Source organism: Loxodonta africana, chromosome 6, assembly GCF_030014295.1.
Source record: "Loxodonta africana isolate mLoxAfr1 chromosome 6, mLoxAfr1.hap2, whole genome shotgun sequence".
NCBI lineage: Eukaryota > Metazoa > Chordata > Mammalia > Proboscidea > Elephantidae > Loxodonta > Loxodonta africana.
Genome location: NC_087347.1, coordinates 60,785,410 through 60,929,588, shown reverse-complemented (window position 1 = coordinate 60,929,588; position 144,179 = coordinate 60,785,410). Strand labels below are relative to the sequence as shown.

The 144,179-nt window shown below is 36.4% G+C and overlaps 1 protein-coding gene across 1 annotated transcript; it reads left to right on the top strand.

Annotated features, from left to right (window-relative positions):
- Nucleotides 1-34,224: 34,224 nt before the first annotated feature.
- FSIP2 (fibrous sheath interacting protein 2) lies at nt 34,225-115,282 on the top strand. The gene is made up of 23 exons (XM_064286916.1): nt 34,225-34,323; nt 34,857-34,982; nt 38,864-39,025; nt 39,695-39,784; nt 40,888-41,027; nt 42,386-42,527; nt 42,955-43,065; nt 48,416-48,542; nt 50,874-50,942; nt 54,706-54,815; nt 55,636-55,681; nt 56,968-57,074; nt 62,375-62,438; nt 69,166-69,223; nt 77,233-77,269; nt 79,496-88,499; nt 91,275-100,705; nt 102,300-102,803; nt 104,741-104,841; nt 106,577-106,623; nt 108,672-108,715; nt 112,209-112,278; nt 115,146-115,282. The coding sequence occupies exons 1-23, from the start codon at nt 34,225-34,227 to the stop codon at nt 115,280-115,282; spliced, it is 20,826 nt and encodes a 6,941-aa protein (XP_064142986.1).
- Nucleotides 115,283-144,179: the final 28,897 nt, after the last annotated feature.

Here is a 144,179-nt window from a genome sequence, read left to right as displayed (position 1 = left end):
CTTGCAGTCTTGGTTTAGTTTTTGCAAATTCTCTAAACTTGTGTTTATCTGTAAATATCTTAATTTCTCCTTCATATTTCAGAGAGAGTTTTGCTGGATATATGATCCTTGGTTGGCAGTTTTTCTCGTTTAGTGCTCTGTATATGTCGTCCCATTCCCTTCTTGCCTGCATGGTTTCTGCTGAGTAGTCTGAACTTATTCTTATTGATTCTCCCTTGAAGGAAACCTTTCTTTTCTCCCTGGCTGCTTTTAAAATTTTCTGTTTGTCTTTGGTTTTGGCAAGTTTGATGATGATATGTCTTGGTGTTTTTCTTTTTGGATCAATCTTAAATGGGGTTCGATGAGCATCTTGGATAGATATCCTTTCTTCTTTCATGATGTCAGGGAAGTTTTGTGTCAGGAGTTCTTCAACTATTTTCTCTGTGTTTTCTGTCCCCCCTCCCTGTTCTGGGACTCCAATCACTCGCAAGTTATCCTTCTTGATAGAGTCCCACATGATTCTTAGGGTTTCTTCATTTTTTTTAATTCTTTTATCTGATTTTTTTCCAGCTATGTTGGTGTTGTTTCCCTGGTCCTCCAGAAGTCCCAGTCTACATTCTAATTGCTCGAGTCTGCTCCTCTGACTTTCTATTGCGTTGTCAAATTCTGTAATTTTATTGTTAATCTTTTGGATTTCTACATGCTGTCTCTCTATGGATTCTTGCAACTTGTTAATTTTTCCACTATGTTCTTGAATAATCTTTTTGAGTTCTTCAACAGTTTTATCAGTGTGTTCCTTGGCTTTTTCTGCAGTTATCCTAATTTCATTCGTGATATCTTTAAGCATTTTGTAAATTAGTTTTTTATATTCTGTATCTGATAATTCCAGGATTGTATCTTCATTTGGGAAAGATTTTGATTCTTTTGTTTGGGGGGTTGGAGAAGCTGTCATGGTCTGTTTCTTTATGTGGTTTGATATGGACTGCTGTCTCCGAGCCATCACTGGGAAACTAGATTTTCCCAGTAGTCAGCTAAAAAAAAATGCAGTCAGATCCCTATCTGAATTCTCTCTCTGGCTCCGGGTATTCGGATGTTAATGGGGTCGCCTGGGGAGGGTGGGGGAGGGATCTGAGAGCTAGGAGTGTAGCACCACAGAATATAGAGCTGAACACCACGTTCACGCTCCGCCCCCGTTTGCCAAAATCCGGGCTGGACGGGTCCCTGGCTAGGACACTGCTTTCCTTGCTCGAAAACCAGTCCCTTCCTCCTGGGGACTTCCTCCGGTGCGCGGCACCGCTCGTGGGCACTGGGTGGGCGTTTCCCGCACGAACGGGTGGGCCCGCCCCCAGGGTCTATTCAGGCGATTATAATTAGATCCCGCGGTCACGCCCCGCTTGTGCGCGCGCCCAAATCCCAGCGGGATGACTTCCGGGTTGAGACGCTGCTTTCCCTGTTCGGGAACCAGTCACTTCCTCCCCGGGACTTCTCCTTCCGGAGCGCCACACCTCTCGCGCGAACTGGGTTGCGTCACCTGCACGGCCAGGTGGGCCCGCCCCCTGGGTCAATTCAGGGCAATAAAAATGGACTCCGTGCTCACGCCCCGCTCGTGCGCGCGCCCAAGCCCCAGCAGGACGGAACCCCGTCTGGGACGCTAGTTTCTGCGCTTCGGGACCAATCAGTTCCTCCGCACGGCCAGGTGGGCCCGCCCCCTGGGTCAATTCAGGGCAATAAAAATGGACTCCGCGCTCACGGCCCGCTCGTGCGCGCGCCCAAGCCCCAGCAGGGCGGCACTTTGGGATGCTACTTTCTGCGCTTTGGGACCAATCAGTTCCTCCCGGGGACTTCTCCTTCCAGTGTGCCGCACCTCTCGCGCAAACTGGGAGGGCGTCACTCGCACGACCAGGTGTTCCCGCCCTCTGGGTCAATTCAGGGTAATAAAAATGGACCCCGCGCTCATGCCCCGCCCGCGCGCGCGCGCGCGTGCCCAGATCGCAGCGGAATGGCTCCCCGTCTGGGATGCTGCTTTCCCTGTTTTGAGACCAGACACCTCCGGGGATTTCTCCCTCTGGTGTGCCGTGCCACACGCGCGGACTGGGTGCGCGTCCTCCCGCACGAACGCGTGGGCCCCGCCCTGGGGTCACTCCAGGGAAACACAGCTGACCCCCCCCCCCGCGCGCGCCCCGTCGGCTTCTCGCCTAACTCCCGGCGGACAGCAGGGCACCCCAGCTGGGACGCTGTTCTCCCCCCTCTCAGATCAGTCACTGCCTCCCGGGTGTTTCTCCCTCCGGCTGCGCCCCTACGCCGCCCGCGCCAACCTGCTAGGCTTCCTCCCGGGATGGGTTCGGGGGGGAAGGGGTGGGCCCCCTTTCTGTGCCGTCTGCCCCCCTGGGCTCTGCCCCAGATCGAGCTCCGAAGGTCACCTGCCTGGTGCGCTGGCTCCTAGTTCTGAAAACAGTCGCTGTCTGCCCGTATTTGTTCGTCCTCCGTCTCTAAGTCTGTGCTTGTTGTTCAGAGTTCATAGATTGTTATGTATGTGATCGATTCCCTTGTTTTTCCGAGTCTTTGTTGCAAGAGGGATCCGCGGGAGCGTCCACCTAGTCCGCCATCTTGGCCCCCTCCTCCTATTTTCTATTATTTTAATCAAAAAATTAATAAAATATTTCATTAAAAAATGAAATATATCAGAGAAGATGACATTTTCATGAAGAGAGCATCATTCTAGATTTCTATTTATTCATGTAAACCTACACAAGGATAGAAAGATAGGCAGATAAGTAAATAGATGATAGGTAGACAGGCAGACAGGTAGAGATAGATGATAGAGAGATAGACAGACAGATAGATATAGATAGACAAAAAGAGATTAAAACATAAATGTTGAATCACGTTATAGATGGTCTGTATATGAAATGAATTTTATTTAATTTATTCAAATGTAAGAGAATTGAGAAAAACCTGAAAGAAAAATAAATGAATTGGTGAGGTTTAGATAATGATCTATTTACAAAAGGTATATCCTTAAAAATCCTCTAGTATTATTTTTATGTTTGGAATATAATTAGCTTTTAAACAGTAAGCTTCTTTTTAATTACAGTTCTCCGTTTTAGAAAGTAAAGTTGATTTCTCCCTATTATAAATTAAGTAGCTCATTTAAATATTTCTGACTTCATACCACATACTTTATGTCAATAGTATGTTTACTTAGTCAAGTTTTATAACATTTGCATTCTATTCCATAGCCATAATTCTCAAATATATTTAATTAAAATCCACAAGTTAATGTAGGTCACTAACATTACACTGGAGCCCTGGTGGCGCAGTAGTTAAGCACTAGACTGCTAACTAAAAGATTGGTAGCTTGAATCTACCAGATGGTCCTTGGAAACCCTATGGAGCAGTTCTACCCTGTCCTATAGGGTCGCTATGAGTCAGAATTGACTTGACCAGAACGGGTTTGGTTTGGTTTAACAGTACATTGGAGCCCTGGTTGTGCAATGGTGAAAGAGTTCAGCTGCTAACCAAAAGATCAGCAGTTTGAATCCACCAGCCTCTCCTTGCAAACCCTATGGGTCGGTTCTACTCTATTTTATACAGTCACTATGAGTCGGAATCGACTTGGCCACAATGGGTCAACATTACATTTACCAAGTGTTAGTCTCTTAGTTTTTATGTTGAAACATTTCTAATTTGGATAGATTTCTTAAGTTTTTTTTTTCAAGAAGGGATCATACAAACTGCCTCACTTCTTGTATATTTATAAATGGCTACCTTTTGTCTTTATCACCAATACTCTGAATATAATTATGTTTGTTCACATTTCTTTGCCTCAATTTGTAGGCATTACCTCACTATCTTCTAGCATTAAATGAGATTATGGACATACGGAGATATCTTCTAGCACCACAAACTTCCCTTATTAAGTAGATAGTCCAGCATGAAGAATCATATAACCCCAAAGATGTGTATCAATTATGGCTGTTCTATACCAATTTTTCTTAGAATGCATTGTCTCTTGGCCTGAAGGATAATTTATTCACTAATTTCACGGAAATTCTGTTCTATTACATCTTTGAATATTCTTTTCTTGATCCATTCCTTGGACTTTCCCCTTTGGTGATACCAATGATCTTTAAAAAAAAAAAAAAAAAACAGGTAGTATAATATGGCTTCTATTCTCTACTGAAACTTTTCTAACTACTTTATCTCTTTACAGTCACTGTGTTTGATCCCTGCGGTAATCATTATTTTCCATGTTGTTTTTAACATATGTATTAAATTCTTTAATGATGTTATTTTTTGTTGTGCTTAATTTCTTGCTTATCTCTATGACTTTTCATGATATTCTCTTATTTTACACTTGTACTTTGATTCCTTAATTTAATTTATATGTGATTCAAATTTTCCAATGTAGAAGAAAAATTGAGTGAGGTTTTATCTTTCTGAATATATGATGCTGCAGAAAAATGGGTCGAAAAATTTTCTAGAGAGATACAAGCTGACCCTTCTGATGGGATAACAATAGCTCAAGGTCTTGATGATGATGACTTAAAAGACCTACCTGAATATATGGGAATCTACATATTTGACAAGATCCTAAGTCAGCTCTATTAAGTCAGTGCTACTTAAACTCTAGTGTGTCTAAGCTGATTCTTAGACACACTAGAGCTTAAGTAGCACTGACCAGGCAATATGGTCCAATAAAAATGAAAGAACTCTATTCCAATAAGACAACTCAAAATGACTTCAAAGGACAGTTAGTTTATTCCAGTTCATTCAGCACCAGCTTTCAGTTATTTTATATTAAATCTGAAGTAAGATTTTGCATAGAGTACCTTCTGCGTACATATAAGCACGAAAACATTTTGTGTGTAAATACCTAGTACAGAAATTATTTCAATAAACCTGTATTATTTCACAACTTTTACATTTTTGTTTTAATGACCCATATAGTTGAGTCAGTGTCATGTCTAAAAATATACAGCAGTTTCTAAGAATTTGTTGTTGTTGTTGTTAGGTGCCGTCGAGTCAGTTCCGACTCATAGCGACCCTATGCACAACAGAATGAAACACTGCCTGGTCCTGAGCCATTCTTACAATCGTTGTTATGCTTGAGCTCATTGTTGCCGCTACTGTGACAATCCACCTTATTGAGGGTCTTCCTCTTTTCCTCTGACCCTGTACTCTGCCAAGCATGATGTCCTTCTCCAGGGACTGATCCCTCCTGACAACATGTCCAAAGTATGTAAGACGCAGTCTCACCATCCTCGCCTCTAAGGAGCACCTTGGCTGCACTTCTTCTAAGACAGATTTGTTTGTTCTTTTGGCAGTCCATGGTATATTCAATATTCTTCGCCAACACCACAATTCAAAGGCATCAATTCTTCTTCAGTCTTCCTTATTCATTGTCTAGCTTTCACATGCATATGATGCGATAGAAAATACCATGGCTTGGGTCAGGCGCACCTTAGTTTCAAGGTGCATCTTTGTTTTTTAAAACTTTAAGAGGTCCTTTGCAGCAGATTTACCCAATGCAAGGCGTCTTTTGATTTCTTGACTGCTGCTTCCACGGCCGTTGACTGTGGATCCAAGTAAAATGAAATCCTTGACAACTTCCATCTTTTCTCCGTTTATCATGATGTTGCTCATTGGTCCAGTTGTGATGATTTTTGTTTTCTTTAGGTTGAGGTGCAAACCATACTGAAGGCTGTGGTCTTTGATCTTCATTAGTAAGTGCTTCAAGTCCTCTTCACTTTCAGCAAGCAAGGTTGTGTCATCTGCATAACGCAGGTTGTTAATGAGCCTTCCTCCAATCCTGATGCCCCATTCTTCTTCATATAGTCCAGCTTCTCGTATTATGTGCTCAGCATACAGACTGAATAGGTATGGTGAGAGAATACAACCCTGACGCACACCTTTCCTGACTTTAAACCAATTAGTACCCCCTTGTTCTGTCCGAACAACTGCCTCTTAATCTATGTAAAGATTCCTCATGAGCACAATTAAGTGTTCTGGAATTCCCATTCTTCTCAGTGTTATCCATAGTTTGTTATGATCCACACAGTTGAATGCCTTTGCATAGTCAATAAAATACAGGTAAACATCCTTCTGGTATTCTCTGCTTTCAGCCAGGATCCACCTGACATCAGCAATGATACTCCTGGTTCCACGTCCTCTTCTGAATCTGGCCTGTATTTCTGGCAGCTCCCTGTCGACATACTGCTGCAGCCACATTTGAATGATCTTCAGCAAAATTTTGCTTGCCTGGGATATTAATGATATTGTTCTATAATTTCCACATTTGGTTGGATCACCTTTCTTGGGAATAGGGATAAATATGGATCTCTTCCAGTCAGTTGGCCAGGAAGCTGTCTTTCATATTTCTTGGCATAGACGAGTGAGCACCTCCAGTGTTACATCTGTTTGTTGAAACATCTCAATTGATATTGCATCAATTCCTGGAGCCTTGTTTTTTGTCAATGCCTTCGGAGCAGCTTAGACTTCTTCCTTCAGTACCATCGGTTCCTGATCATATGCCTCCTCTTTAAATGGTTGAACATCGACTAATTCTTTTTGGTATAATGATTCTGTGTATTCCTTCCATCTTCTTTTGATGCTTCCTGCATCGTTTAATATTTTCCCCATGGAATCCTTCACTATTGCAACTTGGGGCTTGAATTTTTTCTTCAATTCTTTCAGCTTGAGAAATGTCAAGCGTGTTCTTCTCTTTTGGTTTTCCATCTCCAGCTCTTTGCACATGTCATTATAATACTTTACTTTGTCTTCTTGAGCCACCCTCTGAAATCTTCTGTTCAATTCTTTTCCTTCATCAATTCTTCCTTTTGCTTTAGCTGCTCGTCGTTCGAGAGCAAGTTTCAGAATCTCCTCTGACATCCATCTTGGTCTTTTCTTTCTTTCCTGTCTTTTCAATGACCCCTTGCTTTCTTCATGTATGATGTCCGTGATGTCATTCCACAACTCATCTGTTCACTAGTGTTCAATGCATCAAATCTGTTCCGCAGATGGTCTTTAAATTCCGGCAGGATATACTCAAGGTCATATTTTGGCTCTCCATGGACTTGCTCTGATTTTCTTCAGTTTCAGCTTGAATTTGCATATGTGCAAAGGTAGACTTTTTGTTGTTATTTCTATAGACAATGGTCATGGCAACAATTGTGAGGATGGTGCAGGACCAGGCAGTGTTTTGTTTTGTTGTGCATAGGGTCGCTATGAGTCGGAACCAACTAGTTGGCACCTAACAATAACAACAAATAGACAATGGGCATACTGGTTTGAATATTTTCATTGATTCTTTCCTTTTCTGTAGTGAGTAGTCAATGAGCCAAGGACATCACTGTTTAGGAGAAGAACTTGATTATCAATTGCTTAAATGACAAATCAATTAATAAATGGTTATACAGATTCCTAATCTGAGACGTTTTATGGTTTGTTAATTTATAGTAAGTACTTATTAAGAGGACTTGAAGCGCTTACTGACGAAGATCAAAGGCTATATAGTATGGATTACATCCCAACATACAGAAAAGAAAAATCCTCACAACTGGACCAATAAGCGATATCATAATAAACAGAGAAAAGATTGAAGTTGTCAAGGATTTCATTTTACTCAAATCTACAATCAACAGCCATGGAAGCAGCAGTCAAGAAATCAAAAGATGCATTGCTTTAGGCAAATCTGCTGCAAAAGACCTCTCTAAAGGGTTGACAAACAAAGATGTCATCTTGAAGACTAAGGTGCGCCTGACCCAAGCCATAGTCTTTTCAATCACCTCATACGCATATGAAAGCTGGACAATGAATAAGGAATACCAAAGGAGAACTGACACTTTGGAGTTGTGGCGTTGGTGAAAAATACTGAATGTACCATGGACTGCCAAAAGAACAAACAAATCTGTCTTGGAAGAAGTACAGGCTGAATGCTCCTTAGAAGCGAGGATGATGAGACTACGTGTCACATACTTTGGACATGTTAACAGGAGGGACCAGTCCCTGGAGAAGGACATCATGCTTGGTAAAGCTGAGGGTCAGAGGAAGACCCTCAATGAGATGGATTGATGCACTGGCTGCAACAATGGGCTCACGCATAACAACAATCATGGGAATGGCATAGGAATGGGCAGTGTTTCCTTCTGTTGTTCGTAGGGTTGCTATGATTGAGAACTGACTAGATGGCACCTCACAGCAAAAACAGTAACTTATTAAATGCCTTCTATACACAAGTAAATGAATAATACAGACATTCCCTGTTCCTCATTGAATTTACCTTCTAATATGGAATTATTGGAATTGTTTGAAATCGGTATTAGAGGCTAAACATTCACTCTTTTATATTCATATTAGGCAGGAAGTGAATATTGAAAACTGAATTATCTTGGAGTACATAACTTTATCTATCTTCTGAAAGGGATTAGCATTTTGGTCATAAATGCTTAGAGCACATCTGGCACATAGGATAAGTAAAATGATAAGTCATTAAGCAAACTGCAAAGGAACACAATGGAGTATGTGCCCATGCATGAATATGAGGACTGCATCCTGGGGGAGTGCTGAGGCATGTTTGGCCTGCTGCTTTAATTTGTCTGTGCATGATTTGTTAAGCAAACAAAAGAATATGATAAGCTTGTTTGTCTGAGTGTGCCAAGGCAGCAACCAGGCACTTCACCCATTATTTCCAGCCTGCCACTCCTATGAGAGTTGCAGATGCAGAAGAGTTGGCTGTTCCACGAAGGTAAATATGGTACACTAGCCAGAAAGAATTCTGAGTTACAAAAAGTGTTAACTGCAGATGCTGCACTGGAAGAATTGCACAGAGATGGGAAAACAAAAACAAAACAAAAGAGGCATAAAATATTAATAGAAGGAAAAAATTGAAATGCACTCTCTCGGATATCTAGATAAGCAAAGCTTATTTAAAATTACTAAAGGTTATTGATGCAAACATTCTGTGAATTATATGTGATAATAATAATATAGAAACCCAAGAATAATAGAAACTGAATTTATATAGGAGAAAAACTGTCACCTGTAAGGGAAAATGATTTGCCAAGTCAGACAATAAGTTTTAAGGCAGGACTGAGATTATAACCGAGCCTTTCTGATTCCTAGTCTCATCTTTTCACTGACACATGCTGCCTATCTCCTATTGCCAGAACACAGTCTCTGAATCACCAGTATCACTCACATTAGTGTCGTATTGCTGTTCAACACATTATTTATTTTCAAATATTACTGCTTAATAAATTCAAATTATTGCATGATTTTTAATAACATGAAATGAACACATACTTTTGTTATATTTTCTCATCTTATTAATAGTATTATGATTTAAAATATTTTAAGTAATAATGCGTATTATTTTCCCCCTGTGGCAATATTCCTTCTATTATTTAACCCTTCTGTTGTTTTTGTTATTGTTAATTTCCTTAAATAAAATTAATACACTGTATTCTTAATTCTTTTAAAGGCTACTACCCAGACCCAGTGCCATCGAGTACATTCCAACTCATAGTGACTCTACAGGACAGAGTAGAACTGCCCCATAGAGTTCCCTAGGAGTGCCTGGCGGATTCGAACTGCCTACTAAGGACATTTAAAAAAAAAAAAAAACTCCCATTACCTCTGCATTATCACTGTATGTTTTGGAATCTGTGGTTCAGTTTTTATACACTAATCTTTCTCCTTCTGCTGTTGATTTTCTTCAGATATCTATTAATCCTTGGTTAGTATTTTTACAAATGAAGGACTATATTGATTAGTACTGGTATTGGCATTTTGATTTTTGCAGTGCTGGAAGATTGTCAATGACTTAGTTTTCTTCCCATTTATGAGAGATAAACCAGGCTCTGTAAAAAGGGTGTGCAGTTTTTTTATTATAGGCCACCTTCTACTTAGCATATATGGGTAGGGAGATGATCAAGACCCTCAAAATCGCTATAATTATTTGGATGCAACTCTGGGGTTGGCATACTCAATACTTATTTAAAAAATTGAGAATCACTGAATTTTCCACCCTTTATTGTCTAATTTGGGAATTAAAAGTTACCTTAGCCTTTGTTCTACTTTCCACTTGCCACACAAGGTCCCTCCCCTGGAATGCTTATTTAGAAAGCACTTCTTGGGATTTGGAGCCCTGGTGGCACAGGGGTTAAAAATCAGCTACTAACCAAAAGGTCAGCAGTTTGAATCCACCAGCTGCTCCTTGGAAACCCTATGGGGCAGTTCTACTCTGTCCTATAGGGTCATTATGAGTCGGAATTTACTCAATGGTAATGGCTTTGTTTTTTTTGTTGTTGTTTTGTTTTTTCTTGGGGTTTAGCTAAGGGCAAATGCTATAATCAGTTGCTCCTAGTACAAAACATAAAAATTTTCAAAGATAATTCTTTAATTAATTATCATGATTTCTTCTCCAACAGCTCATCACTGCATGCAGTTTCCCTACCACACCCCCTTCTGTGCAAAATTAGAGTTACGAATTCTTATTCTCAGATATCTTAGTCAATAAATCATGTTTTCTCTGCTCCAGAAATATGTCAAAATTGCTCTCCTGCTGAAAGCACTATTTTTTTATTTTAATGTGAGCTTACTCTTTTGTTAATATTGTGTATATCAACTCTCATTTCAAGCGGATTTTGTGAAGAAAGGCTAAATTTATGTGCATTTGTTTCTCCAAGACTACACAGTATTTTGTTATTAATTTTATTTCTTCCAAGGTTTTATTTTCCCCCCCTTCCATATGGCAATGAGAAATACAATGGACAAAAGAAATAAACAATAATTAGGGGTAGATCAACATGTGATCTACCTGAGTCCACTTGGAGTAAGAATTAGAGTGGAATTGAAGATATTATGTAATGCACAAAGGATAAGATCAAGAGGGTGTCATCTTGGGTTTTAAGTAGACTATAAAAAAAAAAAAAAAAACCCATTGCCGTGGAGTCGATTACTATATGGGAAACCCTGGTGGCGTAGTGGTTAAGTGCTTTGGCTGCTAACGAAGCGTTCGGCAGTTCGAATCTGCCAGGCGCCCCTTGGACACTCTATCAGGCAGTTCTACTCGGTCCTATAGGGTCGCTATGAGTCGGAACTGACTCCATGGCAGTGGGTTTTTTTTTTTTTTGTATGTAGGGACTCTGGTGACACAGTAGTTAAGTGTTTGGCTGCTAACCAAAAGGCCATAAGTTCAAATCCACCAGCTGCTCCTTGGAAACCCTGTGGGGCAGTTCTACCGGGTCGCTATGTGTTGGAATCAACTTGACGGCAATGAGTTTGGTTAGGTTTGGATACTATAATAAAAGGACCCCTGGTGGCACAATGGTTAAGGGCTCTGCTGCTAATCAAAAGGTTGGTGGTCTGAACCCACCAGCTTCTACACAGGAGAAAAGACCTGTCCATTTGCTCCCATAAAGATTATAGCCTAGGAAACTCTATGGGGTAGCTCTACTCATAAATAAAAACATACAAAGACAAAAAATAAAAGAACATAAAAACAGAATAAATGAAACAAGATGTTAGAAGTTCAAATATAGCACTTGCATATATAATTTAGTGAAAATCACTTATGAAAGACGAAGACTGCTTAGGATAAAAAAACTAATTACAACTATGTAATTTTTATGTGTCACATATAAACCAAATTAAACCTTTTAAATTTTACTTAAAAAAAAGACCACCATAGGGTCTCTATGAGTCAGAATCAACAGCACACGACAACATACTATAATGAGAATAATGAACATCACAGCTTTATTATTCTTGCAACTGACAATGTTATAATCAGTGTAAATACACTAAATATTCATAGATGCATATTTTTCTGCTCTATCTTGGAACAATGCTTCCCGGAAGGAAATTTCAGAGCTAGGATATGATGGCACTTATTGCCTGGCTTCATTTATGAGTTGGCTTGTGCTGTTAGCATATTGATATCTTGCTGACTTGCATGACCTTCCTATTCCTTGCTTTTTGCCAGAGTAGATCAAACAGCTCCAAAGGGAGAATCAATTTTATGAATATAAAGAATTTTTACCTTACATTCTGATTTTGGAATTTTGGACTCTGCTGAGTTTCAGTAAAAATATGATGAATATTCTATTTGTAATTATATATATTTATGACTTGGTTTTTTTCTTTGACCAATATTGTGACACCTATTTTTTTCAATTTTCCATTTAGTATTTTGTAAAGGGAACTATTTCTTTTTGTTTTTTTCAGTTTTTTTTATAATTTTTATCATGCTTTAAGTGAAAAGTTTACAAATCAAGTCAGTCTCTCACACAAAAACCCATATACACCTTGCTACACACTCCCAATTACTCTCCCCCTAATTTTTTTTTTTTTAGTGAGACATTAGACAGCCCGCTCTCTCCCTCCACTCTCTCTTTTCGTGTGACACCTATTTTATTTTTCTTTCATATAAAGCTTTTTTTAAAAGTAAAATTTTAAAGGTTAAATTTAGTTTACATGTGACAATAAAAATTGCATGCAGTTGCAATTAGTTTTTTTATCCTAAGCATTCTTTGCTTTTCACACGTGATTTTCACTAAATTGTTTATAAGCACTATATTTGAACTCATTTCTGACATCCTGTCTCATTCTTTCTGTTTTTATGTTTCTTTTATTTTTTGCCTTTATATGTTTTTACTTATGAATCATGTTTCATTTATGCAAAATACAGATCATCTTTTAAACCTTACCAAATTAAAAAAAAAAAAACTTCTATTATTTAAACCTACTTGAAACTAAATTCTGCTAATCAGCAATATCATGAATGAAACAGAATATATTGGCTAATCTCACAAATAATCTCCAATCACTTCCTAGAATCAGATGGATACATTCTGAAAAGTTTGTTGCTGATGAATGACAGTAAAATGTCTTACAGTACGCGTTTTCTTTATCACAAATAATGGTTACTTTTACTTGTCATTTACAATCAACAATTACATAGATATCTTGATCTTTGTTTTCTCTTTAACCGTTATCAAAATACATCACCATTCATATATTTGTTCATTCTCTCTTTTCTCATCTACTTGTAATGTATACATGATCCAAAATGTTCTTCCTCTGTAGTTATCATTCATGACCCTACCTTTTAATCAGTTGCGCAAGGAAGAAAAATGGAAATTATTCTTCACCCTTTCTTTCTTCTTACTCTTAACATCTAACTAATTGATGAGTCCTCAGTCTCATTCAAATACCTTTTCCCTTTACTTTGCTATTGTTTAACTTCACGTCACTATCTTTTCTTGTTTTTCAAGCCTCTGAGAGGTTTTTTGCATTACTCCTCCTTTTTTTTTTTTCCTCCTTAGTTAATTTCACACACTGAAGCCAGAGATTTTTTTTTCTTTCTAAAGCAATGGATTGTGTTAACACATAATATATAAGCCATAAATGAAACTATTTTCCAAAGTAAATAGCCATATAGCCTTAATCATTAAAGTGGGTTTAATCATGTTTGTATTCACACATTTTGTTGTATTTCTTCTCTCTCTTTTCTTCTGCACATTTGTAATTCGTAGATATGCATACATTTATTTTAGCAATTATTTTTATGAAAGTTCAGAAATCTTGTGCAATAGAATATGGAAAATGTGATTATATATACATTTACTAAACATACTTCAAAACTGCCGAATAGAATTCATTTAATTCTTTAAAAATAAGTGAATATTTATTTTCTTAATACATTATGATAAATTAAAATCATTATTAAAATTTCCGTACGCTTCAGAATCAGCTCCATGGTGATATTACATTCAGGAATAATTTAGACATTAAAAGAAATGTGAAATATTTTCTACAGAATAATGCATTATAACCTTGTTCTCAATGTATAATAGAATAACATTCTATTAGCTGAACTATCAAGAACAATGATAAATGAGCAGGTAAGACTAGAAGAAAAAGTATTAATTATGCTTATCTAGCTTTAATAGATTATTGGTTATGAATTTTTATGTTCTGTTGGCATCTTTTATTTAAATTTTTAAAAGTAAAAAATGAACTAATGTAGCCCTCTTCCTATCAGTGATGAATTGTATTAATTGCCAATTATATCTTTGTTAATTTATCCAGTTATAACATTGAAAATTAACATTGTTGTTGTCATTTTTATAGTATTTGAACATTACAGTAAGACTATTAATCTTAAATTTATTTAAATTGTGCTTTAAGTGAAAGTTCACAATTCAATTTCTCATACAAAAACTTATACACACATTGTAGTTATGTGACCCTAGTTGCTTCCCTACAATGTGACAGCACACTCCTTCTCTCCACGCTATATTTCCCATGTCCATTCAACCAGCTCCTGTCCCTCTAGCCTTCTCATCTAGCCTCCAGACAGGGGTTGCCCACATAGTCTCACGCATCTACTTGAGTTAAGAAGCACACTCCTTACCAGTATCATTATATGTCTTACAGTCCAGTCTAATCTTTGTCTGAAGAGTTGGCTTCAGGAATGGTTTTAGTTTTGGGCTAACAGAGAGTCCGAGGGCCATGACCTCTGGGGTCCCTCCAGTCTCAGTCAGACCATTAAGTCTGGTCTTTTTACTAGAACTTGAGGTCCGTGTCCCACTTTTTCCTGCTCCATCAGGGACTGTCTGTTGTGTTCCCTGTCAGGGCAATCATGGTTGTAGCCAGGCACCATCTAGTTCTTCTGGTCTTAGGCTGATGGAGTCTCTGGTTTATGTGGTCCTTTCTGTCTCTTGGGCTCGTATATTCTTTGTGTCTTTGGTGTTCTTCATTCCCCTTTGCTCCAGGTGGGTTGAGATCAATTGATGTACCTTAAGTGGCTGTCTGCTAGCTTTTAAGACCCTAGAGGCCACTCCCCAAAGTGGGATGCAGACGTCTTCTTAATAAACTTTGTTATGCCAATTGACCTAGATGTCCCCTGAAACCATGGTCCCCAAACCTCCGCCCCTGCTACTCTGTCCCTCAAAGTGTTTGGTTGTAGTCAGGAAACATCTTAGCTTTGGTTTAGTCCAGTTGTACTGACTTCCCCTGCATTGTGTGTTGTCCTTCCCTTAACCTAAAGTAATTCTTGTCTACTATCTAATTAGTGAATACCCCTCTCCCTCCCTCCCCACACACGTAACCATCAAAGAATGTTTTCCTCTGTGTTTAAACCTTTTCTTGGGTTCTCACACAATATTTGTCCTTTTGCGACTAATTTCACCCACCATAATGCCTTCCAGATTCCTCCATGTTATATTTCACGGATTCATTGTTGCTCTTTATCATTGCTTAGTATTCCATTGTGTGAATATATCATAATTTGTTTATCCATTCATCCCTTGATGGGTACCTTGGTTGTTTCCATCTTTTTGCTATTGTAAACACTGCTGCAATGAACATGGGTGTGCATATATCTATTTGTGTAAAGGTTCTTATTTCTCTAGGATATATTCCCAGTAGTAAGATTGCTGGATCGTATGGTACTTCTATTTCCAGCTTTTTAAGGAAGCAACAAATCGTTTTCCAAAGTGGTTGTACCATTTTACATTCCCACCAACAGTGTATAAGCATGCCAGTCTCCACAACCGCTGCAATATTTATTATTTTGTGTTTTTTGGATTAATGCTAGCCTTGTTGGGGTGAGATGGTATCTCACTGTCATTTTGATTTGCTTTTCTCTAATGGCTAATGATTGTGAGCATTTCCTCATGTATCTGTTAGCCCCCTGAATGTCTATTTTGGTGAAGTGCCTGTTCATATCCTTTGCCCATTTCTTAATTGAGTTATTTGCCTTTTCGTTGTTGAGGTTTTACAGTATCGTGTAGTTTTTAGAGATTAGATGCTGATCGGAATTGTCATAACCAAAAGTTTTTTCCTAGTCTGTAGATTGTCTTTTTATTCTTTTGGTGAAGTCTTCAGATGAGCGTAAGTGTTTGATTTTTAGGAGCTCCCAGCTATCTAGTTTTGCTTCTAGAGTTTGTATATTGTTAGTAATGTTTTGTATACTGTTTACGCCATGTAATAGGGCTCCTAGCATTGTCCCTAGTTTTTTGTCCCATGACCTTTATCATTTTGGATTTTAAATTTAGGTCTTTGATCCATTTTGAGTTAGTTTTTGTGTACGGTGTGAGGTATGGGTCTTGTTTCATTTTTTTGCAGATGCATATCCAGTTATGCCAGTGCCATTTGTTAAAGAAACTGTCTTTTCCCCATTTAACAGACTTTGGGCTTTTGTCAAATAACAGCTGCTCATAGGTGGATGAATTTATGTCTGGATTCTCAATTCTGTTCCATTGGTCTATGTATCTGTTGTTGTACCAGTACCAGGCTGTTTTGACTACTGTGGTGGTATAATAGTTTCTAAAATCAGGTAGTGTGAGGCCTCCTATATTGTTCTTCTTTTTCAGTAATGCTTTACTTATCTGGGGCCTCTTCCCTTTCCATATGAACTTGGTGATTTGTTTCTCCATCTCATTAGAAAATGCCATTGATATTTGAATCAGGATCGCATCGTACCTATAGATTGCTTTGGGTAGAATAGAGATTTTCACAATGTTGAGTCTTCCTAGCCATGAGCAAGGTATGTTTTCCCACTTATGTAGATCCCTTTCAGTTTCTTGCAGTAGTGTTTTGTAGTTTTCTTTGTATACGTCTTTTACGTCTCTGGTTTGATTTATTCCTAAGCTTTTTTATCTTTTGTGGGGGGGCTATTGTAAATGGTATTGATTTGGTTATTTCCTCTTTGATGTTCTCTTTGTTGGTGTAGAGGAATCCAACTGATTTTTGCATGTTTATCTTGTATCCTGATACTTCCTGAACTTTTCTGTTAGTTCCAGTAGTTTTCTCATGATTCTTTAGGGTTTTCTGTGTATAAGATCATATCATCTGCAAATACAGATACCTTTACTTCTTCCTTATCAATTTGAATACCTTTATTTCTTTTTCTAGCCTAACTGGTCTGGGTAGGCCCTACAGCATAATGTTGAATAAGAGTGGTGTTAAAGGGCATCCTTGTCTGGTTCCCTTTTTCAAAGGGAATGCTTTCAGATTCTCTCAATTTACGATGATGTTGGCTGTTGGCTTTGTATAAATGCCTTTTATTATGTTAAGGAATTTCCCTTCTATTCCTTTTTTGCTGAGAGTTTTTATCATGAATGGGTGTTGGACTTTGTCAAATGCCTTTTCTGCAACAATTGATAAAATCATGTTGTTCTTGTCTTTTGTTTTATTTATGTGATGGATTACTTTGACTGTTTTGTAATGTTAAACTATGCTTGCATACCTAGCATGAATCCCACTTTGGTCATGGTGAATTATTTCTTTGATATGTTCTTAAATTCTATTGGCTAAAATATTGTTGAGGATTTTTGCATCTAAGTTCATGAGGGATATAGGTCTGTAATTTTCTTTTTTTGTGGTGTCTTTACTTGGTTTTGATATCAGGGTTACGCTGGCTTCATAGAATGAGTTCGGCAGTATTCCATCCTTTTCTATGCTCTGAAATACCTTTAGTAGTAGTGCTGTTAACTCTTCTCTGAAAGTTTGGTAGAATTCTCCGATAAAACCGTCAAGGCCAGGGCTTTTTTTGGTTGGGAGTTTTGTAATTACCTGTTCAATCTCCTCTTTTATTATAAGTTTATGTAGTTGATCTACCTCTTTTGTGTTAGTTTAGGTAGGTACTGTGTTTCTAGAAATATCTCTATTTCCTCTAGGTTTTCAAATTTCTTAGAATACAATTTTTCATAGTATTCTGTTATGATTGTTTAAATTTCAATTGGGTCTGTTGTGATATCACCCATCCCATTTCTTATTCAGGTTTTTTGCTTCCTCTCCTCCCCACCCCCCCCGCCCCCAGTTTGGCCAATGTTTTATTGATTTTGTTGATCTTTTCAAAAAACCAGCTTTTGGTCTTGTTAACTCTTTCAATTGTTTTTCTATTGTCTATTTCATTTAATTCTGCCCTAATTTTTATTATTTGCTTTCTTTTGGTGCCTGAAGGTTTCTTTTGTTGCTCTCTATTTGTTCAAGTTGTAGGGATAATTCTTTGATCTTGGCCCTTTCTTCTTTTTAGATGTGTGGATGTATTGCTATAAATTGACCTCTGAGCATTGCTTTTGCTGTGTCCCAATGGTTCTGCTAAGAAGTGTTTTCATTCTCATTGGATTCTATGAATTTCTTTATTCCATCCTCAATTTCTTCTATAACCAGTAGTTTTTGAGTAAGGTATTGTTCAGTTTCTATGTGTTTGGTTTTTTTTTCTTGCTTTTTCTGTTATTGGTTTCTACTTTTACAGCTTTATGGTCAGAAAAGATGCTTCGTAATATTGCAACATGTTGGGTTCTGCCAAGGCTTGCTTTAGGATCTAATTTGTGGTCTATTCTGAAGAATGTTCCATATGCATTGGAAAAGAAAGTATACTTGTCTGCTGTCATGTGGAGTGTTCTGTATATGACTATAAAGTCAAGTTGGTTGATTGTGGCATTTAGATCTTCCATGTCTTTACTAAGCTTCTTTCTGGATGTTCTGTCCTTCACCAAAACTGGTGTGTTGAAGTCTCGTACTATTATTGTGGAGCTGTCTATCTCTTTTTTCAGTGCTGTTAGAATTTATGTATTTTGAGCCCTGCTGTTGGGTGCATAAATATTTATTAGGGTTATATCCTCCTGGTTTATTGACCCTGTAATCATTATATAGTGTCCTTCCTTACCCTTTGTGGTGAATTTTACTTTAAAGTCTATTATGTCAGAAATTAATATTGCCACTCCTACCCTTTTTTGATTGTTATTTGATTGATATTTTTTTTTCCATATTTTGAGTCTCATTTTGTTTGTGTCTTTAAGTCTAAGGTATGTCTCTTGTAGGCAGCCTATAGACGGGTCTTTTTTTTTTTTAATCCATTCTGCCACTCTGTCTCTTTGTTGGTGCATTTAGGCCATTTACATTCAGCGTAATTATTGATAACTATGAGTTTAATGCTGTAATTTTGATGTCTTTTTTTGTGTGTTGTTGACAGTTTCTTTGTTCTACTTAATTTTCTGTGCTGAGTAGTTTTTCTTTATACGTTGTCTTTTCCTCGTTGTTTCTTTTGTATTTGCTAAGTCATTATGTTTTTCTTGTTTTTTATTTTGATGTGTAGGCCTGTTAGTTCCCTTTGTTGTTACCTTAATATTTATCCCTATTTTTCTATGTTTAAAACAAACTTTTATCTCTTCATATCACCTTGACTGCCTCTCCATGTGAAAGATCTGTAACTACATTTTTTAGTCCCTCTTTTTTGTTCTAATGTTGTCATCTTTTATGTAATGATGTCTTTACTTCCCTGTTTTGAGCATTTTAGCTTTGATTTATTTTTGTGATTTCCCTATCTGGGATGATATCTGGTTGCTCTGTCCTGTGTTCTGGTCTTGGTTTGTTATCTGATGTTATTGATTTGCTAACCGGAGGACTCCCTTTAATACTTCTTGCAATTCTGGCTTGGTTTTCGCAAATTCCCTAAACTTCTGTTTATCTGGAAATGTCCTAATTTAACTTAATATTTGAGAGACGGTTGCTGAATATATAATTCTTGGCTGGCAATTTTTTTCCTTCAAGGCTTTGTATACGTCATTCCATTGCCTTCTTGCCTGCATGGTTTCTGCCGAATAGTCCAAGCTTAGTCTTATCGACTGTCCATTGTAGGTGACTTTTCGTTTATCTCTCGCTGCTCTTAAAATTCTCTCTTTATCTTTGGTTTTGGCAAGTTTGATTATAATACATCTTGGGGACTTTCTTTTGGGATCTACCTTGTATGGGGTTTGATGAGCATCTTTGATAGATATCTTCTCATCTTTCACAACATCAGGGATTCTGCCAATAAATCTTCAACAACTCTGTGTTTTGTGTTATCCCTCCTATTCAGGTATTCCAGTCACTCATAGGTTATTTCTCTTGACAGAGTTCCATATAATTCTTAGGGTTTCTTCATTTTTTTATTTTTTTCTGACTTTTCCACAAATATGTTGGTATCAAGTGCTTTATCATCATCATCACTAATTCTGCTTTCCATTTCCTCAGTTCTGCTCCTAGGACTTTCTACTGAGTTGTCTAATTCTGAAATTTTATAGTTAATCTTATGAATTTGTTTGCTGTCTCTCTATGGATTCTTGCAGCCTATTAAATTTGTCTCAAGTTTCTTCTATTGCTTTGCCTGTGTGCTACCTGACTTGTTCTGCATTTTGCCTGATCTCCCTGATTCCTGAAGAGTTCTACACATTAATCTTTTGTATTCTATCTCTGGTAGTTCCAGGAAGTTCTCTTTATCTGGAAGATTTCTTGAATCTTTGTTTTGGGAGCTTGCTGAGGCCATTATGGTCTGCCTCTTTATGTGATTTAAGTGTTGTCTCTGAGCCATCAATAAGTTATTGTATTTACTTATTTAATGTTTGCTTACTATGTCCTAGCTTCTTGTTTCGCTTTGATATGCCGAAATAGGCTGCTTGAGTGAGCTAGTTTGTTATTGGTACCTTTGAAGCTCTAACGTCCCATCACCAGGTGGTTAGTGCTGTTATTAGGTATATGAGCCCAGGAGTCTGTTTACTTTCCCTGTATGGATTCAGCTCAGGTGTCCAGGTAGTCGGTCACCAAGTGTGTGGTACAGGCTATCACCTACAGTCTTAGATGAGCATGGGTGATTGGTGTAGGCACAGGTTTCTGGCTGCAGTAGGGGGTCACACACTGAGTAAGGCAGGGAACCGACAACCGCCCCTGAGTGTCTGTGAGGAATGCATGTCCCTGTTCCCTAGGGTGCCTAGGTGTGTGGGTTTTGCATCTGGACTACAGGCACCCAATGCTATTGGCTGTAAGGACTGGGAGGTACCACTTACCCTTGTATCCCTGTTGAGGGCGGCTAGGTGGCGTGGGAGAGGCCACCAGTCCTCAGGTCCCTGATGTGGATAGGTGAGGACCCTGCTTAACAAACAGGCAGAGTGCTGTCAAAGTTCATGAACCTGCTTCTCCACTATATAGCTGAAAATACTTGAAGTTAAACTTCAGGTATATACCATGTTGTACTGTGTTATGAGAGCCTACACTGCTGAAATGGGCCCAGGCAGGTCTATGCAGGGTGAAAGGCATTCAAAGTCCACGGACTGCTTATGCCTGTGCCTAGACAAAGGAGCTGTTTCTGCCCTGAGTTCCCAGTTTAGGGGAGCCAGCAGATTATTTTTCCCCCAGTTTGTTAATTTGTTCCTTCTCCAAGGCCGGGATGATGGCTCAGAGCATGCGACAGTTCTACTTCCAGCCCAGGGGTAGCAGATATCACTGATGCTGGCTCAGGACCCAGCGCAGATCAGGGAGGGGTCAATTAAATGGGAGAGGTTTTTTCCAAAGGGGAGTTTTTGGGTCCATGCAGTAGATTAGACACAAGTACTTACCTTTTGCCAAGAGTGCTGCTTTTCACTGATTCTGGATGCATTTGTGAATTCTCTGCTGCTTGGTCTCACCCAATGTGGAAAACGTGTCCCAACACTACTGCTTGCCTCATCATGCTCGTGCCAGTGGATCCAGCCTGAAGAGTGCCACTTCCCACTGGGTCAGGTCTGACAACTCCTCGCTGCTTCTGAGCCATCTCTCCCTCCCACTGCCACCCAGTCCAACTCCTCAACTTTGCCTTTGACGTTCAGGGCTCCCAGATTGTCATATATAACTGATTCACTTGATTTTTCAGGTCTTTGTTGTAATGGGGATCACCGGAAGTGCCTGACTACTGCGCCTTCTTGGCTTTGCCTCAATATTAAAATATTTTAATAAATTCAACTTGCAAATAAATTTTTAAGATGTTTTAATGTTTGTTGTTTTTGTTATTGTTAGTTGGTGTCAAGTCAATTCCAACTCATGGAGACCCCAAGTATGCAGAGTAGTACTGCTTCATAGGATTTTCAAGGCTGTGATCTTTCAGAAGCAGATAGTCAGGCCTGTCTTCTAAGGTGCTCTGGGTATGTTTGAACTGCCAAAATTTCAGCTCATAGAGGGGTATATAACAGTTTGCACCACCCAGGGGCTCCATAACCACAATTTGTTGTTGTTGTTGTCAGCTGCTATTGAGTAAGTTTCGACTCATAGCAACCCTATAGGACAGAGTAGAACTGCCCCATGGGATCTGAAAGGAGCAGCTGGTGGGTTTGAACTGCCAATCTTTTGGATAGAGGCTATAGCTCTTAACCACTGCGCCACCCAATTTGAGGTAATTTTCTTATTTAAATATTCTTTTTTTAAAATTTTGACAAGAACATTTCCATGGTGATTATGATTACTTTAGCAAATGTATTTATTAAAAAAAAAAAAAAAAACTTAAGTCAATGCCAGTTTCAGTCTGAGTAGAACAGATTCAAATTTACATGCTTAGAGAGTATAAAACATACTACTAAACTTTATGATTTGATAAAATATTGACAGAAGACTTGGGTTTGACTTTAAATCTCCCACTAATCTAAGTTGTAATTTTGGAAGATGATCTCATTTTACTAAGCCCCTGTATTCTAATTTGTAAAATAAAAGTATTCAATCAAAAGTCCAGTAACATTTTCTTCTCTAATATTTTAAATTGAATGATTTTCACTTTTTAAAATTTTATTTCTATCATCTTGTGTCACTTTCAAGTTTCAAGCTTTTTAAACTCATATACACACATAACATATATATTTACATAAACAAAATTTATATACTAAATATCTATAATTTTAAAATATTCATAAAGTAATACTTTCTTTTAAGTGTGAGAGACACTTTTCTATTGTTTCATCTTTAAATAAAGATACTGCTCCTGACTCACCAAATTAATTCACAATTTACTGATGTGATTCTTCATTGAAAAACAAAAAATCCCCACTAATCACACCTTTATACAGATCAATAATCTATGTACTTTGTTTAACCTGAGAATAACTATAGATTTTATGAGCATCAGTGTTTGAAAGCTGAACAAGCACAATTAAAATCTTCTGCTATAGTCAAACAAACATGCATCAGTATTATCACCATACATTTAATGATGTCCATATCCACTCAATAAATAAACAAATATGAAAAAGAGAAGAATGGCATGCTATAACACACGGTTTTACTATTCTATATTTTATGCTCTTAACACTATGTAGAAAATAATCACTTACGGGCTAAAAAAAATGGGATACTATCTAAAAAAGGGTACTGTCAATTTGGAGGGTCATTGATCGGAGATGCATTTTTTTAAAAAGGTGAGTCTCAGAGATAAACATTGGGAACATCCATTTAAGCAGTGACCAAGAATAAAGATAACTGATTGAAGTACTTATGTACTTGCTGAAGTGGTATTTATCGAATATCTACTATTGAATACTTTCTATTTAATAATAATTACTAGATAGTGTTCAAAGTATTGAAGAAAGCATTGAACAAGACAGATGAAATTCTTCTTTAAAGAGATTTCATTTAATTATGATGACATAGATAAGAAAACCTAAATAAATAAACAAAATAAGTCCAGATAGTAATACATATTGTTGTTATTGTTAGGTGCCATTGAGCCAGTTCCAACTCATAGCAACCCTATGTACAACGGAATGAAATGCTGCCTAATCCCACGCCATCTCACAATCATTTGCTATGTTTGAGTCCATTTTTGCAGCCACTGTGTCAGTCCACCTCGTGAAGGGCCTTCCTTTTTTTTCGCTGACCCTCTATTTTACCAAGCATGATGTCCTTCTCCAGGGACTGATAACATGTCTAAAGTACATTAGATGAAGTCTTGCCATTCTTGCTCTACTTCTTCCAAAACAGATTTATTAGTTCTTCTGGCAGTCCATGGTATATTCAGCACTCTTCCCGAACACCATAATTCTAAGGCATCAATTCTTCACTCTTCCTTATTCATTGGCCAGCTTTCTTATGCGTATGAGGTGACTGAAATACTATGGCTTGGGTCAGGCTATCTTAGTCCTCAAAGTGACATTTTGCTTTTTAACATTTTAAAGAGGTCTTTTACAGCACATTTGCCCAATGCAATATGTCATTCAATTTTTTAACTGCCACTTCCATGGGCATTGATAGTAATACACGGTATGATAAAAATAAATAGAAAGAATAATGTTATAAAGAGGAACTCTATGGCTAGAGTTGCCTTTGAATTTAAGTAGTGCCCCAAAGTATGAAAAAGAAGCCAGCCATCCTTTATTAGAAAGAATAAGCTCATCTATGCAGCAGTAACAAATAAACTCTAAATTTAAAATAACTTAATAGAAAAAGGTTTATACCTTGCTCATAAGAAGTCCAATGTAGTCCTGGCATCATTCCTCCATGTCTTTGAATCTTAGAATGAACATACACTTCCTTAGATCCACAGGTAAAAAAGGGAAAAAAAAAAAAAAACCTATTAATAAATAATACCAAAACCAAACCCACTGCCATTGAGTCAATTCTGACTGATAGTGACCCTATAGGACAGAGTAGAACTGCCCCATAGAGTTTCCAAGGAGAACCTGGTCGATTCAAACTGCCAGCCTTTTGGTTAGCAGATGTGGGTCTTAACTACTATGCCACCAGGATACATGAAGCAAATCCATCTATTATAAATACACCAAGCAATCTGGATTAAAAGTTAACCTGTTTATTGCACTGCCCATAAAGGAGAATATTAGCCATTTGCCAGCATGTTTCTTGGCCAGGTGGGGAGTATCAAAGGCTGTATTGGACCATGAGGAATGTTACCCCAGTAACAGTTAGATCAATCTCTGGGAATAATTGGAGATATAAATGAAGAAAGCTAAAAGCAAGCAGCAATCTGCACAGTAAACAAAACTGAAGTGAGAGGTCAAAAAGGATTGGGAAAAGGAGAGATCAGATGAATTGTGATCATGGGTAAAGAACTAATACTCAAATGGTGTATAAGTGAATGTCATAGAATGATGTTTAGAATGTTATCAAACAAAACAGTCTAATTCAATGCTCCTTTATCCTCATCCTGGATGAAATTAATTTACTTTTTATACAGACACTATAAAAAGAAAAAGATATTTAGTGAATGGGTGATATAAATAAAATAAGGAATGATATTGATTGCTCAAGCCTCTAATTTTCCACTCATGTCCCACAATTGAGCAATATTCACTTGAATTGAAAGTGGTTTACATATAGGGAGGGTTCTTTCACCCAGATGACAAAATGTGGGGTCACCTTTTATTCAATATTTTGTTAATATTTATTTGTGCTATGACCTAAATATTTATATACATATAAATATATTAATATTTTATATACATATTCATATAGATGTGAATGAAGTTTCCAACCAATATTTAACTTACAGCCTTTCTTTCTAGATGGGCTGAACCACTTGACAAATCAGAAATCTGTATTCAGTTTCAGCCTTTAACTATAATCTAGTCAGCATTACACCTTAATTACTATAGATTTATGAATCACTTATTTCATTTATTTTTCATTTGTTTAGACTTCATATTGCAATTATTACTGTATATTTCTGGAAAGGAGCCTTAAAATCTTTCAGACTTTACACTTTTTAGAATGATTGTCAGACCCAGCTTGTTTATTTTAATCTATTTCAAGTAATTCTATTATAATCTACTCAGTTCTTTTTCTAACAATCTTGAAGCAAAAAGGGAAGTCTATGAATACTTTCCTTATAAATTTTAAATGAATTACTATTATTGAAATGTAATATTGTGAAAGATTTTCTGATGAAGTTATTAATATGAACGATTGTAAATTGTCAGATTAAATGATCAAACTTGGACAATACAAATATAAGAAGATAAGGGAAAGTAATTTTAAACAGTTTATTTTTTATTTTTAATAAGAAATGTTCTTTAGGAAAAGAGGTAAAGTAATTGTGAGAATGCTAATCTATCAAATATTAATAAAAAGGGGACAGTATAAAGAAAGAATAAGTCTACCTTAATATCTCCTATTATCACAGAATACATACCAAAGACTTGAAGCACAAACAATTGAATTAATTCTCAAACTTTCAAGATATTAAACAAGTAAATACGAGTAAATAAACATTAAAGATTAATAGTTAGGAAAACGTATGCTGTTGTCGTTAGATGCCATCGAGTCACTTCTGACTCATAGCGACCCTATGCACAACAGAATGAAACACTGCCTGCTCCTGGGCCATCCTTACAATCATTGTTATCCTTGAGCTCACTGTTGCAGCACTATGTCAGTCCACCTCACTGAGGGTCTTCCTCTTTTCCGCTGACCCTGTACTTTGCCAAGCATGACGCCCTTTTCCAGGGATTGATCCCTCCTGACAACATGTCCAAAGTACGTAAGATGCACTCTCGCCATCCTTGCTTCTAAGGTGCATTCTGGTTGTACTTCTTCTAAGACAGATTTGCTCGTTCTGTTGGCAGTCCATGGTATATTCACTATTCTTCACCAACACCACAATTCAAAGGCGTCAATTCTTCTTTGGTCTTCCTTATTCACTGTCCAGCTTTCATGTGCATATGATGCGGATGAAAATACCATGGTTTGGGTCAGGTGCACCTTAGTCTTCAAGGTGACATCTTTGCTCTTCAACACTTTAAAGAAGTCCTTTGCAGCAGATGTACCCAATGCAATGCATCTTTTGAATTCTTGACCGCTGCTTCCATGGCTGTTGATTGTGGATCCAAGTAAAATGAAATCCTTGACAACTTCAATCTTTTCTCCGTTTATCATGATGTTGCTCATTGGTCCAGTTCTGAGGATTTTTGTTTTATGTTGAGGCACAATCCATACCGAAGGCTGTTGTCTTTGATCTTCATTAGTAAGTGCTTCAAGTCCTATTCACTTTTAGCAAGTAAGGTTGTGTCATCTGCATAGCGCAGGCTGTTAATGAGTCTTCCTCCCATCCTGATGCCCTGTTCTTCTTCATATAGTCCAGCTTCTCGGATTATTTGCTCAGCATATAGATTGAATAGGTATGGTGAAAAAATACAACCCTGACGCACATCCTTCCTGTCTTTAAACCAATCAGTATCCCCTTGTTCTGTCTGAACAACTAACTACCTCTTGATCTTTGTAAAATTTCCTCATGAGCACAACTAAGTGTTCTGGAATTTCCATTCTTCGCAATGTTATCCATAATTTGTTATGACCCACACAGTTGAATGCCTTTGCATAGTCAATGAAACACAGGTAAACATACTTCTGGTATTCTCTGCTTTCAGCCAGGATCCATCTGACATCAGCAATGATATCCCTGGTTCCACGTCCTCTACTGAAACCAGCCTGAATTTCTGGCAGTTCCCTGTTGATATACTGCTGCAGCTGTTTTGTAATGACCTTCGGGAAAATTTTGCTTGCGTGTGATATTAATATTGTTCTATAATTTCCACATTTGGTTGGATCACCTTTCTTGAGAATACGCATAAATATGGATCCCTTCCAGTCAGTTGGCCAGGAAGCTGTCTTCCATATTTCTTGGCATAGGCAAGTGAGCATCTCCAGTGCTGCATCTATCTGTTGAAACATCTCAATTGATATTCCATCAATTCCTGGAGCCTTGTCTTTCTCCAATGCCTTCAGAGCAGCTTGGACTTCTTCCTTCAGTACCATGGGTTCCTGATCATCTGCTTCCTCTTGAAGTGGTTGAATATCGACTAATTCTTTTTGGCATAATGACTCTGTGTATTCCTTCCATCTTCTTTTGATGCTTCTTGCGTCGTTTAATATTTTCTCCATAGAATACTTCACTATTGCAACCCAAGGCTTGAATTTTTTCTTCAGTTCTTTCAGCTTGAGAAACGCTAAGCGTGTTCTTCCCTTTTGGTTTTCCATCTCCAGCTCTTTCACATGTCACTATAATACTTTACTTTGTCTTCTTGAGAGGCCCTTTGAAATCTTTTGTTCAGTTCTTTTACTTCATCAATTCTTCCTTTTGCTTTAGCTGCTTGATGTTCAAGAGCAAGTTTCAGAATCTCCTCTGACATCCATCTTGGTCTTTTCTTTCTTTCCTGTCTTTTCTTTCTTTCCTGTCTTTTCAATGACTTCTTGCTTTCTTCATGGATGATGTCTTTGATGTCATTCCACAACTCATCTGTTCTTCGGTCACTAGTGTTCAATGCATTAAATCTATTCTTTAGGTGGTCTCTAAATTCTAGTGGGAGATACTCAACGTCATATTTTGGCTCTCGTGGACTTGTTCTGATTTTCTTCAGTTTCAGCTTGAACTTACATATGAGCAATTGATGGTCTGTTCCACAGTCAGCCTCTGGCCTTGTTCTGACCGATGATATTGAGCTTTTCCATCGTCTCTTTCCACAGATGTAGTCAATTGATTTCTGTGTGATACACCTGGTGAGGTTCGTGAGTATAGTCGTCGTTTATGTTGGTGAAAGAAGGTATTTGCAATGAAGAAGTCATTGGTCTTGCAAAATTCTATCATTCGATCTCTGGCATTGTTTCTATCACTAAGGCCATATTTTCCAACTACCGATCCTTCTTCGTTTCCATCTTTCTCATTCCAATCACCAGTAATTATGAGTGCATCTTGATTGCATGTTCGATCAATTTCAGACTGCAGCACCTGATAAAAATCTTCTATATCTTCATCTTTGGCCCTAGTGGTTGGTGCATAAATTTGAATAATAATTGTATTAACTGGTCTTTTGTGTAGGTGTATGGATATTATCCTATCACTGACAGTATTGTACTTCAGGATAGATCTTGATATGTTCTTTTTGACAATGAATGCAACACCATTCCTCTTCAAGTTGTCATTCCCAGCATAATAGACTATATGATTGTCTGATTCAAAATGGCCAATACCATTCCATTTCAGCTCACTAATGCCTAGGATATTGATGTTTATGTGCCCCATGTCATTTTTGAAAACGTATAGCTAGACTGAATCTATAAAAGACAGCATTAATTGATACAGTGTTTTAAAGAGAATAACTTAAAATTGGACTAAAATGATTAATTTCTATTTTTTAGGCTCAGAGATTAACTCAACTTAATAAAACAGACAAACAACTGGAATCATAAAGATTTTGTTTTTTTCTCAATCTGACATAAGGATCTAGTAAAGCCCAAGCCTTTGACTCTTCTCCTCATAGTAATAAATGCTTGGGTTTACTACCTCTTTCTGGCTGATTAAGAAATAAAACAAAATCTTTAGGATTTCCATTCTTTGTCTATAATATTAACCTGAGTTAATTTCTGAATCTAAAAATACATGAAGAAATGACAAATTCAAAGGACTTAGCAGTATAGTGATTGTTGTACAAGCTAGGGTATGGAGTTGCAAAAAATAGAAAAAAAAAGTCTTGCTAATTTAGATAAGAAATAATGTATAGACAAGATCTAAGGCATCTCAGAGAATATTTAAGAAGGTTTGATATTCAAATTGAGGAAAATGGGACAGGAGCCAAGGGATATTAGGGAAGCTAGAAGAGGAAATGCAGTATCGAGCTACAGATACAGTTGGATCAAAATATTGTTCCCAACACTATGAGTAGAAATTAGCTACTGGAGGGTCACAGCCAGAACTCACTCTTCTCCTCTTACAGTCTATCACATTTTCTGATCACCCTATCTTGCTTCAACTTTTCTGAAACATCCAGTAACGAAATCCAGCAATCTTCCATCAGTCCTTCCTTGTCCTCTAGCTGCTTAACAACACTCACCACCCTTAGCCTTGACTACACTACCGGAAGTCCTCTACTGTCTTGGCGTCCAGGTCATTGCACAACTCTAATCATATTCTTATGTCTCTACTGACTCCTCTGCTTCCTTCTCTCTCCTTATACAAGTATTCTCCCATGTACTATTATCAGTTGATTTCACCTCTGCTTCTTTCTTTCATAAACTCTCTCTCTAATTTTCTCTGCCTCTCTTGTCTCCACATTGTCTTCCTCTTCATCCTCATCTACTCCTGCAATCCTGTAACTTTAACTAACAACATCGTGTACACAATTATGCAATGTACTAGAAGTTTGGCGCAGCCTGACTTTATCAGAAACCCAGTTTTGTCACCTTAAAAAAGAGAATAAATACAGTATCCATTTTCTAGGACTATTGTAAGGACTAAATGAGCTACTGAATGCAATATAATTAGAACACTTTGAGGCACAAAATAATTGAATATTTATAAATATATATAACATGTTTGTTTTTGATGGCTGAGTTGTTAGAGCTCGTGGAAAGGAAGGAGTTGAAGATTAAGTACAGAGGCAACTTGTTAAAATCAGGTACTACATTCCCCAGAATTTACTGTTTTATGATGCTAGCTTAGAGGTGGCTAAAGAAATTGTTTAAGACTTTTGAAGGCAGAAATGAAGCAGGGTCAATTAATCACATTGTAGTTCTTCATAGTCAGATATAATAAAACACGGACAGAAAAGTGCCTGGTGGGTTACCGCTAGTTCTCACTCTCCTTCTTTTATAGTCTATCAGACTGATGACCCTGCTGATTAACAGTGGCTTAGGCCTATTACAAGATATTGGATATGGACCTACAGAGGTGGTGGCAGCAGAAATGCAACAGCATTTTTGGATTTCTCTAAGAGATCCCTTCATGGTCCTACTTCAGTGGCTAGACATGCTTGGCTTTGAGGTGACCCTGTTGTTTTTGTTGATATGTGCTGTGAGTTGGTTCTGATTCACAGTGACCCTACAAACAACAGAACAAAACACTGCCTAGTCCTGAACCAGAACAAAAGTCCAGTGATTTTCTGTATGTTACAGCTGAAAACATGGTGAGGGAACTATACAAAAAAGCTGGAAAATATATAAGAAACACTATGTAGTAATGGTGCAATGGTTAAATGCTTGGCTGCTAACCAAAAGTTCAAAGGTATAAACTTGCCAGCCACTCCATGGGAGAAAGACATGGCAGTCTGCTTCCATAAAGATTACAGCCTTGGAAACCCTAGAGGCAGTTCTACTCTATCCTACAGGGTCACTATGAGTCGAAATCGACTCAATGGCAATGGATAGGATATAGTAGTGAAACAATTGGCAAAACTGTCACCTGTGAAAACTTCAGGAAAAAATACATGTGTGTGTGCGTTGTTGTTAGCCATCGAGTTGGTTCTGACTCATAGCAACCTTATGTACAACAGAACAAAACACTATCTGGTCCTACACCACCCTCAAAATTGTTGCTATGCTTGAGCCCATTGTTACAGCCACTGTATCAGTCCATCTCATTGAGGGTCTTCCTCTTTTTCATAGACCCTCTAATTTACTAAGCCTGATGTCCTTCCCCAGGGACTGATCCCTCCCGATAACATACCCACAGTATGTGAGACATAGTCTCACCATCCTTGCTACTAAGGAGCATTCAGGTTGTAATTCTAAGACAAATTTGTTTGTTCTTTTGGTAGTCCATGGTATATTCAATATTCTTCTCCAACACCATAATTTAAAGGCATCAATTCTTAGTTACCTAATAATGCTGCGGTAACACAAACACCACAAGTTGGGTTTAGAGAACAGAAATTAATTTTCTCACAGTTTGGAGGCTAAAAGTTCAAATCAGTCTCAGCCGTGTCAGTTCCTCCTGTGAGCCTCTCTCCTAGTTTCTGGTGTCTCCCAGTGATCTTTGGTGTTCCTTTTCTTGTAGGTGATCCTCACACATAGTCTGTTTTCCCCTGTGTGTGTGACTCTGTGACTATTCTGGTCTTTTTATAACTCAGAAGTGATTAGGTTTAGTATCTACCCTACACTGCAATGACCTCAACTGATTAACTGAATATATTACATTAGATTGCATTATGGGGAGTGATTACATTATATGACATTGCAGAAGGTAATCTGCTCTACCCAAGGCCAATTGATTTAATTACATGTAACTAACTATTCATGAGAGCAGCTAGACTAGTGGTTTGGCTAAACTGGGTAAAGCTATCCTATATGGTCCAGCATTAGACAAGCCAGTGCAGATTCAAAGAACTGTCCAGCTAACCCATAGAATTGTGAGAAATAATCAATCATTGTTTAAAACCATTAAATTTTGGGGATAGTTGGTTGGGTAGCAAAGGCAAAAAAATACAGTCTTTGAAAAGACCCCAAAATTCATTAAACCTCAGGCACACACGTCTCTAACATCTCTAAGAATGCAACAAATGCTTTACACATAAATATCCTAGTCTTCCTGCTTCTCCCTTTCCAACTGCTTTCCTTATAAATCAAGTTTTGAGTTCACCTGTTTGATGTGGTTTAATTTTGGGGGGGGAGGGGGTGGCAGGAAGTTTTTCAGGAATTCACTTGCTTTTCTGGCTTAACTATTCCCTCCAGAATCCAGGCTGGTCATTCATCCATCCTTGTCAGCTTTCTACAGCAAAGATTACCTACAACTCTGTTCTTTTAAAAATAGATGAGATGAGTGAGGACCTGAAATTTCTTAACACTTCCTCTTAAATGTCTCGCAAATCCATTCTTCCCTCCCATCCCCATCTCTATTACCATTGTCTCATTATTGCAGAACTTAACAGTTTCTTGTGTACACGATTACAGGTGTCTCAGGCTGGGTTCTCTAGTGAATCAAAACCAGGGAAATATACACACACACACACACACATACATACACTATGGAGAGAGAAAGAGATATTTATCTCAAAGAAATGCCTTATGCAGCTGTAGAGGCTGTCAAGTCCCAAGTCCATGGGTCAGGCATCAGTTTGGAGGCTTCTCCTGACCCACACAGCAGCAGGGGCTGACAAACCCAAGATCCACAAGACAGATGGAAGGCTGTCGGCCCAGGTCCCAAGAACTAGAGGTCAGATGCTGATGAGTCAAATGCTGATCCAGAGCAAAACAAAAGCCAGCGAGCTTTACCAGAAAGTTCACAGATATTGGATGCAGGCCACACCTCCAAGGAAACTCCCTTTCAACTGATCGACTACTCATAGCAGATGTCATCATGGAAGTATTACATTATATCAGATCTCATCCTGGAAGTGACTGCATCATTTTATGACTGCCAAACTACATCGTAACTGCCAAACCACTGAGAATCATGGCCCAGACAAGTCGACACGCAACCTTCATGATCACATGTCATGAAGTCTCCCAGACTTGTATTAATTTCCTTCAGCCTGCTAACATCTTGATTTCAGCCTAGTGAGACTCATTTTGGACTTCTGACTTCTAAAACTGTCGGGTAATAAATTCGTGTTGTTTTAAGCTACTAAGTTTGTGGCAATTTGTTACAGGGCAACAGGAAACTAATACAGGGATCAAGTCACAGAAGCTGTTACATGCTTTATGTGAATAATTCCTGAGGGCAACTTGAGGTTTAAAATAGGGAAGAGAAATGGTCAGTTTGCCATCAAAAATCAATCTGATAGCAAACTAAAAGATAGATTATTGAGTAAGTGGTGGCACGGAGATGTTATAAGGCTGTGGCAATGGTACGAAGAAGAAAAGATGAGTGGCATAACTGGGAGAGTGGTGTAGAGTTGAATAGGGGGGATAGATAAATTTCATCATGATTTAGGGGTTAACTGATTGAAGGGGTGAGGGGAAAATGATGTATCTAGAAGCATTCCCCAGTTTCTGGCTTAGGTAGTTCATGGTATTGTCACTGAGATGGGAAATGCAGGAAGAAGAATGAGGCCTTTGTTTGTGCCCTATTTTGGTGAAGGGAAGTGTGTGTTGAGATTTAAGTACACTGAATTTGAAATGACTGTGGGACATCCATGTGGAAAACTATCAGTAGACTATATCACAAGGCTACCATTTTGAATTTGGGAGTCTGGTGGCGCAATGGTTAAGCACTCAGCTGCTAATCGAAAGGTTGTGGTTGGAACCCACCAGCCACTCTAAGGGAGAAAAGACCTAGCGATCTGCTCTCCTAAATATTTCAATATAGCCCTAGAATGACCAACACAACCACTCGTGGGTATTTGTCGAATAGAACTATAGTTCCTCAGGGGCCCAGAGGGATTAGGCTGCTACCCACCAACAAAGCTTTAAACATTCTGGTTTAATGAGGGATGATGGTTTCAGACAGAAATAAAGTTGGAACGGTGACCCTCTTAGACTAGGCCTCCAGGATGGATTTCCCAAACTCAGAGGTGCTCAAGCTCTATTTAATCGAGGGCACCGCGTAGGCGGGGAGCTCGAGCGGCCACCCTTTCTGAGACCCCTACCGTTCGGAATCTGGAACGCGAGAAGGTGGGGCCTTGGGGACGCCGGCACTGGTCAGCCCCGGTCTGGACAGGACTGAGGGACGGGAAGGGGTGCGAGGGGAAGGCGAGAGCAGCAGGCGGCGGGAGGTCAGGGGGAGCCGGGCCAGCCATGGAGCTGTACCTCAGCGCCTGCTCCAAGGCTGCCGACGCCGCTGCCACCAAGACGGCCACCAGCAGCCTGGCTACGGACAGCCAGCAGTGCGGAGATGTGAGTGGCCGGCCACTCGGCCTCGTCGTCCTCCGCAAGGCCACAGGGCCTGGTCTGCGAGGCGGGCGGTGAGGGGACTGCTGTAGACGAAGGAACGGCTCTTAACCGTCCGGCTCCGGCGCCCTCGTGTGGCGTCGCGAGTGGCTCGGGCTGCGTCGGCCGCAACTGGTTCTGGCCGGGTGAGGAGGAGAGCTGGTGGTGACCCGCGGAGCCGGAGCTCTTCCGGGGTGTCCGGCAGGGAGGGCGCCTTCAACACTGAGTATATGATTCTTAGGTTTACTTGGAGGTCTCGACCCATTGAAATGGGAGTAGATCGATCAAAACCAAATGAGTAATTCCTAATACCCAGTGCCGCTGAGTCGATTCGGGCTCCTAGCGACCCTATAGGACAGGGTAGAACTACCCAATAGAGATTCCAAGGAGCGCCTAGCGCATCAAACTGCCGACCCTTTGGTTAGCAGCCGTAGCACTTAACCACCACGCCACCAGGGTTTCCAAATAGAAAAGAAAAACTCTCCAATTATATCTCACAGGGTGCACACAGAACCCACTTTCCAGGGGTCGGAGCAGCTCAACTACTGGATCTACCTCTTGGGGTCAAGCTGCCTATGATCCCAGGAAGCAACACTATATTCTATACCACGAGTTTAAGTGAAAAGGTAAACAAAGTTTTAATTGTTTTACACTGATTTTCGTTGCGTACTCTAAATTCAGAGGCTACGTCAGGATAAGTCCATTAATGGAATTTGCATTTAACATTTATAGGAAAAGAAGTAATTAAACTTACACTTAACCTAAGGTTAAGGTGTTTTTTAGGATGCGCATCATGCAATTCTATCTAGTATGGTATGGGCAGAATTATGGACCAGAAAGTATAAATTTTTAGTTCTGTATTTTAATTTATAACTTAAGGAAACAATTTTAAGGTTTCTTTAGAATATAACTTCACATATACCCATTTAGTGAACTTTGACTTACTTAGGAACACCTTTGATTGATAGATGACAAGTTATCAGTGGTGGCTGGCATTTAATTATGATTTCAACCAATAATAACTCTCATTATAGAACACTTGTATATGGATTGGTTTTGAGCCAAATTCTATTTCACACATGAAGTTAAAAAAACAAATTGGAGTTAAAATAAGTTAATTTGGTTATTACCTTAACTTCACTTTCTGCCCCTTCGAGAGGCCTGTAAAATTTGCTCCAGCCTCCTCATCCAGTCTTTTCTCCAACGCAGAGCCTCAGTTTTTCAGGTTGGCGTCTTTTATACTTAACCAGATACACTATATTAAATCTTCGGTGCCTTTGTCTCCTGGTTCCCAAAACCTGGCATAGCCTTTGTTTTTCTCTCCAATCTATGAATTTGAACTGTCCTTTAAGATCCTTTCTGAATTATCACGGACCCAAATTAATTAATCTTTCCTGAGAATTCCCATTGCCCTTAGTTTGTAAGATCTCATTCAACACTTAATCATACTGGGTTGTCGTGTGTACTTTCCTCAAGTCCTTTCATGATTTTAGTCTTCACCCTACTGGTACCCAGCCTACCCAGCCTTTGGCTAAGTAGTCAATGCTGAAGGCAGTTTAGTACATTGAACCACTAGCACAGTAGTTCAAGTGCTAGGCTGCTAACCCAAACGTTGGCAGTGCAAACACACCAGGCACTCCATAGGAAAAAAGATGTGGAAATCTGCTTCTATAAAGATTAACAGCGTTGGAAGCTCTTTGAGGCAGTTTTGCTCTGTCCTGTAGGGTTACTATAAGTCAGGGTCAACTTGACGGCAACGGGTTTGGTTTTTTGGTGGGGTTGATTAGTTGCTTTGATCACTATCACAAAAAATTCTACAAGAAAGAATTGAGTGACCCCTTTACCCTTCCACTGTCTATGACGTCATTAGAAATAAGCAGTGTCATCAGATTGGTAGTTAATACTTGTCTCATAAACGTGATATTTTAAAGTGAGTTTTGTGCTGGTACAATATTTCTTTTTGAAAACCAGTCTATTTTATTGTATTAGAATAGAACAAGCTAACTAAAAATATACCAACCTCACACAAATTGAGTCACACCCACACAAACTAGCTTACCTAAAACAAGCTAGAAAGCTATTCCATTACTACTGATATCACTCATCTTTTGTGTATAAACTTGGTCCTGTATTTTCTCTTTCTCAAATATATTATTTGCTGTAATGCCATTTTTTCTTCTCTGTTGAATATTAGTTCATTTATAAACTACTATTGTCAGAGTGCTCTCTACTCTTTATTACATTAATTTCCTCCAAACAAATATATTCATTTAATTATAATAAGGCACCATACTAGTTTCCTGAACACTGACTTTGTGAGATCCTTGTTTCTCTTTCAGAGTGATCTCCTTGATGGTGCAATGCTTTATATCTACCTTCTCAGTTTCTTTTTTTTTTTTTTTAAGGGAAACCAATTATTTTAATTAACAATAGGGCTATACTGGCCGTGATGGATGAATTTGTTAAAAGGTATTCTCTACTTATAAGTCAATAGCTCAGATCTGATCTTGAGAAACATATGCCTGTCACAGTATAAAGTCAACATCTAAAATAAGTTAACAGCTAAAAGTCAACATCTAAAAGAGACAATCTACTCCTTGACTCATGATTATTGATTGTTTTCCTTTCAGGAAAGATAAGAGTTTTCTATCTGGTCCGGTGATAATTTGTATCACTGAATTAAGTCATTGCTCTATGGGATACCTTTCTACCTTCTCTGGAAAGCATTGATAATCAGAGAATCCAGCTTCCTGATTTTGACCCTTAGGGAGGTGTCATGGATTGAATTATGTCCTCCCAAAATATGTGTCAACTGAGTAGGCCATGATTCTCAGTGATTTGGCAGTTATGTAATGATGTAGTCATTCCTCCATTTTGTGATCTGATGTAATTATCTGTTGTAAATCCTGGCCTCTATGTGTTAATGAGGCAGGATTAGGTTATGTTAATGAGGATTAGGTTAATGAGGCAGGATTAGAGTGGCATGCTACACCCTTACTCAGGTCACAGCCCTGATCTAATGTAACGGAAGTTTCTGTGGGGTGTGGCCTGCATCACCTTTTATCTTACAAGAGATGAAAAGAGAGAAGGGAGCAGAGAGAGACAGGGATGTCAATACCACCAAGAAAGAAGAGCCAACAAAGGGAGAAAGCCTTCCTCTAGAGCTGGTACCCTGAATTTGAACTCTTAGCCTCCTAAACTGTGAGAGAATAAACTTCCGTTAGAGCCATCCACTTGTGGTATTTTTATTTTATCAGCACAGATAACTAAGACAGGAGGTATTGCCATATGGTGTTAAACAAGAGGTCAGAAACTTGCCAATGAAACTTCCAAAACTTTTAAATGGAAAAGGAAAGTCAGCATCCTATCTTGCTCACCCATCTGCCCCTTTGCCCACATAAAAAAAACATTTTTCCATCTACCATGCCAAAAAAACCTCAATAACAACCCATTGCCGTCGAGTCGATGCTGACTTAGCAACCCAGAGTAGAACTGCCCCATAGGGTTTCCAAAGAGTGGCTGGTAAATTCAAACTGTGAACCCTTTGATTAGCAGCCGAGCTCCTAACCACTGCGTCTAGCATCTCCATCCAGGAATTGGACTGTAGTCAGGGCTATAGCCAGGCCGAACACAGAGGTCATCCTGTTATTGAAAAATGGACTAGGAACTTACATCACAAAAACTCACTTTGGTAAAGTTTTAATTCACAAATGAGACGAAATAACTCAGCTATTTTCTCTCAAACAAAGAAAATGTAGAAACATGACTATTAGCTGTCTTTTCTTCCTTTTATATGTAAATGGCTATTGCATAAGGTTGTATTTGATCTGTACACATATAAAGAAACCTCAGTACTTACAAATATTTTTTATAGTTTGTTCTTCAATATGTTGAACTGTAAAATATAGATTTTCAGTTTTCTCCTTAGTGTAGTACTCATAGATTGTTGGGCTGCTAAGACTTCAGGATACAGTAAGTGTTTAGTCCACAATCATTAACATTTAAATTTTACTTCTGCTATTTGTTGTTAAAGTTGTTTACATCAATCGTAGTGTTAGATTTCCTATTGTTTCTTCAATTTCAGATGATTGATATAAAATATTCATAATTACTACTATCCCTTTATTCTTTGATGCAGTGCCTTGACCTGGGAGAAAGGAGAAGAAAGGGAGAATCCTAGTATTGATTTTATGCCTTAAAACAAATTATATCCTATTCCCTTCCTTTTTCTCTTTGCCGTTTTTCTCTGGCTCCCAGCAGGGACTGATGAGGATGAGTTGAAGAACGAATTGAATAAGGATATGTCTTTAGAATAGGGGAAGAAAGGAAGGGAAAGACAGTTAAGTTTGTTCAACCCAAATCTTTATGTTGTTAGCTTTTCCCCACTTCAAACTCTTCTTGCGTGTTTTATTTTCAATGAACATTCTGGTCATTTCAATAAATTCATAGTTAAAAGTCCGTGTTCATTAATTGTGTATTTGTAATATTTTTTAACCTGTTTTTGCAGCTTTTTCGACCTTCTTATGGTTTTAACCTGACTGATCCTTATTGTCGACTTTTGGAAAACCAATATAAAAATCTCCATGATCCACATTTAAGAGCATACTTTAAACGTAAAGATATCCTGAGGAGATTAAAGAAAGGTGGCTACATCACCAGCAACAATAAAGTAGGCTGAATATTACTACTTGTTAATCAGTGAAAACCTTCAAGACTTAATATTACCTTTCTTCTATACTTGACAAGAGGGACCATATCACCTTTTAGTTGGTTATGAGAGGATACTTAAATGGCAATTCCATCACATACTCCAGTATTTGGGTCAAGGAAATTAGGCAACTTTTATTTCTAAATGAAACTACCTCTTCATCTTTTTTCTGTGATAATATCAAAAGATGATTACCGGATAATTTGAGGATTTAAAGATATATAAATAATTTTCCCAGCTAAATCATAGTCCTCTTTCTCTGTCTCTAATGTACACATCAAGATTATGCCCCATACACTTTTTAAAAACTTGAGACAAAATGGAAACCTAGCAAAATAGTCACCTTGATAGAATACATTCTTATTGGGGTTAAGCATCATTATTACATTGGTATTTTATTTTAATACCGAATTGTTCATACTAAATCTCTTATTATGGTATAAGCCATGTTAATAAAGGACTAATATTGGGATAGAAATTTCCTCATGATTGGCAATTGCTTGAAGATTATTAACAAAATGTGTTATTACTTTTGATACCAAATATATTATCAACATGAATGTTTTTCTGTTTTTTCTATGCTTATTAAATATTTGTATTCATATACATTTTTTTTTTATTTTGTTTTAGATTGTATGTTCCTTGAGGGAATGGAATAAGTACAGGCAATATCTTACCAGTTTAAAATTAGACTTTGAAAGAAACTATGTAAGAGAACAAGTAAGTTAAATACTTAAATTTGTTTTCTTTATCTAGGGTTTGGAAGAAAGGTTTGTATGTAGGACATTTTCTTATAGCATTCAAGCTTTTAATTATTGAGATAACAAATCAAATAAGATTTTCAAATGAAAATTTAAAGCAAGAATAAATAATATTTAGAGGTTACTATATTGGGCCAATAAGAGAAAAAGGACCAGGCCATCTATTAACATACCAGTGGTAACTGAGAAAATTCAGTAATTAAATTGCTACTCTGATGTGTTCCTACTGTACCTGAGCTGACACCAATAAGAAGAGTCTATTGTGACAGCCAGATTTTAAGCTGGAAGCCAAACAAGCTTGAGTAATAGCAGAGAAAAACTATGAATAGCTATAGTGTCCTACAGGTGTCTCTGAGAACATGTAAACTGTGTGTTTGTGCATTCACACACATGCACCTGTATTCATTCAATTAAAAAAAGTTGGTCTTAAAGGTGAAGTAGAATAATTAGGTACAGAATGGGTAGGTATAGGTAGTGGCTTCCTTTTGATTTGTGACTCAGAGGTGTGGTGGGCGGTGTGTGTGTGTGTGTGTGTGTATTGTACATGTGAATTCATGTTTTAGGGTCAAGAGATTTGGATAAACATGAGAAAGGTGTGCAGATGTCTGTGTGTATGAATTTATTTTCTCAGGTCAAGAGTGTTGGGTATAAATAAGAATACTTCCCTATACTTTTAAATATTCTATACTTTCCTCCCCCATTTCCCCTTTCGGTACCTATAGATTTTTCTCTTCCATTTATCGCACATTTCATTTCAGATTGGGCAGAAAGATAAAATGAAATAGTTAACTTTTATTTTCAGAGAGAGAAATCTTTATTTTGGTCCATTTATCTGAAATGGATTAAAAAATAGGCTTAAAAGCAGTTAAACAGAATTAACTGTTTATAAAGTATATGAATTTTACTGAACCCTTAATATAAAAACAGCATAACAAAAGACAGTTTTACTCCTGGGAAATGTAAAAAAAAAAAAAAATGTTGTTATATAAACCTATCTGTACACACACACGCATATATATGTATGTATCTGTGTGTATATATCTATATCTTTTTTTTTTTTAGAAAATGCTTGCAAAGAGAGTAAATAAACTGCAGGAAAACAGCCACATCCCTGAATGTTTTGATGTTACACAGTTCCAGAATTGGTTGTTACAGGAAGGCACCCAATCTATTAAGGACCAAGAACGGTTAATAAGGCACAGGTAAGACTGAAATTAATGTATATTTTATGTACATGTTGTGGGCCAAATAAGTTGGAAGAATTGAAGGCAAGATTTAAAAAAATACTAGACACTATATGATTTCTGTTATATCCCTATATCCCTCAGTGTGGAGAGGAAGCAGGGGAGACCAATAGGTATAGGAATTGGAACCTTGGTGCCAAATCTAGGAAGGGCAATTTTTACCAGAGATGTCAGATTTCTGGGAGCTCAAGAGCTAAGTCAAACTGAAGGAAAAATCAGATCCAAAAATTTTTTCACAGTAGGAGAATGGGAGGTAGGGAAAATGTCTTTAGCACATGCCTCAAACAATAGCAGTTTTTTGGGGATTCATATTTAAAGGCTGACAGTATTAAGTATGAGGAAGTTAGTTTAAGGTATTTGGTATAACTTTATCTAATGCCAATATAAACTGTGTTGTCTCCCAGAAACTGAGCTCATTCAGCTATTCCACATACATATTCAAAAGTTACCATTCTGTGGTCAAGCCCATTCCCTAGGAAGGAAAGGGATGAGTTACAGTACATGTCCCCCCCTTCATCAGAGGGCGCGTGGTAGGTGGTGAAGGATAGGGGTGCTCTATTACCTAACTTTTATATCTCATGGTGTCATTTTATTATAATGGCATAATACATATTTACCTACTAGAGATTCAGACTGTAGATGGGAGATCTGGTCAAGGACTTGTAAATTACAGGGAAACATAGTATCCACCTTTTTCTTAGGAAATTTAAATTTACTGTTTGTTTCCAGATTTGAAGTCATCACTTCAGTTGATTTAAGCCTTCTTTGCAAACTCATATTCCTAAACCTACTGAGTTATGTATACCTATTGTGTAAAACGCTTTTAATCAGTCTGTTTCACATTTTAACATTGTCTTGGCCATAATAACAGATACTTATATAGCAGAGAGGAAACTCTGGTAGCATAGTGGTTAAGAGCTATGGCTGCTAACCAAAAAGGTCAGCAGTTCAAATCTACCAGGTGCTCCTTGGAAACTGTATGGGGCAGTTCTCCTCTGTCCTGTAGGTTCACTATGACTCAATGGCAACAGGTTTATATCACAGAGACTGGTCGCCATGAGTTGAATTGACTCAATGGCAACTTTTTTTTTTTTTTTAATAGGAGAAAGATCGGTCTAATGAGTAAAACATGGTGAGTTGTTGGGTCAGCCTGGCTTAAAGGTTCATGAACAGGACTGATATAAAAAACAGTGAAATTTCTGTAGTTCAAGAAATAAAAAGCGAGCAAGGAGGTGGTTTGGGAATGTCAAAGAAGTTGATGCCATCATAAGGGAAACACCCAGTTCACCTTCACTAATATTTGCACTTTTACTTAGATATTTGGATATGATAAGTAAGGAATTAGAACTACTAGAGCGCACAGCAGAAGAGCAACGCCAACTCCAGAGGGATAAAGAAGAAAGGCAACAGCGGGAACACACAAGAAGAAAACTTAGTCTTCGTAGAAAAATCGAGGAGGTCAGAGTTAACGTTTAAAATATTGAGAGAAAAATTGTATATAGTTATTTTACTTGTACATAATTTATGCTTCCCCTCATACCACTTGAAGTCCTTCCAGGTCTAAAGAATTTACCCTCATTGTTTTTAATCTTTTGTCACAGTTATACAAGTTGTTACATGAACTAATGGGGCTAGTACTTCAACCTAGGGATCTGAGCCAATTTCTTCTCTTTAAAGTTTTAAAAGTTAGCCTTAGTATAAAAAAATAATTATGTAGGAGTGCAGTAAGAAAAGCCCATTCTAAACCCAAGTATAACTTTCATTATGTTTGAACTGATTTTTATTAGGCCTTTGACTTGTTCTAGTTTGTTGGTGGTGCACAAACTACAAAAATGTTATTATGAAAGAGAACACACACTGAGTACAGTAATATTGTGCTCTCTAGGAATGGAAGGAAAAAGAGATGTTACTTCTGACAAAGATTGGAGAAGATGTTAAAAGAGAAGCTAGAATTGAGGAGCAACGGCGTAAAAGCAGAGAAGAGAGGGACAGAAAGGTAGGGTGAGCTTTGACTTCTAACTTGAGCTGTTTGAAAAACTTTTGCTATTTTTGATCCTTCAAAGTATACCTTTTGAGATGACTGTGGACCCGTTACCCAAAATGATATGCATTCTATAAACCTTAAGGTTATGAACATGCTATTTTAACCATAAAATACAAAGTACTGGTCTATTTGATTCTACTTTTGACTTCTATCTTCACACTAAACTGTACTTGTAATTCCTATTGAAAAAAATAACTGATTAAGATTTTCTTAGAACCAGAAATTCATTGTGAAAGTTCTAAATCTTACCGTATCAGTTAACTGACTAAATATTTTTACCTCAACTTTTTATAAAAAATATTAAATAATATACAGGTATGCATCACTTAACTCCACAATATGGTCTGTGAAATAGAACTTTATGTGATTTGGACGTTGTGCAAATACCATATTATATACAGGAGCGAGGCATTCAGGATGGTTACTGGCAGGCAGGGGACGGCATCTCCAGTGCTGTGCCCAGGGACTGTGTGAAAACATTGGCTCTGCTGCTGCTGGGCCTGCATGGTCGCTACCTGGCCCCCAACACAGCACAAGCTCAGGCCTGTTCCCTTCCTTCCCTCCTCCTTGCCGGGCTTCCCCAGTCCCCAAATGGGCCACCCCTCCCCCCTACCCCACCCTGTTCCTCTTTCCCACCACCGCCACAGACTGGAGTGCTTAGCGACCACCACTGCAGGAGGAGCTGAGGTCTGGGCCTAGGCGTGGCGCATGGCGCCCTAGCTGAGTGGGACAGCCGCCACGCACGCAGAGCATCCCCCTCTTTGGTTCCATAGGTGTCTGTGTGGTCCCTTGCTGAGGGTCGCTCAGTGGGACAGGCAGCCTCAGTTTGAGGCCAGAACCTTTGCCTCTGCTACCCCAGGCCTGCGCTGAGGTGAGATCCCGAGAGCTAGTGGGAGGCAGGATCTACAGCACTTAGCAAAGTCTGCTACTTGATGTTCTCCAATCAGGATTTCTGAACTCTGTTATAACCTTATGGGACCAAGGGTATATGCCATGGGCTGTTCTCCAACAGACGGTGTTCGGTGAATACCTGTACAGCATTTTATGATTTAGAGTGTAAATTAATATAAAGAAAAAGAAAAGTCATCTGTAAGTCAACTACCATCCTATTCTTTTTGGTGTGCACACATGTACACACACACACACACACTTGCATACTGTTTCTATGAATATTCCAATAAATATATACATAAATAATGTTATACATTGTAGTTTCTTTTTTAGACTCCTTTTTCATTTAACAGATATCATCAGTAACTTTCTATGTCAATAAATGCTGATCTAAAATAATAAGTTATCATTTTAGGTAGCTTATTGTTGAACAAACCTATCTGTAAGATTTATGTAGATTATATTAATATATACCACTATGTAACAATTTTCTAAAAATATTGGAAATTAAAGCATGTTTGATTATCTTTTATTCTACTTCTGTTAGTGTATCTTCTAGTATTGTCAGGGACTCCCTGCTTATATGGTAGGCTGCTTATTCCAGCTGACTAATTATTATTTTCTAATGTTTAGATCATCACCACTTTTTCAGTGGCAGTCTTCTCCATGCCTCTTCTTTTTGCAACACTGCTCCTAGATATCTTTGAAGATATCTTTGCTTTCTAAGAGCTACAAAACGCCCCAGGTTCCTCTTGATTTTTGCCTGATGCCAATTATTCTGCAAGGAGTCCTGCTCAATTTTAGTAGAAACTAGTGCAATGGACCAAAGTATGCTACTAGGAGTGCCCATTAGACATGGCCACTTATTATAGGCAGTGTAATAACCACATACTGCATGAGCCATGTTGATGGCAAAACCATTTGAATCATTGATGTTTCCAGTTAACTTGTTCTAACTTTTTTTTTTTTAATCTTGTTTTAATCTGAGAGGCTTTCAATCCATTTGTATGTGTTTCTAAATTGTTTTATGTCTTTTCCTTTAAGTTATGGCATAATACATATTTTCACTCCAAATTATGTGCTTAAGTTATAGTTGTCAGAATCTTTGATTTTGATCACATTCCATAACACATTGTTCATAATATTTTATTTATCCTTTCATTCTATTTCAAACTTTTGCCTGATTACACCGATTAGAACCTCCAGTATAATGTTGACTGGAAGCCCTGAGAATGGACATTCTTGTCTTATTACTGACCTTAAGGGGAAAGCATTCAGCCTGTCATCATTAAATATAATGTTATCTGTAGGTTTTTCACAGATGCTCTTCATTATGCTGAAGAAATTCTATTCCTAGCATTCAAACAATTTTTATCAGGAATAGATACTGGATATTGTCCTGTGTTTTTTTGTGGGTATATTGAATTTTTTTATATGTGTGTGTGTATACATATATAAAATATTAAAAATCCCATTGCCATTGAGTCTGTTTCGACTCGTACCAAAACAAACAAACAAACAGACCTGTTGCTTTCGAGTTGATTCCGACTCATAGCAACCCTATAGGACAGAGTAGAACTGCCCCACAGAGTTTCCAAGGAGTGCCTGGTGAATTCGATCTGCTGACTTCTTGGTAGTAGCCGTAGCTCTTAACCACTATGCCACCAGAGTTTTATTTTGACTCATAGCGACCTACATAAATATAAATAAATAGGGTCACTATTTCAACTCATAAAACCAAAACCAAACCTGTTGCCATCGAGTGGATTCCGACTCATAGTGACCCTATAAGACAGAGTAGAACTGCCACATAAAGTTTCCAAGGAGCACCTGGTGGATTAGAACTGCCAACCTTTGGTTAGCAGCCGTAGCAGTTAACCACTACACCACCAGGTCTTCCTTTCAACTCATAACAATCCTATATATTTATATTTATGGTTTATTGTTTTGTTGAATAGTGCCAATTCATTTTTGAATGTTAAATAAATGCTGAATGTGTGGATAAACTCATTTGATCAGATGATATTAGCCTTTTATCTACTATTGAATTCAATTTGCTAAAATTTTGGTTACAATTTTGCACCTATGCTCATGAGAGCTGTTCTATCGTTTTCTTGTTTGTAATGTCTTTGTCTGGTTTTGGTATCAGGGTAATGCTGACCTCATAAAATAAGTTGGGAAGAATCCTCAGGAAGAATTTTTTAGAATTGATATTTCTTTCTGAAATGTTTTATAGAATTCCTCAGTGAAGCCACTTGGGCCTAGAGTTTTCTTTCAGTGAAGATTTTTTTTAGCTACAGATTCAGTTTCCTTAATAGATACAGGTCTGTTCAGAACATTTATTTATTTTTAAAAGACCTTTGATAGTTTGTGTATTTTAACTGATTTTTCCATTTCATATAAATTGTGGAATGTTTTGACATAAAGTTGATTAAGGTATTTCTTTATTTTCCTGTAGTACTGTCATCTGTCTCAGTATTGCCACTGGTATTTTGTGATTTCTTTTTTCCTGATCATTTTGGCTAGTGCTTTTTTCCCTTTTTTTGTTTACATTTTTATTGTCTTTCTCAAGATTCCAGCTTTTAGTGTTACTGATTTTCTCGGTTGGTTTTTTGTTTTTCTTTTCTTTGATTTCTGCTCTGATCTTTATTACATCTCTTTTTCTTGCTTACTATGGGTTAACTAAAAGCTCTTATTCTTCTAGTGTCTTAGATGGAAGGTCATTAATTTGAGACTTTTCTTTTTTAATATAGGCATTTAGTACTATAAGTTTCTCCATAAACACTGGTTTATCAAGAGCCCATAAATTTTGATATCCTATGTTTTAATTTTTGTTTAACTCAAAATACTTTAAATTTCCTTTGAGTTCTTCTTTGACAAATTGGTTTAAGGACAGAGTAGGACTGCCCCATAGAGTTTCCAGGGAGCACCTGGTGGATTCAAACTGCTGACCTCTTGGTTGGCAGCTGAATGCTTAACCACTGTGCCACCAGGGTTCCTTTAATTGAGGCATTTAGAGCATTTATATTTATTGTGGTTTAATGTGGTTAGTTTTAAGTCTATCACCTTACTATTTGTTTCCTATTTGTCTCATCTTTTTCCTTTGCTTTGGGTTTACTTTTGATGATTCCTTTTTATTTCTTTGTTGGATTATTAGCTATAACTCTTTGTTTTGTAATTTTAATGGTTGCTTTAGGAATTATAGTATATATCTTTAACTTGCTAGGATCAGTCTTGTGCTATTATACCACTCTGCCTGTAGTATAAGAACCATACAATATTATACTTCATTTCCCCCCTCCTGTCATGTATGCTATTTTTATCACACATTTTACTTATATCTTATAAATCCTGTAATACATTGTTAACTTTATGTAAACAGTTGTTTATATTTTAAGGAGATTTAAATAGTAAGGAAAAAATTTACATGTATTTGGTCATGATTGGTTTATTCTTTTTTGTGGGTTGTATTTTCTTGCTTCTGTACATGGCTGGTATTCTTTGACTGGATGCCAGACAACATAAATTTTCCTTTTTGGGTACTGAATATTTTCATAATCATATAGATATTTTCTGCAGCTTTTTCTTGGATGTAGTTAATTTATTTGGAAACAGTTTCATCATTACAGATCTTGCTTTTTAAGATTTTTTAAAAAGACTTTTAGATAGAGCCGTGTTTAATCTGGAACTAATTATTCTCTACTACTGAGACAAGACCCATTTTAGTATTCTACCCAATGCCCTGTGACTTATGAAATTTTTCCAGTGTGGCTGGCAACAATTGTATGATTTCCAAACCCATGTAGATGAAAAAAAAATTTTTTTTTTTTTAGTAGATGACAAGCATTGTTCTCTTTAAGCCTTTAGGATGGTTCTTTCTGTAACCTTGGAAATTTTTCTACTAATTTCTGATCCATTTTCTGCTGAATACACCATGGGCCCTTCTGAGGATCTCTGAGGATTTTTTCTCTGTGCAATTCTGTCCTATTTGATACATCCATAGATTTACAAAGGGAAGTCACATTTCATGAATTCTATGTTTTCCTATGGTAGACATGGTTGACTTTTGGATAAGTCACTTAGGAATCCTCCAAATAAAGATAATTGAGAAATTGCCTAAACTCACTAGGACAGCCATATATTGAGAGACATTATCTGATCTGAAATTGAACAAATTTCCTGAAAGTGTACAGTGAGATAAATTACATCTAAGTGTTAGACATTGACCACAAATGGAAATTTATCCCTTACTACCTCCACTCCCAAATTTGTAGTCAGTGTTATATTACACATCTCAAGACAGGAGTGATTTCCAATATACTGTCCTTTTCAATATACTGTCACATTTCAAATATGTTTTGTGTTTCTAAATGGATAGTTGATATTAACCAATATATTTTCTGTATTTTAGAAACAAGCCCTTCTAGAGAAAAAAATGGCTTATCATTTACAAAAAATGCAAGAGATTGGTGATAGAAGAGAAGAGATGGGAAAAAATACATTTGAATACAAAGGACAAGATGGAACATATTTTGAATGTAAGAACATTCAAAGACAATATAGCAAAGTAGAAGATGCTTTTGTGTATTTATATGTTAGTGGCTTTTGTAAAACTCTTCTGTGTGCTTAATACTTGCTACCTGCTTTGTGCCAAGCATTGTTCTAGGCATTTCCCCATTACAGCTCAAGCTGAATAGTAGACATATATGTAAATACAGTAACAAACTAAAACAATCTTATAAAGTGGTACAGTAGACTAGCTTGACTATAGTTTCTAACCAAGTTCCCTATACTTAATGTATTTTTTCCACTGAAACTTTAAAAAATTGCATGTAAGATAATTGCTATTATATACCAACATGGTGTTCTGTGTTTTCAATCAGTAAGAATAAACAGAACTGGAAAATGGGAAAGGAAGGAGGTAGAGAAAGAGGGAAAGGAAGGGAAAAAAAAAGAAAGAATATTTAAAAGAAGGAACATAGACTTGCCTATGCCCAATTTCTATCAGTTCCTTTTATTTATAATATTATAAAATTGTAGTGGGATTTCCACCCTAGATATTAATGAAATTTTCATGGCCAGAATGTTTGAACTCGCTGTGACTATGTATTATCACGAAAGAACATGATCATCTTCCATGCAGTTATCATCATAATAGTGTGTTTCTCACAGCTGTCCCATCAATCCTGTGTCTAGGCCAGAGCCTATCCTAGGTCACTCTAGTAGATTCTTAGCTAGTCTCCTTTGATCATTATTTCTCCCTACCTCAAATTCACTTTGTACATTGCTGCCTAATTACACTTAAAACTCTGTTCTGTGGTTTCTTCTGCCCAACAAGCTTAAAGATCCCTTTTACCTGTTAAATAAAGCTCACACTACTTCCAGCCTAGCTTTTTAACTTATTTCACACTGCATCCCTGAAGAAGGCAGCTACTATTTCAGGTTGATGTGTACAGACCCTGGAGCTAGAATACTATAGTGCAAGTCCTGCTTTACCATTTATTAGCCACATGACCTTGGGGCAAATTTCTTATCCTCTCTGAGCCACAGTTTCATACCTGAAAACAAAGATAATACTCCTAATGTCTATAAAGACCCCAACAGTCTGTAGCAGATACTAAGCACTCGTTTTATTGTCTGGTCAAATTAGACTACTGGTCATTCGTAAAATAAGGTTTACCTTCCCCACTTCTGTGCCTCTCTTTATGCCATTTCCTCAGCCTAGAATAACCTGCTTACCATCTACATCTATTAAATCCTGTAATTCTTTAAGCTGCATCTCTTCCAATTAGTGTTATCAAAAACAAAAACAAACAGTCCACGAAGTTTTTGTTTTTGTTTTTGATAACACTAATTGGAAGAGCTCTCTCCTTTGAACCCATTATAGGACTTTGTACCATTGTTAGTACACTTATTGGATATTTTTCTATGTCATAATCTCCCATAATATTATAAATTCCCCCTTTTATGTTTTACAGAGAAGATAACCCAATATGTATGCTGAATACATGTTTGCTTATGGCGATAATTTAGTTTGTTCAGTTCATTGAGGCAATGACGCAGCAATACCGTGCCTCAGACAAAACATCACTGTAGCAATTACATATGTTGCTCCATTTTCCAGTGTTAACTTTAATATTTGATAGGAAAAAAAATTTCAAGTACACATTTGCTACTTCAGATAAATGTATTTAATTTCTGTTATCAAGGTGAGAAAGAGTAAGGAGATCTATGTCACAAATGAAGTTGAATTATACCACCATAGTAATGTTGTCATTTTTCACCAATTAGATTCCAGACGAGATAGAGAGAGAGGGGGGAAGGAGATATTAGATGAATCAGCTGCAGTGATCAGTGGGGAGACAGATCATTCTCATAGTCTACATCTCTAATGAAAACTCATTGTGTACACATGTAGTGAGGATCCTTTGTCCGCCTTTGCCACAGGAATGACAATGACTTCTATCACAAAAGGGAGATATGTATATGGTTGCTTATGCCTGGCCATAAGGTACATCTAAGAATTGTCATAGTCACTGTGGGCTGGTGGGGCTCTAGCCCAATCACCATATTGGTATGTATCCCCACAGAGAGGAAATGTCATGTTCCATTTTGCAGATTATAGCTTTTCTCTTTTGTTGGAAGAAAATGTTGTCCCTCCAAGTATGACTTTTAACCTGAGGGGACAATATTTTAAGAGTGCTTTTCCTTTCTCCCATTTCACGTCTCTCCAAAACCTCCTCCCAAACTCATATACAGATAAGCCTATGTATGGCTCACCTGCTCTTAGGCATGGAAAATAGAGTCTATCATAAGTAATTCTGTTATCACAATTGTTAAAGATAAATGTTTTATTAAATTTCTTTAAGCTTCTCCAAAGAAAAAGAAGAGTTATGATGAAGGAAAGTCAGTTCGTCCTGCATATAAAGGAGTAAATGGTAATTGAATATGATAAGAAATACTAAATAGTAATTTGGGGAAAAAATGAGTTTGACGATGACCTTTTTTCCTTCCAATGTGGATAAATCCTCTGTCCTCTTGTCAAATGACTGATTTAGAGTGATGCTTACCAACAATGATACAGCCTTCACTGCCTTCTGAATTCAACTTTCTAGTTACTTATAAGAGCCCTGATGGCACAATGGTTGAGAGCTCAGCAGCTAACCAAAAGATTGGCAGTTCGAATTCACCAGCCGCCCCTTGGAAACCCTATGGGGCATTTCTACTCTATCCTGTAGGGCTGCTATGAGTGGGAACTGACTCGACAGCACATAACAACAGCAACAGTTACTTATACAGTGTTTTGAACTTGATATTGTACTATCATTTTAGAAAAATTAGGTGAAGGGGATGTTGCTGTTAAACGCAGAGTACATGAAGCCTAACAAACTGTAATTTTTTTTTTTAATGCTCAATATGATTTTAGAAAACTCAGAAATGGGTTAGAAATTAAATACACTGACTCCAAAGCTACTGTGAAACCTCCTGAAAAGTCACTGCCTTTATTACTTTGTATTTCATAGTCTGTCACTTCATGTACTCATTATCCATTAGAGCTCACCAGGTAGGTCATCAGCTGAAATGACAGCATAAAAATCTTCAAAACAATGCACTATTAATAGTGTAACAATATCTAAAACTGAACAGTGTGAACCTCCTCTCATTATTAAATTTCTAGAGAAAATTGAAGTAAAAAAGTTAAATCTCTTTGTCCTTATCAGTTAAAATCTAAAGAAAATTAAGTCAAAAATTCTCTACTCCCTGGGTATGTAATTTGCTTAGTATCAGTTAAACTGACGCCTGGGGAGAGACAGGGTTGCCTTAGCCTGGGTTGTCTTCTACCTTAGGACCACTGAGATTGAATTGATTCAACCCTAAGCCTCATGGGTCCCATTTCTAAAGTCCAAAGAGATTTTACAGCACACCAAAGAGCTATTCTACAGACATAACTATGACAGCACGAGCCCCACATCTACTAAATGTAGACAGTAAAACTGAACTCAGTCTCTAAAGCAGTTATTCCAAGCAGTGATTTTCTAAAAAATTGTGTTAGATGCAGTCCAGACTGTGTTACTGTTGTCACAGAATCTGTGATATGTGAAGAAAGAACGATAGGTGGAAAATCTTGTTTCAGCCTCACCAAACTACCAGTCCCTTTGTGACAATTGTCCAGAGACTTGACCTGTATGTTTAGTTAAGCACAGTTGGGAGAAAATCCCATTAAAAGATTAATTCTGAAAAAATGTCGATCCATACCTAAGGAGGATCTATCTTCATCTACTTTTCTCTCTCAGAGAGTTGTATATGAGTCATTGTCTTTATTGTAAATTTTAGAAATGTATAGTGGTGACGTCACGAGTTATCACGTTATTAAAAGTGTTGCAGTTTCCCATTTACCATAATCAAATCTTCTTAGTTTTCATTTCATCTTTGGGCCGTGTATATGAATTCTGTATAGTGTCATAGCCTCTATACTCTTATGGGCAGGGTGCCCCCATGTAACTGACAGCTCTCCAAGCGGAGTCCAGAGCCCTGAATTCCCTATAGCCCCGGCTTCTCATCTTGTTTTTGTATCTATTCACTCCCCCCCAAAAGAAATTCTGAGATACTTATTTTGCTTTTATACAGTAAAATAGATTTTTTGCATGTACAGTTCCATGAATTTTAACACATGTATATGCCCTGGTGGCATAGTGGTTAAGAGCTCGGCTGCTAACCAAAAGGTCAGCAGTTTTGAATCTATCACCTTCTCTTTGGAAACACCATGGGCAGTTCTACTCTGTTCTGTAGGGTTGCTGTGAGTCTGCATCGACCTGACGGCAACGGGTTAATAGGTTATACATTAAAAATCTCAGAGAAGGATACAGATCAGTTCCAACACCCTAAAAATCTCCCTCATGATATCCCTTTACAGTCATACCCTCCCCCCAACTAATAAATAACCCCTGGTAACCACTGATCTGTTTCCATCATATTTGTCCCTCTTTGGGAGGATGTTATATAGATGGAATCATGCAGTATCTAACCTTTTGAGAACAACTTCTTTCACTCAGCATAAGGCCTTTGAAATTAATCCAGGTTAGTTGCATGCAATTGCAATTATTGTATGACTTAATAATTTGTTCCTTTTTATTATTAAGTAGTATTCCATTGTATGTATATACAGAGTTTGTTTATCCATTCAGCAGTTGAAGAAAATTTAGGTTGTTTGCAGGCTTGTGTGATTATGTATAGACTCACTGGAAGCTTTGTGTTTAGCTTTTTGTGTGAACAAGGGATTGCTGGGTCATGTGGGGTTCTTCATATCCGTTCTACCCTGATTCACATAGGTTTCCATGAGCCTTACTCACATAAAAAAATAAGTCAGAATTGACTTGATAGCAACTGCTTTTGGTTATGGTAGGTCTATGTTTAAGTTTAGAAGTAACTGCCAAACTCTTTACAAAAAACAAAAAACCAGTTGTATTCAAGTTGATTCTGACTCATGGCAACCCCATGGGTGCATCCTTGCCATTACTTGGTATCGTCAGTGTTTTTTTTTTTTTTAGCCATTCTACTAGGTGTAGTGATATCTCAGCATAGTTTTAATTTTCATTTCTCTGATGACTAGTGATAGTATCTTTTCATGTGCTCTTTGCCTTTTGTAAATCCTGTTTGGTGAAGTGTCTACTCAAGACTTTTGCCTTTTTTAAAAAAAAAAAAAATTGGATTATTTTCTTACTATTGACATTTGAAAGTTCTTTATGTATTCTAAACATAAGTCCTTTTCAGATGTGTGATTTACAAATTATGTTCTCCAAGTCTGTGATTTATCTTTTCATTTTCTGTTCCATTGATCTATGTCTCTCCCTTTGCAAAAATCTCACTGTCTTGATTATGTTGTTCTTTGGTGCTCTCGAGTTGATTTCGACCCATAGTGACCCCATGTGACAGAGATTTTACTAGCTTTTTATTAAGTCTGAAAAGTGGGCAATGTAATTCTGCCAACTTTATTTTTTTTCAAGATTGTTTCAGCTATTTTAATTCACTAGACTTTTCATATTAATTTTAAAATCAGCTTGCCCATATCCGTAAAAAAATCATGCTGGGATTTTTGAATGAAATTTCATTACGTCTATAGGTCAGTTTGAGGAGAAAAGACGTCTTTACTGTCTGGGTCTTACAGTCCATGAACATGATGTCTTTGCATTTATTTCAGTCGTCTTTAGTTTCTTTCATTAGTGTTTTGTAGTTCTTAGCATACAGATCCTGTATTTGTTATGCTACATTTATACCTAAATAAATCATTTTTGGGGGGGTATACTATTTCATATATATTTTTTTTAATTTTGGTTCCAGTTGCCCATGGCTAGCATATATAGGATTCATTTTTCAATAGTCTCTACTTTATCTCTTTGTATAGATGTTTAGTGGTTTGTTCTAGCATTACACTAGACATGGTTAGCTTTTCAGAATCTACCATGAGTCAGTATTTCACCTTTTTAAGTGGAGTGTAGAAACCTATATGGTTCCTCGCCTCTCCCTTACTGTTGTTTTATGTATTCTGTCGGTATACATTGAACATCCAGTCAGACAGTATAATCAATTTTGCTTTCATTCATCAAACATATTTTTTTAAACCAATAAGGAAACAATAATTTATTATATTTACCTCAATAAAGTTGGTAAAAATTAAGGGATTTCTCTTTCGTTTACTTTTAGGATATGCAGCAAATATTCACCAGTCTCAAAATAATTCAATGCATGCCATCAAAAAATCAGCAACTTCAGTTGTTTGTCAGCCAAATGTACAGGGTAATGGTACAGAAAAGGTATAAAATGATGTTTTAAACTTTTGGATAATGATCATTAAATCATCTGGTTAATTTTTATCTCTATAGACCATCTCCTTCTCTAGCATGCTACTGAATAGTTGAGGATTTTGGGGTCTGTACATGAGACCTGATCCTTGTTCCTGGCAGAGAAGGTGTTGAGTTAGCTTTTATGCTAAATGCCTTATTTACTTTAGCAGAAATTAATTCAAACAAACATTCAGTAATTATACTGACAATAATAGCTAGTATTTATTGAGCATCTACTATTAGCCAGGCCCTGTACCAAGTCAGATATGAGGAAATTGGATCACACAGGATACAAATATAAGATAATCATTCCCCTTATGACTCATTGTCTAGTGGGCAGACAGACACAGACAAATGGTATTACAATAAAACAGAATGATAAATTTTATTATTTTTTTTCTAAGTAGTGTGCTCAATAGCCATTGGACTGGATTAAATTGGATTTCTCTGAAACAGATTGAATGACTAAGCTTTTAGAACTAAGCACTGAGTGGATTATCATGCCTTTAAATAAATATGAAATACTGGAGCAGGAGCAAGTTTGTACATGGGTACATATTGAGTTCAGCTTTAAACTAGTTAAGTTGGAAATACCTGGGGAAGTTCTCTAGTAGTATGTTGATAATAGGTATTGTCCTTGAGAAAACTTCTGTGAAAGAGGGGCTAGAGAGAGAGAGAGAGAGAGAGAAAAAAAAAAAACTATTCATTTGATTGGTTGATAGAAGGAAAAATCTCTTTCAGAAATGTAATTACTAATGAATGTTTTTCTCTTGAATATTGTACCATATAGAATGATGCAGTGATAACTAAAAAATCAAGTATTTTTGATGATCAAGGTAAGAAAATGAAAAATAGTTATAATTGTTCTGTCATTTGCTAAGTAAATAATTATAGTTTCATCATATATATTTTCGAATTATGTTTTATGTCATTCTAAAAATTGTGGTTATTTTGGAAACTTAAACCAAAACCAAACCCATTGCCGTTGAGTCACTTCTGATTCATAGTGACCTATAGGACAGAATAGAACTGCCCCACAGAGTTTCCAAGGAGTGCCTGGTAGATTCAAACTGCCAGCCTTTTGGTTAGCAGCCGTAGCTCTTAACCACTATGCCACCAGGGTTTCCTGGAAAGTGAAGGATGGTATAAAAATTACTATAATTAGCCCCTATTTTTGAGTGATTGCTGAATGATTTTGCTTTTTGGAATTGCAAAGTACAGAGAAGTTAGTGCCTCTAATGTGACTGTTTATAATGAGAGGTAGAGTAAGCTTCTGACATACTGTGATTCAGAGAACTTTCCCCAGGAAGGTCCCCATAACCCATTGCAATCTTTTGCCTCAGCAATATGTGCTGTTTCCCATCTCTCCTAGAATGGACTAGACGTTACTTAAGTTCCTTCATTCCTGGGTAGCTTCCTGCATGTCCCTAAAAATATTGCCCTGTATATCCTACACATACACACAGAGAGCACTAGATATCTCCATCAGAGTAGCTAATAACCACCTCTCACTGAATACACACAAAACAGAATTCGTCATCTTTCTGACCCTCTTATTTTCACTCAAGCACAAAACCTGACCCATATTTGACTTTTTATCTGTCTTGTATTTTGCATCCAAAACTGGCCACTTTCTGGCTGATCTACCTCCTAGATTTCTCATCTTCCTCTCTTGTTTTGTCCATCCTTGACAATTGCAATAAGTTTCCTCCAGTCTCTTCTTTCTCCTTTTTAATAACCCATACATTTTGCCGTTAGTCCCTTTTCAAGTCATCGGTGGTTTCCTATTGTCTGCTGAGTGAAATGTAAGCAGCTAATTATGGCAGTGAGCTGTGGTGAGTGGCAGGAGATTAAGCTGTCATAATAAAATAAATAAGTATCAGAGGTTAAGAATTTCAGGTGAACCACTGGAAATCTGTAGGTAATGAACATCAGGAAAGGTCATTTTATTCTTGGAGATGCTGCTATAACTCAAACAAATACCCAATTGTGATAATTCCAGTTCTGTGGCAGCTGACTGAGCAGGGAGAACTTTGAAACAAGCCTATGCATTAGAAATTCATCCTTGTTATAAAAAAATATGTTATTTTCTCATACTTAAAGTTCTCTCTTCTTTTTTTAGGAGCTATAAATGTCTCACCTCAAGCTTCAGCTGTTTCAGCTCAAACTTCACCCACAAGAAATCTTCCCAAACCTGCACAGTTTTTTATGGGTTATCCAAAAGAAGAAGCATACAATAGTTCTTTTGCCCCAGAGGCAGGCAGAATAAATGAGGTACAATCTTATGATTATCATTGGTATGAAACAATCTCATTAAATAAGGGAACATACAAAACCGCTAGTTCCCTGAAATTAATTTTACCACAGTAAAATTTCAATAATCCTTTGGTGCACTGCAGAACATAACCTGCAACATAACCTGCAACCTTCAGAGGAAGCATCAAATTGAGCTATGTGGAATCATTTTTCTACTAGTCCTGACAGATTGTTCAGAGATAGCCATTCTCTCCTCATTCCCTTTTGACCAGTGATCAGTGACCTGTGGTTGGAAAATTACCAGCAAGAGATTCAGGGTGCGGCCTCTGGACATAACATGTATTTTGTGGGTTGCCATCTGGCTATTATGGGAATAAAATCCCCATGCTTGGTTCCATTAGCATCGTGTTAACTGGTTTAGCTGTGTTAAGAAGTTAATGTGGTATAAAAGATATTTCAATAAACCGGAAATTTACTAAATTCTCCCCAAAGAAATTTTCTTGGTTAGAGTAGAAAGTGACATAATTTTCCATGTCTTGTAATGCATAATAGTTGACAGACTAAATTATAGATAATTACTAAATTATAGAATATTTCCCACAATATGCTTCTTTGTAGTGCAATTTCATTATACATAAACATTTGAAAAGTCCATACTGGGTGAGAGCACTGTGCTACTATGTCAGTAGCTACGTTAAGTAAGCTAAGAGTCTGAAAAATAAACCTCTTAACAACTTTGACAATTTAAAGTCCCTATATTGACCAACAGATTTGAAAGGCTATGTCCTTGTCTAAAAAGCTTTCTATATTAAAAAAAAAAAAGTATCTAAATTTGATTAATAACTTGGTTTAGGTAATGTGTGTGTTATTAACTTTTCCATCCACGTTACTGAAATGAGCACTTCAAATGGTTGCAAATACCTAATATATTTTGAGAAATAAACCATGAGCATTTTTATTATAATCATTATTCTCTTTTCCAACATATTGTACAAAACCCATAACTGTCAGAAAATGTACTTCTGATGGCCCGTGCTCAGCATGGGGAAAAAAATGAAGTCTATTCTACTGGATTTATCTCCCTTTATAATTACTTGAGTGGGTTCAGTCCTTAACTAAGTCCAGAGAGCCACATGCCTTTGTATGCAGAGATCCGCTCTCTGCTTTCCAGCTCTCCTTAAACTTTTCTCCCATTGTTAGCGTTATTTAAAAAAACACACTTTTTTTTTTGTCCCATTAAGTTGATTAACCTCCTTGCTAATCAACACATTTCACAGATAGCTAATTTTAGGATACCAGTGAATAACTTTTTTGCAAAAAGAGTTAACCTAGCAGGCTTGAAACTACTGTCTTTAGAAGGACCTGCTTGCATGGTTGCCCCTTAGCTGGTGTCCGGGAACATGGCTGGTAAACAGTTCTCTTCACTGATAGAAAATTTTCACTGAGAAGAGTGGTTTACTGTGTGTAGACTATGCAAACAATGTAATTTATGCTGAACACCTGTCAGTTTGTCATACCGTGGGGGCTTGTGTGTTGCTGTGATCCTGAAAGCTATGCCACCAGTATTCAGATACCAGCAGGGTCACCCATGGAGGACAGGTTTCAGCTGAGCTTCCAGACTAAGACAGACTAGGAAGAAGGACCTGGCAGTCTACTTCTGAAAAGCATTCACCAGTGAAAGCCTTATGAATAGCAGCGGAACGTTGTCTGATACACTGCGGGAAGATGAGCCCCCAGGTTGGAAGGCACTCAAAAGATAACTGGGGAAGAGCTGCCTCCTCAAAGTAGGGTTGACCTTAATGACATGGATGGAGTAAAGCTTTTGGGACCTTCATTTGCTGATGTGGCATGACTCAAAATGAGAAGAAACAGCTGCAAACATCCATTAATAATTAGAACCTGGAATGTATGAAGTATGAATCTAGGAAAATTGGAAATTGTCAAAAATGAAATGGAACACATAAATATCGATATCCTAGGCATTAGTGAGCTGAAATGGACTGGTATTGGCCATTTTGAATCAGACAATCATATAGTCTACTATGCTGGGAACGACGACTAGAAGAGGAACGGTGTTGCATTCATCGTCAAAAAGAGCGTTTCAAGATCTATCCTGAAGTACAACGGTGTCAGTGATACGATAATATCCATACGCTTACAACAAAGACCAGTTAATACGACTATTATTCATATTTAAGTACCAACCACTAGGGCCAAAGATGAAGAAATAGAAGATTTTTATCAACTGCTGCAGTCTGAAATTGGTCGAACATGCAATCAAGATGCATTGATAATTACTGGTGATTGGAATGCGAAAGTTGGAAACAAAGAAGAAGGATCAGTAGTTGGAAAATATGGCCTTGGTGAAGAAACAATGCCAGAGATCAAATGATAGAATTTTGCAAGACCAACGACTTCTTCATTGCAAATACCTTCTTTCACCAACATAAACGGCGACTATGGACCTCGCCAGATGGAACACACAGAAATCAAATTGACTATATCTGTGGAAAGAGATGATGGAAAAGCTCAGTATCATCAGTCAGAACAAGGCCAGGGGCCGGCTGTGGAACAGACCATCAATTGCTTATATGCAAGTTCAAGGTGAAACTGAAGAAAATCAGAGCAAGTCCACAAGAGCCAAAATATGACTTTGAGTATATCCCGCCTGAATTTAGAGACCATATCAAGAATAGATTTGATGCATTGAACGCTAGTGACCGAAGACCAGACGAGGTGCGAAATGACATCAAGGACATCACCCATGAAGAGAGCAAGAGGTCATTGAAAAGACAGGAAAGAAAGAAAAGACCAAGGTGGACGTCAGAGGAGACTCTGAAACTTGCTCTTCATCTCGAGCAGCTAAAGCAAAAGGAAGAATTCATGAGTAAAAGAACTGAACAGAAGATTTCAAAGGGCCTCTCGAGAAGACAAAATAAAGTATTATAATGACAAATGCAAAGAGCTGGAGGTGGAAAACCAAAAGGGAAGAACACGCTCGACGTTTCTCAAGCTGAAAGAATTGAAGAAAAAATTCAAGCCTCGAGTTGCAATAGTGAAGGATTCCATGGGGAAAATATTAAATGATGCAGGAAGCATCAAAAGGAGACAGAAGGAATACACAGAGTCATTATACCAAAAAGAATTAGTTGATATTCAGCCATTTCAAGAGGTGGCATAAGATCAGAAATCAATGGTACTGAAGGTAGAAGTCCAAGCTGCTCTGAAGGCATTGGCGAGAAACAAGGATTCAGGAATTGATGGAATATCAATTGAGATGTTTCAACAAACAGATGCAGCGCTGGAGGTGCTCTCTCGTCTATGCCAAGAAATATGGAAGACAGCTTCCTGGCCAACTGACTGGAAGAGATCCATATTTATGCCCATTCCCAAGAAAGGTGATCCAACCAAATGTGGAAATTATAGAACAATATCATTAATATCAGATGCAAGAAAAATTCTGCTGAAGATCATTCAAAAACAGCTGCAGCAGTATATCGATAGGGAACTGCCAGAAATTCAGGCTGGTTTCAGAAGAGGACGTGGAACCAGAAATATCATTGCTGATGTCAGATGGATCCTGGCTGAAAGCATAGAATACCAGAAGGATATTTACCTGTGTTTTATTGATTATGCAAAGGCATTTGAGTGTGTGGATCATAACAAGCTATGGATAACACTGCGAAGAATGGGAATTCCAGAACACTTAATTGTGCTCATGAGGAACCTTTACATAGATCAAGAGGCAGTTGTTCGGACAGAACAAGGGGTACTGATTGGTTTAGTCAGGAAAGGTGTGCGTCAGGGTTGTATTCTTTCACCATACCTATTTAATCTGTATGCTGAACAAATAATACGAGAAGCTGGACTATATGAAGAAGAATGGGGCATCAGGATTGGAGGAAGACTCATTAACAACCTGCGTTATGCAGATGATACAACCTTGTTTGCTGAAAGTGAAGAGGACTTGAAGCACTTACTAATGAAGATCAAAGACCACAGCCTTCAGTATGGATTACACCTCAACATAAAGAAAACAAAAATCCTCACAACTGGAGCAATGAAACATCATGGTAAATGGAGAAAAGATTGACGTTGTCAAGGATTTCATTTTACTTGGATCCAAAATCAACAGCCATGGAAGCAGCAGTCGAGAAATCAAAAGACGCATTGCATTGGGCAAATCTTCTGCAAAGGACCTCTTTAAACTGTTGAAGAGCAAAGATGTCACCCTGAAGACTAAGGTGTGCCTGACCCAAGCCATGGTATTTCCAATCGCATCATATGCATGTGAAAGCTGGACAAGGAATAAGGAGGACCGAAGAAGAGTTGATGCCTTTCAATTATGGTGTTGGCAAAGAATATTGAATATACCACGGACTGCCAAAAGAATGAACAAATATGTCTTCGAAGAAGTACAACCAGAATGCTCCTTAGAAGCAAGAATGGTGAGACTGCATCTTACATACTTTGGACGTGTTGTCAGGAGGGATCAGTCCCTGGAGAAGGACATCATGCTTGGCAGAGTACAGGGTCAGCGGAAAAGAGGAAGACCCTCAATGAGGTGGATTGACACAGTGGCTGCAACAATGAGCTCAAGCATAACGATTGTAAGGATGGCGCAGGACCAGGCAGTGTTTCATTCTGTTGTGCATAGGGTCGCTATGCGTTGGAACCAACTCGACGGCACCTAACAACAACCTAACGACCTGCTTTCCTTCTGGGAGTCTGGAACTTTGGTTGGGCAGAGGGTGCCTACATGACGAGCCTCCAGTGAAAATCTTTAGTACTAAGGAGTTTCTGATAGACTTAACTGGGCAAAAACATTGCACACACGTTACTGCATTTTTTATTGCTGGAGAAAGGAACACCCTCAAATATGTACTCTCACAGGAGGTAGAGAGCATAAAGAAAGCTCTGCATGGATTTCTCCAGATTCATGTTGTATCTTTTCCCCTTGTTGAACCTATCATGTATCCTGTGGCTATAATAAATCTTAGACCTAAGTAGAACTATATGCTGAGTTACATGAGTCCTAAGAAATCACTAGATGATCTTGTGGACCCCTGATACAACCAGGAACTTTTGACTTCTGCAAATAATATATGCTAGATAAACAAAAATGTGTAGATTTTTATAAATTGTCAGTTAAGTTCTTAAAATCTTCTATTAAATGTCTGTATCTTAAATATAAAAATAATAGGCTGAAATTCAAGTTCTAGAAAAAAAATCCTTTGGGGATCTGTTTGTTTTTGTTGTTGCGGATTATACAGAAGGAGATAAATGCTGATTTGAATGAAAAACAAGTCAGGAAATCATGCTGCTTCTGTGAATCAGGTAAACATCGGCAACATTTATTGAGTCAGTCGTGCAAACTACTAATTCATTCTTCCAGTTAACATTTATTGAGTTCCTGCTTCATGCGAGGTACGGTGGTGAGTATTCAACATACAAAAAAGAAAAACCATGGTTTCTACTCAGGGCTGTTACATTGTGGTGGGGAGATAGTTATGTAAATAACCATAAGCCATATTTGGGTAATACGATGATAAGAGTCCTTGGATGGCGTAAACAGTTAATGCTTTCAGCTACTAGCTGAAAGGTTGGTCGTTCAAGTCCACCCATAGGCACCTCAGAAGAAAGACCTGACAGTCTACTTCCAAAAAAACCAGCCATTGAAAGTCCTGTGGGGCACAGTTCTACTCTGACACACATGAGGTCGCCATGAGTCAGAATCAAATCGACAGCAAATGGTTTGTTGGTAATGTTAAAATAAGTGCAATATAAGAAAGTATGTGTGCATAGAAGTCAGAGGAAGTCAGGGAAAACAGTACCTAGGTCTACCTAGGATTGTCAGGGAAACATTTACAAGAGATCACACTTCAATTGAGACATAAGGATGAGAAGAAATTTTCTGTTTTTATTTTGGAAAAATTGACATGTTATGAATTTGGGAAATATTTTATTTATAATAATGGAAATATTGATATTGATACAAACTTAAGAAAAGCATAGAACTAATTATGTCATGTATCACATCTATCTATATACATCAAATATATATGCAATGAAATTATATTCAAGGCAAGTTCAAAAAATGCGAAGTCATACAGTGTTGTATAGATGGGAACACTTAATATGTTATGAAAAGTCATACAGTGTCGTATAGATGGGAACACTTAATATGTTACGATATTAAGTGTTCCCATCTATACGACACTGTATGACTTTCCATTTTTTGAACTTGCGTTGAATATGATTTCATTGCATATATATTTGATGTATATAGAGAGATGTGATATATGACATAATTAGTTCTATGCTTTTCTTAAGTTTGTATCAGTATTTCCATTATTATAAATAAAATATTTCCCAAATTCATGAATAGATTCCAAATACTAGAGAAACACTTTAATTTTTTTATCTTGAATTTCGTATCAGTTTTAGATTTTTACTAGTATCTCTTGGTTCTTCTTGATATACAATTGCATAAGAGATTTTTTTCGTAATTTTTCCAGTATTTGCATTCATTTTTATATCTTATCTCATTACAATTACTAGAATGTCCAAAATTAAGTGACCATGGTGTTAGCAATGTTAAATTCTGGGTTTTACTTTATATGGTTTTGGTGTTTTGCCATTTACGATAATATTTGCTGTTTTTTGGTAAATATACTACCTTTAAATAGCATCTTTTACTATTTTACTTAATTTTTTAATTAGGAATGGCTGTAGAATTTTTCCATCACCTATTGATACAATTACATGATTTTTTTTTCTCTGTTAACTTGTAAGGATTATTTGATAGATTCCATTGTATTATATAATCTTCTCATTTCAAAAGTGAATCCTGATTGGATGTAGTGTATTCTTTCTGATTGAAGTAACACATACAATCAGAAAAGTCCACCAAACTTAAATATACAGCTCAATAAATTATCACAAAGCAAGACACCCATGTAACTACCACATTGGTCGAGAAATAGAGCTTGCGATTCCTCAGGAGCCGTCATAATACCCACACCAGTCAATATTTCTGTCACTGCTGCCCAAATGCTATCATTATCTTAACTTCAGATACTATAGTTTAGTTTGTATATATCCATTTGCATGTCTTTGTCTGGATTCATGCTGTCTTATTATAGTCGTGAAATACCACAATTTATGAAAGTCTTTTCAATAAATGTCGATATCAAGTAGAGCAAGTCTTTCTACTTTTCAAGAATGTCTTGGCTATTCTTGGCACTTTGCCTTTCCATATAAGTTTTAGGAAAAGCTTTTCGAACCCCACAGAAAATCTTACTGGGATTTTTTTATTGGAATTGCCTTGACTCTGTAGAGAGCAGTTTCATGAGAATTGACATCTTTGAAGTATTGTCTTCCAATCCAAGGACATGGTATTTAGGTTTTCTTTAATTTCTCTCAGTAGTGTTTATAATTTTATGTGTCTTTTATATTTTTCATTAGATATGTTTTTCAAAATTTGATTTTTAATGCTGTTTTAAAGGATATATTTTAAAATTTTATTTTATATTTACCAATGCCGTAATGAAATACAGCTGATTTTTCTATATTGATCAGCAACCTTGTTAAACTCAGTTTTTATTCCTAATAATTAACCTGCAGATTATTTTAGATTCAACCTTTATACCATTTTCTTTTTCTTCGCTTCTTAAATTGGCTAGGACCATCAGTAAGTATTGAGTAAGGCACCTTTTCTGGTTTCTGATCCCAGAGAGAAAACTTTCAAGTTTTCAGTTAAGAGGGATGTCTTCTGAGAGATCTGTTTGTTTGTTTTTTGTTTCATTTTTAGATATCTTCTTAATATATTAGGAAGATTGTCTTAAATTGTTAACTTTCTAAGAGTTTTCATCATGAAGGATATTGAATTTTGTAAAACCATGGTTTGCATCTATTGAGATGATTGTATGATTTTTGTCCTTTATTCTGTTAAAGAATTATATCGACTTTTGAATTTTTTTTTTGAATGTTGCCCCGATCTTGTATTACTGAAAATAATCATTTTGATCACTATGTTTTGTTTTTTCTGTGTTAGTTGGATTCAATTTGCTGATATTTTGTTTCACATTTTTGCATCTATGGTCATGACAGTTATTAGCCTATAATTTTTGGTTTTCCTTTTTTTGTTTTGTTTTGTTTTTCTTTTGGACATCAATCTTGAACTGTCCTCGTATGTCCATCCTTTATTTTTCTCCAGAAGAGTTTGGGGAATATTAAGGGATTTTTTTTTTTCCTTAAAGATACTGTAGAATTTACTGGTAAATTCGGGCTAGAAGTCTGCTTTGTTAGGTGGCTTTTAGTAAGTGAAATTCTGAAATTTTAAAATATTTACAGAATCATTCAGTTGTCAGTTTTGGTAAATAATATCTGACTAGGAATTGGTCAGTTTTGTCTTAGGTTTTTAAATATCTTGTCATAAAATTATTCATAATATCTCATACATTTTCCTACACTAATAATTTAACTTTTTAATTAAAATGAATGCATACAGAAGATAAACAAATCTTAAGTGTTCAACCCAGTAAATTATTACAGAATACACAAATCTGCGTTACTAATATGTTCAAGAAATATAAAATAACCTACACTGTAAAAGCCCCCATTCTTCCTCCTCCAAATCAAAACACCCTCCCTTTTTCTCATTCTTTATTTCTAACACTGTAAATTAATTCTAAAAAAAAAAAAAATTACTTGTCTAATTAATACTAATTAAATTAGTGTTGCCTATTTTTGAACTTTATATAACTGGAATCAAGAGTATATATTCTTCTGTTTATGGCTTCTTTTGCTCAACGTTATGTTTCTGAGATCCATCACTGTAGTTGTAATCCATTTCATTGTTGTATAGCATTCCATTATATGAACATACAAAAATGTATTTATTCTGCTATGCATGAATTTTGGATTATTTCCAAATCTGAGCTATTATGAGTAATTCTTTGTGAACTTCCCAGTACATTTGTGTCATTTGTGCATGTACATGCACACACACGCAATTGTACACACATTATGAATATATACATATATGTATATACATATATGTAACTGCTACTGGGTCACTGGGTATTTTATTATGGTAAATATATATGTAATAAAACATTTGACATTTCACCAATCTTCACATGTATAGTTTAGTGACATTATGTTTCTCACATTATTCAACTATTGCCCTTATCAATCCCTAAATAATACTGTCACCCCTAGTCAAAGCTCAGTGTCCCTTAAGCATTAAGTGCTCCTTTTACCCTCCCTCTCTCCTGCTCCTGGTAACTGCTAATAAACTTTGGTCTCTATATAGTTGTCTACTCTAAATATTTCGTATAAGTGGGGTCACCTTAACTATATTAACTCTTCCTGTCTTTGATTTCCTTCATCAGAGTTTTGTAGTATCTGTCATTAATTTTGGAGAAAGTCCTCAGCCATTATTATTTCAAATATTTTTTTTCTATTCCTTTCTCTCATTGTTCTCCTGGTATTCCCATTACACATATGTTGTACTTTTGTAATTGTCCCACCAAAAAAAAAACAAAAAAACCTTGCATCACTATAGGACATAGTAGAACTGCCCCATAGGGTTTCTAAGGAGCAGCTGGTGGATTTGAACTGCCCATCTTTTGGTTAGCAGCTAAACGCTTAACCACTGCACCACCAGGGACCCAATTGTCCCACAGTTCTTGTCTATTTTTTTCTATTTTTGTAATTCTTTTTTATCTTTGCTTTTCAGTAGTTTCTATTGACATATCTTCAGGTTCACTGATTCTTTCTTCAACTGGGTCCAGTCTCCTGATGAGCTCTTCAAAGGCATTCTTTATTTCTTTTACAATGTTTTTTATTTCTAGCATTTCATTTTGATTCCTTCTTAGAATTTCCATCTCTCTGCTTCATTTACCCATTTATTCTTGTGTGTTCTCCATTTTTTCTGTTAGAGAGCTTATCAAATGAATCATGGTTATTTAAAATTTTAAGTCTAATAATTCCAAAATCTCTGCCATACCTGAATCTGGTTCTAATGCTTGCTCTGTCTCTTCAGAGTCTGTTTTTTGTTTTGTTTTATTTTTGCATTTAATATGCCTCATGATTTTTTTTTTTTTTAAATCCAGATGTGCTGTTCCAAGTAAAGGGTACTGAGGTAAATAGGCCTTTAATGTGAGGTTTTATGTATATCTAAATAAGAGTTAGACTATGTTTACTGTTTGCTGTACTGTAGGTGTCAGAGGCTAAAATGTCTTTATTTTTGTCTCCCTGTTATCTTTTGGTTTTCCTAGAGATTTCTTCTTAAAGAAGATCTGAGACTTGTAGCTCTTTCAGATATAATTCCCTGTTGTACAGGAGCCCTTTTGATATGATGGTAAATTATAGGGGGAATAATCATCATTCTTTGATAGGTCTAAGTCTTTTAGTGAGTCTGTATTCCTTTTCAGCTCTTTTTTTCCACCCTCTTAAGTGACATAGGAAAGTTAGAAGGGACTGAAGTTGAGTATGTCCCTTCCCACTTGTAGGTTAGGCTCTGGTAAAATCCAGGTTGGTTAGGCTCTGCTAAAATAATTTACCTTCAGGGCATGCCTTTGTAAAGGAGAACAGAATTATCTGGGCATATTCAAAATGGATACTTTTCCCCTCCCCCTGCTTAGCTGTGTAAGAGTATGCTTTTAATGTTCTATATAGAATTCTGGGCATAAAGATTTTAGGTCGTTTAATCCATTGTATAGTTGGAAACCAAAGAAGGATTTTTTTGTTTTATTTTTAAATATTATTGTATTCACACTTTATTTCCCAGATCTGTGCACTCTGAATTTCAGCTCCCACCTCTCCAAAACTGAACACACACAAAAACATATCTACAAACTCAAGAAGATTACACCGGATTTAACTAAGACATTTTGTACTCATCAGTGGTACCTACTGGTTACTCATTTATTGGGAGAAACAAAAGTTACTGATTAAACTTGACTTTGAACTGGCTGAATTTAATAACACTGCTTTCTGTGATCAGAGCATTCTGTTTTTCTGTCTTTCATCCACTTACATATTTGCATAATTGACATCAAGTATACCTATAGAGAAGTTCTGTATAAAGACTTCCTGTATCATTCCTAGGAGCCCTGGTGGTGCAGTGGTTAAGTTTGGGCTGCTAACCAAAAGATTGGCAGTTGGAATCCACCAGCTGCTCCTTGGAAACCCTGTTGGGCTCTTCTCCTCTGTCCTATAGGGTCACTATGAGTCAGAATTGACTCAATGGCAATGTTGTTTTTTTTTTGGGTGGGGGGGAGTGTATATCATCCTTATCCAGAGTATTTACTAAAATCTAATTATGGAATCTTGTTAGATTACACACAAAACAAGTTAGGCAATATTTCAATGGGAAGATATTAATGGCAGGCAGATCAGTGAATAAATATTGAGGAAGCATATGAATTAAGTAATGTATTCACCAAATAAATGTTATTGAGTACTTACTGTGTTTTAAGTGCTGAGGATATAGTTATGAATTTATATCCTAGTCAAGAAAACAAGAGAAAACATATAATCACAATACAGCATAATGAATTTTATAATAGAAGCATGTGTAGAGTGCTTTGGGAGTACTGGGAAGAGGTGTTTATTTACTTAGGCAGGTTTCAAGGAAGTTTTTGAGAAGAGTTAATACAGGTTGAATAAGATCTAAAAGATGAGAAGGAAGTTAAAGAAGGTACAGGGTGCTTCAGACAGAGGAAATTGCAAAAACAATGGCCCATAGACATGAAAACATGATATATTTAGGGAATTTCATGTTATTCAGTGTCTCTGTACCATAGCATGCATATGGAAGACTGGCCAAGGATGACACTGGAGAGGTACACATGGACATCCAATCTTAGGGTATATTTTATGCCTTGCTGAAGAACTTGGACTTCATTGTGGCAATGATGGGGAGTCCCTGGCATTTTTTGAACAGGGCAGTGACAGCAGAAAGTAAAGGCCAATTAAAAGATGTTAATTGCCATTTTACAAAGAGCTATGGAAGGATGCAAACTAATTATAATTTTCTTTTTCTGGTAAATAGGACCTCAGGTTCATACTACTGCCCAGGGTATTTTTTCTTCTCGTGTTCTCTCCAATACGTAAGTATATAAGAAAATTAGTGCATAGTCGTAAATTGTATTTTGATAATTGCACAATTTACTCACTTCTGTTCTCTCAGTTCTACATGGATTTAGTAGATTTTCAGCACTAACCTTAATTGTAAAGTAGACAGTGTTAATCATTCATGTTTGTCTTAGGCTGGGTTCTCTAGAGAAGTAAAATCAGTGGACCATATAAATATATAGAGAGAGAAAGAGAAATTTATATCAAGGATATGGCCCATGCAGTCATAGAGGCTGGAAATCCTGAGTCTAAGTCACGCTGGAGGCTTCTGACTCATGTGGCCGCAGGGGCTGGTGAACCCAAGATCAGTAGGACAGATAGCAGGTCTCTTGCTTACAGGCTGTGGAGGTTGACGAATCCCAAGACGGGCAGGTAAGCTGCTGGCTCAAGTCCCAAGAACCAGAGGTCAGGTGAACAGGAGCCAGCTTCAAGATCCAAGGTGAGAAAAAGGCCCTAAGCCTTGCCAGAAAGTCCACCTATATTGGATGCAGACTATATCTACAAGGAAACTCCCTTACAACTGATTGGCTGCTCACAGTAGATCCCATCATGGAGGTGATCACATTATATCAGATCTCATCATGGAGGTGATTACATCATTTTACAACTGCCGAACTAAACCATAACTGCCAAACTATTGAGAATCATGGCCCAGTGAAGTTGACATACAACCTTAATGCTCACAGTGTTCTTCTCCCTCCCTCTTCCTGTGTGATTCTATACTCCCCTTGTATTCCAGGCCTTGATTCTACTTGCAAGTTATAACTCCACCATAATCTCTCCTCCTCAGGTCACATCCCAGTATCTGAACTTATCTTTTTGCCTTTCTCCCTTTAAAACATTTACCATTCCACAGGCCTTTTGAGATTATTGGCTTTCTAAGGATAATAAGGTAGCTTCCTACAAAATATTAATGACTTAGTCTGTTATTACTTTCTAAAGGGTATTTTCAGTGCAATCCAAAATCATCAATCTCTAATGATGGAAATATGCAGGCTTTTGGATATTTTTGGGAAGCCTGGGGACGTTTCATTCTTCAAACCTTGGTGATCACCTATTCTTTTGGTATACCTGTTTTTGCTGAACTTGAAAGAAGGAAGAATGGTCATTATTTTAGACCAAACTCTCATTATTAAAAAAAAAAAAAAACAGAGAAGTTCAGGATAAAACCTCAAGTTGCTCTGAGAATGGTTGCTGCTGTTTAGTGGTAAATGCTAGTCACATATTCAGACCAAGCTCCCTGGAAGAAGGATCTTGACTTTAGGATGTCAGTTTGTCTGACTTCCTGAGGATTTGTGGGATATATTTTTTTTATACATATAGTGTAATAGATGCAGAAGGAAGGAAACTGACTAGTCCAGTTGAAAGCAATTAGAAAAGATGAAAAAATGATGATTATAAAATATACATTTTATTTGTTGAAAATATAAATGCCTGCCTCTTTATAACAAAGATTAGAGGAGGCTCATGAAGTGTTAATTCTTGCTTCATCTTTCTCCACCAAAGGTTATGGAATTACAGAGTCACTTGAATCTTTTCATAGGAAATATTTTGGATACTCTTTTTTCATTAAATATCTTAGCTCACTCTCTGCATGACCTGGAGCCTTCTCCATCACTCGTCCCCCCAAATAGGATACTTGCAGTAGCACCTCGCCTAACACCAGGTCAGAGCACCAACAAACACAGCTAACAGTACTTTCTGGTCTGACTCATGTCTGTCACACCAACATCATAGTCCTCTTGTTCTGATTTAACTCCATGTTTCATAAAACTTTACTGTGGAAACATCACATCTGTTCCACCATCCACCTCCTCTCCCCACATTTTCATCTCTTAGCTCTCTCTTTTTTTTTTTTTTCTGCTTGTACAAAAGATATATATACAGTAAGTTAAATAAAATAGAGTTGGAAATTCAGGATTAAGTGAATAAAGATGAAGCAAATATGATAGCAGTGGGTATGAATGAGTTGCAATAATTAAGCAATGCATTTAGATAATGAGTAAGCTTGTATGATTGGGATGGGAGATGTAAGGAGTAACAGTAAAGAAGGCAGCAAGTCTGCCACCCTGAAGACTATAGTTAGAAACTTATAATTTATTTACTGGGTTAGAGGAGGGATGTGATATGGTCAAATTAGCACACATGATAAATAACCCTGATAACAGTATATATGATAAATTGAAGTCAAGAAACTAGAAGCCAGTCCTGGAAGTCTATTAGTGAATAGTGGCCAGCACAAAGGCTTCATTGTGGGTTAGAGATAAATGTGTATACAGATCTAAAACACTTCAAATGAAAATTTATTAATCAGACATTTATTGAGAACCTACTATATTCAAAGCATAGTGCTTAGATGCAAGGCAGATACCAGGATGAGGAAAACTATGCCCCTGACCTTAGATGTGTTTAACAATGCATTAGAAGAGATAGGGAAAAATAGATAATATCAGAGGGAGAATTGGGAGGAGGGGAGAATGTCAATCACATTGTTAAGTATGGGCCACTCATAGAACCACCTGGCCATTAGCTTTCAAATTGGGATGCCGGTGTTAAGGTATAGAGGTGTCACTTTTTAAATTCCTTTCTAGCCACAGGAATGAATAAATGAATTAGGTAGTAAAATGAACTATGTGGCATGGAAGTTCAGGAGGTATTGAACGTCACCCCAAGACATTAGACCTGAGCTACAAATAGAAGGCCACCACTTAGACTGAGAAATTACATATTTGGAAGTACATACTAGGCATGTAGAACTAATTTATTCTTACTACATTAATTTTCAGTTGGTAGTTGGTCAAGTATTTGAAGATATCGTCCAGACATCTCTCTGACTAAAGATGGGTTATATGAAGGAGGTCAACAGTAGAAAATTTTATTTATACTTTTATGATATGGCAGCTTATAATGAAAAACCGTAGCTTGCTCTTGGAGCTTCTCATCTAATTGGCATTAATGAGAGTTGGCTGAACAACCTAAAACATAGATGTTTTGTGTTAGTAATGTCAACATAATTAGAAACATATTAAAGAGAACCTCCTCAGACTAGGGAAAATTGGATGGTTGAGAGTCAACAAGCTATTTATATTGAAATATCATACCACTTCTGGAATTATGGTAGAACTTCCCAGTATAACATCTAGTTCATTTGCATGTTTCTGCTGAATTAACTCCAAGATTTTGTACTTCATTGCAAATCCCATACTATATCTGATTATTTTTTTTGTGAAAAATAATTCACATACTATAAAATTCACTTTTTAAAGTGTACAGTTTAATTTTTTTTTTAGCGTTTTTACAAAATTGCGCAACCATTACCACAGTCACTTTTAGAACATTTTTATCACCTCAAAAAGAAATCTTGTACCCCTTAGCTCCAGCCTCTCTTCCCATATCGCTACTCCCAGCCCTAAGCAATCACTCACTAATCTCCTTTCTGTCTCTATAGATTTTCCTATTCTGGATATTTCATATAAATAGAATCATACAACATGTGGACTCTTTTTGGCTGGATTCTTTCACTTAACATATTTTCAGGTTTCATCTATGTTGTAGCATGTATCAGTACCTCATTTCTTTTAATGGCCAAATATTTCTTTGCATGGCTATATCACATCATGTATATTCATTCATCAGTTCATGGACATTTTGGATATTATGAATAATGCTGCTATGTGTAAGTTTTACGTGAGCATATACCTAGAAGTAGAATTGCTGAGTCATGTAGTAACTATGTTTAACTTTATGTGTAACTGTCAGACAGTTTTCCAAAGCAGCTGTACCTCATTTTATATTCCCACCAGCAATACAGATGGGCTCCAATTTCTCCATATCCTTGCCAACACTTGTTATTATCTATCTCTGTTCTTTGTAGATACATTTATTCAAATTCACTGTCTATATTTTAATTGGTTTGTCTTTATATTGTTGAATTTTAAGAGTTGTTTATATTAAATTCTTGGTATTAAATTCTTATCAGATATATGATTTTCAATTTTTTCCCTTTATTGTGGGTTGTCTCTAAATTCCCGATAGTGTCTTTTGAAGCAATTTTTTTTTTTTTATAAAGTCCAATTTATCTATTTTTTTCTTTGGTCACTTGTGCTTTAGGTGTCACACTAAGAAGCCATTGCCTAATTCATTTACAGTGATATATGCATATGCTTTTTCTTCAACAACTTTATAGTTTTAGCTCTTACACTTGGGTCTTTGACCCATTTTAAGTTAATTTTTGTATGTAGTGTGAGATAGGGGTCCAATTTCATTCTTTTTCCTGTGGATATACACTTGCGCAACCACCATTTGCTAAAAAGACTATTCTTTCCCCGTTGAGTTATCTTGGCATCCTTGTCAGTAACATATTGCCCATAAATGTGTGGGTTTATATCTGGACTCTAAGTTCTATTCCATTGATCTATATGTCTATCCTTTTTCCAGCCAGTGCCATATAGTCTTGATTACTGTAACTTTGTAGTAAGATTTGAAATCAGGAAATGTTATGTTTTTTGCATCTATATTCATGAGGAATGTTAGGCTGGCCACAGTTTTCTGCATGTCTTTTCTCGAGATGTCTTTTTTTCTGGTTTTGCTATTACAGTAATACTAGACTCATAAGGTGAGTTTGTAAGTGTAGCTTCGTTTTCTATTTTTTGGGAGAGTTCATGAAGGACTTTGTTAAATTTGTTGATTTTTTTTCAAAGAATCAGCTTTTGGCTTACTTGATTTTTCTCCATTATGTTTCTATTTCATTAATTTCTACTCTAATCTTTATTATTTCCTTCTTCTTGCTTACTTTAGGTTTAATTTTTCTCCTGTTTTTCTAGTGAAAGTTTAGGTTAGTGAGTTGGTATCTTACTTTTATTTCTTTAATGTAAGCATTCACAGCTCTAAATTTCTTTTCATGAACTCTTTTCACTCTGTCCCACAAGTTTTACTGTATTATATTTTTTGTTTTCATTCATATTAAGTATTTTCTTATTTCCACTGTTATTTGACCAATTGATTATTTAAGTCCACACATTTGTGAATTAATTTCCACATATTTGTGAATTTCCCAAATTTCTATCTGATATTGAATTTCCAAAATTTCTATCTGATATTGAATTTCCAAAATTTCTATTACTGATTTTTGATTGCATTCCATTGTGGTTCAAAAAGTTACTCTGAATGTAAATTAAATTTAGATTTAAATGATATTTAAAATAACTGACTTAAAGTTTTTGTCTGGTAAGCCCAATATCTGGTCTTCTTCACTGTTTCTATTGAAGTTTTTTTCTCTTTGTATGGGCCATACTTTTTTCTTTCTTTGCATGTTTTTAACTGAAAAATTGAACAGTTTAAACAGTATAATGTGGCCATTTTAGAAATCAGATTCTCCCCCTCACAAGGTTTGTTGTTGCTGCTTGTTGTTGTTGCAGTTATTCATTTGTTTACTCATTTTTCTGAAGTAACTCTGTAAGTCTATATCCTTTTTTTGTGGCCACACTCAGTTAACTTAATGGTCAGCTAATGATTGGACAAATAGGTCCTTAAATACCTGGAACTACTAAGTCTTCCTCCCTGGGTAGTGCAAATGTGTAACGTGCTCTGCTGCTAACAAAAGGTTGGAAGTTCAAGTTCACCCAGAGGCACCCCGGAAGAAAGGCTTGTTATGCCCAAAAAATCAGCCATTGAAAACCCTACAGGGGACAGTTTTACTCTGACACATATGGTGTCACCATCAGTCAGAATCAACTCAGGGGCAACTGGTTAAGAATCCTCATAGTCTTTGCTGATGGGCTCTATGTATTTGTTGAGGCATGCTTCAACACTGAGCCAGGCAGTTGACAACTCTGCCTTATTCTTCACTTCCTGCTTATAGGTCTTTCCTGATCGCGTACACGACACTGGGTGTGCACACAGCCCTACACATGTGCATAATTTTCAATATTCCCTGGAATATGTCATAACTTTTCAAAGCCCCTATGCACATCTCATTTCCCAGAATTTCTTTTTAAGCTTTTCGCTTAGCCTGTTGTTTGCCCCAGCTGGTATTTATCACCTTAAGAAAAACAAAGAAACCCATTGCCATCAGGTCAATTCTGACCTTTTGGTGTGCAGCTGTAGCACTTTAACCAATATGCCACCAAGGTTTCCAAACCTTTAAGCAAACATAAAGTTAAACAATTGCCTCTAAATGTTTTTGACAAATGTCCCGGGAGGAAAGGTTTTTCTTACTGGTGAGCACAGAGTCAGTTCATGTAAAGAAAGCTTTGCAATTGGGATCTTCCAGGGAACTGTCAGACAGGTTAAATAATGACATTTCTGGGAATGATTTTTTAAGGTGGTCCAGTCCTGTTCTGCCCCTTTTGGTGACTTACATGCTTCTGGTATTCACTGTGATTGCTGTATGTTGGTGAGAGGAGATTAGAATAGGGCAAGTTAAAACACCACAAAGCTCAGTGTTCTTACCAAGATTCATCCGTTTTCTTAATTAAACACTCCAGATTTATGCAAGCCTTTGGTTAATTTCTACATTTCTAAAAAAAAAAAATGATTTTGATGAGTTTTGCCAGTTTTACTCATTGCATTTATAGAGGAATGAATTTTCAGAGCTCCTTACTTACTACACCATTTTAGTTGATGTCATTCTTTCTCTGATTATTGCAACAGATTTATAGTAGTCTTCAATGAAGCTTTTCTCATTCATTTGGTTAGTTGCATTCTTAAATCCTTTGTTCTTTGTTTTTACCTAAATTCATGCCTTTGGGCAGAAAGTGTGTTGAGGACAGGTATCATTGAGTATATATATAGGACTCATTGAATTCCATTTTATTCTTATGGCATAAGTAAGAGAATAGAAAAATGAATCTCTGAGAGTTAGATTCAGAATATGTAGAATAAAGAAACTATGAAACCAGATCCTGGAAAAATAAATGAGGCCAAAGGGTAAGGAACATATCACTAATATTAATTTTCAGGTTCCATATATTTTTTTTTTTTAAAAAAAGGTACTAGACTGAGGAAGAACTATTGCTACCTAGCCCAGTTTCTGAGCTGACACCAGTGAGGTTTTCTTTTTCTGCCAAAAAAAATAAGGATATAATTCTTAGTCTGGCTGTTTCTCAAAATAAAATTTTAAACCTTGGGGAAAAAAATAAATTTGATAAGGTGAATTGTACACCTAGAAAAAATGAAAAAGAAATGCCACTTTTCCTTTAAAAAAGTCAAATGAAGACAAAGGGTCCATGTTTTCAAAAATATATGAAAATAATTTAGAACTGCAATCTTAGGCCTTGTTTTATTAATTATTTTTATATAGTATCACTTCATGATTGAATTGGGTTTTTTTGTTCCAATTCAGAAAGCTGTGTTTTTTATTTTGTTTAGTGTGTGATGATAAATGATCCTAATTAGAACACAGAATATTGTCATATACAGAAAAGAGCAACATCAAAATCGGTATTGAATGGCTAGAAATCCATTATTGTAACCACAGTTATTGAATAATCATCCACATATTCCCTTCCTACTGTAGGATGTGGGGGGTTGGTAGGACTAGGAGATTTAAAGGGCTAAGTAAATGATTGTTAGAAAACTTTGGTCAGATATCTTGCTACTCCACCATGCCTTTTAGCAGACAGAAAGGAAAAGCCCACCGACGCCTTCCAACCTCATGTCTTTCCCAAGTGAACCACAAAACAGGCATGGCTAAGGTAGGTTAGAAGTAAAACTATCGGCTAGATATATTGTTTATGTAGCAGCAATAATTCTACACCTGTAAGTAAGAGAGCATGTTTCTGTATACAGGGGCCATTATCTAAGGAGGAAGTGAAATAGGATAGTTAGACAAAAATAAAGTTTATTTTTTCTTTTGAATTTCTATAGAAAAACTACCAGACAGTGAGAAGAGAAACTGAGTCAATGACTAGGACTTTCAGAAAAAGTTACATAGATCCTTGACCCTAAGTAATAACTAAATGATCAACCTTTCTTGACTTTACAGGCAACAGAACCTTCTACAAAATTGCTTGCACAGAAAAGTATGTATCATAAAATCCACTGATAAAGCAACATATTAATGATAGTTTTCTAATGTATCATAATAGAAAAAAATCTGTGGATCAGATAATGAGTAATTATTTATTATTGAGTCAGTCTCCCTTTTTGCCCTTTTTCCTTGTTTTCTTTTAATTCTTGGTTTTGCTGCAGTCCAAAGTTATCATCAGAAAATAATGTTAGCCCTTCAGGAAGGGGTCCATGGCAATAGAATGGTGGGGGTGGAGGGTAATTAAGGAACCTAGCCATCGCAGGAACAGCATCAGATACCAGAAATCTGTTTGATCATGTGAAGCCATTAAGTGGCATGCCATTGTAGACCTGGCTGGTGAACTCAGCTGCATGTGAGCCAGGAAGGGACCTGATCACCTAAGGTATCTGTTACCTACAAGGTGAGACTTAGAACAGGCCAACAAGAAGATATATTTTATGAGCCCAACACTAGATCTAGACAGACCAGTCAGAAACGAGAAAGGGGTTGAGGGGAGCAGTACATATTCTATTCAGTCTTTCATTTAGACAACTGCTTAATTCATGGAATATGCAGCAAATAAAAAGTCTTTGATTCAGATCCTCAGTTTAATATTAAAAGGGAAATCAATTGAAAAATAAGATTTTATTTACCATTTTACACTTCATAAAAAACTTTAGGAATGTCCCTATTTCATATATCAAGGTTGGAAACTCTTTCACACCTAGCCTAAGAGTAATAATGTTAAGCCTGTTGCTTATTATCTCTGGTAATAAGAAAAATAATATATATTGGATGTCTTTCTTTATCTGTGTTGGAGTGGATTTAGAACAATTTCCTTCTCAATTAAAATTTAGGTTTTATTCTTAGAAATGTTAAATTTAGGATGTGTTTATGTAAAATAAGCATTTACAGCATACGCCGTCATTCCAAAATATGTTTTTCCAACCAATAGCCATTGTCTGTACAATAGGTGAAAAAAAAATTACTAGGAGGTTTGGGAATTCGAGAAAAACTAATCGTCTTTTTACTCCCAAATACTGTGAAATGGGTCAAGAGAGAGGATGCTACTCACAGCAGGGTATTAACTTTTCTTTGAATGTTGGCCTTAAACCTGAACAATTTCAGGCTAGCGTAGGCAATATCTTGGGTGTGGACAGCCCATTACAGGAATCCTGTTGTTAACTCTGGTGCCTGCATTCCAGCATCCTAGGCTTTGCTGCCACTTATTTTTGTTTACAGCCTATATGTCTTAAGGACTATAATTTAAAAACAGGTTTCATTTTAATATAGATGAGAATTTTTATAAACCCAAAATAGATTTATAATATATCAGTAGACGTATACAGAATTCTGCAGGTGCATCCTGCTTCTACCTTTGGTCTGTTTTAATCTGTGATGGCATCATTTGACCACTAAGGAAACTTGGTCCCCTGACTTTACTTCTGGCTCAAACTGAAGAATACTCAAACTTCTCTACACTTGCTCAGCCCTCCTGGGTCCTAGTTCTAACGTGGCCTTTATTTCCTGTCTAAATTAACTCGTTCTTGAACTTCATGATCTGTCCTCAGCCCTCCTAAGACGGTTTGTACTAACAACATTTTGTTGGATACAAAACCATTCAATATTCAATGCCCATGAAGCATTAGCTTTTATTGTTGCATAATAATTAGCTGCAAACATCTCCATATATACAGACCACAGAAGACCACAGACTCAGCTCTAGAGCAGGCAGTGGGGAGAGCAGGGCTGGTTTATTTTCCACCTTCTCAGCCCAGCTAGACAGATGCCTCTGAAGGCAGTCTCATACTTGTCTGCATCTATTTTGATGAACAGTTTACTAGAAATAACCTGGCATAGCTTTCAAAAAAAAAAAAAAAAAATTTTGCTGGGTCATAAACACCACATTTCTTCTTTAAAAGTACTTGTTTGGTATATGTTTAGACAGCAGTTTGGTGACTTTTTTTTTTTAATTTTACTCCAAAGACATTGATTCCCATCAATAAATGCTAAAAAAAATTAAAATAATTTATGCAAAAAATATTTTTTGCTGAAGTACAGAATAAATGAACTTTAAACTAATCTGAAATTTTAAAGATGTTCTTTTCTGTGTTCTTTTTAAAACCCATAATGGTATTCCAGCTATACATTACTTGATATAAAGAATTAAATGCTAACTTCTGTCCCAGAATAAATTGTTATATGATTTTCTCTTCATCCTTTCTTGCCTCCTTTGCAGATAACTTCTGAAGAACTGAATAGTATAATTCAGAATATAATGACCTGGGTTGTGGCTACAGTGACTAGTATATTATACCCAGCCATCACAAAGTATGAAGAAAGGTTGCGAAATAATACACACCCAGTGTCTGATGACTCTGTCCTCTCTTCAGATAGTTCAAGTTTCTGTAGCACTTGCAGTGAAGAGTTTACATACAGAAGCTACACGTCTGCAACAACTAAAACATTTCAGACAGAACCTTACACACCGGCAACTGACATGTCAATAAGGCAACCAAATATACCTTTAAACCCTCCTTCTGCTCATATGGAAAAAACACTTATTGAAAAAACATATCACAGGAAAAGACAAACTATGACATCTGAACTTAAATTCAATAAATCTAGAAAGATATATGCATACCCTAAGCTCAGAAGCTGTAAATCTGATAGTCACCTTTTGGCATCATCTGAAACAAGCACAAAAATATCTAAGGATGCTACCACTGAAACAGATAGCTTAGAAAGTCCACTACTTTCTGATCAAAAATCAAAAGCCATAAATGAGATGAAGAATTTAAAGAACGTTTTTGTTAATTTTAAATGTCATTTAAAAGGGGAAACTGAATTGATTTTAGAAAACGTTTTTCAAGAAATTATGTCTGATTTAACCCAGGCCATTCCCTCTCTTTCTTCTGTTACTGCCGAAGTTTTTGTTGACCAAAGTGAAACTGACAAAAGAAGCTTGCGCTCTAATGTCGATACTTGCTCGGTAGCTGCCGAGATTGTGGACAATATGCTTGAGAAGCTACAGTCTGCAGTTGAGAAAAAATGTGTTGAGATGTTTTCACAAGAAGACCTGTCAGTCCACATTAAACCAGACCCAGCAACCAGTGCAGAGTATTTTACTTCATCAAATGAAAAACCTTTAGAAGCTTCACTGCCTTATACTTTGGAACCCATGTGTGATATTGCAGAGGATATGGTGCATGCCATTTTAGAAAAGCTGAAGACTCTTGCACCTGGTAAGCAAAACGAACATCCTCATCTTGAAGATATAACTAAACATTCTTATCAGCAACATAAGACAGATCCAACACATATGTTTCTTCAAAGAGCTGGCAAAAAGAAATCTAGTACTGAACTTGATAATGCCAATTTAATTGTCAAAGAAGAAATACAAAATTTAGTGTCAACTATTTTTTCCCAGTCCTCTTTGGTTGGTTATATAGAGGAAGCAATCAGTGCTGTACTAGGTTATGTACAAACTGAACTTAATAATGAGAGACTTATAGCATCTGAAGAAACAGTGGTGTTCCTTCAGCTTCTTGATGATATCTTCACTCAGCTCCACCAGGAGCCAGTAGAATCAGGTGTTCAAAAGAATAATCGCTGCAGACCAAGAAATCCATCCAACACTGAAGAAAAATACAGACTCACTGGCACTAGATTATCTAATGGTCATAGGTCCGGAAAACCATTTTCACCTATTAATGTTCCTGGCATGGTCCTTTATTCTGAAGATGATAATGAAGAAATAGACAAAATTGTGAAAAATGTGCTTGACTCATCTTTCAAAGATGAAAAAGCAAAGTTACAAGAACAGATTCTTGATGATCATCCTTTTACAAAGGCAAGCACTTGTTTTGAATACAAAACAAATACCAAACCACCTACAAAGCCTGCTTCTCAATGCAAAGTTGCATTTTGTGACTGGGGATTAAAGACTGACCTACCATCTTTTAATAATGAGGATCTTTTAAAGGGAAAATCCTGTTTGAATAAAGATATTTTTATTTTCAACCAAGAGCAGAAGCGTCAAATACAAAAGGCTTCAGAAGACATAGTGAAAAGTATTTTAACAGAAGTGCTCAAGGACATATCTTCTTTTCCTCCTGGTCATTTAGAAAGTAAAAATGGCAAAGAAGCTTCAGTTCTTTCCTCAGGAAAACCTCAAGGACTGTCACATCAAGAATGGATGGACCAGATGTTCTCTGTGTCAGAAATTAGTACAGTGGCTCAAGAAATAACAGATGCTGTGTTAAATATACTTTATAAGGTTTCAGGCTACATTACCAGTACCACCAAAGATTCCATTTCATCGTCAGTTCATCAGACTTCTCTAGACAATTCCGACACTCCCCACATGGCCAAAAAAGCACCAAATAAAAAGCCATTTAAGGTATGGTTTGACAGTGAAAAGAAAATGAAATATTTATCTTCACTCAACATAGATCCTTCAAAGCTTTCCTGGTTAGAATCTGAAAAAGGCGATCCTGAATCTGTAGACGACATTAATGATAAAATTATTAATACAGTTTTTAAAAAACTGAAGTTATTTGTTTGTCCAAAATTGCAAACAGGCTTCAAAACTTCACTTACCCAGCAGTCTTCATTACGATCTCAACTCAGTGCTTATACGACTAAAGTGGTAAACATTGTTCTGCATGCTATACAAAATGAACTGGAACGCAATAAGAAAAACCTAAATCTTAGGGAGAGAGACTCTACCAAAACCTTTACAGGGAAATTAGACTCTTTTGTCACAAATCTCAGTGATGAGGTTATGGGAAGTCCTTTAGTAACCTGTATTTGCAATATATTATCAAGTCAAAATGCTGATCACAGCAGTGTTCCACTCCCTGCAGATAAGCCAAGCCCTGAAACCTCATATAAATCTAATAACGTTGATAAACAAAACATTTTGCCAAGTAGGCAGGATAAAAAATTTATTTTCTCTCATTTTCCTAGTGTGCATGAGGCAGTTCCCCCTAAAATTCACAAATGTTTAGGTACTCCATGTACTCTCCATAGTGTCTTTAGTGGAAAGGATCTCAAAGAAAATGCCAGATTGGAAGTGTTAGATAGCATTGGGGAAACCCTATATGAAATGTTTTGCAAGCTCATAGGAGCCCATGGTCATTCTCACCCAGTGTATAATAAGCAAAACAGAGAGAAGACTAAAGAGACTCAGCAAACAGCCACTGATTTGAAGTCTAATATTCAACTCATTTCCAAGACAATTTTGGAATATATCCTTGCAAAACTATGTAATGTTGACACAGATAGCAGTTTCGTAAGTGCTGGATTTAAAGCTGCCTCAGATTATCTTGATATTGACAGCTTATCATTTGCTTCAGTTCTTGAGGAAATGGCCAAATGCACTGACATAATCTCCAACTTGGTGTCCAGGATGATTCAGGAAGGTAATAAAGAGATATCTAATAACAGGGCAAAAACTACTGCTTCTGTGGCTTCCAAAACAAGGATCACAAGAGAAATGCATCCAAAGAAACTAAAAGCTGTGGCTTCAGATATTCTTAATATGGTTTTTGAGAAACTGGAAGGATTTGCCAATGGAAATTTAGAAACCCTGGGAACTATTAATGATGGAAACAAGCAAAGCAATAAAATGGACTGGAAATGTGAGAGTACCAGTGTTTTCACAGATATACATGAAGAGCTACTACAGTCTGCTTTATACATGCATGCAAAGAAGTTATCAAGTGCCCTTTTGAAGGCTATTCAAACTGAATTAAATATGAACTCATCAGATTTGAGGACAAGTGTAAGAAGTCCACCACCTGAGAAACAAATAATAACAGACGTGGTTGATTTAATTTTAGATGCAGTATCATCAGATATTCTTAATGAAACTGAATCTGAAGAAAGAGGCATTGAAACTTATCGATACAGGCCAACCTATGGGAATCTTCTTCCTGGAGGAGCTGAATCAGATTCATTTCTAGAAGATCCTGCACATACAGAGAAAGAATCTCTTGGAGCAGGAACACCACCAGTAGAAGAAACTAAACCAGATTCTCTTAAACAGTGGGTTCTAGAAAAAACCTTAAACAAAATTGAAGTGGAACTCAAAGAACCACAGAAATCTCCAGTCGTGCCCATTATAAAAAATATTTTGAATGAAATTTTTCAAAATGCTTTAGTCAACCAATTAAATCTGCTTCCTTCCCTCCACTCTCATTTAAGTAGCATCCCACACAACGTTGATGAATCAGTTGCTCAAACTTCTATTCAATTCATGGATAAAATGATGGGTCCTTTAGTGTCTGAAGCAGATGTAACCATTGTTGCTGATGATTTTGTCAGAACTGTATTTCATAAGCTTTATTCAGCTGCCATGTCAGAGAAGAATGCAGGTAAAAAGAGGTATAAAACTATCACCTTTTCAGCAAACGTTTCTTTTCATGAACACACAGATGGAGAAAAGTCCTCTGTTACTGTGCTGGACAGAAATCCAAGTACACTTCACTCTGGGTTCAGTGTTGATAAACAGGCCAAAGTAAATGTAGTTGACGATATTGTACAGACAGTATTAACAAATTTAGAAACTTTTGCTACTTCCAAAGTAAAATCTCTTTTTTGTCCCCAAGTCAGTTTTACAGTCCCGTTGACTTTACCTATTCAGCAAGATGAAAGTGCATTAAGCGAAGTGTTATCAACCAAAGACTCATGTTCTGATAAGTTTTTCTCTTGCACAGTGGATCATATTAAGTCAGTAAAAATCAACTCCATGTGTCAACTGCCTTTGTCTAAATTAAATACTTATGCAACAGAAATAGCTAGAAAAATGTTACAGGGAATCAAACTTGAGTTAGATAAAGAAATGAAAAGTCCTTTCTTAGCTCGTAACATTGTAGTTTCTGAAAGGATTGCAAGTCAGGTTGTTAACACAGTGTTAGATATTGTATCTTCTAAAGGCAAATGTGAAAAAATCAATTCTAACAAAGAGATCAATTCAGACCAGCAAGAAGGTATTACCGAAAAGCTGTTCAATAAGACTGAATATCGAAAAGCACTTCAATTCCAAATACAGGATACTGTAGAAAGTATCTTGTGTGACATTTTTGAAAAAACACTAGATCAAAATAATCTCTCACTTGCCATATCTACTCTGAAATGTAATATAGATGGTAAATATTCAGAAGCAAATTCTGAAATGTTTATTGAGAGTGCAAATAAAGTTATTCCAAAACTTTCAGTTCCTAAATCAGATGTTGTTATGATATCTCATGATATAGTGAATATTGTCCTTCATAATCTCAATTCTGCTGTTATGCTTGGCATAAATGCAAAGGATTCTACTTCTGCAAGATTGCCCCTGACGTTTTGTGATATGTCTCCAAAGGCAGAGTGTCAACAACCTGCTCTTACGGACTCTAAAAATGAAAGAAAAACAGAAAGTTTTCCATTTTCAGGAAATCTGAAATCGTCTTATGCTGCTGACAATCAGGTAGCTGTAGTAGAAAAGGAAGATAGCAAGAAACCTACTCCTGACCCATGTGAAGAAAATGCTAACTTCATTACTAGAACTATTTTCAACAGGTTAGAATCTTTTGCCACAGAGAGAATAGATTGGTTAATTACCCTTGCTTTCCAATCTAAAGAAAAGTCATTTGTTAGCCCAGAATTGGAAAATTGTAAACAACATGACAGAGTCTTTTATGAATCAAGCCAGGTGGAATCGGATATGAACGTCCTGAAAATATCAACTGAAACTGTTTTTAACCAAGAGTTCACAGATTCCACTTTTGCCAGTTACAAAGAAAAATGTGGATCCAAAATTCATGTGTCACAAGCTAGTCTTAAAGAATATGCTGACATCATTGCCAGTGCCATTTTGAAGCTTATTAAAAATGACTTAGATTTAGAAATCCAAAGGATGTGTCCATATTCAAACAGTATTTCGTTACAAGAAAACATTACTGTGAGTGAAATTATCAACAGTATCTTAAAGGTTTTATATGATAAAAGATCTGCAAAGGAAATTAGTTTTTACTCAAAACAGAAGACTAACTTGTTTTCACAACCAACTATATCAAATGAAACCTTGTTGGAAAAAAAAAAGATGGAAAATAACACTGAAGTATCTCTGTTTACAAATTATCCATTAGAAAAAAAACAAATAACATTAGAAAAGGAAAACCAGAGAATGGTTTTGGAAGAAATATTTATGCAAAATGAAGAACCAAGACAGAAAGAAAAAACTGCATTAATCAGTGCCATAGAAGAAATTTTAAATAAGGTGTATCAAAGAGTAATGGAAGTCATAGGCCATTTGTCTCCATTTAATGAAACCCCCAACTTTAATTCTAAAATTAAAACATCAGACATAACACTAAAAAAACCCTTTCAATCACATATTAACAGTGTAGCAACTGACATAGTTGAAAATGTTTTGGAGAAAATGTACTCTGTAGTTGTGAAATGCTTATATGAAAGTAATAAAACGGGAGTAGAAGCAACTGACAACAGTGATGCATTGCCAGTGAAACCATCATGCGTCAGGAGAACTAAACAAGCGGGAAAAGGAAGTGATCCCCCTAGATATGTTATACCACAGGTTTATCCTTATACAAGCAGTCAGAATGTCTCTTTCACGGAAAACACCTTTTTGCAATATTCTCCACTAGAAGTGGGAAAAGATTTAGTCCAAATGGTTCTCGATAAGATCAAAAATCTTGCCTCACTGCATCTAGACAATAGCTCATTCCCTGAAGACATGCAAACTCAAGGATTACACAGTTACAAAGTCAGTCCTAAAGGCAGCCCTAAACCAGCTCTTAAAGCAAGCTTAAAAGCAAGATCAAAAATTACCTCTCTACCTAAATTTAGAACAAAACCACACCTGGGACCTAGTAGTGCTAAGACCAAGAATAAGACAAAGTTATGTCCTGGAGAGAAGACTCCAAGATACAGCCGGTCTAAGACCACCATTGGGCTGACACACATCCTATCAACAGGAGATGCCAAAAACAAACTGGAAATAAAATTATCCACTTCAGAACTAAAAATGTATTCCAAGGACATAATAAGTAATATCCTAGAAACAATTATGAGAGAATTTGAAAAGGAGAAGCAAAATCGAGCAGTAGTAAATAAAAAGGCTTTACCGTCTGATCAAGTTATGGCAGCAAGTGAAATAGTTCATACAGTTTTGCAAGGATTATATGCTACAAGTAACCACAATTTGACTCATCCAATCAAATTTTCACACCTGGATGATCTCAAACTTTCACAAGGGAATATAGGTGCAGGGTCCCTTGCCAAACCACAAGCATGTTTTTTCTTAGAGAATGTTTCTTCACAGCTGGAACAGATTTTTCCTAAAGAAGGTATATTTAAAAAAATGTTTGATAAATGGCAAACAGAATCAAATGACATGGATAATGAAAAATATAATCTATTGATGATAGCTGAGAATGTTTTAACGGAAATTTCAATAAAAGCAAAAGAGTTAGAATATTCTCTTTCACTTTTAAATTTGCCACCTCTTGAAGCTTGTGAAAGCAGGTTTTATAGTCGTTTTAAAGGAGCTTCTACTAGAGCTGAGGATTCCAAAGCACAAATTAATATGTTTGGAAGGGAAATCGTTGAAGTGCTGTTTGAAAAATTACAGGTGTATTTCTTGACCCAGATTTCCACCCCAGATAGTAAAGAAACTTCAGCAAGCTGGAAAGAACACATTAGTGCTAAAACTAAATCTAGTTCTTCAACAAGACACATCCTCGGCAATGTAACAATCTGTAACACCATCCTGAAAGACCAAATTTCTTTGGGCCCTAGCAACCGAATTGTTCAAGAGATTGTTGAAAGAGTTTTGAACATGTTAGAATCATTTGTGGACTTGCAGTTTAAACATGTCTCTAAATATGAATTTTCTGAACTAGTGAAAATGCCTATAGAAAGCTTTTTTCCTGTCCAACAGAGACTCTTAAGCAAGAAGATGTTGCCAAGATTACAACCACTGAAAAAATTTTCTGATGACTCCAACTCAAATACTATTATTTCAAAGGAAAACAGAGAGAATATCTTTGTACAGGTTCATTCATTCCACTCAGAATTACTTACATATGCTGCTAATATTGTCAGTGACATGCTTGGTGTAATTAAGAACAAGCTAGACAAAGAAATAAGCCAAGCAGAACCAACTTCAGTTAGTGTATCAAAAGAGAACATTGTAGCAAGTGAAATCATTGGAACAATGATAGAACAGTGTACTCATTTCAATAAGTCTTTGATTGAAAACCTTTCAAAGGAAAGTTTGTTCCAAGGAGTTGAAAATGTCTACATTGTTAACCAGGTTGAATTATCAAGTAATATCAAAATGCCCACATCAAAGTTAAGGGAAACTACTTTTGGAAATAACCTACCGCAAGTCAGTGCACCTGGCTTGGTGTTTTATTCAGAGGAAGATATGAAGAAAAAGTACAGAGCTTCATCAAGTTTACCTTCATATGTCAGATATGTAGGAGACACAATTAAAAGCTCAGAGCTAATGGAAAGGCCTCCTTCAGAAACTGTACCACCATGCTCTAGAAACAAAGTACAAAGCCAAAGCTCAAGGAAACCTAACTATGGCCATTTCGCTCAAGCCATAAAAGGAAATAACTCCCTCCCCGAAGGCAGTATTCTACAGAAACTGTGTGAGAAAGCAAATGAGTCTACAGAAACAGCATTAAAGCAAGCCATGTCTTTCATAGAAATGGGAAAAGGTGAAAATCCGAGAGTGTTTCATTATGAAACCTTGGAACCAGTTGTTGTTGAACCAACCCAAATTCAGACAACTGTTTCCCCACTCAAAATATGTTTAGCTGCAGAAAATATTGTCAGCACTGTCCTGTCAAGCTATGGCTTTCCAAGTCAGCCACACATTAATGAAAGTATGGAAACAATGAAACCATTTTTCATATCACAGCAAAGCCCTTTGTCTGTAATATCTGAGGAAGAAAAGAATGAGGAGAAAAATTTGCTTAGAATGGGGAATAAAAGAATCAGTTGTACAGTGCAAGAAGAATGCAAAAACCTTGAAGCTAGTGGAGATTTTCCTTTATTGCAAAAATGGAAAAAAAGATCCCCAACCATAAAGAAAATAGAGACTCTGAAAGAAGATGAAGTCATAGCTTTTGCTGACCATGAATTTGGTCCAAATGAAATTCATTTGGTAGCAAGACATGTCACCAGGTCTGTGGTCACCCATTTCAAGAACTTCAAAACCAGAGGTAAGCAAGAGATAACCTACTAAAAATAATAATAATAATTTAAGAAAAATAGTTAAAGATTAATTAAATGATTAAAAATCAAAGAGTGAAAAATTTACCTCCTGCCCAAGAAGCTGTATTCACTGTCTTTCTGAAAATATCCTTGGAAATGGACTGACTAGTTACTTTTTAATTTTATCAGGATGCTTAAAAAATTAAACAAAAAGCTAAATATTTGCACGGTTTGAACTAGAAGGGGTGTTGCTCAGTTTTTTTTTGTTTGTATCTGCAGATGAGAGAAAATGGATTTGGACTGGCATGGGGTATGAGTTTCAAAGAGTTGGTTTTTTTTTTTTTGGTTCTTATGAAAGACTTCATTATAATCATATGTTTGTATAGTTAATTAATTTCAAGTTAGTAATTCAGCTTCTTTTCAAGTTGTAAAATTGAAGTCTTTGCCATTATTATTCACACTTAATAAGAACAGTGGTATTAAACATCTTGTTTGCATCCATTATTCAGGCTTAATTCCTTTTAGGTATAATACTCTAAACCTGTCCTTTCTGATCTGAAGCCCCAAAATAGCCTGCCCCTATTGTGAGGGCAGGAATGTGGTTTAGCAACCATCTTGTTAGGATGAACCATATATAATAATATATGTGTGTCAAAAATTGTTGATTATTGGAAATGTCATAAAATTCAACCTACTAATACTATAGTAGCCCTAAACTAGATAAATAGTTTTATTAACCAATAATTAGTTGCAAGATTACCAGTCCAGATACATCACTTGCATCTTAGTCATCTAGTGCTGCTATAACAGAAATACCACAAGTGGATGGCTTTAACAAAGTTTATTCTCTAACAGTCCAGTAAGCTAGAAGTCCAAATTCAGGGTGCCGACTCCAGGGGAAGGCTTTCTCTCTTTGTTGGCTCTGGAGGAAGGTCCTCATCATCTCAGTGCAGGAACCTCAGGTCCAAAGGACGCATTCCACTCCTGGCATTGCTCTCTTTGTGGTATGAGGTCCCCAGCTCTCTGCTTGCTTCCCTTTCCTTTTTATCTCTTAAGAGATAATAAGTGGTGCAGGCCACACCCCAGGAAAACTTCCATTACATTGGATCAGGGATGTGACCTGGTCAAGAGTGTTACATCCCACCCTAATCCTTTTTTACATAAAATTACAATCACAGAATGGAGCACAGTCATACAATACTGGGAATCATGGCCTAACCAAGTTGACACATATTTTGGGGGGACATAATTCAACCCATGACACTTTCCTATCATTTAAATAGGAGAATATATACTGCCAGTCCTACCCACCTACTCAAGAAGATTATTTCCTGTCTTTAGAACTGGTATTCTCTCAATGTGGGCATTTGTGCCTCTGCAATTATAAACTTATAGAGTTCTTCCAGGCATAGCCATTTTTTTTAGTCTCATTTTCAGACATTTCCAAGACCTTTCATTACCTCCGCTCTCTTCCACTTGGATTACCCTTTCCTTGCTCCCTTCATCTATACATGGCCAAATGCTATCTGGCCTTCAAAGCCCAGCTTAAAGCTTCCCACCTCCACAAAGTCTTGCCTGATCATATCCTAGCTAGAATTAGTATCTCCCTAAAAGGGTATAAAAAATCGTTTATTAAAATAATATGTTAATAATATACTAGTTACCTAAATTCACATAACATTTAAAGAAAATGTCATTACTTAAAATATATGAAAACATTTAAGTCCAAATGTAATCCTATGGACCAGTTTCTAAACTGATTTTTTAGTCAGTGCTTAAATTACTCTTAGGCAGGTCACTTCTCTGAGGGCCAATGGACTTACCTGAAAGTGAAGGACTTACGGTTTTTCAATGTTATACTAAATGTACAAATAGAGGTATAAGATGGAAGGGAGGGGAAAGGAAATTAGCTATCTATTAAATCCACTATTCTGGACTCTGGGTAGAATAAAAATGAAGGTCTGGTTTCTCTTCTCCGTAGCATGATTTCATTTGGGATTATAAAATATATAAAACACTTTAAATACATTTGAACATTATCTGACTGGAAGCTGTAATATATGATTAAGTTCTGAGAAAATTCTGAGAAGAAAGAGTATGCTGCTCTGGCTGGAACTCCCCAGAAGCTAGCCATCCCAAGTCTGCATATGATTTGCATTAAATACTCTGTTGAACAAAAAAAAGAACAGAGACCTGTGCCTAGCAGGGCTGGCCCTCCATTTTCCTGACAAGGTGTAGACTGGGTGTTAACGTACGATAACCGCTGCAGTCTATCCCTAATCTTTCTGGAGTTGCCACACTTTTATTTTAGTCAAATTTATACTACACCACAACTCTGTTACCTCTTAGACATAATACATTGCATAACATTAAATATTTTGACTAAAGAGTTTTTTTTTAAGTAATTATATGTGGTTTCTATAAATCACTGAAGACATGCAAGGCTATAACACCAAACCTAGAAATCATTTGTCTGCCCCAGGATTTCCACGTTCTTAGAGTCCATTTTTTTTTTTTTTTTTTTAGAGTCCATAACCATCCATGAAGAACATGTCAGTACTTAGAGATTTAAGTTATTTGGGGCTATATTTTCAACTTCCAAGCTAAAATAAAGATTTCACAAAGTGAGAAATAATATTTGAAGGAAACCCAATTCCTGTCTTTACTAGGTCTTGCCTTTTCTTTAGTGAGATGCTCCCAAGGTAAAATCTGTAGTAAATAGTAACCAATATATTGAACTTTTCATAAAGCATGCTAAAAATGGTAATGTTTTCTTTTTTAAGTTGCCGGTGAAGAGAAGCTGTCTATTGTTTCTACATTGTCAAGAAAAGAATATGAATCAAACCAGCCTCTAAAAAGCATACACAATGATTCTTCACTTAATCAATTTTGTGAACATCTCACTGAGTTGGTCATCTACCAAATGGTTTCAAGGATTTTTGATGGCACCAAAGAAGACAGAGAAAAGGTTAAAGGATTGGAAAGCCAAGATACAGCATTTAACAAGATTATTTCAATTCATTCCCAAGTGTTTGACAGCAGGTCAATTTCTATTGGAGAACTTGCTTTAAGCATTTCTGAAATCATTATTCGAATCCTTTCTAATAGTAACATTATAAAGGCTGACACTGCACAGCAAATGACTTCTACAAGAACAAAATATATTTACTGCCCAGGTGTAGCTGCTGCTGACTTTGATGATCTCTTCCAGGATCTCTTAATAGGAGTGATTCATATACTATCCAAAGAAATAGAAATAAATCGTCACCTTAAAAGCAATGGAAGAAACAAATCATATCCCATGCTTAGAAGTCATAGAGTGCCCACTTGCTACAAAACTAATGCCATGGAAAGACAGACAGATCCCAGAGATTTGGAATTATCTACTCATCAAGTTGATCAGCTCATTCAGAAAAATAAAATAAATTATCTGGCATGTAAGTTAAACAGCCTGATTGGTAGCTTAAAAACTCATGAATCCAAAGAAGTTGTTAATAAAGTTTTTAATATTGTTTTGGATGTATTTTTGCCAGATGAATGCCCAGATGTGTCTATGGATTCTGGTAAAATAGCAAGGACAAACTTCCCATTCTCAAATAATCAGGAAGGTAATAGCACATGTGGAAATACCCTAGGGCTCTCGCCAAAATCAGTTTTTCTTCTTAATGTAGTATGTGAGAAACTTATTAGAATACTTTTGGAAAAATGCACACGCACTGGCTGCCTTGATAATAATGACCCTCTTTCTGATGAGATGTCAGAAGAACATCAACTTTTAAAAATACTTCAAAGTGTAGAAGATGAAGAAGTTGATTATTGCAAGGGAGCGGTAGACTGTCAACCATTTCAAGGAGATTACATGTCAGACCTTTTAGAAAATCTGGCAGAAATAGATCAAGGCTTACTGTCATCAGACTCTATACTTACTGATATTTCCCACCGCTTGGTTAAATCACTGATGGAAAAACTATCTCACAGTATACAACATACCTCCAAAAATCTGCCTTTTGCAAACAAGGATTTGAAGCATAGAACAAGAGAAATACAGTCCAGTTTCACAAAAACCAAAAGGCCAGAATTCACAGAATTAGAACAAGATCAAGGCTTTCTAGGATTTATGAGTTATGACAGTAATCCTTTGAGAGGATCCCTGAATAATCCCAGTGTAGTTAGATCCAAAATACAAGCACCATTTGGCAAGCAAATTTCAATAAAATCTTCTGTGTCACCTTTTAAAAGACAGGGAACAAAGGAAATGGATACAACAGTCATCAATAACAATCTGCATCCAGGAGGCATGAATACGGGTGTATATTCAGCCATATTTTTGGAAGAAATAATTTCAGAACTATTTTTTAATCTCTCTACCTCACTGTGGGGTGAAAATGAAAATATCACTGAGGCCCGGCTCAATGAGATGAATACATTATTTGTTAACTCAGTGGTGAATGAGTTTAATAATGCACAGGTCACTGTTTTACGGAATGCTGATGAAAGGCTGTGTTTTCCACCAGTTCATAAAGAAACTGTTAGTAAGATTGTTGACTCAGTTTATAATGATGTCGTGCAGCACTATAAATTGAAAGTGACCTGTGGTAATAATCTGGCATATGAGAATACCTCAATAGCAGAACAAATAACTAATGGCATATTGCTAGAGATTTTAGACTACCAACTCCCATCTTACTTCCAGGGAGATCTCACAGCTAACTCATATGACCCTCTCAAAGCTGAAATTATACTGCAGAAGCTTCAAAGTAACCTGAGAAAATTTACTTCCCAACCCAGGTTTTCAACAGGCTATAGCACCATGTTACCACACTCATTTTTAGAAGATATTATCAGAAGACTTTTATTTCAGCTCATTCCTCCACCCAGTGAGTCTTCCCCTCTGGGAAAGAAATACTTAATGAGTTCAGATTTTAATGAAATGTCCACCTGTATAATAAATAAGGTTATGTCAGCCATCTCAAAACATAAAATTTGGTTTACTATATATGATAATCAATATCTATACACAGGGAAAAACCTCCAAAAGATGGTAGATTCTGTTTATAGAAATATTTTGCAAATGTCTGACTCTCTTGTTTCAATACAGAAAAGTATAGTAAACCAGAGCCCAGTTATAGCTGACCAAATAGCCAGTTGTATTATCCAAGAGATTGTTGAAAATCATCTTCAGCCCTTTTTGTGTGGAGAGAGTTTACCTCGTCCTAAGACTCCATTAGATGAAATATCTAAAATGGTTAAATATGTTCTCAGCGATGTCACAGAGTCACACAGATCCGAAAAGTCATCACGCTTAGGTTTTAACCCTGACACATTTGTAGGGGAAATTGTTGCCAGACTTTTATCTAAGATCTTCATTCCAAAGTCTAATACTGAAGTTGACCTGGAAAAAATGACTAAAAAAATAATAAACTCAATAAATAACCATTTTGATAAAACAAAAATTTATACTTTATTTGATGACAAACAGCAGCCTCACCCTTTTGGAGATACAGATATAGTAGACAAACTTGTCACCTCAGTTTATAGAAATGTTTTAAAACAGCATGGGCGAGATCTTGAGGTTGATAAAGAATCTAAAGACAGCGATATTTTTGTGGAAAATATTACCAATTTAATTGTAGCAGCTATTTCAGATTACCTTCTTCATCCATTGTTTTCTGGGGATTTGTCAGATTCTTCCCATTCTAGTTTAGTGGCTGAGAATATTGTTCAGGACATCCTTAGTAGCATCAGTAAATCCACCAAGCCAAGCCAGAGTTTATCTCCTTATAACACCTTGCTTCCATATACATTTTTAGAGGATATGATCAGAGTACTATTATCTAGAATCTTTCCTTCCACATCTAGCATGGTTCCAAACAGAGAAACCCCAAAAGATAGATCAGAAGTGAATTTCAATGAAATTGCTTCAAAGCTAATTAGTGATATCAGGTTGAAAATTTCTCAACATGAAATTCGATTTTCAGAAGATGAAGAAACCAAGTCTGTTTACTCAGAGGATGACGTTCAGCATCTTGTTGACTCAGTATTCAAAAATATTTTGCAAAACTCTGGCTCTCAAGCATCAGTTGAGCAAAATATCATGAACAGCAATGATGTTCTTATTGATAGAATAGCAGGTTTTATCATTAAAAATATCTGTGAAAAACATCTTCAGCCATTTGTGGATGGGAAGTCATTAACATCTTCATCATTTACGTATTTTGGTGATGAGAGAAGGCAGTTCTTTTATACCAATGTTTATTCCTCGCGCTTTTTGGAAGATGTCGTCTCTGGAGTTTTAAGCAAAATATTCCACAGGTTGTTAGGAATTGTGCAGACAAAATCAGTAAGAGATTCAGAAGATGAACTGTTGGAAACAGCTGAAAAACTAATACCTTTGATAACAGAGGAATTCTCAAAAGCCCAAATTAGCATACTAGAAAATGCTGAGAAACAGTTGGGTTTGCCTCCAGTAGAGAGAGATACAGTCATAAAAATTATCGACATAGTGTACAGCAAAGTTTTGCAAGAATATGAAATGGAAATAATTCCCAATAAAGATTTTCTAAATGACACAAATACACTGGCTGCAAGGGTAACTAACATCATCCTTTCTGAAATTTTTTATTTCCAAATTCACCCAGATTTTATAGCAAAACTGCCTGTTACATCACTTTCCAAACTCAGTGCTGATGTTTTAATAAAGAGAGTTAAATATGATATTAGTAAATCAAGACTCCGAAGACAAGCTTCAACATCATATACTACTATGTTATCACATACTCATTTGGAAAAAATAGTCACTCAGCTTATATCTCAGATGAGTCCATCGGCCTCTAGTATAGAAAACCAAGATACTACTCAATCGCACTTAAGTAATACAGTCATGAAACTGATAAATGAAATTATATCAATAATTTCAAAACATGCGATATGTATTACTAGACATGGGAGTGAAAAACAAAGTATGATTTCTGAAAAAGATATTCAGTCTATGGTTGATTCCATTTATGCTGATCTTTCATATTCAAATCTATACCAGTCTCTTACAAAAGATAAAAAAGGCATAAGTAACATACCCATTTCAAAAATAGCAAGTTTTATAATAAAAGAAATCTTTAATCATCATCTTCAGTCATTTTTATCTGGAGACAAAACTCTCCTTTCGCCTTCAGTTGATCAAACTTATAATCAGAAAGCAATAGATTCTAAACAAAGAGAATTGTCTTTCATTGTAAACTCAGTTGTCTTTTTGGAGGAAGTAATTTCTGAGCTTTTATGCAAAATCCTTTATGCATTCTCACATAATGTGTTCGCTGCTGAAAATCCAGATAAAACAAAAGCCAAAATTATTGGCATTGTTAAAACATTAGTAAAATCAATTGTTCTGGAGTTCACCACATCAGAGATTTTACTTGCAGATAATGATGAAAATCTGTGTTTTTCAGAAGAATATAAAGAAATGGTTCAAAATACAGTCAACCTAATTTATGAAAAAATATTAGATGAATATAAATCTCTCATTCAAGTATATAGGGCTATACAATGTGACACTGTTTATTTTGGAAGAAAAATATATCATTTGCTGTTGGGAGAAATTTATGATTATCAGGTACAGTCATTAATTTCAGGAGAATTAGTGTATTCTTCCTTTTCTTCCCCACGAGCAGATAATATCATCAGAAAGGTGCTGGATACCATCATAAGGGATAACCATAACTTGCCATCATGTATTACTGTGTTGCCTCATTCCCTTTTAGAAAATATAATTTACAAGCTTCTAGTGCATGTATTCCCATTAACTGACCCTAAAAATGAGCGAAAAGACAAAGAGGTGCCATCAGATTATGAGTTTGTAGATGCAGCTTCTAAATTGAGTGATGAAATTATAAAAGAAATTTCTGAACATGAGATAAGGCTTGCCACAGCAGAAGAGAATGCAGAGAGTATGCAGTTAGAAGCAATTGAGAATTTGGTTGATTCCGTATGTACCAATATTTTGAAAAAATCTGAATTCCAAGCTGAAGTGCAGAAAGATGCACACAAAAAAGGAGGCTCATTTCTAAGTAAAATAGCTGGCTTAATTATGAAGGAAATCATGAATCATCATCTGCAGCCATTTTTACATGGTGAAGAATCATCTTCTAGTGACTTATCTGATTATGACCATGTTTCTGTAGTTGGTAAACCTGGTGAAGACAAGGCACAGCCTTCCATATATTCAGCTACATTTTTGGAAGATGTAATTGTTGACCTTGTGCACAAATTTTATTCTCTTCCAAGTGTTGCAGAAGATTCTAAGAAACAAGAAATGGCAAAGCCAGACATCGTAAGCTTGGCTATAAAATTTGCAAACTCTCTAATAAGGGAATTTAGGAAAAGTGAAATTAAGGTTCTACCAAATGCTGAAGAAATATTTTCTTTCCCACCAGTTGATAAAGAGACAGTTGATGAAATATCCAATTTTGTATATGATCAGTTCATAGGAAAATACGGGACTAACGATATTCAGAAAGACGATAAAAATAACATTTTTATAGAAATGATTTCTTCTTTAGCCCAGAAGGCAATTTCTACTTTCAAGATTCAGCCACTTTTTTCAGGAGACTGGTCTTCCACCTTTTTTTCATTTCTAAATCCAGATAACATCACCCAGAGGGTTCAGCATCTACAAGAAACCTCTACACAGATAAACAGATGCTTAAAAGGGAACCGACTTACTTTACCAGAAGAGTCATATAAACATACTTCTCTAACCTCTGGCCTGAAAAATACAATGTACGCTTTGGAATTAGATGGAGATGGAATAAGTAGAAAGAAAAGTTTCAACAAAGAGGAGAAATCAATGAAAAAAGTTGGTATTCATGATCCAGTACTTACTTCTATAACTAGAATTATGAAAAGCGGCATTATTAGCCAGGCATCAGGGTCAACTGCAGGGTCAGCTGCAGGTGTAGCAAATAAAAAGAAAGATGAAAATAAGATAGAAACTGCAATTCAAAAATATAATAAAAATTTATCAAGAGTTACTTTGCCAACTACCAGTATGGAAAGTAAGGATACCCAGGAGCTAGATTTGAGTGTAATACTTAAAAATAATGAAATCGAGAAGAAAAGCATACCAGCTCCAAAAGATGAGGAAGGGCAAGGTGATGAGGTACATACACATTTTTCAGTAGTTAGTGATGTTACAAAATATGAGAAGAGAGCACCAAGATCAGATTTTGAAATAGATGATGAAAAGAGTGACAAAAAGAGAGAAAGTTCATTACAAAATGATGGCAAGCCTTTTGAAATATCTTCTTTGATGTCCAATGCAAAAAACAAGGGGACCACCACAGAGAAAACTTTGAAAACTGACATCCAAAAGCCAAGCAGTGATGGGACAAGAGGCTCTCCACCTCATATAATTACAGTTGAGGAACAATACTTGGATCACGAATGTGTTCAAAATGTCATTGAAAATATTTATGACAATATTTTGGAAACATCTTTTCAAGAACCAGCAGATGATTCAAAATTCCAAGGTCCCCTGGGTGATAAAGCATTGCATATAATTCAAGAGGCTGGCAAGGATTCTGTAAAGCTTGCTGCAACAAAGGATTTATCCCCTTCGATTAACAAAAATGTCCCCGCCAAAGAGAAAGAGGAACAGAAAGTTAAAGAGATTAAAAGTGAGCTTGGTAAACCAGACAGTCCTAAGTACTCACCAGAAAATAAACCTGGAATTTTTCCTGCTAAATTTTTGGAAGATATTGTCGCTGAAATGATTAACAAATTGATCTTTTCTTCTCCACCAGAAGCACAAACATGTGATAGTTATCAAAATGTAACTGATGATGAAAATCAAGCTGAACTCTATGACACAGCCATGAAACTGATTGACTCACTGTTAAAGGAGTTTTCAGATGCTCAAATTAAAGTATTTAGGCCAGATAAGGAAAATCAGTTTTTTCCACCTGCAGGTAAAATCTCATCAGTTCCTAAAGTACCTCCCAGGCAAAAAGAACCAACTTCAGATGAAACATCATTAAGCATTAAGATGACAACTGTAGATGAAATACCACCTGGGCATAAAATGACTAAAAAGTCCTCTTCAGATAAGGTACCTTTTCTAGATAAAATGCCAGCACTCGATAAAACATTGGTCAATAAAATTGTTCACTCTTCCATATGCGATATTTTGAAGGATTATAGATCCCAAGACTCAATTTGTAAGAACATAAACACTGACAAGGAAAACTTAGCAAGAAGGCTAACTGGTGCAGTGATAAATGAAATTTTTCAACATCAGCTTAACTTGATATTTGGCAATGAGGTTCCAGCTTCAGCATGTTTGCCACTGCAATCGAAGGATGTTGTTAAAAAGATCCAAAAAGTGGCCCAGACAGCCAACAAAGAATGTCAAACATCATCACCGTATACCATAATGTTGCCTTATAAATTTTTAGAGAATGTCATTTCTTCTCTTTTATCTAAAATTTTCTTTACAGTATCCAACGCCAAAGCAGAAACATCTGAGGATTGGGATTTTCTTCACATGAAGTTAGTTAGTACAGTTATGGCAGAGATCTCCAAAGACGAAGATATGGTTATACAGTATGTAGAATCCTTACATCCTAATGATGATGACATTACTCAATCAGTGGTTCAGTGTATTTATAATAATCTCTTGCCACAGTTTGGGTCTCAAGAGGTTATACAAAACTGTGTAACCAGTGGATGCAGAATCCTTTCAGATGCTATAGTTGACTTAGTGCTACGAGAAGTGGCTGGCAATCAGTTGCAGAACTATTTTTCTGGAGAGCTGACTCCACATCAGTGTGCAGAAGTTGACAGCATTGTTGAAAATATCCTTAAGCAGGTCATCCAAACTACTGATGTTCCCCAGCCTCAACCATCTCGTGCTCATAAACTGCCTTATAACATAGTAGAAGAAATTGCTGTAAAATTTTTATCAAAACTTTTATCTGTGTTTCTAAAAGTGAATAAGGGAAGAACCAAATCTCTCGAAACTGAAATGCAAAAAATAACCTCAAAAATCTTAAGTTCAGTCCAAGATTTTATCTCTAAAAGTCAGATTAAACTTGTACCTCCAGCCAAGGAATCACCCACTGCACCTTTAGCTGATAATGCAGTTATTGACAATGTAGTTAATTCTGTTTATACCAGCATTTTAAAGCACGCTGGCTCACATACTTCTGTATTTAAAGATTTAATGGGTAAGAGTAATGTCCTCTCTGATATAATCGGTTTTTTAATGGTGAAGGAAATTTCCAATTCAGAATTTCAACCTCAGGTAGAAGAAGAAGTATCAAATTCAGAATTAGTCCTGGAGGCTGTGAAAATTATGGAAAAAGTGGTTAAGATTATTGATGAATTGAAGTCCCAGGAAAAGTCTTTATCTGGAAAGGGTTTTGTGTTAGATGCTGCATTTTTAGAGGAAGTGTTGGCCCTGTTCTTGGCCAAACTAGTAAGGTTACCAAGTCCCTCAATAAGCAAGAAAAAAAACTTATCAAATCCTGAGTTAAATAAAATTGCATCCCAACTGACAAAATCTGTAACAGCTGAAATTTCCAAGAGTAACATGAGTCTTGTAGCTGCTGGAGAACGCTCTATAAATCCAGAAAGTAGAGAGATGGTTTCTCGTGTTGTCGATTCTGTTTATAGTGATGTACTACGACAGTCTGGAACTCCTGAAGACCTTTATTCTGATATAAAAGGTAAAAACAGAGTCTTCCCTAGAAAGGTGGCTAGTGTAATTATTAATCGCATCTCAACTATTTCATTAAATAAAATTAGCTCAAAGCATTTGAATGGTGATCTCTTGGAAGATCTGGACATTGATCGAATTGTTCAAAAAGCACAAGAACATGCTGTTAAAATTGCTCCTGAATTAGATAAAGAGGAGTCAGATCATGATTCAGTTGAAGAGGAATTTCCAGTTAAAATAGTTCCGTACATTGGGAATAAACCAATCGATATAGATCCGGCCATTATTTCAGAACACTTAGCCGTCATTTCTGTAAAAACTCAACCTCTTGAGAAACTTAAGGTGGAGTGTTTAAGGAAAACTGGGCATAGCATAACAGAACTGAGAAAAGCATCAATAAGCGGGAAAAGTTATGCCTCATCTGACACATCTGCTGGAGAAAGGAGAAAGAAAGAAAGACGGATCTCACTGAATAAACTAGGACGACTGGATGTAAAGCCCTTTGAGGTAAGTGCAAGAGACAATGGCAAAAAATGAGTGAATAGTGAGGCATGGTTGTTCTTCAGTGATCTCTTTCCTGAAATAGGTCTATTGGAATGTCTTTCTTTTTTTTGGCCCAGCCTGATAGAATTGAGTGTACTGATTCATTCCAGCACAGTCTTATGATTTGCTGGAACTTGCCATATCAGCTTTGTGGTACACTCTTAAGATCTCAGGCTAGTTTTCTTAAGCCAATCAGGTTGAACTGACACTTTTTTTTTTTTTTTTGAAGAAAGAGAATATAGGTACATATCCATAACAGTAAAACCAAACTGAGTGAGATTGTAATCCTTATTTGAAGGTTCAGAAGAAGCAGACTCTTGTAGTTTCCTCAGTTTTTTATTATGCATATCAAAAGGTGTTTCAAAAGAGCCTCAATGTAATATCAAAACGCTCAGCCTCCACAATAGTTTTAATTTCTGAAACTGAAGTTTCTGCAGTAGTAACTTCTTACTTTTAGCAACATTCATCAACTTACATTAGATTGCAAGCCCTTAGATTAGATATGTTTCTTACTATTTCACTTTCAGTATATTAACCAGTCAGTAGCCATTGAGTCAATTCTGACTCCTGGGTACCCCATGTGTATCAGAGTAGACCTGTACTCAGATACAAACAATAACAAATTCCAAAGCCATATTGAATGATTTTGGGTTTTCTCAGCCACTCTTTGCCTTCACTAGCACAGATAACCAAGCTGATTGTGTTTTCATTCTTTAAAGAGGTTCTTCCTACATTTTGTTTTCCACAGAAGATATTCTTTTAAGGCACCAGTACCTGAAAAGGTGGCTTACAATGTTACAAAGGGATGTTGAGATCAAGGTTATTAACTGAAATTAATTTAGAGGTCCTGTGGCATCATCAAAGGCTACAGAAATGGAAAAATTCCATCATTTAACTATTGTCTTTTCCTTGATCTGTCTTTAAAACTGAAAAATGGAAAGTGACTTTTAATGAGGTAGAAAGAAATGAAAATTTATGTTTTGAAGCTTCTTTGGAAAAATATGTTCAAAGGATCAGGAGTGGAGGGATAGGGAGTGAAGAATCAAAGGCCTTCACAATTTTGGCTACTATTAATCATTTTAAAAATCAAGATTAGGCAGCACCTTGCCTTTTTTCTGGGAAATATCCACATTTGGATTGCTCTACAATTCCCTACATAGGAGCTTAAAAGTATATATTGTCATGTCTACTTTTGTGATAAAACTTTTAAGGTAAATGAAAAAACAACTAATCAAATAATTTCACAATGAAGTATAAAATTTAAGTAAAAGATTTAAGTAAAAGAAAGTTCCTATGTTAAACCTTCCTCTATTTTGGGGGGTAATTTGTAATAAATTAATATGATCTCTGAATATAAAAGAAATGATAGAAACCAACAAATATTTCTGATAGTTTTCATTTGTTTCTTTTAAAAAATATATTGCTAGTATACAGATAAATGGCATTTGGAGATAATCTTACAAAGTCACAACTAGAAATAATATGGAAACAGCTATAGAAACACAAGAAAGATGATTGAAGCATTTGTTTTTAATATTCATTGTACCTTAAATTCCAGGCTGTTTGCAGAAATTCATTTCAGAATATAAGAAAGCCTGATCTTACCAGGGTGGAGCTTTTAAAAGATGTTAAGAGTAAACAAGATCTTCTCATTCGATTAGTAGCTCATGATATTGCTCAAGAAGATCCAGAAAGTAACATGGAAGACGGACTAATTTCTGATGAAGAGGAAGTCGTTTTAGGAGAGGTTGTTGTACCAGGAGGATTCTTAGGAGAAACATTTGAAAATCAAGTAAAAGAAGCTGTGAAGCCAGTAGACATCAAAGTTGTTTCTCCCAAGCCAACACTAAGCACAAGCAGCCTGAAGAAACTTTTGTCTCTAAGCAAATGTTGTCAGCCCACATCCAGTGCAAATATCGAAAGTATTGAGGCAACCTCAAGTCAGATAACAGAATCTCAGGAGGAACAAGTTAAAAGAGCTGTTGCCAAGCTTGACATGGCCACCTGCTCAACAACTTGGACTGAAACAGATTCTTTTTCGCAGAAAAAGCCACAGCGTATTGTAAGTGAGAAATATGACTGTCAGTTACCAGATATCCATGGAAAGAGTAGAGAACTTTACACATCCTGTCCAAGAATGTACCTTGACTAGGCAGGACTAGACCCTCTCCTCATAAACTTGGTGAAATTTACAATATAAAGGAAATAATTAAGAGAGAAAGCCATGAGCCACAATAGAGGGAAAGCAGATAATGAAAAGAGACCTAAATTGTTAGAAGCACAAGGAAAATAGAAACGAAGTGCAAGCCAATTATTTAAAGCAATAGACTCTAGTACTTTGGCTAGTTAACTATCCATTCATCAATTTTTGTGGCGAAGCCCCACACCTGTAGGGCAAGACCAGAAGGTGACCTGAGCCAAGATTCAGATTTATGACCTTGAATCCTGTCTCTGTCACTTAATAACTATAAAATTTGGGCAAGTTACATAGACTTTTTTCTTGGAAGTTACAGTGAAACCTATGAGAGCCAAAACTAGCCAGGACTGCCTTGTTTTTCCAGGTCTCTCAAGTTTTCTACCTTTGACAGGATACTTACCTCTTTTCTGTGGCTCTCTGTTAAGAATTCTACCTCATAAATACCCAGGGAGTTTTCCTTCTCTAACAGGTTTCCACCTTACACAGGTTTTGGCTTTTGTAGGTATTTCTATACTTAGCCAACTTGCCGAAACTTAACAAATTAATCAAAATATTTTAAATATCACCCCTTCAATCATCCCATAAATTCCACTGTCGTGGTATACAGATATTGTCCTAGTGGTCTGGATCTCAATAACCCTTTGGGTTGATCTTGTCTAGAAATCTGTGTCATAACATGTTTTGGGGAAATACATATAATTTAAGATTTCCTGGTGAGACAGTTTTCTTGATTATTCATTTGAAGTGATACTCTGGCTGACACAATAGCTGAGGTGAACCAGAGAAAGGGAACAGAGATACAATTTAGGTCAGTTCACCAACTGTCTTAGCTGCTATAACAGAAATACCACAAGTGGGTGATTTTAACAAACAGAAATTTATTTTCTCACAGTTTAGGAGGCTAGAAGTCAGAATTCAGAGTGCCAGTTCTAGGGGAAGGCTTTCTCTCTCTGTCAGCTCAGAGGAAGGTCCTTGTCTCTTTGACCTTCTCCTCCTGGGCAGTCTTTATGTGGCTTGGCATCTCAGTTCTTCCATCTCTGCTTCTCTTGCTTGCTTGATGTCTTTTATATCTCAAAAGTGATTGATGCAAGATACACCCTAATCCTGCCTCATTAACATAACAAACAAAACTAATTCACAAATAGGACTATAACCATAGGCAGAGGTTTGGATTTACAACATATATTTTTTGGGGACACAATTCAATCCATAACACCAACTTGCCAGGTTATTTGTCTTAACACATATTTTAATCTATTTGTTGGTAAGTTGTGTGATTTTATGACCAAATGTAATGTGAAGCAAGTTTCTTTGTGCAGCATGGTCAGAAATGCTGGCTTTGTAGATAGCTAAAGAAATGTTCAACTATGACACTGGCAAGTATCAAAGTGGATTATATGAATAATAACCCTAATAATAGTAGCCTCTCTTTTTAATGTTAGTAACCGACATCACAATAAAGTTATTCAAATTTTTGAATTTAGTAAAAAAAAATGAATAATTAAAAAATGTTTGTAAAGAACAGAAACAATATTGTATCCTTCAAACATTGTGATAGGTTTATGTTTAAAACTATTCAAAACCCAATATAATTTAAATCATCTTCACTGAGCCATTTCCAAAAAATTATATCTGGGGGGAGGGGGGACATTTTAATTGGAGTTATAGGGCTCATCCATCTTTTAAGTAATTCTAAAATTTTATCTCACTGCAGTGTAGATGAAAGTGCAGAATATGCCAGTAAGGTGAGAACATACATATCAAACTCTACTTTGTGTAATATGTGATTTACACTTTTCCAGAAAGAAGAAAGGAATCTTATTAATGAGCCGACACATTACTTCATACACAGAATTATGAGTTCATCTTCATACAACCAAGAAGATCTGATTTCCTCTGCCGGGTACATTAAATTAAAGCAATACAAAAAATAGAAATCTGAGTAGAAAGTAGTATTTATTGGGGAAAGTCGGATTCCTGGGAGTCTCTGAGTGGTGCAAACAGTTAACTGCTTGACTACTAACTGAAAGATTGGCTGTTCGAACTCATCAAGAAGCACCTCATAAGAAAGGTCTGGTGACCTTCTTTCAGGAGGTAACAGCCCTGAAACCCTATGAAACACAGTTATACTGTGCAACTCATGGGGTCCCCATGAGTCAGAATCAACTCAGTAGCAGCTCGTTTGATTTTTGTTTTGTTTTGGTAAAAGTGTGAAGAGAGCACATATTCAGTTCCACACTTGCCCTCACTCTGCTTATCCTTCCCTTCTTTGCCTTCTCACTGTAATCACTTCCTAGGCCTTCCCTTCCCACCTGCTCCCCCTTTCTAGTTACCTGACCTCTACTTCCTTATTTTGAGACCTGCTTTCTAATATAGTGGTATCTTGGATCAAGTATTTGTTAATGTGTTCAAAACCCAAACACCCGCTGCCGTCGAGTCGATTCCGACTCATAGTGACCCTACAGGACAGGGTAGAACTGCCTGACAGAGTTTCCAAGGAGCACCTGGCGGATTCGAACTGCTGACCTCTTGGTTAGCAGCCGTAACACTTAACCACTACGCCACCAGAGTTAATGTGTTAGGATGTTTTAATCTGGGAGTCAACAATAGTATTTGCATTATTAACCCAAAAAGAATCCTGCTCATCTCACTTAAGCAGCTAAATCTTCCAGGGTGTATCACTGCCTATAAGAAGAACTGAAAGCAAAAAGGGAGCAATGTAAATTGGAGCATTCAGAGATGAATTCTAAAAAATAATGGAGCTTCTTCTGAACCTTTAAGGATGGACAGGATATAAATGAGAGGCAGGCAATCCAAGTTGGGATGACTGTAGGAGATGAATTCTAAAAAATAATGGAGCTTCTTCTGAACCTTTAAGGATGGACAGGATATAAGTGAGAGGCAGGCAATCCAACTTGGGATGACTGTAGGAGAAAAGTCTGGACTGTGTGCAGGGGCGGATTAACCAGTAAGCAAGGTATGCACAGGCTTACAGTAAGCAAGGTACACATGGGTTTACTTGTGTTTATTTACTAATCTGTAATGTACAATTTCACATGGGTTTCATCACATCGCACAGGTAAGCGCATGAATACCTCACTTAGTGGGTAATCCATCCCTGACTGTGTGGCATTTATAGGGGACAGAGAGGCACAAAGTGAGTTATAGCCTTGAAATCTGGTTAATAGCTAATGCTTGTCTAAACTGTAAAGTTAATAAGAATATTAATAAACTGGAAGATAGCATTTTCTATCATGGGAGAAGCACTGAATATAAGGAGAAAATCAATTTGTTTATGTTTATTTTTCCATTCAGTAGTATGGAATTGTTTCTTTCTGACCTGATGCCAGGTAGGATATCTATTCCTGGTCCACCATTGCCTCTTTCCTTCTGCTAGCATACATAATTAGTATTGCAGGTACCGCTCTATTGCTTGCATCAGTGGAGAAGAGAAAGGGCACAGATCATAGCAAATAAAAGTCAATTTAGCAATCATTTATATTTGATTTGGAAACTCAGAGATGTGCTATTCCAGGTTTACTTCTATATGAAAATAACTACAGATTATTCTCTTGCTTAACCAGTAATTATTTATTAAATACATGGAACATAATATGTTCTTTTTCTTTTGTCTTTAGTGAGGCTGAAGATTGTACCACAGATCCGAAAGCTAAAATATTAGAAGGTTGGATTGATTTTTTTCCTTCATTTAGAGTATTTAAAAGGAGACTTTGTTTACTGCTTTGATGAATTTTTTAGATATCAAACCCGAAATTAATACTGTGGTTTATCTACTTTTGGAAAAATGATCCAGTGATAGATAACATCAGCCAGTTGTTAAAATGAGCCAAATTGTTTGCCTTGTCTGAATTGCTATTAAGATATCATTAATGATTTTGGTGTATAGCATATAGTGATATGATTTTATAATTTCCATGTTCCTATGAAAAATATTCACAAAATAAGGATGTATTGCAATGATAGCTTATATGTGGGCCAGAACCCATGGTACTATAATTTAGTCATTTCTTGGAGAGGTTATCTTTCTTTTTATCATGACTTAGCCCTACTAAAATGAAGGAAAATGCTTTTAAAGCTATATTTTTATTTGCTCACTTTAAAATCTAGCTAGAATGGACCTCACTTTCTTTTTTATCTCTATTAGTACTGACTCTTTATGACATTTGTGAGGACTTTTTAGTTCTTTATTGAAGCCTCAGAGGATCAATGTGATTCTAACAATGACACCACTCACAAGAAGTAGCGTGTCATATTTACCGTAAAGATGTCCTTGCAACTCAAACCATAGGACTACTGTTTGCCTGTTTCAAACATGCAGCCTCTCAAGGGTTACTCAAGAAGCTTACTGTCTCAATTTGTGAGTGGAAATTCTTTTCATTAAAAGATAAACCAAAAAATAGCAGTATATATGCCAAAGTTCCATGATCACATTATAACCAGAAGGACATTATAACCAGAAATAATCACTGGGCTGATTTTTACATTATGGAATCTTAGGCTGTTAGAGCCAGACAGAAACCATTTAGTACAACTTTCCTAATATAGATGAAGAAACTGAAGCTCAGGGTGAGAAAGTGACTTGTCCAAGGTCACTCTGACTCCCCACTCTGGATCCCAAGTCTCCTGACCCTAAATTCGTGTTGCGTTTGTATGTGTGTGTTTCCCAACTTACTTGCAGTGATCATGCTCAGTTCTTATATCCTTCAGTAATACTGTACCTGTACAATTCAGTCATTTATTTATTAATTCATTCAAAATTTACTGTGCATCTACTTTGTGCCTGATACAGTTCTAAGATCTGAGCTGTAAATAAGACTGGGAAAATCCTTACCCTTATGGAATTTACATAGTAACTTGGGGTGGGGAATCTAAGAGTAAGAACATAAGATAATTTCATATATTGATAAGTGCATCCCATCTCACCTAGGATAGTCAATAGATAGTCTCATTTCCATTCTACACGTGAGGAAGCTGAGATTCAGAGAAGTTAGATATAATTTGCCATTGTTCACACGGCCCTGAGTGGAGAAACTAAGACTCAAACCTAGGTTTTATGACTTGCTAGCAGGTTTGCTGCCTCCCTAGCAGTCTTTGTGAAACTTGTCTCACAGTATCATTTCTATCTCCATGGGCTGAATTTCTTTCACTGGCATACTGCCCTCCTCTGGAACTCAGGGAACATTTAGTTCTGTGGCAACTCTACCAGACTCCCTCAGGTTGGTTCTTCAAAGCTATCCTGATTCTCATCAGAAATAACTATTTAATAAGATCAGCACCTTACTCTCTGACAATCCTTTACCTTGGAAACTTCGATCCTTTTTTTAAAATTTTAATTAGCTGTCTATAATCAGTGTGAGAGCTGGAGAGACCCTGAGGAATCATCTACAGTGTAACACCTCATTTTACAAGTAGACAGACAGGTTCATAAGAATGGAATGATTTATGTACATGTGTGTAGCCTGCCTGTCCTTCTCCTACATCACACTTCATCTTTTATAATTCTAAGAGCTAAGATATGCCCCAGCATTTTAGGTATCTAACCTATTTCAGCTTTGTTCTCATTGTCTATACACTGAAAAAAATACATGTAACTCCTGTCAAAGAATCCTGTGAATCTTTGGTGAAAAAAAAAAAAATTAAGATAAGGTTGGTATCAACATTATGCATGCCTCAGAAAAAAGATCACTTTCTGATGTTTTGTTTTGCCCACAGAAGGTTCTCAGGAACCAGCACTAGAGAATGCAAGCAGTGTTAAGGTAAATATCTTTAAATAGTATCTAATTGGGATATAGTAGGTCCCTGGGTGGTGCAAGCAGTTCATGATCTTCTGCTAACCTAAGGGTTGGCAGTTCGAACCCACCCATTGGCTCCACGGGAGAAAGGCCTGGTGATCTGCTTCTGTAAAGATTACAGCCAAGAAAACACTATGGAGCAATTCTATTTTGCACAGATGGGGTCACCATGAGTCTAACCAACATGACATCAGTGGGTTTTAATTCGGATACAGTGGGTTCTAATTAATGATGGCCCAGCTGTCAGGGTCAAATCAAGGTCTCTGTGCTGTGATTTGAAGGACATAGGAAATAATGTCCTAGTCACAACTCCCTCACACCCAGATTGCTCCACCTGGCTGAGGTTTGTCCCTTTGTCCCTGGTACCTGAAAATCCCTTAATCAAAATTCTGGCCTTTCATTAAGTACACAGAATAAGCCACTATCCCTCTGTACCACCTAAGTACAGTTCTATTTATTAGCTCTTTTACAGGAGTCTATTGGGAAAAACCAAGAGGAAATGAGTCATTAGCACTGCCCAGTGTGGGCAGACCTAAGTGGGGCCTTGTTGGGGGCAGGGAGGTAACAGATACTTCAAAGATAAAGGGACTTGAAGGAAATAGGTGCTGATTCTACTTACTTCTCTATGTTTCTGAGGTCTGCTTTTTCAATGGCAGCTTTCCAAAAGGGGTGCCCACTCTTCAGTGTGAGCCTAGGAAATTTCCTCTTCTCTTAATTCATAGGACATTTTCAGTGGGGGCTGAAACTACATATCCTCTTCTCTGCTTTTTATTATATTATCTCCTTTTTGGTTCAATTTAATCCTGCAGGCAAGTGTACCCTTATACACACACAATCTGTGAATTATCCAGTCACTTCTTAGTATCACAGCATAGCAAATTTTCAGAACCAATTCTGAAAATCCTACAAGTCATACTTAAGATAACTTTTGCCAAAACTTCCAAAGATGCTGAGTTACTTTTCTGCTTGACATAATCCTCATGTATGAATATAAATATCTACTTGACAACCTCAGGCTTCACTTAGAGACCCAAACTTTCCAAATAAAATCATGTGTCAATAAAGGGGTGATGCTGAATCTCTAGACAGGGGACTTATCGACAGGCCACTCTTTGTGCTATTCTGTATTCCTATCTAATCTGGACTCTTTTGGCTCATTGTCCTTTCTCTCATTCACTACTTTTTCCATTGTAAATCTGTTGTCCAGTCTAGTTTGGGGTAAGTAGAGTAAGCACGCACCACTCAATCTCTCTCATTGACTACAACTGAAAACTCTGGACAACTACTAAAGATTCTGAAAAATAAATAGCAGCAGGAGATTTGGGAGAGAAATAAAAACTAGAGCAACCAAAACCGTCATGAGTTTTCTAGCATTTTTTCCCTCCCAAATCTCTTGGCATAGACACAGGGCAGCTCAAATCCTGGAGTAACAAGGGTAGAAAAAGCTCCAAAAGAAACCATGGCTTTCTGGCCAGAATCAAGACTTAAGTTCCTGTGGGAGGAATCACCACTTTTTCCCCACTGCTCCCTTCCCCCGACCTCTTGGCCTTGCCTGAAGAGAAGTTCCAGTTATAAAACTGCACTGTAGTGGTAGCGGAGGCTTCTGAGGCACTTAATACTGATCAGAGGAATTTGGAAAAGGGTCTTCATTAGCCTGAAGAGTAGGAAATACAGAAAATCCTGTTATTTTTTTTCTCTGCCTTCTCTTATCACTTTACTCTGGAGGCAGAAGCAGTCATGGGAGGGTAAGACAGCATGCAATAGCACAAGGAGGCAAAGGCCCTAACATTCTAGCCATAGAACCAAGAAAGGGAGCTGCTGAGAGTCAGAGATACTGAGAGATACCACAGAGAAGTGGGATCTTGAGGAAGACAGCCCCTAAATCTGTTTATAAACTGCATGCATGGAATTGACCTGAAGTTACATAGAAAAAAGGCTTTTGAGAACTTAAACTATGGTGTTCATAGTGGTGCCAACACTGAAAAGACCTTGAAAACTAAAGTTACATTGGAACCACAGTCCGTAGAAGGCAGAGTAAGATGTGTAGAATGAATCTGCATGAGTTGATTGCCTACTTAAACAAAAAAAAACATTCTTCAGAGGGTTTTAACATGAATGAGAGTTTTGTAGCTTATTTAAAAATGTCCAGGATACAATAAAAAATTACTCAACATACAAAGAACTTTCAAGGGAAAGGACAAGAGACTCCGAGGTAACCAAGATTTTGAAATTTTCAGACAAAAGCTTTAAAGCATCTATGATAATAATGACCCGTTAAGTAAGGGCAAACACTCTTTAAACTAATAGGACAATAGAAGTTCTCAGCAGAACTTAAGTACATCCACTCTTCTCAGACAACATGGTGTCATCTGCTCCCTGCTGATTCTTTTAGATCAAGAAGTCTCAACTCTGAATGTACAGAGTCATGTGGGGCATTGTTAAAAAAAAAAATATCAATACCTGCACATCCGCAGGGATTCCAATTCAGCTGATGTAGGGATTCATGCTTTTAAAAAAAGTTTCCATAGATGATTCTGTTGTGCAGCCAAAGTTGAGAACCAGTGCTTTAGGTTGTCTCTGCCCCATTGTATTCTTAATGTGTTCTGTTTTTCAGTATTGTTATGTGTGGTGTATAGATTATATAAAGAGCAGCACATATTATTATGAGTTTTTACCTAGTTCTTCATGTGCTGCCTGTTCCCTCCTTCTGCTGAATTAGAATAAGAAATAAGTTCTTATGCATGCCTCATATGTGCTGCTCTTTATGTAATCTATATACAACACATTTATCTCGAGTTGCATGGATTTAGGCCTTATTTCACTGATTTTTCACTTAGTTTTCTAAGTGCCAGGACCATACAGTAACTACACTGAAGTCCAGCCACCTGCCCCAGGCTATTCTGTGCCTGACTGGGACAGTCACTGTTTCTATATTTAAAGAGGTGATAAAGGTCTACAGAGTAAAGATAATACCTGAGCCTTGCCCTACCAGCTTCACATAGCCATTTTATTGTTCCAGGCCTTACAATTCCTAAGATTTCCATAAAAGGAAATTGAAGTGATGAAGTGAACATGCTTTTTTTTTTTTTTCCCCTTATCATTATTTATTCTCTAAAAAAGGATTTGTAGTTTATTTCTTATTCTTATTCAGCAGAAGGAGGGAACAGGCAGATTAAGGGTTGGCATTATTTGTGACTTAAGACACCTGAGTTTTTGAAGTCATCCTTTTTTAGTGGTACCAAGGCCCACATCCATGACAAGAGCCAATCATAGGCATCATAATTGGCAAAATTGATGAGCCTAAATCTCAGAGAATAGTTCTTTGAGACTACAGAGCACATATCTTACTATGTACAGTGGTGTAATGGCTGTGAGGCATCTCTTGGGGGATTTCTAGATATGCCTAGTGTTTACAGTCTACCAAAGACTAAGTTAATGTTTCACTTTGTCTTGGCAGTTTTTCACTATCTATGAAGGATACCACAGAGTTCTTGGCAGTGACTATCCCTCAAAAGAAGTAATTTCAGGTATAAAATATGCTCTGATTTTAAGAACTAGTATGATAAATTTCTCCATTACATAATGTAAATTTAAAATTTTGATCAGTTACCCTCCTGCAATGAATGACTCCTCCCTTGCAGTATCCACACTTATTATCAATATGAAGTTGAAATAATGTACTTACTATTTACACAGATAGCAATTTGTAGTTTATTGTGCAGTTCTCTTACTTGAACCTCATCACAAAGGGTTAACATATAATGGAATTAACATTAAGCACAACTATGTACCAGGAGTTCTGCTAAGTGCTTTTCTCAGATCAACCCTATGAGGAAGGAATATCTCCATTTTATTAGGAAGGAAATTGAGAGTTATTACAGAGGAAGATGAGAGTAGTTTATCCAAGGTCACCCCACAGCTGGTAAGCTACAGAATTGGAATTCGAATAGATCTACCTGACTTCAAAACCTAATCTCACTAATCTCACTCCACTTGCCATTTGCCTATAGTTCATATACTCAAATATGTGTATATAATATATAATATAAACAACAGGTATATAATATAAACAAGTTAGTATGTTGAGCAAGGGTTTGTGGCTCACTAAAGATAGCATGTCCCATCTAAAGGAGGGAGCTGCTACTCAACTCCAGTACTTGCCATGCTGGATTGTTGACAGAGCTTCCAGTTTTTCAAGAGAAGCTAGAGATAGATGTTTCCTGTGATTTTTAAAAATCACACTAAAAAATTACATAAAACTGGTCAATGTGATTTTTAAATCACTTAAAATTAAAGTCCTGATTTTTAAATGTAATCAAAGAATTCAAAGATTTGTGAAACACTTTGTGGACCACACAAATTTGTCTACATCCTCTGCACATACCATTCTCCTTCTGCATGTGTTAAAGTGCCATTTTTCAGAAGGAAAAAAAAAAACAGATAAATAATCTTCTTGAGGTTGCGTAATTAACAAATGGCAAAGCCAGGGCTCAAAACTAGGTCTTCTGACTTTCTTCCTACATTCTTCCTTCCCTCCGTACTGTAGTCCCATCTAGTTGCCATTGCATCCAAGAATGAGGCAGATGTAGTTTTGCTTTGACAGGACTAACTGGAAGCCACAAGTGTTCACTTTCCTCTCTGGGGGGTGAGCTTTTTGTGTGCCTTTAACCTAGGATACCAGCTGCCTGGCAATCTTGAGCGATATGCAGGAATCCAATACTGCCTGCACATTTGGAACAGTGTTCTCAGTGTCTACCCAGGGACCATTTGCATCAAAACCACCCAGAGTACTTGTTAACAATACAGAGTTCTGGACCCTCTGCAGACTGGCTCAGTTAGCCTCTTTGGGTAATAGTGCCCAGAAATCTCCGTTTTTAATAAGCTCCCCATACTTCAAGAGCAGAGCTTAATTTTCCTCCTCCAATAAAAACTTCAGAATATGGTCTTTCATGAGTTACTCAATCCCGTTACTAAATTTTTTTTCTTGTTTTAGACTTTACATCTTTACCTCATGTAATTTTGCCTTTCCTGTCACAGAATTTGGGCTTTGTCTTTTTATTTCTCAGGTCTTACTTTTTAGTTTCTTGTTATTTAAAAATTACAGCCTTTTAAAAACCTAAACATATTTTCTGGTTTTTATTTATGGTTAAATTTGCTATCTGTTAGCTTTAAGAAGCCCTAGTTTTTTTTTTAGTAAGGCAGCGGTTAAGCTCCAGCTGCTAACCAAAAGGTCAGCGGTTTGAACCTACCAGCTGCTTCATGGGAGAAATTGCCAATATGCTTTTGTAAAGATTACAGCCTTGGAAACCCTATGGGGCAGCTCTACTCTGTCCTATAAGGTCACTATGAGTTGGAATCGACTCAAAGGCAATGGGATGAGTTAGCTTTAGCTAGAGAAGGTTATCTTACTAAAGAAGATAAATCTAGGTAACTGCAAAAGATACTGACAAGAACTTTGTCACGTACTGGAATTAAGAAAATATGTTTTTACTTCATATTTTATATCGTATGTTTTCATGTTTTATCACATCATGGTTAAGTGCTACAGCTGCTAACCAAGAGGTTGGCAGTTCGAATCCGCCAGGCGCTCCTTAGAAACTCTATCGGGCATTTTTGCTCTGCCCTATAGTGTCACTATGAGTCAGAATCAACTCGACGGCAGTGGGTTTGGTTTTTGGTTTGGTATCATGAGGTATCTGAAAAGTACATAAATGCTTACTTCTGTCTTTACATATAAAATAATCATTTTGTTAAACTGAATTGCAGTAACCTCTAAGATTCCTGTGCACAGAATAAATGGTGCAAAAATAAGTCCAAATGGAGCCTCTTTTATAATTTAACATAAAAAAAAAAATCCCTTGGGTCAGTCAACTGAAAATTTAGTCAAAACAGGTGAGAAATGATAGCATTTTTAATGCACTTCTGCTTTTACCTCAGCATTCTGAAATACATCTTCGCTACATGGACTTCAGAATTACCTTTCCATGTGAGATTAGCTCATTATGACTTTTCAGGGTTATCTGTTGGAAAAAGAGAGGCAGGCTCTTGCACATCTGCCTAGAGAAGCACCCAAGTGCAGTAAGCATAACAATTCTGTGAGAGTGAGAAAGCCTGGTCCCTAAACCCCAGCTTGGCTACCTTCTACTCATGTGACCTTAGGCAAGATATCTGACCTCACCAAGCTTCAGTGTCTAAAAGTGGAGATAGCATTCTTCTTGTTTCCTCCATAGGAGTGTTTGAAGGATCATATCAAAAGAATCTTTGTGAATATTCTTTAAAATCCACAAATTCTTTTACAAATGTCAGTTTCTAAATCATAAATCATTAATGCCCTAGTATGTCTGTCACAAAACATCTAATAAATGTCTATATTCCTATTTTGGTTTGTCCACAGAAATTCCCAAGTCTAGTATTTCCAAACAAGGATCTAAAATGCTGGCGAAGGTATCTTCAGCTCTGTCAAAAGTGTTTTCCCGATCTAACACTGGTGTTTCCCAATCTTCCGCACCACCTCACCAGAAGGAACACTAAAGCTACTATACCCGGTATAAGTAGCTTATCTCCCTTAGAAAATAAAATATTTTTTAAAGCATAACATGGTGTTTATGAGATGATCCTTGCAATACTAAAATAAGAGCTAAGGAATATAAAAGGGTCGGGGTAAGAGAAGGATTTGATAAGTGATTTTGATAAGCATTTTGGTATGAAAGGGAGTAAACACTAGTATTACCTATGTGCCTATGGGGGTTAGAAACTAAAAGTGAACCAATAAACCAGATGGTCCTCAAGTATCCATCAAAAAATAAACCTGGAATATTGATATAAACTGCTAAATTTTTAGAGGATGGCCCGACCAAAATGGTAAGCAGATTGATATTTTCTCCTCACCAGAAACATGTCTTAAATGTCAGGGTGTCATTGATGAAAACAAAGCTGCATTCTAACATAGCTATGAAACTAATTGATTCACAGGTAAAAGTATATTCAGATGCTCAAAGAAAAGTATTTAGATCAAAGAGAATACATTTTTCCCACTTCTAGATAAAGTGTCATCATCTCTTAAAATATCTTCTAAGCAAAAAATGCAACTACAGATAAAGCACTATCTGGAAGTAAAATAATAACTGTAGATAAAATACCATATCTGTATAAATGGCCCCTTCTCAAATAATGCACCTGTGGACCAAATACTGCAAATCAGTAAATTATTGGTCATAAAATTGTTAAATCCTTTATATAAATATTTTTCCACAAATATAGATCTCAAGACTCTTTTTGTAAGAGCATAAAAAGTAATTGGGAAAAATTTAACCAGATGATGAACTAGTGCAGTGATAAATTTTTCAACATTACCTATACTTGCTATTTTATGATATGGTTCCAACTCCAACATGCTTGCCTCTGGAATATAAGGATGTTGTTAAAAAGGTCCAAAAGGTACCCCAAACAGCCAGCAAAGAATGTCAGACATCGTTGCCATATACTCTACCACTGACTCATAATTTTTTAGGGAATGTGATATTCTCCTTTATCTGAAGTTTTCTTGACAGTAGCTACGGATAATGCAGAAACATATGATGAAATTTTGTTTTACAAAATTAGATTTCCTTCAATTAAGTTAATGCAATTATGACAGAGCTCCAAAGAGGAACATATGTTTATATAATAGATAGAATCTTTACACACTGATGACTATGAAATTATCCAATTAGTGGATCAGCCATTTTATAAGAATATCTCAGAGATCATACAAAATTGTGTAACCTGTGGTTGCAGGACCTTTTCAGAAGTCATAGTTGAGAAATGGCTGGCAAACCAGTCCAGAACAAGTTTTTGGAATACTAACTCCACATCAATGTGCAGAAGTGGACAGTGTTGTTGAAAATACCATTAAAAATATTATCCAAACCATTGATGTTCCCTAGCCTTAGATATTACATGCTCGTAAACTGCCTTTAACATAACAGAAGATTTTACTGTACAAGTTTCTACCAAAGCTTTTATCTGTGTTTCCACAGTGGATAAAGAAATAAGCAAATCTTGAGCAGCTGGAATGTACTCTGTTTTAAAGCACTCCGATTTACATTCTTCTGTATTGAAAGATTTAATATGTAAGAGCTATGTACTCTCTGACATAGATATTTTAAGGATGAAAGAAATTTCCAATTTTCTCCATTCTGGAGGAAGAAACATTAAGTTTAGGATTAGTTACGGATGCTGTCAAAAGTAAGGAAAAAGTGGTTAAATTATTGATTTAAGTCCCAGGAAACACCTTCATCCAGAACAGGTTCTGTGTTAGATGCCATGTGTTAGATGAAACTTTGGCCTTGCTTATGGATAAACTAAGGCAAAGATGCTAAAAACTTATCAAAGACTGAATAGAAAAAAAAAAAAATGCATATTACCTGACAAAAATCCGTGACAGCTGAAATCTCTAGAAGTCACATTAGTTTTCTACCTGTTGGTCCTGAAGAATGCTATTTAAATTGAAGCATTGAAATGATTTCTCAGGTTGTTGATTGTTTATTTTGGTGTACTACAACAAGGATTGGCAAACATTTTAGGTAAAGGGTCAAATACTAAATATTTTAAGCTTATGGGACATATTTTCTCTGTGAAAACAACTTAAATATGCATTTTAGCATGAAAGTAGACACAGAAAATACATAAACGAATGAATGTAGCTATGTTCCAATGAAACATTATTTGTAGACACTGAAATTTGAATTTCATATCATTTTCACATGTCACAAAATATTATTGTTTTGATTTTTTCCAATGATTTAAAAATGTGAAAACCATTCTTAGTTTGCAGGCTGGACAGAAACAGGGAGTGCAGGACAGATTTGGACTCCGGGCTATAGTTTGCTGACCCCTGTGCTGTGACAATGTGGAACCCACAAATAAACTTATTATGATATAAAGGGTGCAGATTATTCTTACCAGATAATGGATTTTATTACTGAAGTTTCAAGTTGTCCATTATTTAAAAAAAAAAAAAAAGGTAGTTTATAAGGTTCCAATGTTGAGCTCTTTAGTAATGTGGTTATTTAATAACTTGTCAAGAGCGTGCTGCTAAAATACATCCTAAGCTAGGAAAAAAAAAAAAAAAAAGATTTATTGATTGTAAATTTCTAGTTTAAGATTATTTCTTACTTTGGGAGTAGCTAATCAAAATGGATCCAGACTTTATTTCAGAGTATTTGGTGGTCATTTCCATAAAAATTCAACCTCTTGGGAAACTGGAATTAAACTGTTGGACAGTAACTGGACGTATTATAGTGGAACTGAGAAGAGTGTCTGTAGGATGTGGAAGGAGTTATCAGGCACATCAAGAGCTGGATTTAAAGCATGTGAGGGCCCTACACACTGACAACCTGTGATGCCTCCTTGTCTGCTGACTCAGATTCAAACAGGATATGTCAGTTTATATATATATATATATATATAAATGTGTGTGTGTGTGTCTTAGCCATCCATGATGTAACTTCTTTTTAAATGCTACTGTAATATTAGTGATTGAATGCAAAAGTGGCATATTCCATTTTAGTGGAATGAGATGAACTGGGCTATAAAATTTTTAGTGGGTGCAGGGTACTAAGATTTTTACTACATAGTACATTTTCTATAAAAAGAATATTCCACATATTCTACAACAACAAAGAAAATGACCCAGTGAACTTAGTTGTTCCAACAATCAATGTAAAATTCTGTTGATCTCACACAAGGCAAAATTGACTATTGCCAGTTTTGCTTTAAATGGCTCATACTTCAATTTTGACGCTTAAAAGTATTTCATAATAAATGCTATAATTATAAATGAACAAATGAAAAGATGTCATAAAAGAAAATGTAATGATCAGAAAACAAATATTACAACAAATTATTTTATTTTTAGATAGATCTTTCATCTCCAACATGTTATAACTGTAAAAACATTACTTTCTATTCTTTGCTCTTACAAATTCTTCTTCAATGATTTCATCACAGTTAAGCTGTCAAATAATATCCACTTCCAAACACAATAAGGATAATGAATTGAGTCTTTCATGTTATATGCTGAGGGTTTTTGAGTCTCGTTAGGGACAAAAATGAGTGTTCTGTTGTGCAGTTTGTGATCATTGAAGTTAGGAATATGTGTAAAGCAATTTCAACATTGGGAAATACGCATTGTATTTTATTATGGAATCATATATGCCTATGTGGTAAAATTTGTATCTTCTGAGTCCATAAATTTAGTTCTCACGTAAGAATGGAATTTTCGCACTTCTTCATAAAGGCTTGTATTTAAGCCTGCACTAATTTCTTGAATGTCTTCATGCGTTCTTCATTAGATATATCCACACTGTTTAAGAAGGGCAGTCTATCTGAAAGAAGTTCATACACGTTTGCCCTTTTTTCTTGCAAGATTCAAGGGTGTCAATGATGGCATAGTATGTGGTTACGTGAAATTGATGTCTGGCACTCAATGATACTTCTGAAGCACTTCTGTCATTTACTTGTTTCTTTCTAATGCTTCTGTGAAGGTGAACTACTTGATAATCAGTATTTGGCAGTATTTGTTTTGTTGCATTTTCAAAATCTTTTCTTAAATTATTTAAATAACCCTGTTAATTACTGGTAGAGATCTGTGCATAGCTTCAAATTTACTTTTGAATCTTGAAGAGGTTGACTCATCCGACGAAAGTGCTGCAATATATTATTCCACATAACCAACATAAATACATACTGTCGTATTTCCGTGTTGTTGGTGATGTTTTCAGCTTCTCTTCTGGTATCTCCTTTTTGTGTATGGTCTTCAGCAATATTTTCTAAGGCATCTAGAATCTGTGTAATTTCAGGATTGCTCTCATGCACTTCCCAACATATATTAGAAAGACATTTTAATAGTCAATCATTGCCTAAATACTGGTGAATAGAGGCGGCAAAAAAAATGTGTAGAATAACTGAACAGTAGAAAAAAAAATCAACTGTCTCCAGACAACAATCTACTGCTCTGTGTTCTATGAGATTAAGTGAATGTGCAGCACTTGCTATGAAAATTGCATATTATGTTCTAAAATTTTCTGTTGCATGCCTTTATAACACCCTGACATATTGCCAGCATTGTCATAGGACTGGCCTCTGCACTTAAAAAATCAATTTTGCAAACTTCACATAAGTAGTGAAGTACTTGATTTCCAATTTCTTCATTGGTATGACTTTTTAGGCTAGTAAATATGATAAATTGCTTGACAGGTTTTCCATCTTAAAGAAATACTTAGCTGATCTGTATGAGAAATACCGGGAGTGGAATCTACATACAAACCGGAATGTTGAGCTATATTTATTTTTCTAATAAGTGTTGATAGAACTTTATCACTTATTAAATTTATTAATTCTTCACATGTTGTTTTAGACATATACATTGGTTTGCCTTTTCTTGTGCTACCATATTCTGAGATGTGACCTGATAAAGATGAATCAAACTGAGCAACAAGTTTAGGTAAACCTAAAAAATTTCCATTTTGGGGGGACTCAAACAATTCATTCTTTCTTGAAAAGATAGTCCATGTTTGGTGATTGTTAAAATGACAGCAACAACACATTGCAAAATGGCTTTCCAATACTGACGTTCTTCATTAATTTGTGTTTCCAGTTCATGAGTTAAGCCAAAAGCATGACTTCAGTTTAAATATGACAGCATACAATCCCTGCGAATTGAACTGTTTTCATGTTTATCAGTCATATTCAAGTTGCGCCAATCACTAAATCCATCCATAGCAAATTGAGAATTAAATGATTTAGGACTGAATAGTTTGTGAGCAAAACGATATACAGAGCCAACTGATGGAGAATACAGAAGCCACTCCTTCTTATAATTTTCTCCATTAGCACCCTAGAAATATATTCTGGCTATGGAACCTTGTTTGTTTACCATTCAGAAAAATTTGACAAGAATTTTCAAATGGTCCACTGTATTGGTGACAATCACTTGGCCCTCTTTTAATCCAGTCATTTACATCATTAGATGAAAAATTATTCCACAAGCACGATCTATAGTTCTGTTATTTATGGGGTCTGAAGATGTGACAATTTCAGATTCTAAAATAGTTTCTACATTTTTTTTTTTTTTACTACAGCAAGGAATGCATGCAGAGTTTGAAACAAATTCTGTTACAATCGTATTACTGTTAGTAATTTCAGCACTAGTGGTACTAATGCAATGATTTGCACTCATTAAACTCAAGTGTTCAATGGAAGGAGTCTCTTCTGATTTCATTTTAAAAAGGAAGTTAATTTTGGAATTATCTTTAGGGAATCACAAACCTTTTTATCTTCTGCAAGCTTTTGATTTTGCAGTCCACTTAGTGGTTGCCATTTCATTTTACCTGGATATAAAAGTATGTTGCTTTTGAAATTTGGTTCTACTATAGCTAATAAGTTTGAGTAATTGAAAATAAATAAAATTTATAAAGTAAAATTTACTTTAGATGTTAACAAAAAAATTTCCATTTGAAAATTAGTAAGTAAAAAAATATTGATTTGGAACATTTAATTTTGTTCTTCAGGTCTGAGATAGTCAAAAGAAATAGTACAAGGCAACTTGAAATAATTTCTTTGTTTGATGTGCAGTGTTTGTTGGCAGGCCCTCCACAGATCTCCACGATTATTTATCATCTTGAAATACTTTAAAAATTGTTTTCACTTTCCATGATTTGATACTGTATCTTCACAGTTCATTTGACTATTGCTGACACCCAATGGGGGTGAAAACACGAAGAACCTGATCACAAAGATCACAAATATAAGGGTGTGCTCCTTCTGAAGACACATTTTGTTCACTTTGCACAGGACCACATATGTCACGAGTCACATGATTATGGTGCTGTTGGTGCATTGTTATGTAGTTGATGAGAGGGAACCAATAGGTCCAAAATGAAAAGGAAAATATGATTGTTATCGTATACAAAATTTATAAAATGGTATCAGTTTCATTTAGTGCCCTATCATTTCCCTTCCTCTGTGGCACTTGCTTTTCCTTGTGTCCTGTCTGCTTGGGTCTTTGCCTTGAACAGCTGGTGCCCCAGTTTTGTTGATACTTAAGCACCTGCTTACCTTGCTTATTGGGTAATCCATCCCTGGGCACATCTGATACCAAAAAGAGAAAGAAAGAAAAATCTATCTCATTGAGTAAGTCTGGATAACTGGATGTAATACCCTTATAAATAAATTCCAAAGGCAGTGATTAAAAGAAATGAGTGGACAGTGAGAGATGGTGGTTCTTCTGTGATTCCCTTCCTCAAACTGGGCTATGAGAACGGGGCTACTGTAAAACCAAACCTGTTGTTATTAAGTCAATTGAGACTCATAGTGACCTTACAGGACAGAGTAGAACTGCCCCATAGGGTTTCCAAGGAGTGCCTGATGGATTTGAACTGCAGACCTTTTGGTTAGCAGTCACAGTGCTTAACCACTACACCATCAGGGTTTCCTACAGTAAAACAGACTGGCTAAAATTGTACTCCTCATTTGGCTATTTAGAAGAAAAAAAAAGTGCTTTCTTATAATTGCTGCAGTTCTTTATTATTCATAGCCATTATCATGGCATTGTAGGGGTGCAAAGGGGCCAGTAAGTAGAATATCAGATAAACCAACTTCACTATAGTTCCAAATTCTTGAACTATGTGTTCCACAGTAGTAATGTTCTTATTTTAACATCGATTAGACTTTAAACTCTGGGTTTCCCTCATTTCTTCTTATTTTAGTTTCAATACATAAGCCATTTTCAGTACCCCTATATTTTCACATCCTTATTATGTACCCAATTTTTTTCCTCTTACCCTGTCCTAAAACCAGCTGTCCTAATGCTGTAACTTTATAAACTGTTTTCAATGAACTTACCAGGACAACAGGCTTATATCTAGTTTTGGAAAGCATAGATTTCATGACCAAATACAATGTGTAGTTTTCCCTCTGCAGCATGATCAGAAATGGCACAAAGATATAAAGATATTTTGTCATTTTTTTTCTTAATTTATATCAAACTCCACTTTGTCTAATACCTGACTTACATTTTTTCCAAAAGAAAGGAAACCTATTACTGAAACAACACATTAATTTGTACACAGAATTGTGAGTTCAGCCTCATCTCCAAGAGGATCTAATTTCACCTGATTACATTCAATTAAGGCAATTCAAAAATATTAATCTGATATGTAAATTATGCTAATGGCAAGACAAGGTCCTTGGTAAAACTTTGAAGAAGCCATTCTTCCCTTCTCTGGATACCTATTATGGTCAGTCACTTCCTAGCCCCCCCTCTCTATCTTCTCCCCCATTCCTATTTACCTAATTTCTACTTCCTTTTCTTGGACCTGCTTGTTAATATAGTGATGCCTTATATCAAATTTTTGCTCATGTATTAGATTCTTTAACTGAGAATTAAACTGGGTCAACAATAGTACCTGCACTTTTTTCTGTTTTTTTTGTTGTTGTTTTTAGTGTTCAGCTTGTAAATCTAAGTTTCCTTAAACTTCTAAGTACAGGTTCGTTCTTGTTGTTAGTCGCCCTTGAGTTGATTCTGACTCATGGTGACCCATGTGTGTGCAGAACTGCCCCATAGGAAGCAGAACACAAGGCCTATCTTCTGAGGTGCTTCTGGGTGGGTTTGAAATCATCAACCTTTTGGCTAGTAGTAGCACAGTTTACAACCTGATATATTCACTTGTGAATATAGTGTTTGGCATTACAATTAAAAGCACTCACATTTACTCATATTCTTTAATGCTCAATTTATTATTTTTGACAATGAGAAATTGTCCTAAAAATTTACCACAGTTAATAAATTTTATTATGTCAATTCCTTAAGACATTTCAAACCACATAAAAAAAGTATTTTTTTTCAAGCATTCGGAACACCTACATCTCAATCCGTCCAAATGCTTCCTAATGTTTTAAATCTAAAAAATGAGACTTCTAAATTAAAAAAATCAAAGACCCTAAAGTGTTTTATACAAAACATTAAAAAAACAATAGCTACAAAATTTGTCACTATGCCTCAAACATGAAACAAAAGTATGAATGCTACAGCACCCATTTAAAAATACACCCCTACACACCTATATAGATTATTGTGTCATGCAAAGACAGCTTTAAACTCTGTGACCAGAAGTGCCATTGAAGTGCCTGAAATAATTAAAGGTTACCAGACATACGTTATGGGCCCTGGTGGTGCAGTGGTTAAGCATTTGGCTACTAACCAAAAGGTCTGCAGTTTGGATCTATCAGTTGCTCCTTAAAAATCCTACATGGCAGTCCTAGTTTGTCCTATAGAGTCACTGTGAGTTGGAATTGACTTGACGGCAACGGGTTTGATTTGGTTTTAGACATACTTCAGTGGTCACCATTCTAAGAACCAAACCAATCTAACAGCAATGATCATAGAGGAAACCCAACTGACTTAATATTTACTCAAATGAAGCAGAGTCATCTTTAAAAGGCTGTTTATTCTCTGATACCAAACCAAAAGCCAAACCTGTTGCCTGTTGCCTGTAGGACAGAGTAAAACTGCCCTATAGGGTTTCCAAGGCTGTAAATCTTTATGGAAGCAGACTGCCACATCTTTTTTCCCATGGAGCAGCTGACTGAGACTATTTAAACAAGAATAAAAGATGTTGTCAATTAAGAAGTTTATTTCCCCATGGGCAGAGTGATAGACCATGATAGCCCAAGAGGAATATTAGAACACTTAGAAAAAGACAAAGACTATTTTTTTTTTTTCCTGAATTCCTGAGTGTTATCTGAATAATTTTGCAAAGGTTGAGGGTAGAACTTCTGGCTATGGCTGTGAGTAATTTAATGAATCCTCTTCCCCAAAAACAAATAAAAAACTTAAAACTGGACAAAATTATCAAAACTAACCATATCAAGGATTTGAAAATATGCCAAGAGCAAACAAATTGAGAATGGATTATACATGGCAATCTGCTGGAATTTCAGGTAAGAACCCATAAAAAACAAACCCATTATGGTCGAGTCAGTTCCAACTCATAGCAACCCTATAGACAGAGATAGTCTTATCTTGCATGAGGTTGTTCCCTCTTTCCCTTCTCACCTCCCCCATCTTAGCTAGAAGGACCATTTTCCCAGGAAATGGTTTAATGCTGGAGACCTGGTGGCACAGTGGTTAAAAGCTCCACTGTTAACCAAAAGGTCGAAAGTTTGAATCCACCAGCTGCTCCTTGGAGACCCTATGGGGGCAGTTCTACTCTGTCCTATAGGGTCACTATAAGTCGGAATCAACTCCAAGACAAAGAGTTTTTTATTTTGCTTTTTTTTTTTTAATGCCATAACCAGCAAAGCAGGGACACAATTAATTTGGGACAGAAAGAAAAAGCCCACAGTGATGTTTTCATCAATACTAACAAACTCAGTAGGAAATGAAGGGAAAAACCTGCAGCTCTGCCAACACTAGGTTGCAGCCATGGTTGGTACAACGGATAGACTAGCCAAAAATTTAAAAATCAGCTGTAGAAGAGCTAGATAAGGTGTCTATACAGTCAAGAAAATAAACGTAAAAACCCTTAACAAAATACTAGCAACCAAACCAGAAACATAAAAAAAGGATTATATACCATTATCACATGAGATTTATTTCTAGAACACATGTGTGGTTTAACATTTAAAAAAATCAATTAATGTAATACACCATATTAATAGAATAATGGACAGAAATCACAGGATTATCTCATTAAACACAAAAACAAGTATGTGACAAATCCCAACAAATATTCCTGATAAAAACTCTCAACAAACTAAGAAGGTAATTCCTTCTACCTTATAAAGGATGTCTGTAATATGGGTTTGGGTGATAAAATTATAGCTAACATTATACTTAATAATGAGAACTTCTCATAATTTTCTCATTTAAAGTCCATATGTTTTCCTCTCTTCATCCTTATAAAATGTATTCTCATTTGCTGAATATTGATAAATTGATAAAATGATTTTTTTGTATATCATTGTTCAAAGCAGCTAGTAAAAAAACAAGAAGAGATACAATTTTATATTTATTGTAATTTTTATTTGGCATCTTAGAGATGAAATAGTTTGTGAATGCTAATGATGTCACTTCAAGGACATCATGCTTGGTAGAGTTTCAGCAAAAAAGTGGAAGATTCTCAACAAGATGGATTGGCACAGTGACTGCAACTACAGGCTCAAATATAGCAATGATAGTGAAGATGGCCCAGGACCAGGCAGAGTTATGTTCTATTGTACATATGGTTGCTATGAGTTGAACCAGCCCCACTGCACCTAATAACAACAAGTATGTCACATTTGACTCCTGTCTTGGTTTGCTAGTGCTTCTGTAACAGAAACACAGGTTAGTAGTTTAAAGAACAGAATTTTATTTTCTCACAATTTAGGAAGGTCAATGGCTCTAGCGGAAGGCTCCCCCTTGTCCTCTTTAGGGAAAGATCTCTCAGTTTCTGTAGCCCTGGCCTTTTTTGATTCCTTGATAATCACTATGTGGCATGTATATTCCCCTCCCTTTGTGCTTGCTTCTTTGTGCCTAATCTGCTCTTTCTGTACCTCAAAAGTGAGTAGGTTTAAGAAACACCCTACACTGAAATGACCTCATTAACATAACAAAGAAAACCCTCTTCCCAAGGAAAATTGCATCCATATGTATAGGGGTTAGGATAATTTGGGGACACAAATCAATCCAAAACAACTTCACAGTTCAAAAGCAAGGATACCAATTGTCCCTAATTGAAGGGCCAGTATTTTTAATATGGCTGTCCTTTTATTGGAGCCCTGGTGGCATAGTGATTAAGAGCTTGGCTGTTAACCAAAAGAGTTGGCAGTTAGAACCCACCAGCTGCTCCTTGTAAACCCTATGGGGCAGTTCTACTTTGTCTTATAGGGTTGCTATGAATTGGAATCCACTCAATGGCAACTTTTTTTTTTTTTTTAGTGCTTTTCTCAAATTGCTAACACAGTAAACCTGTTGCCGTCAACTTGATTTCGACTCATGGTGACCCTACAGAACAGACTAGAACAGCCCCATAGAATTTCCAAGGAGTGGCTGGCGGATTCTAACTGCTGCTGTTTTTGGTTAGCTTTTAACCACTGCACCACCAGGGCTCCTACTCAATACACCCTTTCAACTATAGCCTATAATTGTGTCCTATAAACATCACTATTAAGAGTCCAGCTCCCTGCAGACTCCATCATGTTACTGGGAAAGAGTATTGAAAAGGGCTGGGATAGTTAACTTCAGCCCCCACTACAATATACAAGATATTTGTGGGCTTCTTAAGCTACCCTCAACAAAATCCAAAACCTTGAGATAATACAAAGTACCTTCTCTGATCACAATACCATAAAAGTAGAAATTAACAACAGGAAGAGCAAGGAAAAAATTCAATTACATGGAAATTGAATAACACTCTGCTTAAAAACTACTGGCTAATAGAAGATATCAAAGGTGGAATAAAAAAATTCCTAGAATCAAACAAGGATGAAAAGACATCCTGCCAAAACCTGTGAGACACAGCAAAGGCAGTGCTCAGAGGTCAATTTATAGCAATAGGTGCACAGATCAAAACAGAAGGACAAAATCAAAACAGCAGATACACAACTCAAACAAACAGAGAACAGCGAAAGAAGCCCACAGCCACCACAAGAAAGGAAATAACAAAGATCAAAGCAGAAATAAATAGAGAATAGAAAAACACTACAAAGAATCAACAAAACCAAAATTTGGTTCTTTGAAAGGATCGACAAAATCGACCAGCCACTGCCCAAACTAACAAAAGAAAAACAGAAGAGGACACAAATAACCCAAATAAGAGATGAAATGGGGGACATTACAACAGATCCAACAGAATTAAAAAGGATTATAACAGAGTACTATGAAAAACTATATCCCCACAAATTTGAAAACCTAGAGAAAATGAACAAATTTCTAGAAATAAACTACCTATCCAAACTAACACAAAATGATGAAAATCTGAACAGACCCATAACAAGAGAAGAGATTGAAAAGGTAAAAAAACAATAAGAAAAACAAAACAAAACAAAAAAACTCCCAACCAAAAAAAAACCCCTGGCTCAGATGGCTTCACTGGAGAATTCTACCAAACATTCAGGGAAAAGCTTACACCAGTACCACTCAAATTATTTCAGAACATAGAAAAGGAAGTGATACTTCCAAATATATTCTATGAAACCAACATAACCCTCATACCAAAACCAGACAAAGACATCACAAAAAAGAAAATTACAGACCAGTTTCTCTCATGAATATAGATACAAAAATTCTCAACAAAATTTTAGCCAATAGAATTCAGCATCATATAAAAAAATAATACACCATGACCAAGTGAGATTCATACTAGGTATACGAGGATGGTTCAAAGTTAGAAAATCAACCAACGTAATCCACCACATAAATAAAAGAATCACATGATCATTTCCATCAACTATAGAAAAGGAATTCGACAAAGTCCAACACCCATTCCTCATAAAAATTCTCAATGAAATAGGTATAGAAGGGGAATCCCTCCACATAATAAAGGGTGTCTATACAAGATCAACAGCCAACATCATTCTTAATGGAGAGAGGCTGAAAACAATCTTCTTGAGAACAAGAACAAGACAAGGATGCCATTTATCATCACTCCTATTTAACATTGTGCTGGAAGTCCTAGCTAGAGCAATAAGGCAAGACAAAGAAAGAAAAGGCATCCAAACCAGTAATGAACAAGTTAATCTCTCCCTATTTGTGAAGATATGATACTATACATAGAAAACCCAAAAAAACTCCACAAGAAAACTACAGGAACTAATAGATTCAGCAGATTAGCAGGATACAAGATAAACATGCAAAAATCAGTTGGATTCCTATACACCAATAAAGAGAATAACAAAAGGAAATCAGGAAAACAATACCATAGCCCCTGAAAAAATAAAATACTGAGTGTTTCAGGAGGTGGGGCCAAGATGGTGCAGTAGTCAGATGCTTCCAGTGATCCCTCTTACAAGAAAGACCCAAAAAAAAAAACAAGTGAAATGATTATATATATGACAAGCTAGGAGCCCTAAACATCAAAGGCAAAGTTAGGAAGTTGGACTGAACATCAGAGGAAGGGAGAGACAGTCGAGAAGTGGCCAGGTGTTGCCAGACCTCACTGTGCAAGAACCAGTGCCCCTCAGGCACGATCACCTGGAGTGACCACGGCAAGGCTGGCGGTAGCATTTGGGACATGGATTCCTCAGGGAGAGACAGCAAGCCACACAGTCTACTCACACCTCCCGAACCAAAGAACAGGGCTCTTGGCAAAAGCTAAGTACTTGTGTTTATTTTACTGTGCCCCCAGCCCCCAAGCAGGCTTCAGAGGCTGTCAATTTCCCTGGGCCTGAGAGAGGATCTGCTGCATGTCCTGAGCCATTCTCCAGGCCTTGGGGAAGAAATAATTAACAATTTGGGGAAAAGATAATCTACCAGCTCCACTAAGCTGGAGAGATCAGGATGGAAGCAGCTCCTGTCCAGGCACTTTGAATACCTTGTACCACTGCATGGACCTCTGTGTGCCCATTTCAGGCTATTAGGCCCTTGATACTGCAATGGTGTATGTGCTTGAGATCTGACTAAAACTGTTTCAGCTGTGTGGTCGAGAGGTGGGTTTTTCATGTTTGACACCACTTTGCCTATTAAACAGGGTCCTCACCTTCCCAGATCAGGGGCCTAAGGACTGGTGGCCCCACCCACATCACCTAGCCACCTGCAATAGGAGTTGAAGCATAGGTGGTGCTTCCCAGTCCTTCCATCAAAAGCATTGGATGCCCATGGTCCAGCTGCAGAACCCACCTGTGTGCTCCAGGGAACAAGGACGTGCTTTCCTCACAAACACTTGGGGGACGATAGCCAGCCCCTGTGCCTTATTCAGACCATGACCCCTGCTGCAACCAGATACCTGTGCCTACACCAATTGCCCCTGCCCCTCTAAGACTGCAGGACAGAACCTGTACCACACACTTGATGACCAACTACCTGGAAACTTGATCTGAATCTATACAAGAAAAATGAATGGACTCCTAGGCTCATATACCTGATAACAGCTCTAGCCATCTGGTGACAAGATGTTAAAGCTTCAAAGGTGCAAATAATCAAGCTAGCTCAATCAAGCAGCCTATTTGGGCATATCAAAACGAAACAAACCAAGAAGCTACAATACAGTAAGCAAACATAAAATAAATTAATACAATACCTTATAGATGGCTCAGAGACAACAGTCAATAACAAATCACATAAAGAAGCAGACCATGATCACTTCAACAAGCTCTTAAAACAGAATCAAGGAATCTTCTGGATGAAGATGTATTCCTGGAATAACCAGATGTAGAATATAAAAGATTAACTTACAGAACTCTTCAAGAGATCAGGCAGGAGATCAGGCAAAGCGCAGAACAAGACAAGGAACACAGAGATAAAGCAGCTGAAGAAATTAAAAGGTTATTCAAGAACATAATGAAAAATTTAGTAAGTTACAAGAATCCATACAGAGATAGTAATTAGAAATTCAGAAGATTAAAAATAAAATTACAGAAGTAGACAACTCAGTAGAAAGTCAGGGGAACAAAATTCAGGAAATGGAAGGCAGAGTTAGTGAGATTGAAGACAAAACACTTGACACCAATATATTTGAAGAAAAATCAGATGAAAGAATTTTTAAAAAATAAAGAAAACTTAGAATCGTGTGGGACTCTATCAAGAGAAATAACCTGGGAGTGATTGAAGTGCCAGAACAGGGAGAGATAACAGAAAATACAGAGAGAATTGTTGAAGGTTTGTTGGCAGATATCGTGAAAGATGAGAAGATATCTACCCAAGATGCTCATCGAACCCCACATAAGGTAGATCTCAAAAGAAAGTCACCAAGACATATTATAATCAAACTTGGCAAAACCAAAGATAAAGAGAGAAATTTAAGAGTAGCTAGGGATTAATGAAAAGTCATCTACAAAGGAGAGTCAATAAGAATAAGCTTAGGCTACTCGGCAGAAACCATGCAGCTAAGAAGGCAATGGGATGACTTACATAGAGCATTGAAAGGAAAAAACTGCCAGCCAAGAATCATATATCCAGCAAAACCCTCCGTCAAATATGAAGGTGAAAGTAGGACATTTCCAGATAGACAGAAGTTTAGGGAATTCATAAAAACCAAACCAAAACTACAAGAAATACTAAAGGGAGTTCTCTGGTTAAAGAAAATCAATATTGAACATCAACTCAAAACTAGAACACAGGACAGAGCAAACAGATACCAACCCAGATAGGGAAATCACAAAAATAAATCAAGATAAAAAACATTCAAAACAGGGAAACAGCGATCTCATTATGTAAAAGAAGACAACATTAAAAAATAAAGAGGGATTTAAAAATGTAGTCATACAACTTTCACATGGAGAGCAAGTCAAGGCAATATAAAGAAATGAAAGTTTGGTTTGAACTTAGAAAAATATTGGTAAATATTAAGGTAACCACAAATGAGACTAACAATCCTATACATCAAAATAAAATATGAGAAAAGCATAAAGACTCAGCAAAAACAAAATCAACAACAAATAAGAGGAAAAGACAATATATAAACTACTCAGCACAAAAAAAGTAAGTGGAAAAAAGAAACTGTCAACAAAACACAAAAAAAAGATGTCAAAATAACGACACTAAATTCATACTGATCCATAATTACGCTGAATATAAATGTACTAAATGCACCAATGAAGAGACAGAGAGTGGCAGAGTGGAATAAAAAACACAATCCAGCTATATGTTCCCTACAAGAGACACACTTTAGACTTAAAGAGAATGAACTAAAACTCAAAGAATGGAAAAAATATATCAAGCAAACAACAATCAAAAAAGAGCAGGAGTGGCAATATTAATTTCTGACAAAATAGGCTTTAAAGTTAAATCCACCTTAAAGGATAAAGAAGAACTCTATATAACAATTAAAGGGACAATGTACCAGGAGGATGTAATCATATTAAATATTTATGCATCCAGTGACAGGGCTTCAAGATATATAAAACTCTTAACAGAATGGAAAAATGAGATAGACAGCTCCACAATAATAGTAGGAGACTTCAACACACTAGAACATCCAGAAACAAGCTCAGTAAAGACATGTAAGAGTTAAATGCCACAATCAACCAACTTGACCTCATAAACATATACAGAACACTCTACCCAACAGCAGCCAAGTATACTTTCTTTTCCAATGCACATGAAACTTTCTCTAGAATAAAGCACATATTAGGTCATTAAGCAAGCCTTAACAGACTCCGAAACATCAAAATATTACAAAGCATCTTCTCTGACCATAAAGTCATAAAAGTAGAAATCAACAGAAAAAGCAGAGAAAAGAAATCAAACACTCAGAAACTGAACTACACCCTGCTCGAAAAGGGCTGGGTTATAGGAGGCATAAAGGATGGAAAAAAGAAATTCATAGAATCCAATGAGAATGAAAACACTTCCTATCAGAACCTTTGGGACACAGAGAAAGCTGTGCTCAGAGGTCAATTTATATCAATAAATGCACACATCCAAAAAGAAGAAAGGGTGAAATCAAAGAATTATCCCTACAACTTGAACAAATACAAAGAGAGCAATAAAAGAAACCCTTAGGCACCAGAAGAAAACGAACAAACAAATTAGAGCAGAATTAAATGAAATAGAGAACAGAAAAACAATCAAAAGAGTTAACAAGACCAAAGGCTGGTTCTTTGAAAAAATTAACAAAATTGATAAACCACTGGCAAAACAGACAAAAAAAAAAAAAAAAGAGGAGAGGAAGCAAATAACCCGAATAAGAAATGAGATGGGCGATATCACAGCAGACCCAACTGAAATTAAAAGAATCACATCAGATTATTACAAAAAACTGAACTCTAACAAATCTGAAAACCTAGAAGAAATGAATGAATTTCTAGAAACACACTACCTACCTAAACTAACACAAACAGAGGTAGAACCACTAAATAAATGCATAACAAAAGAAGAGATTGAAAAGGTAATCAAAAAACTCCCAAAAAGAACAACAAGAACAAAAAGCCCTAGCCTGGACAGCTTCACTGCAGAGTTCTACCGCACTTTCGGAGAAGAGTTAACCCCACTACTACTAAAGGTATTTCAGAGCATAGAAAAGGCTGGAATACTCCCAAAATCATTCTATGAAGCCAACATATCCCTGATACCAAAACCAGGTAAACACACCATAAAAAAAGAAAATTATAGACCTATATCCCTCAGGAACTTAGATGCAAAAATCCTCAACAAAATTCTAGCCAATAGAATTCGACAACATATCAAAAAAATAATTCACCATGACCAAGTGGGATTCATACCAGGTATGCAGGGATAGTTCAACATTAGAAAAACAATCAATGTAATCTATCATATAAATAAAACAAAAGACAAGAACCACAGGATCTTATCAACTGACGCAGAAAAGGCATTTGACAAAGTCTAACACCCATTCATGATAAAAACTCTCAGCAAAATAGGAATAAAAGGGAAATTTCTCAACCTAATAAAGGGTGCTTATACAAAGCCAATACCCAACATCATCCTAAATGGAGAGAGTCTGAAAGCATTCCCCTTGAGAATGAGAATCAAACAAGCATGCCCTTTATCACCACTCTTACTCAACATTGTGCTGGAGGTCCCAGCCAGAGCAATTAGGCTAGAAAAAGGAATAAAGGGCATCCAGATTGGTAAGGAAGAAGTAAATGTATCTCTATTTGCAGATGACATGATCTTATACACAGAAAACCCTAAAGAATCCTCAAGAAAACTACTGAAACTAATAGAAGAGTTCAGCAGAGTATCAGGATACAAGATAAACACAAAAATCAGTTGGATTTTTCTACACCAACAAAAAGAACATTGAAGAGGAAATCACCAAATCAATACCATTTACAGTAGCCCCCCCCAAAAAAATACTTAGAAAAAAATATAACCGGAGATATAAAAGACCTATACAAAGAAAACTACAAGACACTACTGCAAGAAACCAAAAGAGACCTACAAAGTGGAAAAACATACCTTGCTCATGGATAGGAAGACTCAACATTGTAATAATGGCTGTTCTACCAAAAGCTATCTATAGATAGAATGCAATTCCAATGACAATTTTTAATAAGATGGGGAAACAAATCACCAAATTCATATGGAAGGGGAAGGGGTCCGGATAAGTAAAGCATTACCAAAAAAGAATGAAGTGGGAGGCCTCACACTACCTGATTTAGAACATATTATACCACTACAGCCTGGTACTGGTACAACAGATACAAGACCAATGGAACAGAATTGAGAATCCAGACATAAATCCATCCACATATGAGCAGCTGATATTTGACAAAGGCCCAAAGTCAGTTAAATGGGGAAAAACAGCCTCTGTAACAAATAGCGTATCATAACTGGATATCCATCTGCAAAAAAAAAAAAAAAAAATGAAACAAGACCCGTACCTCACACTATGCACAAAAACTAACTCAAAATGGATCAAAGACCTAACTATAAAATCTAAAACAATACAGATCATGGAAGAAAAAAGAAAGACAACAGTAGGAGCCCTAATACATGGCATAAACAGTATACAAACCAGTACTAACAATGCGCAAACACCAGAAAAGAAACTAGATAACTGGGAGCTCCTAAAAATCAAACACCTGTGTTTATCCAAAGACTTCACCAAAAGAGAAAAAAGATTACCTACAGACTGGGAAAAAGTTTTTAGCTATGGCATTTCCAATCAGCACCTGTTCTCTAAAATTTACATGACGCTGCAAAAACTCAACAACGAAAAGACAACCCAATTAAAAAATGGGCAAAGTATATGAACAGGCACTTCACTAAAGAAGACATTCAGGTAGCTAAGAGATACATGAGAAAATGTTCACGATCATTAGTCATTAGAGAAATCCAAATCAAAACGACAATGAGAGACCATCTCACTCCAACAAGGAAGGCATTAATCCAAAATAATAAACGTTGGAGAGGTTGCGGAGAGACTAGAACACTTATACACTGCTGGTGGGAATGAAAAATGGTACAACCACTTCGGAAATCGATTTAGCACTTCTTTAAAAAGCTAGTAATAGAACTACCATATGATCCAGCAATCCCACTCTCTGGAATATATCCTAGAGAAATAAGAGCCTTTACAAGAACAGATATATGCACACCCATGTTTATTGCTGCACTGTTTACAATAGCAAAAAGATGGAAGCAACCAAGGTGCCCATCAATGGATGAATGGATAAATAAATTATGGTATATTCACACACTGGTCTGACCGAGACCAGAAGAACTCTGGAGGTCATTGTCCCCAGACATTCTGTTAGCCCAAGACAGGAACCATTCCCAAAGCAAACTCTTCAGACAGAATTGGACTGGACTATAAGGTAGAAAATGATACTGGTGAGGAATGAACTTCTTGGATCAAGTAGACACACGAGACCATGTGGGCAGCTCCTGTCTGGAGGGGAGATGAAAAGGCAGAGGGGAACAGAAGATGGCTGAATGGACACGGGGAATACAGGGTAGAGAGAAGGGGTGTGCTGTCTCATTAGGGGGAGAGCAGCTAGGAGTCCGTAGCAAGGTGTATATTTATTTTTGTATGAGACTTAGTTAATTTATAAACTTTCACTTAAAGCGCAATAAAAATAAATGAATAAATAAAATAAAATTCTTAGGAATAAATCTAACCAGGGATGTAAAATACCTGTACAAAGAAAACTACAAAACAATACTGCAAGAAACGAAAATATATCTACATAAATGGAAAAACATTCCATGCTAATGGATAGGTAGATTCAACATTGTGAAAATGGCAATTGTACCCAAAGCAATCTACAAATACAATGTAATCAGATCCAAATACCAATGACATTCTTTAAAGAGATAGAAAAACTAATCATTAACTTTATATGCAAAGGGAAGAGGCCCCAGATAAGTAAAGCAATATTGAAGAAGAAGAATAAAGCAGAAGGATTCGCAGTACCTCACCTCAGAACCCAGCATACAACTACGGTAGTCAAAACAGCCTGGTACTGGTACAACATCAGACACATTGACCAATGGAACAGAATTGAGAATCCAGATGAAAATCCACCCACCTACCGCAACCTGATCTTCAACAAGGGCCCAGAGTCCATCAAATGGGGAAAAGACAGTCTTTTTAACAAATGGTGCTGGCAAAACTGGATGTCTATCTGCAAAATAATGAAACAGGACCCATACCTCACACCATACACAAAAACTAATTCAAAATCAATTAAAGACCTAAATATAAAGCCAAAAACAATAAAGAGCATAGAAGAAAAAATAGGATCAACACTAGAGGCCTTGATACATGGCATTAACAGGATACTAACCATAAGTAACAACACACAAACTCCAGAAAATTAGATAACTGGGATTTTCTAAAAATTAAACACTTATGCTCATCAAAAGACTTCATCAAAAAAGTAGAAAGGGAAACTATAGACTGGGAAAAAAACCTTTTGGCTATGACAAATCTAATGAAGGTCTAATCTCTAAAATCTACAGGAAAATCCAATACCTCTGCAACAAAAAGACAAATAATCCAATTAAAAAAATGGGCAAAGATAATGAACAGACACTTCACCAAAGAAGGCATTCAAGTGACTAACAGACACATGAGGAAATGCTTGTGATCACTAGCCATCAGAGAATTGCAAATCAAAACCACAATGAGATACCATCTCACCCCGGCATTACTGTCAAGAATCACAAAAACAGAAAATAACAGATGTTGGAGAGGCTGTAGGGAGATTGGAACTCTTATGCACTGTTGGTGGCAATGCACAATGGTACAACTATTTTGGAAAACAATATGGTGCTTCCTTAGAAAGGTGGGAATAAAAATACCATATGATCCAGGAATCCCACTCCTAAGAATATATCCTAGAGAAATTACAGCCCTCACACAAACAGATATATGCAGACCCCTGTTCATTGCAGCACTGTTCACAATTGCAAAAAGATGGAAAAAACCTGGATGCCCATCAACAGATGAATGGATAAACAATGGTACATACACACAATGGAGTATTACCCAATGATAAAGAACAATGATGAATCTGTAAAGCATCTCACAACATGAATGAATATGGAGGGCATTATGCTGAGTGAAAAAGTCAATCACAAAAGGACAAATATTGTATGAGACCACTACTATAAAAACTCATGAAAATGTTTACACACAAAAAGAAACAATCTTTAATGGTTATGAGGGAGGGGAGGGGTAGGGATGGAAAAACACTCAATAGACAAAGGAAGGGTAATACTATATATGATACTGGAGAAGTCAGCACAACTTGTACAAGGCAAGGTCACGTAAGCTCCATGTTGTTGTTGTTGTTAGATGCCGTCAAGTTGGTTCCAACTCATAGTGACCCTATGCACAACAGAACAAAACACTGCCCAATCTTGTGCTATCCTTAGAATCATTATTATACCTGAGCGCATTGTTGCAGCCACTGTGTCAATCCACTTCGTTGAGGGTCTTCCTCTTTTCTGCTGACCCTGTACTTTACCAAGCATGATGTCCTTCTCCAGAGACTGATCCCTCCTGAGTAAGCTCCACAGACACATCCAAACCCCCTGAGGGAATGAATTACTGGGCTAGGAGCTGTGGGGACCATGATCTCGGGGAACATCTAGCTCAATTGGCATAACATAGTTCATAAAAAAAAGTTCTACATTCTACTTTGGTGCACAGCATCTGGGGTCTTAAAATCTTGTGAGTGCCCATCTAAGATACTCCACAGGTCTCACCCAGTTGGGAGCAAGGGAGAATAAAGAAAATCAAAGACACAAGGGAAAGATTAGTCCAAAGGACTAACGGACCACAGCTACCATAGCCTCCACCAGACTGTGTCCAGTACAACTAGATGGTGGCTGGCTACCACCACCAACTGCTCTGACAGGGATCACAGAAGAGGTTCCCAGACAGAGCTTGAGAAAAATGTAGAACAAAATTCTATCTCACACAAAAAAGGACTGGATTTAGGAGCCTGACAGAGACTGGAAAAACCCTGAGAGTATGACCTCCAGACACCCTTTTACCTCAGTAATGAAGTCACTCCTGAGTCCAACCTTCAGCCAAAGATTAGGCAGGCCCATAAAACAAAACTGACTTTTTCACTCAGCATAATGCCCTCCATATTCATTCATGTTGTGAGATGCTTTGCAGATTCATCATTGTTCTTTATCATTGGGTAATACTGCGTTGTGTGTATGTACCATTGTTTATCCATTCATCTGTTGATGGGCATCCAGGTTTTTTCCATCTTTCTGCAATTGTGAACAGTGCTGCAATGAACAGGGGTCTGCACACCAGCCCAGGGTCAAGGACTAGAAGGCAGGAGGGGACAGGAAAGCTGGTAATAGGGAACCTAAGGTCGAAAAGGGAGAGTGTTGACATGTCATGGGGTTGGTAACCAATGTCACAAAACAATATGTGTACTCCTTAATGAGAAGCTAGTTCTGTAAACTTTCATCTAAAGTACAATAAAAAATAAATAAATAAAATAAAATTTCCTTAGCAATAGTACCCAGACCTAGTGCCGCAATAGTATACCTTCAAAAAAAAAAAAAGATATCTGTGGACCTCTTGAGAAAAGCATACGGAAAAAAGGGTTTTCCCTATATTCAGTCTCCAGTGAGGCTCTCACTGTTTGCACAGTGGCTGGAAATGCTTTACTGCTGTCTGCCAAAAGTCTTAGAAGCTTCAATAATGTTATTGAAAATTTTATTTATTTTTCAAAGGTAATATGTGTGACTGGAGGATTGAAAAACACAGGTTTAAGGCACAATATTAAGCCCATAACCCCAATCAGAGCTTTGCAAACAGTAGATTTTGAAACACAGCCTTACAAAAAGCTTTCCTAAGTTTCTGAGAAATAATGTCTTAGGCAAATTATGTTTCAACTTAGTGTGAGTTTTTTTTTTTTAAATCAAGGTATACATTACCCAGTAAATGCGAAGATCTTAAGTGTACATTTTAATGAGTTTTGACCAATACTTAAACCAAAATACAGAACATTTGCATCGAGCTAGAAAGTTTCCTCAGGCCCCTTTAAAGTCAGCCCTCCACTTCAATGGCAAACATTGTTTTGATTTCTGTCACCCTGGATTAGTTTTGCCTGTTCTTGAGTTTAACATAAATGGAATCATATAATATGAACTATTTTGAATCTTTTTTCCATTCAACATGTTACATTTGAAATTCGTCTCTTTTCTTTGATATATCAGTATTTTTTTTCCTCTTTTATTGCTGTAGTATTTACTGAATAAATATACCACAAGCTGTTTATCTATCATCCTCTTCATGAACATGTGGTTCTTTCTTATTTTGGGTTATTATGAATGAAGGTGCTATGAACATTTTTGTACAAGTATTTCTTTTTCCGTTGGACATATATTTTCACTTATTTTGAATATATATATAGGAATGCATTTTTTATGATAAGCGCATGTCAATTAAAAATAGTTTTCCAAATTGGTTGTATGAATTTTTCATTCTCACCAGGAAATTTCAATTTGCTACACAGCCTCATTCATTGGATACTTTGCATCCAGTTAAATTTTAGAATTGGTTGGTCAATTTCTTCAACAAAGCATGCTGGAATTGGGCTTGGTATTGCATTGATAAATTTGGGCAGAAGTGATATTTTAACTCCATTGGGTATTCCAATACATGACATTGCCTGTCTCTCCACTGATTGATGTCTTTTCAGTTTCTCTCAGTACTATCTTGTAGTTTTGGATGTATAGGTATTACACAAGTTTGGTAAAATTTAACCTATTTCATATGTAAGGGTATTACAGATGACATTTTATTAAAAATTATATTTTTATATTGCTAGTATATAAAATAGTGTGGAGTTCTGTATACTAATCTTATATCCTGTGTCCATGTGAAATTAATTTATTAATTTTAGAGAATATTTTGTACATTTCTTAAGATTTCCTACAAAAGAGTGCTATAATCTGTTTTACTTTTTTCTTTCTAAATGTAAAGCCTTTTAATTTTTTTTTTTCTTACCTCATTACTGGGATCTATAGCACAATTTTGATTGTAAGCACCAGGACCAATCATCCTTGCCTCAGAGACAAGGCATTCAGTATTTCAGCTGCATTCAATATCTCACCATTCGGTATAATTTTAGCTGCATGTTTTTCATAGATGCCTCAAACTGAGAGGATTTCCTTATTTTCCTATGCTCATAAAATATTCTTTTTTGGGGGGATAGCTTTGTCAAGTTTTATCTTCATAATTAAGCTCTATTCACAAAATGAGTTAAAATGTGTCCCACCATGCCCTACTTTCTGAAAGTTTCTCTAGAATTGGTATTATTTCTTCCTTAAGGGAAATAATTATCTTTAGATCAATATGAGAGTTAACAGCTGTGCAATTTCATTTTCAAAGGTACCTGATGACAGCTGAGGGGCCTATGGCAGGGAAATCTTGTGATCCTTTTATTGAGGGGAAACCTTAAATGTGGGTACTTACATATAGTCCGGGTCAGAGAAATTAATAAATATACTTATGAAGGACTCATTTGATTCTTGGAAGAGTTGACCAGCTCTTTTTACTCCATTGGACATGGAAAGGGTTTATGCTGATGTGACAAATTGCCCCCAATGTGCAAGTGGCTTCCTTAGAGAAGACCTCACGCAACAGTTACATAATCATAAGCACCTAGTTAAAAGTTACACAATCACATGCACTGAGAAAGACCTGAGAGAGAGAATAGAATGGTAATGATTTCTCATCCCAATGCATGAAAACTAAAAATGTTATTTCTGTGATCTGAAAAACTAAGAACTAGATTAAATTGCACACAGAATTTTAGATACATATTCTGATGCCCCTGGATGTCCTGAAAGAGAGCACATCAAATATTTACTGAGCACCTACCATGTCTCAGGCACTGTATCCAATGGGGGTTCAACAACAAGTAAGAAAGCTTACAGGCTTTGGCTTAGTGTAATGCACAACAAGACACATAACTGATAATCCCAATACTATGTAATAAGCAGTATGATTAATATAAGAAAAACATGAAAGGAAGAGAAATGAAAATCATATTTAAATATACTAAAGAATAATTTTTAAATCACTGAATTTTCAGTTCTATTGGAATTACATGAAAAAATTCTTAGAAAGTGCACATTTAAATACTGTCTTTCGTAATGAAAAAAGATTACTACTAATGTAAATCATAATAATTATTATAATACTATTGTGGAAAAGAATCTGGATTTCCGATATCAAGGCATGTAAAGAAACGTTTATAAATCTATGTGTATGTAAATGAAAGTCTAGAAATAATAAGGGAAATTGAAACAGTTGTGTTAGCTCTGAGTATCATTTGTTTCTTTATTCTTGATAAAATTAATAGTGTTAAATTTCATTTAGAATATAAATATTCATTCCTTATTTATTATTTTAATACAGATTTTTTTAATGTTAAATATTCATCATTTATATTTCATTGGCACAAATTTTGAGGCATTTTTAACCATATGAATGCTTGCAATTATGGTAAATTTAACAGTGTTAGAAAAATATTTTTTTTTAAGAATGCATACTTACAAGCCACATTTCTCTAGGTGCATCAAATTTATTTTGGTAGGTAAATTTTGAAAAATGAATCTCATTTGAAACTTTCTGGTTTCCATGGATGTGCTTAGTTTCTAAGTTGCATAACCCTGAACACGGTAAGTTTCACAATCACATGACACGGGAAAAGTTTAGCAGCTTTCTTTGCACATGTCCAGATTTACAGTCAGGATTCTATAAATTAGTTTTTTTCCTCACTGCAACAAAGTGAAGTCAGGAAGAGAAAACAAACAATAAATTTTAATTCTCTCACACATATTCATTGAATAATCTAGATATGCTTCATCTACTAGTTACATTTAAAACTGGTTTATGAATTGCTAAACATTATATTTCTGTTATATTTTGAATAAATTGGAAGTCCCTATTTAATTATTAATAAAGTTTATTAAGTTTTAAGTGCATTGTTCTAGTATTTACTATAGTACAATAATATAGTTAACTCATTTACACGAAACTAAATTTTCATTGCATTTCACTAAAAGTAGGATTATTAATACTTAAACAATGAAATTTTTACATAAGAACAAAAGGACAATATCAGTAATTTATATCCTCACTTTAAAATATTTTCCAGGTGAAAACCATTTTTGCAAAATCCTTCTCTAATGAATTCTTAATGAATAAGCAAACACCACACATTCCAAAAAACCTGTGGCAAGTTGGAGACTAATCTCGAATGTGACATGTATAAGCAGCATATTCTCACTCAGTTTGATTAACAAATATTACATAATTTAAGCACCGTATTATTTGAGGATAAAACCTGTTATGCAATATTCTTTTTTTCAATCTGATGACTTTTAAAAATATGTATTCATTCTTTCAAAAGACATTACTAAATACTTTCCTTAAATGTGAATATATGATCTAAAAAAACAAACCAAACCAGTTGCTGTTGAGTCCATTCTGATTCATGGAAACCCCATGTGTTTCAGAGTAAACTGCACTCCATAGGGTTTTCAATGGCTGTGATCTTTTGGAAGTAGAGCACCAGGCCTTTCTTGTGAGGTGCCTCTGGGTGGATTCAAACAGCCAATTTTTCAGTTAATAGCCAAGCGCTTAACTGTTTACACCACCCAGATTCTGAAAATATGATAACTGTTACAAATTTTAAGTGATTTCAAAAAAAGAAGATTCATATGAATGGCAATATTATTCTATTATGACTGGCACTGGAAAAAACAATAATGACATATATAGAAAAAATATCTATATCTATACTGTATGTCAAAAATGCAGCCAAAAGTGGAACTTTTTACAAAGGGTGTTTACAAATACCTTTTATACTTTTTTTTTTAATACTACTAGATGTTAAAAATAAGAAAAAGATGGTTAGAAAATGTTTTCTAAATCATTTAATTAATGAACGAATACCCCAAGTGTAGAAAAGATGATAGAATGAGATCAAGTGTCAATTGTCTTCCCTCCACTCCTACCTTTAAAACTGGACAAAATAGCCAAAGAAAATTTTGTTTATATAAGACCTAAATATATGCTGAAACTAAATAACAAAAGCAACCACCTAAAATAGCCTTAAATGGATAGAATTAATGAATTTAAAAATGGTTAACTCACAATTCCCATTTCTAAAATAGCATTGCAATGTGGCTTGAAAGAGTGCTAAGAAACGTCAGTGACTGTGTAATTTGGCTAGAGATGAAAGAGGCTGTGAGAGAGAAAGAACCACCCCTTCCCACCCATCACATAGTTTTGGAACACGTAAAGCTATATTTGCAAAGATAAGAAAAAGAAGAAAAGAAAAATCCAAACACAAGGCCAAATGATTTTATTTTGAAAGAGCACTGTCTTGTCTTTGGAGGTCAGCCACTATACTATTATTCAGGGGTTAAGACTAGAAAAGAAGAACGTGAAAAATGGGCATGTCTTTATTTAGAGCTACGTTTGTCACTTCCACGGTTCAACAGTAGTCAGATATTTAATGAGCCCAGCAGACGTGTTGGGATAATTGACTAGCCACATGGGGAAAAAATTGAATTGATATAACAAAATTTTTACTTAAATTTATTCCATATGGATATTCATATGGAAAAAAGGATATCAACACTTATCTCACATAATATAAAAAATTTACTTGAAATGGATCATAGAACTAAATAAAAAATCTAAAAGCATAAAGTTTCTAGAAGAAAATACAAGAAATTCTTTGCCACCTAGTGTCAGAAAAGATTTCTTTGAAGTAGGCAAAATATTTTAACAACACTTTACAAAACAAAACAAAAAAGACATGGATGGCCAGTAAGTACATAAATGCTCAGCAAATGAATGGGTTAAAAATCACAGTATTTCTACACAGTGTTAGACTACTTAACAACAACAACAAAAAAGAACTACTACCAATACATGCAAAAGCATGGATGAAACTTAAAACTATCTTCTGCAAAAATACGCACAACAGTTCTTAAGGATTTTTGTTGACATGATGGAAATATTCTTTATCTTAATTGTAATAATGATTCCATAGCTCCATTCAGCACTCAGAGCCCTGGTAGCACAGTGGTTAAAAGCTTGGCTGCTAACCAAAATGTCGGCAGTTCAGATCCCCCAGCTGCTCCTTGGAAACCCTATGGGGCAGTTCTCTGTCCTATAGGGTTGCTATGAGTTGTAATTGACTCAACGGCAACAGGTTTGGTTTATTTTATTTTGGGGGGGAGGGGGGATTGAATGCTCAGACCTCATATAATTTTGTATAT

What these genes read in the sequence shown, in the direction of transcription:
- FSIP2 (XM_064286916.1), top strand. Translation starts at nt 34,225, where the DNA reads ATGGAGCTGTACCTCAGCGCCTGCTCCAAGGCTGCCGACGCCGCTGCC. An exon ending in GAGAAGAGAGGGACAGAAAG is followed by an intron (nt 43,066 to 48,415) that starts GTAGGGTGAGCT and finishes TCTGTATTTTAG; the next exon opens with AAACAAGCCCTTCTAGAGAA. An exon ending in AAAATTGCTTGCACAGAAAA is followed by an intron (nt 77,270 to 79,495) that starts GTATGTATCATA and finishes CCTCCTTTGCAG; the next exon opens with ATAACTTCTGAAGAACTGAA.